The sequence below is a fragment of the Sciurus carolinensis genome, chromosome 2, assembly GCF_902686445.1.
Source record: "Sciurus carolinensis chromosome 2, mSciCar1.2, whole genome shotgun sequence".
Classification (NCBI taxonomy): Eukaryota; Metazoa; Chordata; class Mammalia; order Rodentia; family Sciuridae; genus Sciurus; species Sciurus carolinensis.
Window position 1 is genome coordinate 153,570,042 of NC_062214.1, and position 144,179 is coordinate 153,714,220.

Genomic DNA, 144,179 nt, shown 5'->3' on the forward strand with positions numbered 1-144,179 from the left:
GTCAGGCTTTGAGCATTAATATAGAAGCAGCTACGTAATTCTTCGAAAATAGCTTGCAGAAAATGAGAGGAAAAAGGAATGAAAATCAATAGCCCTTGCCTAGCAAATTGAGTATTTCAGAAAGAAACAGGGGGAGCTCAAAATTCTCTAATTTTTCTTGGCCTGTGAGACGCTAGGTATTCACAGATATGAAAATCCAGGACACTGGAAAAATCACTGCTTTGTATTTAAAAGAAAGGAAACTTAAACAAACAATCAAACAACAACGTAAAACCCATCCCTGGACCCCAACAACCTCAGAAATGTCATTCTTCCCTTTGGTGGGACAATTCCCCATTAATCAATGAGGTCAGCTGATCCTCAGCCACACCTCAGAGTCCACCATTAAACTCAGAGGATTGGGAACTGGTTTTCTTAATTGATACTGGTGTGACTTTCTCTATCATCCTCTCAGAGATTTATCTCTGCTTGTCACTTCTGATGCTGCTCAAGTTGTTGGAGTCTCTGAGCAACCTATTTCTGTCCACATCTCAAATCCTCTGGCCCTCTTAACATTCATCCTGCTTTTCTAGGTTCCGACTCCTCACCAGAAAACCTTTCAATAAAAAATTTTAATGCAAGTTTAATGTCAGCATACAGTGTAATGAGAAAGGTGTTTCCCTTCCCTAAGAACAAATCTAAAACTTCTTACCTTCTCTAATGGAACTCATCTCACTTTAAAATCTGCTGAAGAGGAAGCAACCTTGAAAAAGTTCCCATTAGTTTCTGGGTCCCACATGCACATGGGGTTGGATTGCTTCTCACTGCAGTCTGTGCACATTGTCTGGAGAAGAAGAAACCTTTTCCATCAGTAGCCCAATACCCTCTCTGATGAGATGGAGCGAGGAACTCAGGGCATAACAGACTCTTTTATGGGTAATGTGTTCTCATGTTTATTTCCTCACCCTGTAACACCCCAATCTTGTCAGTAAGGAAAGCAGAGAAATTTAATTCAGATGGGAATCAAACCTATTAATTTGTACAAGATCTGAAGGATATAAACTGCTTTGTAATTCTTTGCCACTCTATAGTCCCTAATGCAGCTACAATTCTTACCTCAGTTCCTGCTGATACAGCCTGGTTTACGGTAATTGACACCCGCCTAGCTTTCTTGTTGATTCCATTGTACCCTAGCTTGCATTTTCTGTTTGCATTTATATTTAAAGGAGGCCAATGTGGACTTGTATACCTCAAGGTTACAGTGAGTCTCCCTTTAGTTTTCCAAGTCCTTAATGCCAGCTTAGACTCTGTTAGGCATTACCCAACTCCACTTTTGTTCAGTATGCTTTGTAACCAAACTAAACAGGGTGCTCTTGAAGACTCCTACTTTCACCTAGCTGAAAGTTTCCCTATTTAAATTTCAATTTTGTCCATCTCTTTCAGAACACCAAAAACAAAAAATCTCCAAAAGACACCCACATCGATCTGGAGGGGAAGCTGGCTGTTGTTGCTAATGGAATTCTAATTCTGCTACCCTTTCAAATGTCTGTCTGCACTCCTCCCAGAAACTATCTCAGAACTCATTTCATGGTCCTAGGAAGCCATGACTCCTTGCTCTTGGCTTTCCTAATTTTGACGAATCTTTACATTTACCTATATTGTTATGAAAGTAGTGGGATTTCTGTAGGTTTTCTAGGACAACATTTTGTGTCTCAGATATGTCTTGTAGCATACTTCTTATGTAAGTTGAACCCAGTGGTAGCAGGCATGTCCCCAGGTAGTAGGGCTTTGCCACCCTAGTGAACAAAGTCAGTAGGTTCACATTGGACCTGCCGGTCACCTCTGTGTCCCTTGGCTCTTTCTGCTCTCTTATAAGTTCCTAAGATGTAGTACCTCTACATGGCAACAGAACACCTCTGAACAGGCTCTATTAACCAATCCTTCCATCATCTTACATCATCGTAACACCTGAACTCTGGCTCCTCTACTACCTTTCCCTGATGATGGGGAATCTCACTTCTCCTCATGCAATTGCTTTGTAGTCAGAGAAATGGTTTTAAACCACAAGAAGAACTCTTTGATACCCCCATTCGACCACCCAGACTTACCTCTATTTTGTGATGGCTCCTGTTGATGAAATTTCCAGAAAAACATAGTCACTGGAGAATTTTCCCACATACAGCACTTGGGACACGCTCTTTGCCCACTGTAGAGTCAGGTCGAGCTGCTGCATGTACAACTCCTAGCAATACTCGCACACTGCAAAGGCAAGTGCCGCCATTTGCACTGACTCCAGATGAGCCTTTGAAGTCTGCCACAGCGTTGTGCACAAACTAGAATTCCCTGAGTCTTGGCTTCTGCCAGTGCTTTATTGCCAAGGGATGAACAATTGCTGCCTTATTATAGGTTGTTCCCTAAAATTGGTATTGTTCATTGTTCATTCTGTACCAAGGAGACTGATACTATGCTCTAGAGAATGATAGAACTGACATGGCTGCTAAATGCACAGCCCCCAAATGAACCCCTCTATCCTTTTACCACCAACTTTATAAACCTCTCTGTTAATGGTTTTGAAGTGGTTTGTCCCTCAGGACTCACGGGTTGGAACCTTGGTTGTTAGTGTGGCAATGCTAAGAGGTGATGGAACCTTTATGAAGTGCAGCCTAGTGGGAGGTGATTAGGTAATTAGGGACATCATTCTTAAAAGAGTTAAGGTAGTTCCTGTGGGACTGGTTAGTTTTTGTGAGAAGGTTGTTATAAAACAGCGAGATTAGCCCCCTCCCCATTCTCTGGCCCCTGTCTCACTGTGTGATCTTTTCTTCTTGCATGCACTCTCACCATGATGCCATCCATTACATGACATAGCCATGGGGTACCTCACCTGCTGGTGCCATGTTCTTGAGTCTCCAGAATAATGAGCTAAATAAACTTTCTTTCTTGATACATTACCTAGTCTCAGGTATTTTGTTACAGGAATGGTAAATGAACTAATCCACTGCCCTTGTCTCTATTGCCACAGCAGTGGTGAATAAATTAATTAAGACTCTCTTTCATTTCATCATTCCTTTATAGACTGGGTCAGACAAAGGAACTCATTTTATAGCAGAAATAAACCATTTGCTTGCAAAAACTTTGAGGGCACTCATTAAAATTTCATACTTTGTGCTAGTCCTGATCGTGAGGGCAAGTTGGACATAAAAATTCAGAGATAGAAAGGACTTTAGGGGAAGAAGCATCAGAGGTACTGGGTTGTTCCCACTGTCCCAGTGAGTGTGAGTTTGTGTGTAGTGCGGGGAGGGCCTCAGAAGTGGAGGTGGCTTGTGCCTGAGCAGGAGGATGGTGCTCTTCACCATAGTCTCTCAGATAAGATGGAAGAATTCTGCAGTTCCCTAAAACATATCTTCAAGCCTTCATCTGGAGATGAGTGGAGACTGACTGGTCCATCTGAACTGTTCACTATTCATCCATTGGCAGAAAAATCCATAACAAATGCTCATGAGATTAGTGTGAAGTCATCAAAGGGATCATGCATTGGCTGCAGCAAAGGTAATTCTAAAGAACAGAGGATAGATGTCAAAGAACACATTCTCAAATATTAAATGATGCTTTATTTTAGATGGTAAAAGGTTATAAAAGCACTTTCTATGTATCGATTAATATTGTGGATTATTAAAGTATTGGTAGTATTAAAAAAGGACTTTAGTCAATTGTCTGTCAAGAAACTGGATCAAAATGGTCAGAAGCATTTCCTCTGGCCTGTATGAGGATCTGGAACACTCCAAAGAGAAGGATGGATTAATCCCTTCTGAAATAGCATTTTGTTGTCCAATGCCTATGGTATCTCTAAACCTGTGTCTTAGGTTGAGTGAAAATTATGGGGACTTAAGTGAAGAAGTTGAGGCTATGATTACTTTATACAGGGACTGACTAGTGTTCTTGGAGCCTAGTTTCAACAGATAAAAAGGTCACAGCCTCTGCCAACTGACAAGACTTGCCATTCCCTTTGACCAGGAGATTGATGTACATTAATTTTTTTTACAAGAAATCACTTACTGTCACCTCCCTGGAAAGGACTTTATGAAGTGCTACTAACCACCCATGCTGCCATCAAAGTAAATGACAAATCCTCATGGATCCACATGAGCCATGCTAAGCCAAACCCAAGACAACTGGAAGACCATTCCTATGAGTGACCTTTGAGTAAGGATTCCTAAGGTCAGTTCCCAGTTCCTGGAAGCAGAAGACAGCTTTCCCCAGGATTATTGACTAAGAAACTTCACTTCCACCTATTTTCTCCCCAATTACATTCCCCTAATCTAAAAACAAACAAACAAAAATATCTTTTCTTTTTAATGAAGACTTCCTTTCTTTGGCTATTATAAAGGTTAACTGGAGATTGCTTGTCTCATTCTATCCTATTTCCCCTTTGATCCTCCTCATTGAGCTTTCTCTCAAACTCTGACTTGCTCTTATTAACCCTCACTGTTTTCTGAACAGGTCAAGCAGAAACTTGACACCCTCTGAACACCAGTTTTCCAAATCCAGGACACATCAATTAATGAATCCAATTGCTAGTTATGGTAACATTTAAATTATGGGACAGAACCTGCATGAATTTTGTTCTTTCCAATGTAAGTACTTGTGGACCAAGTTTGAGAAATAGATGCATGACAAGATATGTCATCCATGACCAAGAAAACAATGTCACTCTGCTCCTTTTGGTGAGTTAATTTGATATGAAAAAACCTTTATGGAAGCTCAAAGACTGGTCTTTGCTCAGTTAAGGGAATTTCCCCCTGTGTATTAAAGCAGGCATGGTGTCGAACCTTTCCTTAGTATATACCATGGCAACATTGCAACCAGGTCTTGTGGTTTGATTCTACAAGTGGCATCACCCATTTCTTCTAAAGGTCACTAGTGGTCCCAGCACTGCCTCTTGTGGTACAAACACATGACAAATCACAGATGGTACAGCAGGCTCACGAGTCACCCCACGTAACCTGGAGTAACCCACCTCCTCCACTCATTAGGCAACCAAAGAAGCTGGGGACTCAGGCAAGCTGCCGGGCGCGTAGTTTGAAAACCCAAGAACCAAAAGGTGGGTAGTGCGTTCGCATCTGGAGCTAAAGGCCTGAGAACCAGAGCACTGAGTGAGGGCAGAAGGCCAGTGTCTCAGCCTGAGCCGCCAGCCAGAGTGAATTCTGCCCTCCTCCGCCTTTGGGCTCCATTCTGGTGCTCAGAGATAGGATGATTCCACTCACATCTTAATAGGGCAAACAGGACTATCCCCCATACTCAGACTGTCAATTCGAATGCGAACCTCTTCCAGAAACCCCTTCGAGGCACACTCAAAAGAAATGTTTAAACAGAAAACAGCCTCCTATGACCCACTCAAGGCGACACATAAAAGTAACTGTCAGAAGTTCTGATGAAACCTTTCTTTGTATCTCTGAAGAGGCAAGATGAAGGTAGGCCTACGGGGTGAGCAAGCAGTTAAGAGAACCATAGTGGATGGATAGAAATTTCCTGAAGATTAAAGTTTAATCCTCAGACCAGAGGGAAACCTGATTACAATACTTGCTTCTGACCCTATCTTACACAAACCCTTTGATTGAATTTGGAGAAACAAAAAAGAGCTTACAAAGAGGATAGCAGCGGAAACCTGAGCTTCTAACTCACTGAATGACAGAATTCCTACTTAAAAGATATTATTCTCTGGATAAAGAAGATATGTACAGTGAAATATTATATATTCAGTGGTTACCAGAGACTAGAAAGGGTGGGAGGAGGGGGACGTGGACGATGGTTGATATGTATGTGGGTGCAGTTGGATAGGAGGAATGCCTTTGAATGTTCTTTAGTACAGTAGGGTAACTATAATTGACAACAATTAATTATAGATCTCAAAGTAGCTTCAGAGAGGACTATATTTTTGAGAGGATGGATTTGCCAATCGTCCTGATCTGATCACTGCACATTGTAGACATATATTAAAATATCAAACTGTATCTCATAAGTATGTGAAATTATTATGTGTCAGTTAAAAAGGAAGATATTATTCTAAAGAAATGAACTTAAAATAACAAAAATGAAAATTTATTTGTAACAGATCTTTGTAATTAATGTTACTCAGCATCCAAACACTTTTTTTATTTTGGGGAAAACAAGATAATGACAGGGAAGTCCTCCACTATGGAGACCAACAGGGCAGGTAGCCCCCGGGAGTGGGGGCAAGAATGGGACCTGTGCACAATCAGATGCTGCCACCTGTGACTTTATACCCAGTGGTTGTGATGACAAGGCCCAGGTCCATCAGGGATGTTTCAGAGTGGCTCTGAAGGGAGGAGTCTGGAAGGCAGAGGAACACGTCCCATGACAGTAGAATACAGACCCAGGGCAGGAGGTGTCCTTTGGTGGTGGTGCCAGGCTTGTGGTGGTGAGTATCCTGCTGGCAGCTGGCACCTCCTGAGCCGCCTGGTACTCTGCTGACAGGTTGTCTGAGTTTTGCCTCCCTTTGGTCCCCTTTGACCCATATCTACCTTTCTTTGATTGTAGGAGCCATTAGTAGATTCTATTTCTGCTTAAGTTGATTGCAGTTTTGATTTCTATTATTTAAATTAAGAACTTTTGCAAGTACAACACATTTCTGGGTTCAGGATCCAGAACCTACAGAGTCTGAATGGAATAATTCCTGGACTTTAACCAGATAGGCAGCACTTTCTTTTTGGGGGCCCTTATTCACCAAGCGCAGGTATCTTCTTCCCCAAGTGTTCATAAAATAGCCTTTTGCATCAGAGGAGAAATACAAGCTCTAAATGTACTGAAACACTCCAAAGGCATACTGTTGCATACTATCAAAATCTTATCTACACTCACATTTTAGTTTGAGCTTAAGACAGTTAAAAGTGAATTGCTTTGCCTTCTGGTTTTTAATGTGTTCAAACAGGTAATAAGACCAAACCCGGGTTTTTCCTTGCAATTTCATAAAAGGTTCAAGGTACTTCTATCCCAGAGTATTTCTGAGGATGATGTGTGATTACTTTGAATTAACTGTTTCAAGTAAGAAATAGTAAACTTACCTTATACGTGCATATATTATTTGCACATTTCTTCCACCTTCTATGTGGCATTTAAGAAATGAAATAATTGAGGCTATTTTGATGTGTGAGAAAATCAAAATCTCTGAAGGTAATTAAACTCTTTTGCTGCAACTCCCAGTGTCCACTAGCATCAAGAATTGAGAGGATCTGTGAGGAAATGGAGGCCTCTGTACCTTTAACTCTTTAGCAGAGCACAAAGGACCAAGGCATCTCCCTGGGAAATCCAATCTGGGGATTCAGTACTGGAAGGATTTAGAGTCCAACAAGAGCTTCATTCAGGCTAATGAGGGTTGGTACAAGTAACACTGACGTGAGGATCTTTCTGACTACTAAGCATGCATATTAACCAGCTTTAACTTTTGTTCCTTGTTTTTGCAGAAATAGCAAGTGATCTGGGTCAAGCCATTCTCCCTTCTCCTTGTGACACATATTTCTGTAGTCTTATTGAGGGTAGAAGAGCAATCTGTACCAATAGACCAGGCTGTGGGTTCCGAATGTGGGGGTTGGGAGGCAAGAGGGGAGGGGGGCAGGCTTGGTGAATTGAGTTTCTCCAGCATCAAGAACAGTTGCAAGCACAAAGTAAATAACTGTTGGATTGAACTGAACCAAAAGAATGAACTAACTGACCCATAATATCACAACTACATACAAAAAGGGAACATGTGCTAAACAAATCAATAGATAAAACAGATTTTGGGGGCAGAAGAGAAGTCGAGAATGTATTTTTCCTTGATCTTCATATTATCGTTTGAATCATTATATAATTTGTTAAGAATTCAGGGAATAGAAGGCTAGTTTAAAGAAGCCAATAAAAGGACATTTAAAAAAAAAAAAAGAAAAAAACCAACTCTTCCTATCAGACTATGTTTGTTGCTTAGGAAAAATGAATTTTCAACAATTCCCAAATCAAAGAACACAATATAAGTAAATCTGTCATTGTGATTGTAAAGAAAGAGGTAAGAATTTTATTTAATTTCTTCTCACTTAAGTTTAATTTTCTTTCTTTTAAAAATTCTTCATATGGGGGAAAATAGAAAGAGCATATTAAATTTTTATTTACTTAAACAGTTTCCAAATGCTTCATTAGGCACACACTGGTATTTTTGCATGTAATACAGAAAAAAGAAGGAATGTAGATAATTTTTTTATAAATGTTTTTTGTTTTTAATATTTTTTTAGTTGTCAATGGACCCTTATTTTGTTTTTATTTATTTATGTGTGGTACTGAGAACCGAACCCAGGGCCTCACACATTCTGGGCAAGTGCTCTACCACTAGCCACAACCTTAGCCAGATAATTCTTTTGAACATAAAATAATTGAAATTTTCTTATTAAAATTAGAAAATTAGAAGAATTTTGTATTAAAAAATTAGAGAACATCCTGGGGGTACAATTCAGTGGCAGAGTGTGAGGACCTGGATTTGATTTATTTGCTAAAGCAAACAAACAAATTAAAAAAAAAACCCAGAAAAATAGTACTGATAATAAATAAACCCCACAAATTGATAGTTAACATTTTAAAAAACATTTTGTTTTTGGTTGTGCTGGGGATCAAACCCAGGGCCTTGAGATTTCTAGGCAACTTTGCTGTTGCTGAGCTTATACTCCCAGCCCCTACATAACTTTTTTGAGGGAGAAAACAAACATTCTAAAAATTGGGGATGGAAATGGATTAATAACCACAGGCATAAGGAAATTAAAAGATTTCTAAAAACTCTTTTTTATTAGCTTTATGCAAAAAGCCCCTTTAAAATGCATAAATAGATAATTTTCTAGTAAGTATTATCAATACTGTCCTCAGAAGAGACAAAACATAGTCATTATTGTGAGAGAAACATAGAAGGTTACCAATCTTCCCACCAAAAAAACCAAACAAATAATGCCCTGATCACAGATGACTTTTCTAGAAAATTCTCCACACATTTAGATAATAGATGAAACAAAATGTTTTAGAATATGCCTAAAAGAAAAAAGACCCCCAGACGCTCATTGAAACCAGCCTATACCTGACACCAAAACTTAATAAGGTAAATATCTAGGGGAGGAAAAAAATGTTTTACTTTATCCTTTAAGGTTTCATAGTTGAGTTAAACTGAATAGATAGATACACTGTGAGTTAAACTATAAATAGATTAATAAGAGAAAAGGCATACACATTATTGTGTTAATAGTTTTATGTTTATGGGGGCTTCACAGAAAAGAGGTGAAAACCCAAAGAAGCAGTTAGACCCAGGAGCTTATATACCATCTTAACAAAGGGTGATACATTGTGATGTGACTGGACAAAGTTAAGGGAGGTTTGTCTACTACAGGTGTTACATGGTGGGAAATTGACTAGGAGATACATGGGGGAACTAAATGGAAGAAAATGTTTATTTAGTAAGGTCTCTTTTATGCAGATTCATTCCAGGCTGACTTTCCTCCTCTGGTGTTAAGAGTTGCTCTCTTCTTTTTGGTACAGGAGAGAAGCATACCTTTACTTGGGAAATTTATGTCACCTCTGCAAAGAAAATGGATGCCCTGCAAAAGTGATCATTGATTATTCAATAAAAAAATGGTTGGAGAGTTAACTGAGTGGCCATCTTATAAAAGGAGGTTGGGTCGCCTTCCTTCACTCTGTGTACCAAGACAAATTTGAGATAGGTCAATAAATTTAAATGTAAATGATCTAATTTAAAAAGTACTAGACAAAAAACAGTGAAATTTTTAGAAGCAATTACATAAGAAGAAATCTTTCTTTGGAAAAAGATTTTTGGAAGCTCTTTGGAGGAAATAAGTATTTAAAAAAAAAAATCTCCAGAGCTGGGTATTATGGCGCTTACCTGTAATCCCAGTGGCTTGGGAGGCTAAGGCAGGAGGATTACAAGTTTGAGGCCAGCCAGCAACTTAGTGAGATTCTGTCTCAAAATAAAAAATAAAAAGGACTGGGGATGTAGCTACAAAAACCAAAAACATCTCCAGATTAATTAAGAAATCTTAAGAAACCTGATTTACTGACCCAGATTTGAAGACTGGGTTAGCTTAACCCTCTGGAGGTTTACCTTTAGAAGGAGTAGATAATTCTAAATACTCCCCCTTAAGGCTGTTAAACAGTGCGCCTGCTTAATGCTGTTGGTAGACAAGGGTACTTGTCTCTTTCACAATCTCATGGTGTAGTTCTTGAGTGCAGGGAGGTATAACCCTGATATCACTTAAATTACTGTCTCCTTTGAAATTCAAAGGAAATTAACTTAAGCTCTTGTGTCTCTAGGGAAACATGGGTGATTTATGCATTTTGAGATTTTGAAGAGTTTCATTATTTGGGTTTTCACATAATCATGTGTAACATGGTGATTGTTCCAAATCGGTATATGCAGAACTGCCTTAATTTTTTTTTATTCTGCACTTTTTATCTGCACATTATTCCACTAAGAAAGGAACCACAATTTATTTAATCCAAATCAACAGACATTTACATTGTTTTTAATCTTTTGCTGTTACCAACAATTTTGCAATAAAAATAGGCAGGTCATTTTACCTGGGGTAAGACTATTTGAGGATAAATTTATAGAAGCAGAACTGGTTAAAGGGTATGGGCATTTTCAATTTTGGTAGATATTGCCAAATTACTTTCCAAAGAGGTTCTACCTATTTGTGTTTCCACTAGCAAACGTTTGGGAATGACTCTTTCCTCATATCTTCAACTGAGCATGTTATTAAATTTTTTGAACTTTATTGATCTTAAAGGAGAAAGTGGAATCTAATTTACTTTGTAAAATTTTCTGATTTGACATGTCATATTTATCATATCCTAAAATTTCTATGTATTCGATATATTTCTGGGCTTCCTAGTCTATTCCATTGTTCTCTCATCTCTTCATATTATTACTATAGTGTTTTGATCACAGTAGCATTATACTCTTAGTCTATAGTGGGGCTGATCATCCTCGTTACTTTTTTCTCCTTAGACCATTACTCACTTGCTGAAACTTATCATTGAAGGTTTACCATTCCTTGTCCACATCTTTAAAAAAAATTTTTTTTTTTTTTAGTTGTTGATGGACATTACACATGCCTTACACATGCCAGGCAAGCACTCAACCCCTGAGCCACAACCCCAGCCCTTGTCCATATCTTTTGAGTCATGTTTTCCTTGTGCTTGACAATAATGATATTTTGTATAAAATGTTATCTTAATTCTTCATAGCAACTTTGGGAACTAAGCAGGGCAGATATGAGCTAGGGATTAGCTCAAGACTAAATATGCTACAAAGTCCAATTAGGAAAGTTTTAGGCCTACTATTTAGCAATATCTTGACAGCAGATTTTATGCAAATCAAGAAGAAATTTTTTTCTACCAAGAGTTAAGTTTTCCTACTGAAACAAGCTAGCAATATTGAAGCCCACTTCTGCGGTGTATTTCTTGTGTGACGATCTGTGGCCAAGCACTATGGAATGCATCCCAGTCATGGAGTAACAATCCCAAAAGAATTTTGCAATCAGAATTGGCTTGAATGTTACACAAGGACACCCAGGATCTTGGCCCATTTCCCAGATTTTCTCTTTTTTGGTTTTGTGGCAAGTTTAGTCATGCCTGGGATTTTGCTGAATATGGCACTTGGATCAGTGGCTTCCTGAATGTGACATTGGGATCAATGGTCTTGGTCTCCTCGGAGTTTTGATTTTGGACTATATTCTTTAGACACATGGAAGCTGTAAGTAAGTTTTCTACTGAACTGGTGTCAGAAAGTCTTGGCACAAGTGTGCAAACAGGAAGATAAGTATGTGAATTGATTATGGAAGGCAAAGATCTTAAGATAATGTTCTCCTGTGAGATGATGTTTGCTGCATACCTGGGCACGCTGGAGTTCCAGCCAGAGGATCTTCAAATCTTTAAATAAACATCTAATGGACTGAAGAGCTATCTTTAATGCCCAAACTTGATGTTATAGTTTTGATCTTGAATGTCCCTCCAAAAGCTCATATGTTAGGAAATGCAGGAATGTTCAGAGGTGAAATGGATTCTAAGAGCTGTAACCTGATCAGTAGATTAATTCATTCACTGGGTTAATGATTTTGAGTGGATTACTGGGTGGTAATTCTAGGCAGTTAGGGCATGGCTGGAGGAAGTAAGTCATTGGGGATGTGCTCTTGGGCATTGTGTTAGTCCCTGACTTCTTGCTCTCTTTCTTTCTCTCTGCTTCATGAATTTAGCAGCTTTCCTCTGCCATGCCCTTCCACCATCATGTTCTGCCTCACTTCAGACCCAGAGAAATGGAATTAGCTGACCATGGACTGAGACCTCTGATACCATAAACCAAAATAAACTTTTCTAAGTTGTTCTCATCAGGTATTTTGGTCTCAGTGACAAAGAGTTGACTAATACATTAAAAAAACTGGGCATCTAATATCATCGCTTAGTATAGACAACATGAGGGAGTTGAGAAGGAGCCTTCATTAGTTCCTGAATTATTCAGGACACAAATATGTGTGGGCATATATCTGAGTGATTTTTTTTTCAAAATTACAACTGCAAAGCAAATACTGTATTCATCATTCTTTTTTAGTCAACACTTTTCTCCTCAGTGCCAAGTGCAATTAAGAGTTGACTTAAACCATTCTTAAAAATGCAGCAGTCTCATATGCATACCTAGGTAACATCTGAGTTTTCTGCCACCACAAAAATTAGAACATTCCTTAGCTTGTTCTTCTGCAACAAAAGATTCCTATGTCCTAAACTTGAATGTTATGCAAGAATCTGAACAGTGTATAGTTTAATGAATGCTTAGCCTGTTTAGTGACAACCAGAAAGTAGGACAAAGGCTAAAAGCAAAAACTTGGGCCAAGTTCTAAGCAATGAAGAAATTGAAGGCATGTGGGTGATGAAATATTTAATTATCGAGGCAGAGAGTGGGTTTTAAAACCTGGCTAGGAAAAGGCTAAAGATGGGCTATGAACGAGATAGTTGTTCAATTTGGTGAACTCCCTGGTCTGTCGAGCATTAAGTGTGTTGCTGAAGTTATGAGATTGGACCTTCCTGAGCAAAGAATAGCAAGACTGGGATGGAGTTTGTATATTACTTACCTTTTATTTGACTATGATAGTAACACCTCAGCCATAAAAATTAACAATCGGTACATGAGAAATTCATGACTGGTCAGGCAAAACAGGCAGCAAAAGGAAACTGTTAAAATAAATTAGGCCTATGGCATATAAAGGTAGGAGGCATTTTTAAATGTAGGAGAATAAGACAAATTTAATGATTCTCTTTTCATTAATAAAATTGGTCTCAACCAAGTTATATGAAGAATACTTTTTATAAACATGACTCGGGTGCTTCTGAGTCTTGAAATTTGCCTTCAATATAACTGAATGTTGTGGTTATGTCTCTGCAAACCCCAGATAAATGGAAATCAGAATCTGACGAGCCACATAGAGAAATGTAAAACATGATTTAAAATATCAGAAATTCAATTCCTTTGGATGACAATTTTTAATCTAATATTTATTCTTAGAGACCTCTACACATCTGAGAAATTGAGTGCCTTCATGTTGTATATACACATATATACACAGGTAACATTACTACTAATTTAGTATAATGTTATAGATGATTATATATAAAACATGATTTTAGAGAATTGTCTGAAGGATTTCAGGGTATAAATCTTCATGCTGTTAGAAATGGGTTGCAATATGGTTAAGACAATTATAATAGAGAATATGTTGTGGCACCTTAAACTAAGGGAGTGTGGATTGATCCTTCCTAGGAACGCTTTACTCCAGGGAAGAATATTTAGCTGTTGTATGTACTGGAAAGATCACAGATATACTCACTGGGTCACTCACCTGTCAAGACAGCAGCCATCTGCTTAAAGGCCTGGAGGAGGCAAAGCAGGGTGTGATCCCCTTGGTGTCTTCTTCCATGAGAGATGTGTTTATTTCTATCCCATTTACAAGTACTTTTATCAGCAGTCAAGCCCAGAAGCAGGGAAGAGGCTAGAATTTGGACCTAATTATAATTCTCAGGCTCTTATGTGCTTTATTGCGGAGTCTAGTTTCAGGTACCCATCTAGAAGACCGCACACATTAATATACCTCAGCTCCACCACCATCTCATGGCTGTGTGACTGTCGTCTGGTTACCTGACTTGTCTGTGCCTTGGTGAACGGTATTAAACAACAGTATAATAACAGTCCTTACCTTGGGGGCGAGTATTGAGAACAGTAAATGAGAGAGGAGGATATCTACAGTACCTAGAACAATGGTAGGTAGATAGCAAACTATTGTTCAATGCCCCCAGTGATGTTAATAAAAGTTGCACAACTGAGGATTTAATAAATTTGGCAAGCTAGTAAGAAACAGGTGGTGGCAGGAAATCTCTACAACCACAGGTTTAGTTGGGAAAAATGTCTAGGCTTTGATGTATCAGAAGAGAATTCTCCAATTTGGAGTTATTATGAGGAGCCAGAATCAGCCCCCAAGCAAGTTGCCCCAGTTGTTCTTATTGCCTAAGTAACCCTCCACCAGCACCACCAGTGAGTCCAGTTTCTCTCCCAGACTGCTCTTTCCCTGTGTGTGCTGTGTCCTTTCCTCTCAAAAATTACCTTCAGTGCAACCTGTGGTCAGTTGGCTATCAGAGGCAAAGGTTTTGTGTGAGGAGTGACCTTGGGACACGTTTACACATAGGTAGAAAATGAAGATGCTTAGCCTCCCCAATAGCTGCATTCCCAAAGAACTATTTATTTTAAACTTGAAATACATTCCCTTTTTTATAAGTAAAACCTAACAAGATGTTATAGTGTCCCTCACCAAAGCAAACTGACCACCATATCCCTTGGCCCCCATATATCTTTTTCTCTGTTTCAGTTGCAGAGTAGGTGAATCGTTAAGTTTAGTGCCTAGTATAGAAGAAAACAGTCTGCAGCTGAAGGTATCAAGGAAGCAGTGACAATATGCCTACTCAAATGCAGATGCAGTGATTACTGACTTCAAAATAAGTGGAAGTTCAATAAATGGAAAACAACACATTCTGGGGTACCTGCTTAGGGGACAGCACAGGGCAAGGAAGGAAATCTTGGTCTCTGTGGGAAATTACCACTGTGTTTCTATGGGGCAGTTTTGGGGAGTGGTTGTAATTAAACCTTGTTAGGCTCTTTAGTTTTGGCACAGTCTAATACAATCATTTTTTTAAATTAGAACACTCCAGTTCTATTTTCAAGTTTATCTAGACATATATTTCCCACTCTTCTGTTCTATCCCAACAGTTAACAAATTTTGCTTTCCTTGGTTGTAGAAAAAGCAAAATCACTTTTGTTTGAGCCTCTTGGTTCCAGGTAGTATTTACCTTTTCTCAAGGTCTCTCCCAATTCAGCAATTTCCATGAATTTTTCTTAATTTTCCTATTAGAATGTAAGCTCTGTGAAGGCAGGATTTTTGTATTTTTTAATTCATGGTCACTTCTGGTACTTAAAGCCTGTACACGGTACCAGTTTAGGTCTTAGTCAACAAATTCAAACACCTATGATACACTGTGGAGGGTTCAGTGGTGACTAAGATATGCTCCTCATTCCTAAAGATCTTCCATGAACAAGTGAGAAAGAGACATAATCAACCCGGGCACACAAGCAGTAATTAATTTCAACCAGAGGATGGATAGGTGGCTTCAGTAGACTTTGTCCTTAAAGATAATTTCCATTAGGGATGTGGTGGTTACTTTTGATGGAATGATTATTAGTTTGAACTCTTCTTGATTCAAGAGAAAGAGCCCCATTCAAAACAGCTTAAGCAAATTAAACACAGCTGGGAATCTGGGGTTGGCATTTTAGTTCAGTTCTCTAGGAACTCTTGGCCTGGTGTGTGCAGGCTTCCTTCTTTTCCATGGTAGATGGACGTGATCTGTGTCATGGGAGTAGTTTGGCCACAGGTGGCTCCATATTCCCATCACACTTTGTGCAACTGGATGGTTTTATCAGTCATATAAACTTTTGGGGCCAGAAAATAAAAACCCATGAAGGTCTCTGCTCTGTTGAGTTATGGTCATGTGCCCATTTCTTGGCTAATCACTATGGCTTACGGGGTGGCAAATAGGGCCTGGCCTGAGTATTGTACTAACTTCCTGGCCACAGGACAGATGGTGCTAATTGAGTGGTTCCTGTTCATAGAGTCCCATAAAGCAGGCAAATTTAACCAGGAGTGAGAAAGCCTTCAGAAGACTTCTGTGGTCCCTACTAGAATCACAGGCAGTAGGCAGCTACTGTAATACTTCATAAGGTGGGGAGGAGAGGACCAAGAGGGGAAAAATGGATGTCAGGCAGACAAAAAAGGTAGTTACTACATTAAATAAAATGTAAGTATGTTGAGGCTAATATATGTAGTTTGTGACAGGAAGAGTTAGTTGAAGACAGGCAGAAGATTAGGCAGGAGAGTGAAGCTGGACTAGGTGGCAGGGAGCCTTGAATGACCAGTGGAGTCATCTGAGGGCTTTGGCTGAACGTTGTGTTAGACTGGAGACCCCATACCTCCTCCTCAGAAACACTGCTTCTGGGCTAACTTTTCTGATTGTCATTGTTGTAAGATTGTCATGACCACACACTGATCTTATCCCCGCATTTTCAAATCTCGATACAGGAGATATTTTGTTCAATAATGGAATTCAGACTCTTAAAACAATATACATGGCATTCTTTTTAGTCACCAACCAAAATGTTGGGTGGGTGGGTGGGAAGGTGAGTGGGAACAGAGTAGTGGCTGGTTCCTGTCTGCACGGGTTTTTGGAGTGCCTGAAAACTTGAGAACTGTGGTTTACTTTTGAACCCTGGACAGAGAAGTTGTGAATGGATTAGACTCTATAAAATCAAAATGTGCCAATATTTTCTTATGTGTGTACTTTTTTTGATGTTGAGGGAAATTTTAATATCTTTCAATCTTCACAAACTTTTTAGTATTAAATGGGCAAATACCAGTTCTAGTTGAGAAAAATCAGAACTAGAAAAGCTAGCATGACACTTTTTTTTCTATCCAAGCTGATCACTACAGAAATAAAACATGAATAATGGATGCTTCAGTAATATTCTAAAGATTAGAGAAAATTAACCTGCCTTGGCTGTTGAAAATGAAAGGTAATTATAATCACAATGACTTGGGAGTCTGAGGCAGGAGGATCACCAAGTTGGAGAACAGCCTCAGCAATTTAGAGACCCTCTCTCTAAATTAAAAAAAAAAAAGCCCCCTGGATTCAATCTCCATTACTGGGAGCAGGGGAGTGGTAGGGATAAAAAAGGAAAAAGGCTACCTTCTAAGCGTTATTACTGCAGTCACTGACAACATTTAGACCTGATGAGTATAAGAGGTCAGAGGAGTTCAAAGAAAGGGAAAACAAGTCTCAGGACAGTAATATTGCTGTTTCTGAGAGATGTATCTATGAGAAAAAAGCAAAAACCTTCCTAGACTTTCTTGGCTCAGTATGGATTTATTATGACAACCTCAGAAACATCAAATTCATAAAGCTCACAGGGAACCAAGTATTTTGAGATCAAGCAAAGAGGGTATGGGTGTGCTTAAGGGAAGGTATGAGGGATGCTCCTTGATATTTCATGTGCTCCAGGAGAGCATTAAAGTATTAGTATTCCCTATCCATAGGTTTTGCATGCATGTATTCAACAACCAAGGATCAAAAACATCAAAACGAAACAAAACAAAAAAACCCACAGTGCATCTGTACTGAACACAAATAGATCGTTTTTGGTTGTTATTCCCTACATAAGAGTGTAACAGCTGTTCACACGGCATTTAAGTTGTATTAATTATTACAAGTAATTTAGAGATGTTTTAAAGTATACAGAATGATGTGCCTAAGTTATATGCAAAATTACACTTTATTTAAGGGGCTATAGCATCTACAGATTTTGACATCTGCATGGGGCCCTGGAAACAATTCCCACAGATACCCAAGGATAATTTTTTTTCCTATCATACTTCAACCAGAAGGACAGATGTAATCTTTGTAAGGAATATTTCCCAAGGTATCCTGAGTACTGTAGGGTGGGGAGGAAGTAAGCTGCACTCTGTTACCTATAAATGAAAAACCATAAGGCAACAGACAATACTAAGCATGCACCCGCCCCTATTCAAACACAAAGGCAGAGGAAGAGTTCATGCTAACAGTCTGCCAAGGACTATTAGTGGGAGACACACACACACACATGGATTAGCAAAAACTCTTCTAGTCTCCAAAAAGTACAGCACCTAAATTTCAAAATTTTCATGAGTTAAACATGTTGTAACAGTTTCATTTTTGGTGGTACCAAGGATTGAACCCAGGGAGGCTGCACCACTAAGTTACATCCCCAACCCCTTTTATTATTATGATTTTTATTCTGAGATAGGGACTCACTAATTGCCAGGCTGGCCTGGAACCTGGAATGCTCCTGCCTCAGCCTCCCAAGTAGCTGGGATTACAGGAGTGTGTCATGGTGCCCAGCTTATGTTGGAAGTTTTAGAAGTGATCTATTTGTCATGATTGATAAAGGGTCAACATGTAAACACAATGGAAAGGAATGAAAGGGATAGAAACATTATTTAACACTGCAACTGTTGACCAAATTTGTGATTGTCATTGAAATGGAAAACTCATAAAATCTTTCCTGGATATTTTCTTATTTTGTCTTGCATCCTCCTTCCCCCCACCCCAGGTTGTTCTGAATGTGAGACATTAAGTTTGTACTCAACTTGCAGGACACTTTCATGAGGGCTTGGGAGGAACAAGGGAGACCAATTGGTGAACTCAAGCCTATAGACATTTTTACTACTAGCTCGTTGCAAGCGAAGCATCAGGTTATGCAAGAGGTATGTGTGTGAGATATGTGGGGACAAAAAATGAAGAGCGGCAGCTTCTGCCCTTTAGGAATTCCTTATTAGGGGAAACAGGCAGTCTGGTATAAAATGCAGCTTGGTAATCAGGCACTAGTCCTGACTGTCATTGGTTGAGCACAAGGTTATGTAGGGTGGGAGTACAGACTCGTAAAAGGCAGGCATGTGAGGCGATGAAACCGTAAAACAAAGGCATTCAATGTAATCAGTGTTTCTCCAAGGATATTCCAAATAAAATACTTTCTGGTTAAATAACTTTGCAATCTCCCAAGCAATGTCAGATAGACCTGTAACACATTTAGTTTAGCAGAGGTTCCCAAAGTCCTGCTCTATAGGAACCTTTAAATTTGGCTTTCCCAGACTTATTTTCTGACACACTATAACATTTGCAGAGCATGCTTTGGAAAATGATCACCTTCACTTTAAGACTCTACACTGGTTGATATTTTAGAGACTCTACCACTTCCCTCTTGTCACTTTGGGCTTGGTCTTTACTCCTTAGGACCTTTACTGATATTTAAATGCTTAAACTAAATTAAATGCTTAAATGTTTCTGTGAAACTAAAACATGTTTGAATTAGACCTTTTAAATCCATAAACTCTGAAATGTTAGGGGTCTCTGAAAATATTCACAAGCATTCACTAAAGATTGATATAGGATGTAGATAACCTAGGTTTCACCATCCCAGTACTAACATTTACAAAATAGGAGAACTTTGAGATGAGATTCACGTTTCAAATCAGCCAGAGTACTGTCAGATTTCTGGCGAGGCACTGAGACTCAGGAAAGACAGAAGAATATGGACAAGATAGAAAACTTCAGAGAAACCACAGAAGGCAACTGTCCAACACTCAGTTTAGAAAAATTCTAGTTTCTTTTTCCAGTATATGATTGCTATATTCTCTTTTTAGCTCCACCTTGACCTTTCCTTAACATCTCCTTTCTTCTTTAGCCTCATTTTCATTAACACTGAAAGATGATTACAAAGCAATTTTAAGGATATAGACTATAGGGCTTTCTCAAGTTTACAAAAGCCTTATTCATTAGTAACTGAGGAGACAGAAATATATACAAGAAATTCAATGACCTGACTCTAGACCTTACAGTAAGATTTCCTGGTTTGGCCTGACTCTACTTTAAGGGGCTCAGGTAGTTAATAAGTGGCCTGGGTTGTGACCCTGCACCTTCTGACTCTTGGGGGATGCAAAACTGCGATATGATGCGTTACATGTCTTACAGGCCAGGATGCTTCAATTCAATGAGGACATGAGACACACACCCACACCCACACCCACACACACACACACAGACACTGATCAGACTTTTTGTGCCTTGAGGCCTTTTGTGTGAGTAAATAAACCAATTGGACAATTTAACAGAAGTAAAACACAAGGTTCCTATAGGCTTGCTTCACATTTAAAGGATTTGTAATTGGAATACCCAATATTGTTTCATGATTATGTTCTAAAGTAGTTAATATTGGATTATAATATAAGCAAAATTACCACTGATGATAGTTATGAACCAGCAAAAGGCTTAGAAAGGTTAATTTTAAAGATAAAATAAAGCAAGATTTATTCCAAAACATTCTCCTTATTCTAATTCCCAACTACTCTTTGGATTAACGCTGAATGATCTGATCAGTACTCAAGAGAATCATAGCATATACGCAAAATAGAGAATAAAATTTTAATAGTATCAAAAACAGAACTTTTTTTGGCCAATTTAGTACTTGCTGGAATAAAGTTGCAAAATGTTACTCAGTAACTGACTTAGCTTCTATATCAAGCCAGAATTACACATACTCCGTATATTATTTGAGTATATACAAGTACATCCCATGATATCATGCAGAGACATAAAAACAAAAGTACTATAAAACTAAAATCACCATTCTCTAATTGAGGAAATAATAAATTAGAAACAAATACCTGCCCAGCAGTCCAGAATATCTATTTTGAAAAGGGAGTTTTGAATGTTGCTCTTTCCCAGAATTCAAGTAAACTACAAGTGATAAAATTTGACTGTTTTCTCAATATGAAGTAAAGGAAGTAGATGTATTCCTTCAGCTATGGAAACTTACTTTTCTTTTCACTGAATTTCAAAGTAAAATGTGTGATGGAATCTTACTCTTTAGGTAAAAAAGGCTCTTCATATTGCAGTGGTTAAGAAGGGAACCCTTAAAGCTCTTGAGCATTTGAGTATCAAACCAACTATAGCAACATATGTCATCCTTTAATGACAGTCATATGACATGGGTTTAATTTTCCTGAGAACTAAATTAGACCTAAAAAATAAACAGGCTATGAAAATGACCTGAGTTCATAGGAATCTCTGAATTCAAATGGGAATCCCTTCAGTTTTGCTAAGATTCCATTAAAAGCCTTTTATAGCAAGGGTTTCCTACTGAGTCATGGACTTAGTCACGGAGCCTTCAGACTTTTTAATATTTAAAAAAAGTGCTTCATGTTGTGCAAATTCAATGTAAGGTCAAAATAGCCAACAGTACTGATGGTGTGGAGTAAAGCCTATGAGAAAGTCAGAGATTCTACTATCCTATAAAGACAGGGGATGGGATGTGAGACTGACCAACTGTCCCTGATTGCTGGGAAGCTAAGAAATTCCTTGCAAGGTAAATGAAGACAGCACCTTGAGTGGAACCTAGTGGAAGCCACTCAGAAGTGAGGGTTGGCTGTGGCAGAGATGGCTACTATCTTTTCTCTTAAGAACTCCTTTGCATGTGAAGATTCAAGAATGAATATGTAGGGTAATATATTGGTTTCATGGCCATTTCTTAAACTTCTGATATTGTTTGCAAACTAACAGGTCACATGTGAATTATTAGCCACTAAACAGCATGTAAAGGAATATGGTCTGCCTTCATCCAAGGTCTGATTTGCTATGTAATCTAATGCAAGACACTTTTAATGTTTTGGTGCCTTGGTGTACTAACATATAACATGAGAATAATGCTCATGTACTTACCTGGTGGAGCAACTATACACCTTGCTGAACGCACATCTCTTAAAGCCCTTTGAGCTCCTCAGATGAAAAGCACTGTGGAAATAATTACAGCTGAGAAAAACCCTTTTAGGGCCTCAGTGTACTGATTTATTATGCCTATGTCTCCCTGTTTTAACACTTTAAAAATAAAATTTGTTAGTGGCCCTCCATTCCTTCATCTGTGTTAACATTTGGCACATAAATGTTTATACCATTTTTTGTTTTCGTATTCCTTATTCCAAAGGTGTTTAATAATTTTCTAATAAAGTTAATGAAATGTACCCAATATGGAGTACTGTGTCAAGTTTAGGAAAATTTAAGCTTTCTCTGAGATACATGTAACATAATAAAAAGTTCATTAAAAAAAAACTGAACTAGTGTTGTATGAAACACAAGTTTTTAATGAAAAAAAAAATACTGAAAGTATGCCACAGTATGTTCATCTGAAGAGTACAAAGATGGAATTCTGAGAAAAAAGGGTCTTAACACTATAGAAACTAAATGTGGTTTTTGAATTAATTCAAAGGAAACATTAAAAAATGTAATGTTTCATACATTGAAATAAAGCAATTAGAGGTAATAAATTATAAATATAGTAGTTCAAATTTTTTTTTAGTTCAAATTCAAATATTGTTTTTTAGCATTAGTTTCTCTTCTTTCAAAGGAATTGTGGAAATTGAATATTTCATAGAAATTTAAAACAATGATATACCATGTTGTAATCTTTACACAGACTACATTGAACCTTGAACATTTTAGATTTATAACATATTTTGGTTAATACATTAGATTCAACCCATTAATATGCTTTTATATTTTGGAGAAATTAGATTGATATTTATAACCTTTACATGCAGTTCACCCAAACCTTCCTCACTTCTAGGTCTTGCTTGATTCTCTCCAGGGAGTTCCATCAGATTCATAATCAAAATGACAGAAACTGTAACTAACTTCTTTAGAACTGAAAATGTGTTTTTCTTCTTCTTTTTTTCTTTTGAAACAAAATAAAGTGCTTTTCAATTTAAATATTTCTTGCCCCAAACAAAACTGGAACATACTTAACCCTGAAATCTTCATATCTTGACAAACATATTTTAACAGAAAAAAAAAATCAGTTTTGGGTCATTAATGTCTTTCAAGAGTTCAGATTGGATCTAAATTGGGTTTTGCATTATTATCGTGCTCATGTTTGTACATGAAAGTTAAAAGAAAGAGGGCAACATCCAAGGATGACCAATAGGCAGTGTGTGATGTGACAGCTGACCAATAGCGGCTCTCCACAAGGCCTTCTCTGAGTTCAAAATCGATCCTGTGATCCAATTCCACTAAAAAAAAAAAAAAAAAAGAAGATAAATGAATAATGATTACAATCAGATAGTTCAATACAGACTGATAATATTGAATAAAAATTTAACCAATGAACATGATTTTCCTAACTGCCTTTTTAAAAAAAGAAGTCTTTCACTCTATTCTTATGGGACAAACACTTGAAAGAGCTTCAGTAGCACTGGATTCTACTTGGTGGGGTCCATTCCTCTGTTTGCTCAAGTCAGTATGGAACAGCAAAGGCTCTCTAGCCAAAAAAATTAACTTGGCCTCATGGCACATTTTTGGAGTAAAAGAAACTGGGCTCAAATCCTGACATTACCATTTAATCTTTGTGCCCAATCTGTGACATGTGAAAAAACTCCCCTTACAGAACTATGGGCCAGGCTTGCATGCATCACGCCCATTGAAGTGTAACAGATCACTCAATGCCTCCTTATATAGGAGGCCTATGTCTTCAAAGATAACCATATTTTCAGTCAAAATGATTCTTTCCCCACCTGACTGAATTCCTTAAAGGCGTTCACCACCCACCCTGCTCTGCATCCAGTTAGCATGGAACAAGCAAGTGCTTATTAAACTGTTAGAACCTCCTAGGTGGCTGTGCAGGATAAGCTGGGAGAATAGTAGTGATTCTTAGGAGAAGGACTTCATTTACAACAGTGCTGTCCTCAAATAATTCAGTAGCTGGGCATGGTGGCAGCTCAGGAGGCTGAGGCAGGAGGACTGTGAGTTCAAAGCCAGTCTCAGCAATGCAAGGCGCTAAGCAACTCAGGGAGATCCTGTCTCTACAAAAAATACAAAATAGGGCTGGGGATGTGGCTTAGTGGTTGAGTGCCCCTGAGTTTAATCCCCGGTACCAAGAAAAAAAAAAAAAAAAAAAAATCAGTGAATTTAATTGTCTTAAAAAAAAGCCACATAAGGTTCTTGCAATACCTGTTAGAGAAAAATCCCCTCAAATAAATCTAGATTCTTAAGAGAAACTCAATGGGCGTATTTAATAAATCCTTACTGAAAGATGACTTTTTGATCTTCAGGAACTCCTTTAAAACTGTATGAGCCATACAGTATTTTGAAGGGTCTGTTTTACAAAACAAAAACATCAAGTCACTACCAACCAGACTGTTTAAAGTTTGCTCTTTTTTCAACATGCCAAAGGCTGTCAAAAGAATTGGTAAAAGTCAAGAAGGCTGGAGAAAAATTAGGTTTTGCTTTATACTAAGGAATTTGGTAGTCACACACAGGAAATTCTATCACTCTAGGAAATAAGTGCTTACTTAATATTTATTTAAATGCATATTTTGTGAGAATATCGTTTGGCCCTTTAAAAAGGCTCCTACATATACTTGTTATTTTACTACTCAATTATGTTTTTCTGGCAAGAAATGTTCATGGATTTATCTGTCCATATTCAGGAAGGGTTTACATTAAGAGGTACAAATACCAATTAGGCTAGAAGATACTTGTAAAATACACTGACATAGGCTTTTTACGAAGTTCTTTTTGATTACAATTTTTTCATTTAATTAAGCTAATTCATTATAAATCAGAAATAGTTGAACTCCATGTGGACCCGTGAGGTGGGAATGTCCTAACCTCCTAACTTTTATATTCTGTGGGCATTTGGATTAGATTGGTAGGCACATTCCAGTATGATAGTCAGAAAAATGAAAAAGGAGAAGGAAACTGGAATTTTCAAGAATAATGAAGGCAAGTCCAGATGATATTGGCTACAAAGAGAAAAAGAGGAGGAAAAACAGAAGAGAAAGGAAACATACGTGTTAAGATTAGTAAGGACCACCAGGTTATGATTTCTAATAATTCATTTTCAAATGCCACTGCTCGTATCTTCCCAGTCCAAAGTCTTTTGTTGAAACTGTTTTAAAGTCAAAGGGAGATTTTCCCTGTTATAATAAGTGTTCTCTGGCTCCTCTGATTTTGTGGTCCTGAAATTTATTCTTAATATGCTTCAACTGTCTTATAACATTGTCTTTCACGGACACTCAACTGTTATAATTTTTTGTTGTTACACTCTGTGCCCTTGTCATTCTTACCACCTATAGGAACTTTGATCAAGTTTGATATTGCTAGACTGGCTCCCCTTCCTTTTCTATTAATCTTTGGGTTGTACTGATTCTAGATCAGTACTGATTCTTTCCCTTAAGAGGTTTACTCCATATAATCTGGCAATAAGCATGGTTATCTATGCTGCTTATGTGGGAAAATGGATGGAACTGGTGGGCCTGTTCCCCATCTTTCTTTTATGTAGATCACGGAATTTTCAAGGGAGTTGAGTTCTACATGGAAGCACCCTCTACATGTGTGACGTGACCTGCTCTTGGCTAAAGCAGGGTTGGATGTACATGGAGTTGCCTTGACATACTTTCTCATTTTTACCACATCAACAGGGGGTGGCACCACACAGGTTGGGAGTTTTCTCTAGTTTCACTAGCTGACTTAAGTCAGAGGGAAAGAAGAAAATAAAATCACTACCTTTTCTTCCTCTCCTTCAAATGCCATCCTAGCATTCCTTGATTTAAGAAAAGGACCAGGTTCCTGAACAGCTGAAGAGACCTACAACTGAGAAACTGCTGTTTTATATAGTCATTAAGTTCTTTGCTTTACTGTTTTACTATTTGGCTCCAGAAAGGCACCATGAAAAATACTTTAAATACCAGCAACAGTTAATCTATGCTTCCAAATAATTGGTGGAAAGTTCACTTGGAAAAGAAAGATGATGTGTTCAGAATTCTTGATCCCAAGTTACTTATTTCTATGTGGCCTCAGAGCAACTAAACATTTCATGTGGTTAAGTGTTTAACATTTAAGGAATATTTATAATTTGTGAATTATTGTTTCTTCCAACCATTCTTTATTTTAAAAGACTAACAAAAATTCTAAAATGAGTTTTATAATCAGTTGTCATCTCTGTCAATTTTTTTTCTCATAATAAATGTTTTCTGGAAGACATTCAAATTCTTAACAGATGACCACAGATAGGCTGTGTGTGGCAAATTTTTGAGTATTAAAAACTCCAAGAAATGGCCAGAGTTGTTGGACTCCACATAATTAAAAAACTTTTCTAATCATATTTAGAACTACTCCCTTCCACTCCTTTTCTCAAGAAAATTAACATATAGTCCCCTATGTCTCCCATGCTTCACGTCTGCCCATGATGTTTCTTTCTCCTGCAATGTCTTTTCATTTCTGCATGTCCATACCACTTCCTTCACAAAGCCTTTTTTAATTTCTCCAGATGAAAGCAGTTTCTCATTCCTCAGAATTGACAAGAGTCCTTTCAGTTATGTATGTTATGTGGCTCATCACATGCTACCACATTATAGATATGCAATTATCTATACCTTTCTACTAGTACCTTCCCTACTAGGACATATGCTCTCTATAAAACATTTAATTTTCATAATAGCATTTAATACTTGTGGGAAGTACAGAAGTCTGTTTCATCTTGGTGTCTTTTCTAGTGACTACTACGGTATCTTGGCTCATGGTAAACATATAATAAAGGTATTACATAAGTGAAAAGGAAAGAGAAAATGGAAGTCATATAGATTTTGCCACCTGAATCTGTTTGATGTAGATATGACTGGTGATCTAACTGCTTGGGCTTCTTGACTATAGGACAAATATGTGAGTGAATTAATTTTCCTTCTTCCAACTGAAAATGCAAAAGGCATAAATAAAATTATTTCTTTATGGCAATGACTGGCTATTTGATCGGCAAGAACAGAGAGATCACCTACATAAGATCATTTCTTGAGGGAAATATTGAGTTTAGTCAATACAAAAAATATTGCGATGGAGCCAAAAAAAACCAAGTTTGTTATACTAAAACTTGTCATTTTTTTGGCAATTGAAAAAAATTCATGAAAATTAGTACACTGTAAAATTAAATGTGGCTAAAGTATCCAAAGAAAAATGTAATTTTAAAAATCAAAGGCAAAATTTAATATTAAAAACAGGAAAGAGAAAGAAGCTATAAAAAAAGAATAAGAAGTCAGTCAAAAAATAATTTTAAACTGTTAAGATTAGTGCTTGGTATGAGACATATGATGAAAATTAAAAAGAGCCTGAAAATATCTCTTGCCTCCAATAATACAATTTAAAAAAGTGAACCTACTTCTGTGAAGTACATTAAATATTTGTGTTGAAATTAGATATCAACTATGGCATATTGCAACCCTAAGTGTTAATGTCACTGAATCCTGAAATAACTAGGAATGATTAAATTCTTTGTTATGAATCCTTTTATATCTAAGTATATTACATGAAAAGAACAGTGAACCTTTTTGAAGATGCTAAGACAATAAAGAAAAGCCAGGTGTGGTGGCACATGCCTGTAATCCCAGCTACTCAGGAAGCTAGGGCAGGGAGATTACAAATTCAAGGTCAGTCTGGGCTACTTAGCAAAACCCTGTCTCAAAAACAAAATTAAAAAGGTCTGAGTATTTAGCTCAGTGGTAAAGTGCATGTCTAGCATGCCTGAAGCCCTGGGTTAAATCTCCAGCATCATGGAAAATAGTAGAAAGAAACTGACCTATCTCCCCAAAAGTTTCCTTCTCTATAGGACAAGTAACAAGAATATTATATACTTTAGCACATTAAGCAGCTAATCAATACTTAGGTTTCAGGAAGGTTAGAAAATATGGGAGGAAAATACATATAAAATAGTCTGTAATGGGAACACTGAAGTTGATCTCAGATGATTTGACCCAATTTTTCGATTAACAGAAGATTAGGTAGATCATTTTCATAGTGTTTTGAGTGCTATTCCTGTCATATACCATACCGAGGGTATTATCTTTATTCTGCATTACATTTTCCGGAAAAAGAAGTTGTGGGAGATAAAAGAACGATTCTTGAAGTCTGAAATCTGTGAAAAAAAAACACAAGATGCTGTAAAGATGTGGCTAATGGCCTTCAATGTTGCAGTGGTCAAAGGTTAGAACAATACTTCCAAATAAGCTAACTATATAGTATACAAAAGGAAGTACACCCCTTGGTTTTTGTAAAGAGCTCTTTCATGGAAAATGTAAGTATAATTAACTTTGAAACATAATTTTATACTCTATTGTCACTCAGACAGTCCCCAAATTTACAACTAATTTAGGCTCTAACCCAGAGCAATGCTAAAAGAAACAGATCTTTTCCTTTCATAATATTTTACAAACAGAGGGGCACAAGAAATGAAATCATAAAACTTTTGCAAAGAAGCCTAGACTTTTCAAAAGAAATGAAGAATAGATATATAACAGATACATAAGATGCTTCAACTTGATGAAACACTGCTTCAACTGACCACACTACTCTTTCAAAGAGAGAAGCCCTGTTTAACCACAAATTTGAAGTCTGTATCCTTCTTATCCTAAAGTGAGAGAGAGAGAGAAGCTTCAGAAGAAAGGTTATCCAGAAGAAATGATGCAATCAATGTGAGGAGGAGAAGGAAAGGAAGGAAGCCAGGCACCTAATCACAGTCACCAAATTCCAGAAAGATGATTAAGGAAAAAATATTTTATGATTTGCAAAATAAAGCCAAGACAGTGATCATGACATAAGAAATTTGTCTAAGTCAGGATTACATAGAAGGGTATATTATTGAAGCAAGTCAAAGAATTAGGTCTATCCTGGGGACTTGACTTATAAGGCAGAGTCCTATTGTAGTAGTAGTTGTCCAATTTTAATAGTGACATCTATTTCTAGAGATGAATATATGTAATTAAGACTCATGATTAGCTGAGTTGAGACAACAGAAGACAAGAAATCTACCATTAGGACAAGCAAAGTATTTACATGCAAGAATGACAGAATATGTGTTAAGCCAAGCATCTCTAAGGAATGTCCTAGAAGAGCAGGAAGTTTCTCTATTATCATCTTAAATTAATATGTTAAATAGTGACAAAAAAATCCCAAACAAATAAAAAGCCCTGAGAAACAACAACAAACTAAAGAAGTTTCTTCCCTTGGATCCTATAGATTCTACACGTTTTTAGGGATTCAACTCCTAGTGTGCTTCTTTTGCTCCCTCGTTCACCCTGCTAATTAGCTTCACTGTTATATATTAACAACATTACAAAGAACTGTGACTTAATTGCTATGTCACAAAAATTTTGAAATTTTCTTTAGAAGTTAGAGTGATTTTTTTGATACCAGTATGTCATAATACAATTTTGTTTTCACAATCACATTTTTGATATTAAGTAAAAATGACAACTTAAATCAGCAATAGTATAGGAACTCTTAAAAGAAAACTAAACTATGAATTATACACAAATATTGAAGTTCAAAAAGAATTTTCTAGATAGTATTCAAAAGACTTGTAATCATAATATTTTCAGTTCTTAATAAGAACAGGTTAAAAAAATGCTGTTTGCCCAGTTAGAAATGTCCAAACCTATTGACAAATCACTCTGGAGTGGGACTGACTGTAGGAAATATCCACCCTCTTGGACAGTTACACTTGAACTTACTTCCTTTTAAAGTAAGTTTTATAGATGGCAAAGGATGCTGGTAATTTTAAAAATTACAGCAGCATATACAGAAAGAGCACAATGCTACAAGTAACTGAAATATGTTTAAAATTTTTTAGAGAAAGCAAATTTTTCCTCTTTCTATAGTCTTAGAAAGGTTTCAGACCACACACATACACACACACATTTTTTCAGCATCTACATTTCCTCTTATACATCCAAGGAAAAAAAGGCCTTAACTTACTAGTTTTATTTTACTGAACACTTAAAAATAATGTTCAAGGTCAGACTTTGGATATAAGTATATATTAAGTACATTAGTGTGCCACAGCTATTCAAGTTTTTAAACTTTGTAAGTCCACTGGAAAAAATTAAAGTTCCATTCTAATGCTAAGCCCAACTGGGTTAGGACTGGAAGCCATACAGTGAATCTTATGAAATTTCTAAGCTTTGAAGTAGGCTAGATGAGGGGAGTGTGGGATCAGCAGCAGGATGGCCCCAGCAGAGCAGTTTTTAAAAGTTTCAAGACCAGATACAGCATAGATTTGAAGCACTCACATGAATTTTTAATACTGAGAAGACCATATTTATAAAAATAAACTTTATAAAAATCAGGGGGTACTTACCCCAAAGGGATTTGTTTATACTTAATATTTTAGACCCCTGTGCCACAAAGGCCTTGATTATTAATGATCAAACTATCAATTCATCAATGCAGAAACTGAAACTGCATTTACAGGGAAAGTATCCTTAAAAATATAAGTAGAAGGAAAGTACTTTTTTCCTTAAAAGTTAATGTATGCTTTAGATATGAGATTTGACTGCTAGTGCCAATATCTTAAAATGTCCTGCTCTTCTCAAATTTTAAAAAGACAACAAGGGAAGAATTGTATGAACTAACATGCAGAATCAAGAAAGCCAGAACTGCTATGTGGAAGGGTCTGTGTTGCCACGGTGGTAGTAGAAGGAGAGGCAACTGGTTTCTTCTCATCTTCCATTGAGTCTTTTGATGTCTCAGATGGCTGTGATGCAGATGAACGTCCAAATCTTGAGAACAGCATTCCACCAAGCCCCTTTCCAATGCTAGCAGCCCCTGCATTTTACAAAACAGGATATTCATTCTGTTGAAGCACACCACACACTAAGCACCACCCATAATTGCAGCCAACTGGCAGGGGGACCAAGTCCTAGTCATGCTTTTCCAGGGTGGAGACATAAGAAAATTATAATTTATACTGTATGTTTCTAAATACAAGTGGTGTTAAAAAGAAGGAGAGTTGTATAAACTCTATGAGTCCCGATTATAGGGATATAAACAAAGGAATAAAGATGTTAATTAAAGCGATCATTGTTATTGAAATATTTGGCAAAATTAAAAACTTTAATAAGAGAACCATGTCACTGACATGGGTATAAATTTACTATTGATGGATCTATTTAGTACTGAAGTTAGGCGGGTATATTATAAAAATCCATTAATAAACCATCTGACTATGACCAAGTGAAATATCATATGAACCTAACAGACAAAGCCCATTTCTAGTGCCATCTTGTGGCATTTTGTATTAAGGCAACTTGTAACTAAAAACAATGAACAAATTCAAGTGGCACAGAATTAAGTGATATGAACACTACACTAGTAGCTAGTACTGGAAATTGTTCAAAGAGAAATTAAATAACCTTGCTGCCCCCGGGAAGCACAGTCTGAGAGACACAGAACAGATCAGAGAATTAGGCTCTTATAACACAAGTGTGCTCTCATTTCATAGATGAGGAAGTAGAACATTAAAAACTATAGAATTTGCTTAACATCTCCCAGTAGATGGTATGGTCCAGATTAAAATGAGGAACTCGATTCTCAGAACTGTGCTTTTCTGGTTCATTCATCTGTCTCACATAAAACTTCAGGATCTGATCTAATCAGAGGACTTTAGAATTTCTGGTCCTCAACTAGGCAGTTAGAGGGTAGTTAATTCTAGGAGATTAACCATTGAAAGTTTTATAATACACCAAGTATTTCCAAGTTCCCCAAAGTTAATATCTATACAAAAGTGCTTATATTCATGAATAAAAAGTACTTAAAAGAGAAATTACCTAATATGCTTGCTTTGCCTATATTAGTTATAGATTCTCCGTAGTGTCGGCGGGATAAGACTGGTGAGGTCACAGGGCTTGGTATGGTTGAAATGCCTTCATTCTCTGAAATTGAGGTAGGTTCTTTTGCTGGGTTGAGAAAACTTGGCTTCATATGCTCATAAGGTAGAGGATTTGAAGTATTGTACCAGTGGATCTGGACAGGTGAAATGTTGCTGTAGTGTTTCAATATTAATGGTTCTAATCTATAAGCCTTGATTTAAAAAAAATTCAAAAGAAACACAACATTAATGCACAATGCTTTAATATTAGGAAAATGTATATTCTTTTTAAAAAAATATTTTTAGTTGTAGTTGGATACAATACCTTTATTTTTATGTGTTGTTGAGGATTGAACCCAATGTGTCATGGGTGCAAGGTAAGCGCTTTACCACTGAGCTACAACCCCAGCCCCTCTTATACTATTTTACACTAAGCAGACCTTAGAGAGGGAATTTAAAAAGCAGGTATTTCAAACATGTATTTTTATTTGTTCACTGTTAATAATATGTGGCTGGGCTATTATTATGCACCCTTAATGATTAGATGATGAAAAAAATCAGTCTAGGATAATAGTGTTCATTAATTTATTTTTTAGAGATGTAGATTAATTTTATTATGTTCTGATATCATCTAAAAATTAGATTTATGTCAGTCTCATAAAGTGAAGTAAATGTAACTTGGAACACAGCAAATAAGGTCAGTTTTCTATATTTTAGAATCTCTTATTAAACTTGATTTTCAAATAGATTAATATAGTAACAGCATAAATTAGATGCCAGCAAAAGACTATTTGCCCAATGTAAAGTTGGGATGATGTAGCAGGTGTATGTAGTATCAGAATCCTCCAAGTTTACATTCTGGCCTCTGTCACTTATTAACTGATATTTATTAGGCCACAAGGTCTCATAGCCTTAGTTTCCTGATGTAGAAAGGACCACATTTCTTTCCTTTACAGGGATGTGAGGAAGAACAGATAATGCTTTGTAAAAATTGCCAAAGACAGTTCTGACAACAATGAAAAGAAGTTAACATATTAATATAAAAAAGATCACTGGGCTGGGGATATAGCTCAGTGGCAGAACATGTGCTTATTACCATGTAGAAGGCCCTGGCACTAGTACCAAACAAACAAAATCCCCACATTTAAGATGTATGAAGAAGAGGGCTCAGAGTTCAGTTATGAACTCAAGTTCACTTTACGTTATAAGAAAACGGTAAGATGAATGTATAGTAAAGAAATGCGTATTGTCTAGCTGGGTATTTTCACACATTTTTTACTGAATCCTAACAACCCTGTAAGGTAAAATATTATTAACTGCATCATATACATAACATACAATCTCAAAAATGACTTAGCTAAGAGTGTGTAGTCTGTATTTGAGTCTAACATAATTAGAGACTTCCAGTTGTAATTTTAGTTGAAGTTTATTTCTTTTTTTTTTTTTTTTGGGTGCTGGGGATCGAACCCAGGGCCTTGTGCTTACAAGGTAAGCACTCTACCGTCTGAGCTATCTCCCCAGCCCCGAAGTTTATTTCTTAAATATGGCAATTTTGAGTCCTTCACATATGGGAGATTTTCTAATATTTAAGTATTAGTCAATATTATATTATTTTGTACTAGGCTAAGGATTCTTTGAAAGACTTCACAGAATTACAACAAAAGCTACTTTTTAGAGTATATAAATATTTGAACATTATTATTATATATAATAATATTTGAACATTATTATTAAGGGGATCTATAAAACATTTTAGTATTGGAGCATGAATTAGAGAAAAAGGTATTTAAAGCAGGATTTTTAAGATTTACGGTGCCTAGGTTATTGATGACACAATGTGGTTAAGGCTTGAAAGTCCAGTAGACCCTTGTCTCTTGTATTAATTGTCCAGGGGCAATAGTATTTCCTTATATTATAAATACAACATCAATAGATGATTTCTAAGGTATTTTATTTCATGAACTCAAAGAACATTTGTGAACCAAGACACACATGTTTGAAGAATATAAACTTTTGCAAGTAAATCAGATAAATAAACTCTTTTTGTAAATCAGTGATACCTGGGCAAGGTTTCCCATTGATTTTGTTTAAGGAATAATCTACTATTGAGAGGAAAAAAAATGTATGTTACAACTCACCACTGGATCTGTAGGATGGAAAATATTTAGTAATCGGTTACAAATCTCTCTAGGTAAAATATGGTCTTGACTTCCAGTGTTTCCTGGGCGGATGCCACGCAATGCTAAAAAAACTGCTAGTGGGGATCCCATACAGAAGAAATTCTCAACCTAAAATGAAAAAGGTATCCTAAATTTTAAAAAATGATTATTTTCCAACAGAATTTGGATATAACATGTTAAATTGTAAAATATACAAATAATAAAATTATCTCTAAGTATATTCGTTTTTAAAAAGTTTTGTTCAAATGGCATCTGCATTATTTGTTAATTATATGCCAACCATTTGTCATTTTAAAACAATTTGTTTCCAGGAGGAATTTCATTATTTTTAAATCTTACAAAAGTTGAAGGATGAGAAGAAAACTAAGGAGAAAGAAGAGCATTTCATTCACTGTGTGTTTCTATATGCTCATCAAAGATTTGCTCAGTTACTACTTTGTATGAATATGCTAGGTGTTGTGAATGGATCACAACCAATAAGGACTGATAAGAGCTTCTTCTGAGTTTACAATCCTATGCAGAATAAAATAAGGGCCTAATGGGGAAAGACTGCCATGGAAGAATGGAGAAAGGAATAATTAATTCCAACTCTGAAGGCTTTAAGGGAGAGGCTGTATTTGCAGTAGACAGTAAAAGATGAAAAGGATTTCTACAGATGGATGTTGGGACACTGGAGTTGAAAAGAATGACAGAGTAGACTGATGGACCCACATGAATTAAAGCAGAAAAGGAAAGTCCCTGGCTTATTTTTGAGACTAGAAATAGATATGACTGAAAAATTGGGTATGGGACAAAGGCAGGTCAGGATAAATCCTCAGATCACTGTTTGATTAAGGAAGTCAATCTTAATTTTACAGGTAGTTAAGGAAGTTAAACCTGGTGGTAGTGTATGGATGAATTAAAAACTGAAAGATTATTGACTTTGAGAAAAGTTAGAAATATAGTGAAAAAGTTGAGGTAAGAGATTATCTTAAATTGGGCAGGACAAGCTGTTCCATTCATAAATGAAAATATGAGAGGACAGAGTGAGATCAACATGACTGAATGGAGATGGGGATGAGGAATGGGTGATAGACAAGTCACAAGATTTGAGACTTGCTGATTGGGAGGACAATGATTCCATTAATTGTAATAGTAATCTCTAGGTAAATCTCATTCCTGTTCACAGTAAGTTTGAGGTATCTGTAACATATAATATATAGTTAAAATTTTAGGGCAAGAGATATAGAAACAGATGTGCTGTTATCTGAATCTATGTATCACCATCACAGAAGTGGCATGTAAAACCAAAAACACAGTAAGCTTGCCTAGAAAGTACAAAGAATAAGAGGAGGGTTACACGCAGAATGTATTTCTACATTTAATTGGCAAGTGGAAAGGAAGCTACAAAAGGGAGAAGGAAAAAAGTAAGACGCCAGATAAAGTGGGATCAAGGAAGCCAAGGGAATGAAGGTTTCAAGGAAACCTGGGTGGCCAACAGTGCTGAATTATATACAGAAGGTAACATCTTTCCTGCCTAAATTCACTCAAACTCTCAAACATCCGATCTTGATGAGTGAGATTCCAAATTCATCCTTTCTTCTCACTCCCAACATCCCATAAGTTACTCTAACAGATTCTAACTCTGACATTTCACCTCATCGCCTGTCACCTGAATTATACCGTGACAGTGTCCCTGCTTCTAATTTTGTACACCTTTTATTCTTCTCAACAGACTCTGGAATGATTTTTCTCTCCCCACAATCAAAAAATTTACATGAACATACACAATTTTTAAAGGATGATTTCAACCTGTTTGAAGGCTGATAAAAATTAACTTGTGAAGATAAAGATTAAAAATAAAAGACAAAGCATTTTATTTTATTTTGTGATGCCAGGGATTGAACCCAGGGCCTCACACATGCTAAGCAAGTGCTCTACCCAGTCCAAAGGAAAAGCATTTTAAATAATAGAGTCAAAGGATAATACTAAGTTTTGAAAGGAATAAGGTAATTTCTTCTAAAAATTGAGAAAATGATACTAAAGAGAGAGAGAGGAGAAAGTTATGTAAATTCTTTCTCCTTGATGCATATAAGCAATTACGCATGCACGCACATACACTCTACCTAGCAAAATGCTTTACACATTCGTCAGGCCCTTCATTTATGTGTGCTAAACTGTTAGACCTACAGAATAAACAACTTTTCTTTGATAATGATGAGATTGTGGTTTGAAAAACAAAGGGGTTATTCTCTCAGAAAAGGGTAATAACTGCTTTAGTGATTTTTGTAGCCATCAAAAAATTTTAAGAGTAAAAAAGAGCTTTATCCATTTGGTTTAGCCCCTCTGTTCAGAGATGAACAAAAAGATAAATTCAGAAATGCTAAATGATTTGGCTAATATTATATAACTAGTTAGGAGACCACCCAATGACCAGAACAAAATTTTCATTCTCCACACTGATGCTTGTTAATATTATTCCTTTTAAGTTCAAAGGTCAAATGTGATGGAACTAATACCAGTATTCTGAAAGTAAACCCAAATCCTGGCTATAGGGATGAACACTTCTGCTCCCTCAATTGGCAAATGTCAATTGCCAGTTTGTTAGATATTTATTTCTAAATTCAATTTCTGTATTTGTTCTCTAATTAAATAACAACTAAAAACCCATATTAGGCTATATATGACTAAGTGTCACAAAGCTATTCAATTATAGTACATATATTCTAGTAATGTGGTACTGAATTTGAGATCCTTACACACTTAATGGATCATACCCAACTAGTAAACACCCAGAACATAAAATAGAAGAGTGTACTTTTTCTACCAGATCAATTCTATACATTTAGCATTAATTATATAATGAAATGATAAAGATGAAACTCGAATTCTAGGTACAGATAATTCCAAAGATATGCTCTTTAAATGTATGTTACAAGTTTACCATATGATTTTTTAATGTATAAGTTAAAAGAAAAACTTTGTAAATCATAGTCAATAAAAAATTCCATTTAAGAAAGTTTCTTGCATCACTCCACATGTTAACCTGTATGTTAAATTCTCGTGATATGAGAAAGAAGAGGTAATAGTGTACACTAGACAAGAACATATATTCAAAAAGGAAGCAAGTATTAGGAAACAGGCATCCTCCACTTACTACTGCAAACAATTGTTTGTTATTTAGTTAGAGTGTGTCCTTTCCAACAGACCTGTCAAAGTCAACATCTCTCTGTCACTTTATGTTTTCTTGAACCACAGCTTCAAATAGATCATTCTGATGTTCAAAAACTCTGAAATGCTTCCTACTGCCCATCTCAGACAGAAGTTCCTTATTTCTAACTATTCCTGATTTCTCACAGTCCCCTTGCTAAGTCCTGAGAATTTCAGCCAAACCAACCCTATGAATTTCTGTCTTGGGCTCTTGTCATATACTCTTCATTGACTGAAATTCCAGCTTTCCATTCCTGGAATCATTGCGATATACTTCCACTTATTTTTTCTTACCACTGACCACTAGTTGATCATTAAGATTTGTTAATTCTAAATAGTGAATATTTATATTTCCCAGATCTTTACTTTTTTACCCTGCTATTCTAGATAATCTGGCATTCCTTGAGGTATTATCAAGTTACATCCTTCCATACCTTTGTTTATACTGTTCCATTTATGCAAAATAGCATTTCTCATTTTTTTCACTTGGCCAAATCTAATCTACTCAGAGATTAAATACAAATATCATTCCTTTGTGATATGAGAAAGAGGTAATGTAATATACTAGACATGTACACTAGTACATGGCAATATTAAAACCTCCCTCTCCTGTTTTCATATCATCTTGTGTACTGCTGATGGCAATATTAAAACCTCCCTCTCCTGTGTACATATCATCTTGTGTACTGCTAATAATTCTGTGCTATGTGTATATATCCTGAGGGCTGAAAAACCATCTTGTCCATTCTTTTCTTTGTAGAACCTATAAACTGACAAGCATCCATCTCAGAGAAATGTGTTCAATAACATTCATAATTAAACTTTCATTTGCATCATAAAGTCATATTTAAATGTTTAAAGAACACCAAGACAATGAAGAACTGATCACTTTTTCCTTACCTTAAATTTTAAGGCAGGTGTTTGTGTTATGGATGATGCCTTCAATTCATGCAGTCGTTCTTCTATTTCCCTCAGCCTAGGAAGTGGTATGAAATTATGTACACAAACACACTCATAATGTTTCATTAAGAGTTAGCATCACATTAGACACTTATTAGTTTATAAAGTGATGACATTTTATCAATCCTGTATAATAATTCCTATTGACAGCATTTGATCAATGCAACTGCTATACTATACCATATCCACAAAAATTAATAAAAACAATGAGTTGAAATACTTCTCACGTGCTGGGGTTGTGGCTCAGTGATAGAGCGCTTGCTAGCACATGTGAGGCACTGGGTTCAATCCTGAGCACATTAAAAAAATAAAGTTTTTTGAAAAACCCCACTTCTCATGATACCTGCTATTAGTAACACCTCCCCCTGCCCCCCATCATACTGGGGATTGAATCCAGGGCCTGTTAGGCAAATAAATACTCTATCACTGAGCTACATACCCAATCCATCTTTATTTACTTATTTTTGTAGTAAAAATGCTTTCTAGTAAAATACCAGGCATATATAAGCACACATATACGTTTAAAAAATTAAGCCAAATGGTTAATACTCCCTTGTCCATTATCTTTTCTATTTTAAAATGTTCTTATTTAAATGAATCTTAAGAGTTCTTTTCATTTCATTGCTTCCTGTCCTACTTCAATTTTTATAACATCATATGACAAATCACATAAACATTTAACCCTTCTCTGTTGATGAATATTTGGGTTATTTCATCTTTTTCTCATTGCACTTTCTCTACTTACTTACATTTAAGAAACAATGGAACCAAGCCCTCTCCCGCCAAAAACAAAACAAAAAAACTATAGTTAATTTTTTAAGCCTGGTTTTCAAAAACTTTAATTGAATTTATACATCTAAAATGCTGCTGTGAGGGCTGGGGTATAGGTCAGTGGTAGAGCACTTGTCTAGCATGTGTGAGGTCCTGGGTTTGATTTCCCAATATTGAAAAGGAAAAAAAAAAAAAAGAAAAGCTGCTCTGAGACTTGCCAGACATGATATTTTCTTTCAAAACTATCAGATACTATAATATTTATGTGTCCATCCTATGGTACTTAATAAGATCCTAAAGGAAATCCTTAGATAAATTCCCTGAGACTAAAAAATAAAAAAGCTTTCTGAATAAAAATTATAGTCAATTAACTCAGTTGTCTTCATATATTATCAAAATGATTTTTCACTGTTTTATCAGAATCTAGCAGATGAATGTAAGTCATCAAGAGAATAAAGAAGATGGGCATTAACTAAAGATGAAGACAGGAATGCAGCAAAGAAGTAAGAGGTATCAAAGATAGTATCAGGAAGGCCACGAATGATTAATCATAAAATCTGTTTATACTTATATAACATATACAATTATGTTTATATATAACATATATAAAAACATACTTTCCAAGAAAAAATGTTTTAAAATTGTTTCCAGAACAGTAAGAATAAAGGTAAAGATCTACCTCTAAAGAACAGTAAAATTACAATGCTTACAAACTGGCAAAGATCTTTAATAAGGGTTCTATGCACTGACTCAGGTTGGGGTCAGTTTCAGATTTCACTCCTAGTAACTTGTGAGTAAACAGAAGGAAAATCAGGATTCCAGAACTATTTGATGCTATAGGAAAATGTATATAATTAGCATGAAAATTAAGTCTCTAGCTTGATTAGGGATATTACTAGTAATCTTTGTATCCTAAACAATGTATAGTTTCTTTGTCATGGAAATTATGAAGTTTTCTTCTAGGAGGTCTAGTAATTCCATACAGACATTTTAAAATTCTTTCAATAGACGAGGCTATTTTACCGTCGTTTTGTTATATAGAGTTCATCAAGAAGATGTCTTTCTTCATAGCTCATCCACCGTTCATCAGGCAATTCTTCCTTCTGTAGCAACTGTTCATAGAGTCGAACTGGATTCCAGCCAGTCATTATGTCATAAGTGATTACACATCCCAAGGAATGGGACACTATTGAGACTTTACCCCCTTTTTCTTCAAAGTCTGGATTCCGAGAACAGAAAAGGGAATATAATCGATTCAGCTCTTGCTGAAGGCCTTTAACTAGCTGTTTGAAATAAGAAAATATATTAGAGTCATCACTGAGTATTATAAACTTTACTTCTAAGTTCAAATGTATGAAGAGAGAAATGCAAACGATACTGACCTAATATATTTAGGTTATTAGAATTAACTCAGTTGATTACCAACCTTGCAGGAAGAATATATAATATTACAGTCCAAATCATCACTATAGAATATGCAGATATTACCCACAAAGATCCATTAAGTCATCCTTAAATCAACTATACGAGGCAACAGTTCCACAGATTAAACAGTTCCATGAAGATTCTAGTAAGATCTCCAAAGGCTCCTGGAAACTTCTTCTACATTGCAACTTACCTATATGAAATTTCAAATTTTTGTGCCTTGTGGTTTTTAGTCATAGTAAATTTTAGAAAATGAATATCTGAGTTCATAAGTGGTAAACTAACATACTTGATATTACAAAATCTCTATTATGTTGATGACATATAAATGAATAAAAAATTGATTTCTGTGGCTGAAAAGCAGGGCTTTTTTAAATTTAGAGGTTTGTAAGTAGAAAGCATCTTTGCAAATTTTCATTGTAAAACTTCTTTATGTGAAATTAAACATTAACAAGTATTACTGAAATAGTCCATAAAATTTTGAATAAGATTTTTTTGTAACTCAACCTATACTGGGCCCTGACTTGAGTTTTAAGGCAGGTTTCTCCTTTTCCTATCATGACTTACTTCTATTTGATTATACTCTGCTTGATGTTCAATTTCTCATGGCAGTACTTCTTAGTATGTCAATTGCTAGTCTGATACAAAGATTAGTTATTTGCTGCTTCTACTCTCAATCTTATTATGTCTCAAGAGACAAATATCCTTCATCAAATTTTATTGATCATTCTTCACCTGCTGATATACTGTAATAATTTGAGCATTTTATGATATGGCAGGGGTAACAGTGACAGGAATGAAGGCATGATATACTCTGTTGACATCTCAGAACTCTATAACATAATAGTGACATCTAGTTAAAACTACTGAAACCACATATCATGTCTGCTGAAACATATCCAGTCAATGAAGAAAGAGAAGGATAAAAGGAGTTGATAGTATGTGGAAGGATTATAAGCTGCCTTTCTTCTAAAGAGGAATGCACTACGTTTTACTCTAATTAGACATTTAAATTTTTTTTTCTGAGGAAAACTAATTCCATGATTTAGTGCAACGGTTTGCCACTTTTCAACATGCATCAGAATCACCTAGAGGGCTTGGTCAACATGAATTGCTAGGCTCCACCCAAGAATTCCCAATTCAGAAGTTCTGAGATGGGTCTGGGAATCTGCATTTTTAACAGTTCCCACATGATGCTGATGCTGCTAGCATGGGGATGACACTTCAGGAACTACTTAGTGGCAAATCACATAAAGACTTTCAAAGACTTAGGCTGTACATGAGTCTCTGGTTAATGTAGTTTCAGGGGTATGCAGTGTGATATGAAACCACATGGCTCTGTTTGAAGATAGCTATCACATAAATGCTTTGGATTTGGCTTTTATAAGAATATCAACAATCCTTAAAATTTTGTAATTTCCTGATTTACAATCTATATGATGGAGGTACAGAAAGACCTAATGCTTAGATAAAATAAATTCCTTTAGAAGTAACAATAGTTTATTTTTTTGGTGATGCTGGGATTGAACCAAGTCTTGTATATAAGCTAGGCATATGCTCTACCACTAAACTACATCTCCTGCCCCATAGTTTTTGCTTTTTTCCCCTTCACTACTGAAGACTGAACCCAGTAGTGGGTTTTTCTTATTGTTATAATTGTACATATTGATGGGATTTGTTGTTACATATCTGTACATGCATATGATATAACAATGTAATTTGATATCACTCCCCAGCACTCCCCCTTCTCTCCCCACTTTCACCCCTTGGTCCCTTTCCTCTGTTGATCTCCCTTTGATTTTCATGAGTCCACCTCTACCTTTGTGGAAATGTATATTTTTAATAATTAACTCGAGTATATTGCCTAACATGAACTTCATATGTTAAATGAATTTTAATCTTCTTTAAAAAAATAACAATTTCTGCCCACTTCTTCCTACACACCTCTTTTGTCCTTCACAATGCCTTAAGCAGTGCTTCCCCAAACTCCCTGATGGCATCTCCTGGGCAACTGTTAAATGCAAATCCACAGGTCCGTCTCAGACCCACTGAATCAGAATCTCCAGGGGAGGGATCTAGAAAACTTTTCATTTCCTTTTCGTAAATTTTTATTTAAAAATAATTTCAAATGCATAAAATGTCATGAAATAAAAAAATAGCACAAACATCACACATATATGCTTTATCTAGATTCACCTGTTGGTAGCACTATATTCTAATTGCTTTATCATTTGTGTCTCTGCTTCCATAACACACATGAATACATTTTCCAACATTTCTGGGAAACATTTGAGGATATACTGCATAGTGTCAAGGTCTTTTACCTGTAAACACTTCATTTTATATTTCCTAAAACTAGAAATAATCATAGTAAAGTTATCAATTTTATAGCTTTTACTTTGATGCAATGTTTTATTTAGTTTACCATTCACATTCCAGTCCTGTCAGTCCTTTATTGCAGTTTCCCCCATCCATTACAGCATACAGCCTAGGATGGGATACAGTATTTAGCTACCTTTAGCTTACTTTAATCTGGAATATTTTCTATACCCATTCTTTATCTTTTATGACACTGATATTTTTAAAGAACACAGTCCCATTCCTACATTTTTTGTTAGAATGTCCTCATTTAGTGTCCCTGATGTTTCCTCATAATTAGAACGCTGCATAAGTAACACTAGGTCCTCCTCTGAGTATAGCATCAGGAGGTACATAATGTCCATCTGTCCCTCAGGAATGCTAAGTCTAAGTGTTGCCTGAATTCTCCCATGTATAATTACCTTTTCTACTTTTTAAACTAATGAGCAGCTTTGTACAGATAATGCAAAAATCCTGCTCTTCATCAAATATTGTGGCTAATTTAGTATACACTGAAGATTTGTGCCTAATCATCTTTTGTTGGATCCTACCATGATGGTTGCAAATGATTTTCAATTCCAGCATCCCTCCAGTCAGCCTCTAGCACTCTATTGTAAGCAAAGAACTTTCCTTCTTCCAATTTATCTATTCATAATCAATTTTGAGGTAGGATTTTCAAGTGAATTATAATCCCTTATTATATTATTCTTATTATAATTCCTTAAAAATGTACTAACAATTCCTTACAATAAAAACTAATAACTACTTAACATTTGGTGCTCAAATTGTTCCAGATTTGACCAGTAGGAACTGCTTCTTGGGCTCTGGTGTCCTTGAGACCTGCCCCATCATTCTTTTGAATATTTCCCTACCTTCTGTCATAACAAGTTGTCCTAATCCCAGAATTGGCCACTTTGACAAGGGACAGTTTTTCTCAGAGGCAAAGGTAGAGGTGCTGGGTTTGCTTGCTGTGACCAGGGTGTCACTGCATTTTGGTCATTTCAGTGGACCAAATAGGAAATGCATGAAAGTAAACACATTCACCTACAAATGTACATAACACCTATGTGCACAAATTTTAGAAATCCCGAGTTGAGACTGATACCTTCAATTCTAGTCTCCACCATAAGAACCAAGTGATCATTCTAATCTGGGATGTTCAGAAAACACTACCAAAGACTGCTGATTTCATCCTGAACGATAACTATCTTTGAAGATATAAGAACAGAATAGAAAGTGACCAATTTCTCAACTATCGTTAGCCAATGACCAGAGCTCTGAACCACACATTTTTTTTTTTTTTTTTTTGGTATTCTTCTTATTATTAATGCCAACTTTTTAATACCCTTAATATTACTGTTTGGGAACCTGCCTCAAGCACATTTTTTAAAAAAAATACCTTTATTTTATTTATTTTTATGTGGTGCTGAGGTTAGAACCCAGGGCCTCACATGTGCTAGGCAAGCATTCTACCACTGAGCCACACTCCTAGCCCCTCAGCATGTTTTAACCTTGAACATATGCTCTTAGGGATACTACTAATCATTTGTGTGTGTGTGTGTGTGTGTGTGTGTGTGTGTGTGTGTGTGTGTAGGTTGTAGCAGCAGTATTTTCTCATTTTCTTTGTCTTCCTCCTCAATGGTTTCATTTGCAATATTATAGCTCAATTTCCTAACCTTTAGCATGTATCTAACAATACCTACTGTACACTAAAAGAGACTATGAACATGTAAGTTACGAGTATTCTATTCCATGAAATATGCCTTCCTTGTTGGTTAGAATTAGGTTCAGATAGTAGTTCTCCGTGTAGGTTCTTTCACCTTCTGGTAAATGATATGTCAGCATGTAAGTAAAGAATACGCTGAAGTCATTGCTGGCTTCTAACTGGTGTCTAGGAAGCTAACATTTTCTTTATTTCCAACCTAGATTAGTTTTGTAAACTGTGTTTCTCACTACTGCCAATCAGATCAATGCAGACCTTGCCCAATACTGGTATAGGAGAGGAATGGAGAAAAATTAAAGAGATGGCAGCCAGGACAGGAGATTGTTTCTGTGGTAACTAATCAACTAAACAAACATTTCTCCATATATGTAAAGGATATGCAGGATGATATTCAAAGACACTGAATGAACAATGACAACAAAAAAATGTACTGGTTTTAAGCAGCACAAAACAGCTCTATTGAAAAGCTTCATTCGTTCCATAGAACACCTAAAATCTATATGTCCAAGTAACACTGCCAATTTTAGAAGGAATAAAGTCAATAGTTTATTTACAATTAAGTTTCTTACTAAATATGTTGTGAGTTGTTAGTAATTTATTGTCACCATGAATATAGTACTTCAAATTAATCCATAGCCTAATATGTAAACACTGAAAGGGACAGTCTTCATTCCTACTAGAAGGATGGGGACAACTCACACACATCAACAATGAAAAGCTTTGTAGGATTTTACTTAGAACAATCTAAACTCCAGTATATTCCACTTGAAATAGGCAAAATAATTTTCTGATATTTTGGATAAGTAATACTTAAATTTTGTTAAAATAATACCATTGAGTTCTTACACTATAAAATTGACTAAAACTAAAGAAAAGGTGCCTATCTCTGAAAGGTAACTTGCAGAAGCTTTGATTGACTGCAACTGCAAGCACTTAAACATTTTCTTCTAGCTCTAAGTCCTATCACAGTTACTGGGGTAAAATTTTGATGTCACTGAAACAACTGTGCCCCAAATTTTAACTGGAACTTTAAGTTCTACCTATTTACATTCAAACAACTTCTTAACTTTACAACACTTCCACCTTGTCTTGCAGAGTTACCACCTGAACTGCAAGTTCTTCATCCTCTAAATTCTCCTTTCCCTATGGACCAGCCCAAACTCTTTTAATTGCTCTCTTCCTCCTCTCAATTCCAAAGCTCTTAGGTATTTCCAACTCTTACCCTCAGCCTATGTATAGAATGGTCTCTTCACCTTTTTGCCTAATCTGAAAATGGGTGCAGTTTTTTCTCTCTGAGGAACTTACTCTTCGCTGGTTATCTTCTTAACTCTCATTTCTCTTCCTGTGTTCTTCATCTGCCTGCATATTAACTGATGCTCCTCAGATATCCAATTGGGACCCTTTTCTCTTCCTATCACTCTCCAGACATTCTTGTTTCATGACCATCACATTTTTTAGAAACGTAAACATGAATGCTTCTGAAACTATTGTGTAGCCTCGTTTGTCTAAATCTGTACTATACAATTCCAGAAGGAAATTTTACCTAAACATACCTAAAATTTAGCAAGCATAGTTCATATTTTCCTTATGTTCTACCCTTCTTACCCACAAAAGTATCTGGTTTCTCCTCCTCTACTGCTGGTTAATATCAGAACCATCTACCAGCTACCTAGGCTAGAAATCACAAGTCATTTTTGCCTTTTCCAAACTTGTCATCACTCATAACAAAGCATTCTAAAGTCCTTTTAGTTATCTCTCATAACTATATTTTGAACCCATCCCTTCCCTTTATTCCTTTACACTATTTGGGCTTAGACCATTATTATTTCTTGCTTGCATTTATGAACATAGAAATGGGGTGTGGAATAGAACCATTTTTCCTCTCCCACCTTTGAGAAAATTAAAAATGGAAGGGACAAGACACAAACAATACTATCTGTTACTACCTTTGCCAACTTCAAGTCACTTTATTAGTCTAGAAAAACAAAAGTGTGCTCAAATGTGCTTAGAAAATATTTGGCAAATTAAATGTATAAGTTAATGTAATGCATATAAAAAATAAACTTACTAGTTTTGAAAAGTTTTACATGTTTATTATAAAGATAGCTATAGGTTACTAACAAAAAGTATGATCTTTGTATGTTCTTGAAAACATATACATTAAACCCTACTGCCAGGTTCCACTCCACTTCAAATTGTCTGAAGTTAGGAATATTTTTAGATTAAAAACTAAATAAAAGATACTTCACAGAGATACTTTGATACTTATCAAAGTACAGGTGTCTGTAGAAGGTAGTACATCTACTTCATCACCGGAGGATTTTGCTCAGGACTCAGAAACTAAAATGATTTTGTATTATTATAGTACCTATAATAATTGTTAATTACTGTTGTGTGCCATATTAATGTAAGCATTATCTCGATTAATGTGCACAAGAGCCCTATGAAGTAATTATTGCTAGAATACCCATTTTGTAGATGGAGAGGTCATCCAAAAATTAAGTGTTACAGGTGGCCTGGAATCAAACAGTGTGTCTCTATGGCCCATATACAATTTGCAGAATTCTTATGGCATTGTTTTTAGAAAGAAACTGGGGCCATATTTGATTAAGGAGAATTTATGAAAATACATATTTATCTTAATTATAACAATAAGCCTAAAATATTTTTCAGGGGGTAAAACAGAAGAATTTCAAAAATTTCCCTGACTTATTTTCTTCAGGTACATTTCAGGAATGTGTGCTCATGTACTGTAACACACTGTTTTAAATCTCCTTGGCAACAATAGGTGTTGGCGAGGATGTGGGGAGAAAGGTACACTCTTACATTGCTGGTGGGGCTGCAAATTAGTGCAGCCACTCTGGAAAGCAGTGTGGAGACTCCTTAGAAAACTTGGAATGGAACCACCATTTGACCCAGCTATCCCACTCCTTGGCCTATACCCAAAGGACTTAAAATCAGCATATTACAGAGATACAGCCACATCAATGTTCATAGCTGCTCAGTTCACAATAGCCAGATTGTGGAACCAACCTAGATGTCCTTCAATTGATGAATGGATAAAGAAAATGTGGTATATATATACAATGGAATATTACTCCACCGCGAAGAATGATAAAATTATTGCATTTGCAGGCAAATGGATGAAACTGGAGAATATCATGCTAAGTGAGATAAGCCAATCTCAAAAAAACCAATGGATGAATGATATCGCTAATAAGTGGATGATGACACAAAATGGGGGGTGGGAGGGGTTAGTGTTAGGGTTAGAGTTAGGGTTAGGGAGGGGGGCAAGAATGGAGGAAGGAAGGACTGTATAGAGGGAAAAGAGGGGTGGGAGGGGTGGGGGGGAAGGGGAAAAAATAACAGAATGAATCAAACAACATTACCCTATGTAAATTTATGATTACACAAATGGTATGCCTTTACGCCATGTACAAACAGAGAAACAACATGTATCCCATTTGTTTACAATAAAAAAAAAAAAAAAATCTAAAAAAAAAAAAAAAAAATCTTCTTGGGGGAAGGTTCTCCTATCCTTGTACCCTATCTTATACATAATACTTTCTCAATAAACAAATTTTCAATAAATGTGTAGATCATTTCCTTAGCTCAAAATTCCTTCTAGCAGCTGATTAGCATGTATATCATCAAATCTTACCTGAGATTCCTTGATAAAGGAATTTAGCCAAAGCAACTGATTTTACTTCCAAGCACCTACAATGACATTCCCTGTCCCTCTAATGAGGGCTAACAGTTCAAAGTGTCCCAATGTTAGCCAGTTTTTTGGTACAGAGTAGATACTCACTAAACATGTGTTGATTAAGTTAAAGGCCCAGAAAAGTCAAGACAACCAGGGAATAGACAGCAGACTGGCCGTATGGAGAACAAGGAAGAGAGGAATGGTGGACAGCACGTGTTATGGAGCTCCATCACCTGGTTCAAACCCTGGCTCTGCCATTTCCTAGGTGAGACACTTTGGGCAAGCCCTTTAACCTCTCCTTGCATCAGCTGCTTTACCTTTCAATTGAGGATACTAATCCCACCTACTTCACAGGGTTTTTATGAGATAAGTTAATACATACTAGGCAATTAACAAGGACTAGTTATTCTTATGGAACAGAATTCCTTCTCTAATAAAGTGACAAGGCACATTTGGTAGAGATTCTCTCACCCTAATGAATAAACCTTCACCTTCTACCTGCTTCAGGGTTATCTGGATGATGCATCAGCAACACTACCATTTGAGAGCTATATGATCCATTAGAGAAGCAGGGCAATGAAAGTCAGAGGGAAATCTGTACGTACCTAAAACTTTTGTGAAGACATAGCCATAATTAATGAGATTTGCAAAAACTGATATTTTTCAAGTAACTATTTTCTAAACAATCTTCTACCCATGGGACTATCCATTTTTGAAAGAGTCACAATGTCTACAAAGTCTAGTTTGAAGATTATCAAATTCACTATTAAATAGAGGCTATTTATAGATTAATGGATTCCTGCAATTTCTCATTAGCTTTTTTTAAAAAAGACTATAAAATGTTAAAATTTAGGTCATTTATGTGCATCACTTTGACACATACCCCAAAGCAATAAGATAATGATACTTACTTCATCTCTATAAAGTGGGCTAGTGTAATACATTATGTCCATTGCACTGCTGTTCAGCATATCCCTTAAACCCCGTACTTTGTCAGGAGTAATGGAATCAACAGTGTCTAAAAAAACAAACGAGAACAAAATTAAACTTGAGGTCTTTCGTTTGGTGAAAAACTGCAAAAAATGGTGCATTTTCTGAAGTTAACATCTAAAATATTCAAGACTGGCTTTGATTCTAATAGACTTTCCCTTCTTGCCAAACTCTAAAAAAAAAAACAAAACAACAACAACAACAAAAACAAACCCAAACAGTAAAAAACAAAAGGGAACATGAAAATAAAAGGAACATTAAAGGATGAAGACCACTATCAAAACTTCTTTGCTCTATGTGTTCTTTGCCTGGAACTGTCCATGTGGGATGCTTGGTGCCACTAATAACAACAAATTAAAAAAAGGAGTTTCCCTATGCTTTACAGTTATCTATCTTTAGTATGGGCAAGAATTATCAAATGACAGATATTTATAACGTGAAATAAATGAGCAATCAATTCTTCAGTAGACAAAATAAAGTCGATATAGTTTACTGTGCTGAAAAAAAGTTACCTAATAAAATTATGCAGAAAACTTCAGATTTCTTGTAAAAACATGACAAAAGCCTATCTGTAGATGAATATTATTACCTGAAAGCACAAGGTGGGCAGAAGAAGGCTTATGATTTTAGTAACTCCAATTTCATTTATCTTCCAGTTTTTCACTGCACTGACTTAGTATTTTATTTTTATTTATTCCCCACTTTAATACAACATAATAAGGAATGGAAGGTAATAACAGGCAGAGACTAGAAATCTTTTCAAAGATGTATATAGATGTGTATAGGTCATACCACATATTTATAGATGATGCTTATTTTGAAATTGCATAAGTGAAAGGTATGACCACTTTGCTGATATGAAAAGAGTTTAAATGTCATTTACTACATTTTCAGTAAAGTTTTATTGTGAAATTCACATACATACACAAAAGAAGTATTTAATATATATGGGCAATTGTAAGGTCAATTTATAAAAAGGAAACATAATCCTACCACCTTGCTCAGAACATTGCCATTGGATTGGGTGTGTACCTTGGTGGTAGAGTATATGCTTAGTATGTGCAGGGCCCTGGGTTCCATTTCCAACACCTCCACTACCAACAAAAAGAATATTGCCATTGTCTAAAGCCCACAATATATGCCTAAGTGATCAGACATCTCTCTTTACCTAAATGTCACTACCAATAAGAAGTTTGTATTAATTGTGCTTTTCCTTCTTTATAGATTCACTACATGTTCAATAATAATAACTGCAGTCAATGACTTCTATAGCATCTACTATGTGCCAGAGCCTAAATATTTTATTCCATTTTGCCTGATTCTGAACACTGTATAAATTGTCCATGGTTTGCTTCCCTCCCCATCATGTTTGAGATTCATCCATGTATACATCTGGAATCTAAAATAGGGATTACATTTTTATCTTTTTCCCACCAACACACTTACAGAACTTACTTTTCACCAACGAGCTGTAATGCCAGCTCTGAAATACATAAGGCTTCCACATTTGGCACAGGTCTGTTGAGAAAGTCTCTACTCTGGGGTCTATTTGCCTTTCCTGTACCAACACTAAACTACTTTAATTACAAAAATTTATTAGATAGCCAGATCATGATTCCCCTTTCACTCTCTTGTTCTATGATCTTTTTCATCCTTTGTTCTTCTATAATATTTTTAAAAATTATCAAGTATCATGAAAAACTCTTATGGAAAATTTAACTAGAATTGCATGGAATCTATACATCAATTTGGAAGAATCAATACCTGTAGAAGAGTGAATCATCCAACCTAATCTATGTTTATATTTAAGTCAAATTTAATATTTTTAATAGTTTATTTTTTAATATAAATACACATCTTTTGTTATTCCTGAGACCTTGTATTTTTGTTATTTCTGTTTCTTTCTGACATACAGAAGTGAAAGTACTTTTATATGGATCTTCTATTTTACAACCTTGATAAACTTATTAATCCTAAAAATATTTCTATATTCTTTTATATGTCTGAATAGACAAACATATCAACTATAAATCAGATCAGATGTTTTTGATTCCTTATCACTATTATTTTTTCTTAAACTACTACAATACTAAGACTTCAAGCAGAATGTTGCTAAGTATGGACATCTTTAGCATAGTCTTTATTTAAAGGAAAACTTTTTAGCCTTTTACTACTCTTAAGTACACTTACGTTTACTGGAGCATGTTCTTATTATCATTTAAAAACTTACACAGAGTAAAACTGAGTTCTAATGCGTTAAGTTTTATATAACTGCTACCTTGATCAGGATGCAGCACTGTTCTGTCTCCTTAAAAAGCTTCCACACACTCCCCTCTGAATTGAAACCCTCCCCGTTCCTTAAGCCCTGGCAACACTGACTTGGGTTCCTATAGTTCTGCCTTTCTGAAAGCACCAAGTATATACTCTGTTATGATCAGCTTCTTTCACTCCCAATAGTGCCTTCAAAACTCCCATAGGAGAGTTAAACCTAACAAATGACAAACGGGTTTCAGTAAATATTAACTCATCCTCATTGTCTACATTCCTGAAGAGCCTAAGAAATTTATCTGGGGAATGAGAAAAGTTGAAGGACACTGTTTTTATTTTATAGAACTTTTATGTATGAACTATCATTGCTGGGAGTTCTTTTTTGGTCACTAGAATTTGCTTATTTTTAAAAACTCCTTACAACTTTTGATTACATTTTGGCTTGATAAGCTACAACTGACATTCCCGACTATGAGACAGCATCACAGACCTGGAAGAATCCTTGAAAATCATTGAGGAGGCAGTTTAGTATGATGATAAACATGATAAAATGGATTTTAGAAAACACAGATTTTAGAAAATTTTTGTTCCTTCCATGTGTTACCCCCTACCCCCAACCCACAGAAGACACACATGTAAAAAGTGCTATCTGTGAAATCTATGTGATGGTCCAAATGACCATCAATACAATTATTAAAAAAAAAATGGATTTTATTTTCTTAAATAATCTAGAACAAAGAGTGAGTATAAGCCAAGAAAACTAAATTGAGGTATTTTGTTCCCAATAAGCAAAAACTGTTTCTAAAGTTTTCTACATTTACTTGGTTAAGTATACCACTGGCTAAAAATCTTTCAATTTTGAAACAAAATATACCTCCATCAAGAGTAAGTTTTGACCGCCACTCAACAGGCAGAAATTCAACATGAGTTGCATGGTTGGAAAAATGCCTTTCTTCTATTTTTCTTGCAGCCTCTCTCATCCTAAAAATAAAATAAAAGCAAAACAAAACTTTGAGAGTAACTTCACATATGTATTTATATGACATAAAACATCCTTAATCATAACACTTCCATTTCCTTATAGGTTTGTTGAATTATATTTCAACCATTGCTATTCTAAGCAAATGTGCAGCACTAGGATTCCTTTAGTTATCTACCTAAATTTTCCATAAATGATTTCAAATGTTCCAAGTTTTTACATTCTACTCTATGAATTTTTAGTAGACAGAATAGTATGATTATCCCTGAGCCATCACCCAGCTCCAATATTAGCAAGTCATGACCTATCTTATTTCATTTATTCAACTCACTTTCCCTATAATATAGATTTAAATTTTATTTTAAAAATTAAGATCAATGAATTTATTTTTTTCCTTTTAGTGTCAGTTATATGAATTTTAGTATATGCATAGGTTTGTGGTTAACAACATACAATCAAGGAACTGAACAGTTCATTCCAAATCTCCCTCTTGCTATCCCTTTAACAATCCCTTTCCCCCATATTTTATTTATTTAATTTTTGGGCAGTATTGAGGATGAACTCAGAAGCCCTCTATCACTGAGGTACAGACCCAGTCCCTTTTTAAAATTTTGAAACAGGGTCTTGTTAAGTTGCTGAGGCTGGGCTCAAACTTGTGATTCTCCTGCCTCAGCCTCCCTAGTTGCTAGAATTACAGAAGTGTGCCACTGTGCCTGGCTTCTTCCCCCATATTTTAAAGAAAATTCCAGATACTACATAATTTTATCTGTAAATAATATGTGTTTCTAAAATATAATCTATGTGCTGGTACCTGGGAAACCAGATAATTTCCAGAATTGAGGTACAGTTCATCTAAAAAAGCAGGATAGATGTTTAACTCTTCCATTTTACTAATAGTTCTCAAAACAATGAGTTGTTAGGTTTTATACATTTTGATGCTATATTATCTGGTTCCTAATCACTTCCTTAAGGCCCTACGAAACATCATAACTGGATTAAGTTTCTACCCTATTAACACCTGAAAATGGGGACTAAATGTCAACATATGAAGTTTCAAGGGTCACTCAAATGATATCGAGACCATATCACATTCCATTACTAATTCATACATTTAAATGTGGGGTGTTTTATCCATTATAGCTATTTTCCTTACTGATGTTTGAATTGTTTCCCATTCCGGGTCTGAGTTTTGCTTTTGGTTCTTTGACGCAGCCTCAGTAGTTCTTTAAATAATGCAGTAGCTTTCACTATATTCACAGAGGTGTGCAACTGTCACCACTCTAATTTCAACGTATTTTTATCACTTCAAAAAGAAACACCATACTCTTTAAGCAGCTACTTCCCCATTCTTCTTCCCCCTAGCCTCTGTCAACTATTAAACTACATTTTGATTCAGTGGATATGTCTATTATGGATATTTCATGTATAAATGGAATCATACAGTATGATGCCTCTTGTGTTTGGTGTCTTATTTAATGTTTTCAAGGCTCATCCACTCTGTACCATGAATTAGTACTTCATTGTTTTTTATTGTCAAATAATATTTCAATATACCCTTTTTATCTATTCATTGGTTGATGGGCATTGCTTCCATTTTTTTTTTTTTTTTTTTTTTTTGGTTATTAGGAATAATGTTACTATGAACATTCTCTGAGAAGTTTTTGTATGGCCATGTTTTTAATTCTACTTAGGAGGGGTACTGTCAGTCCATACACTATCATTTACCTTTTGAGGAACTGCTCATCTGTTTTCCAAAGCAGCTGTACTACTTTAGAACCCCAACAGCAATATGTGACATTCTAACTTTTCCACATCCATGCTAACACTTGTTATTTTTCATTTTTATAAGAAAGATCACAGAGGGGGCATCTGCAACTGTGAATCAAATCTCCCTGATACTAATGATGCTGAACATCTTTTTCATGTACTTTTTGAGCATTTGTATGTTCTATTTGGACAAAAAGTCTACTCAAATCCTACCACTGAAAAAAACCTGAAGTTCTTTTCTTTATGGTTCCCTTGTAAGATACCACACCCTTGACTGTGGTTTACAAATATTTTCTCCCATCCTGAGGGTTGTCTTCATTTTCTTTATGGGGTCCCTTTCTGCAGTAAGTTACAGAATCAGAAGTCAGAGTTCTCCACCTTTGTTCTTTTTCAAGATACTTTTGGTTATTCTGGGTCCTGCACCTTTACATATAAATCAGCCTGTCAATTTTTACTAAAAGACAGGTAGGATTTTAATAGGGAATGCATTATGTGTAGGTCGATTTGAAAAGTATCACCATCTTAACATTGTTTTCTAATCCACAAACATGGATGTCCTATTTATTTAGGTTTAGAATTATATTCTTTCAATGGTGTACTGTGGTTTTCAGCACCCAAATTTTATGCTTCTGTTGTTAAATTTATTCTTAATCTTTTTGATACTAGAAATTCCTTGTGTTTCCAGTTTTACAAGTATTTGTTTTTATTACAAAAGGTTTTTAGATTTTTGATGTGCTTTCTCCCCTTTATTCTATTAATTAATGCATCATTTCTAGGAAGGCAAATTTGGGGACATGGCCACAATACATCCATCTTTCTCTTCTACTCTCTGTCCCCTCTTTTCTTGTTATCTTCTTTCATCTTTCCTTCTCTAAAAGTCACCCCAGTTAGCCTTAAATTTCTGGGATAAAGCTGTATCGAGCTATCTAACTCTTCTTTTTAATTCTGGACTCAGTTTGCTGGTATTTTGTTGAGGATTTCTGTTTTATACTCATAACAAATACTGGTTTCTTTTTCCTTGTAGTGCTTTTGATATCAGAGTAATACTGGCCTCAGAGGATGAGTTAAAATTTTCCTACTCCTCTATATTTTCGAGCATTTGTGAAGAATTGGTGCTGATTCTTTTTTTAATGTTTGGTAGATTCACCGGTGAAGCCCTCTATTCTGGGCTTTGTGGTTTGTTTTAGTGCAAACTTCACTGATTACTTCAAATGGTTTAATTTTTATAGGTCTATTCAGATAGACTATTTTTTGGTAGTTTTTGTAATTTATAGGAATTTTGTCTATTTAGGTTACCTAGTTTACTAGCATAGAATTGTGCATAATGTTGCCTTATAATGCTTTCTACTTCTATAAGGTTGGTAGTTGATAGTAATGTCCCCACTTTTATTCTTGATTTTAATAATTTGAGTCTTACTATAGCTAAGACTATAACCAAAATTGTGGTGTTGTAATGCCATTCATAAAAATCATGATTTCAGTCTTATTATAAGCTTATTTAACTTTGATGTTCTCTCAGCCAGGCAATCAATGTTTAGTTGATACTTTGAAAAGGGAAGAGATTAATAGCACATGAGAATTACTGTTCAATTACAGATAATTAAATAGTTCTGAAAAAAGTCTTCATAATTCCACTCAATTAGAAAAAAATCAATTGATAAACTTGTTTTAAGAAGACAGGTGTTATACAGAGGAAAAGAGGGAAACAGAAAATCATGAACAGTAACCTCTAAAGTACACATTTTAAAACAAAAGTCAACTCTGGAAAGAAAAAACTAGGAAAACTACCCCATTCACAGTAGCTTCGGAAAAAATAAAATACTTGGGAATCAATCTCACAAAAGAGGTGAAAGACCTCTACAATGAGAACTACAGAACACTAAAGAAAGAAATTAAAGAACACCTTAGAAGATGGAAAGATCTCCCATGTTCTTGGATAGGAAGAATTAATATTGTCAAAATGGCCATACTACCAAAAGTGCTATACAGATTCAATGCAATTCCAATTAAAATCCCAATGACGTACCTTACAGAAATAGAGCAAGCCATCATGAAATTCATCTGGAAGAATAAGAAACCCAGAATAGCTAAAGCAATCCTTCACAGGAAAAATGAAGCTGGGGGTATCGCAATACCAGAACTTCAACTCTACTACAAAGCAATAGTAACAAAAACGGCATGGTATTGGTACCAAAATAGACAGGTAGATCAAGGGTACAGAATAGAGGACATGGATACAAACCCAAATAAATACAATTTTCTCATACTAGACAAAGGTGCCAAAAATATGCAATGGAGAAAAGATAGCCTCTTCAACAAATGGTGCTGGTAAAATTGGAAATCCATATGCAACAGAATGAAACTAAACCCCTATCTCTCACCATGCACGAAACTAAACTCAAAATGGATTAAGGACCTCGGAATCAGACCAGAGACCTTGCATCTTATAGAAGAAAAAGTAGGTCCAGATCTTCAACATGTTGGCTTAGGACCAGACTAACTCAACAGGACTCCCATAGCACAAGAAATAAAAGCAAGAATCAATAACTGGGATAGATTCAAACTAAAAAGCTTTCTCTCAGCAAAGGAAACTATCAGCAATGCAAAGAAAGAGCCTACAGAGTGGGAGAAAATCTTTGCCAATCATACTTCAGATAAAGCACTAATCTCCAGAATCTATAAAGAACTCAAAAAACTCAACACCAAGAATACAAATAACCCGATCGACAAATGGGTTAAGGAAATGAATAGATACTTCACAGAAGATCATCTACAAGCAATCAACGAACATATGGAAAAATATTCAACATCTCTAGTAATAAGAGAAATGCAAATCAAAACCACCCTAAGATTCCATCTCACCCCAATTAGAATGGCGAGTATCAAGAATACAAGCAACAACAGGTGTTGGCGAGGATGTGCGGAGAAAGGTACACTCATACATTGCTCGTGGGGCTGCAAATTAGTGCAGCCACTCTGGAAAGCAGTGTGGAGACTCCTTAGAAAACTTGGAATGGAACCACCATTTGACCCAGCTATCCCACTCCTTGGCCTATACCCAAAGGACTTAAAATCAGCATATTACAGAGATACAGCCACATCAATGTTCATAGTTGCTCAATTCACAATAGCCAGATTGTGGAACCAACCTAGATGCCCTTCAATTGATGAATGGATAAAGAAAATGTGGTATATATATACAATGGAATATTACTCCACCACGAAGAATGATAAAATTATGGCATTTGCAGGCAAATGGATGAAACTGGAGAATATCATGCTAAGTGAGATAAGCCAATCTCAAAAAACCAAAGGAAGAATGATCTTGCTGGTAAGTGGATGATGACACATAATGGGGGGTGGGAGGGGTCAGTGTTAGGGTTAGAGTTAGGGTTAGGGAGGGGGGCAAGAATGGAGGAAGGAAGGACTGTATAGAGGGAAAAGAGGGGTGTGGGAGGGGTGGGGGGAAGGGAAAAAATAACAGAATGAATCAAACATTACCCTATGTAAATTTATGATTACACAAATGGTATGCCTTTACTCCATGTACAAACAGAGAAACATGTATCCCATTTGTTTACAATTAAAAAAAAAAAAAAAAGTCAAGGTCCAAAGTGTATAGTATGCCACTTTTCATGTGAAAACAAAACAAAACAAAACAAACAAAAAACCAAAAATCAAAAAACAAAAAATCCACCAATTTGTATATGCCTGAAGAAAATCTGGAAGAATACAAAAGGAGACACAAGGACAAAGGATAATGAGGGAAGATGGGGACAGGTATCAGAATAAGCCCTTTCACACTATATGTTTTTATCCTAAGATTTATGAACCATGCAAATTTCCTGTTTTATTTTTTCAAAAAAAGTTTCATTGATGTTCTTATCTATCACTGTTTCTTCTCCCATTTTAACAGTATTTATGAGCTTATGCTTTTTATTTTTAAAATTCCTTTGTTTTCATTTTTAGTGAGGTTCCATGGAGGAATAAGATAAGTTTATGTGTTCAACCAACCATGTTAACTGAAAAAAATCTTTGTATTCTTTTAGGAAGTTAGGTATGTAACTTAATGAAGATTCCCCTTGTAATAAAATTCCATAAAAACAAATCCAAATTATTCAAAACAAATTCATCCCTTTTAGTAAACCAATTCTGGTATTTCCAGAAGTTGTCTATAAACTTTCTTCTCAACCTATGTAAATAATAAAAATTTTCTGCAACAAAAATAATTAAAAGTAGCTTGAATTCATAAGTAAGTTTACTAAAATAAGGTGACAGAGAAAAACCTGTATTTCTAAGTCTCTAAGACATAATTTCTAGAGATTCTTAGAGAACAAAAGGTTATCAATGGAGTATAGGATGGTAAAACCTTAGTCTACCTTGGTTGTTAACTGTAGCCTTACTCAACAAATCACAAGTACAGATAAGCTTCGGAATAGCCCTGATAAAGATGAAACAGAAAGTGGGAAAGGGTAAGAAATCCCCTGGGCTTTCTCGTCAATTATTAAGCAAGCTTTATTTTTGTGTGAATATTTTACACCAATTACCAAGTTCTGTGTAGAATTTTTCATCAAATTAACCTGTCTACAAAGGAATGATATAACCCTCCTTGAAGTGGGCACATGAGTTTTTATTGGATCCATTCATCCTACTTCAATAATATTTCTTGATTTTTATCTGTGGCTCTATATCTCTCTATGGTTATGACAGAAGTAGTCAACTTACACCTGATTCTAGGGTGAGACTATGACAAATTTGGCCAGACTCTGCATACATGTGGCCACATGTATGAATTCAGGTTCTTGGATGCAATATCACCAGTCACCAACATGTACAGACTAGCTGGGACTTCTGGAAAGAAAGACTTACCCTTTCTTTTTGAATTTGAATAGAAGATACCTACACACCACATCTGAATGATATATCGAAGAGGAGCTCCAAAATGAAGGAGGATAGGGTTGATGGAATACTGATGACTTATTTGGCAGTAGCACTCCTAGTCTCCTCAGCATAATGAATTACTAAATCCTCTTTTTGGCTTAAGCCTTTTTGTGTTAAATTTTCCTTCACTTGTATCCAAAGAAGTAACTTTCTTATTTATCAATTATTCCAGAGAGAGTATGTCAGTATACTTAGTTCTCAGGAGCTGAGATAATCGAGTAAAATCTGGACACAGCATATAATTATCATGGGAAATAGCGTATAATTCATCAGAAACTATAACTAGGATCAGACTGAAGAGTCCTATTATAAAAGCTAGAGAAATCAAAAAGAATCAGGGTAGCTTAGCAGAATCTAACAACAAAAAACTTTTTTCTCTGGTACTCGGGATTGACCCGAGGGCCTTGTATATGCCTAGCAACCACTCTACCACTGAGCCACTCCACCTACCCTTTTTAATTTTTTAAATTTTAAGACGGGATCTTGCTAAGTTATGTAAGATGAACTCGAACTTGTGATCTTTATGCCTCACTTACCAAGTAGTTGGGATTATAGGGCTGTGCCACTATACCTGGCACAAAATTTTCTTTAAAAGTTGTATTAGGGGCTGGGGATATAGCTCAGTTGGTAGAGTGCTTGCCTCGCAAGCACAAGGCCCTGGGTTCAATCCCCAGCAACGCAAAAACAAAAAACAAAAAACAAAAACAAAAAAGTTGTATTATACTTTTACTTTAATCTTATCAGCTGGCTTTAAGATGTTATAATAAAAAGTGGAATGAAACTCAACATTGTATTATTATAACAATATGCTGAGGGCATACTTTCTAGCATCACACATTACTTGCTATAAGGACTCAAACAATTACTTGAAGCCTCAGAATCAGATAAACTGTGTTTCTCAATATAACTGATTTATTCTCATATCATAAATCTGCACCTTATCAGATTTTTCATAAGTGGCTATCAAAGAAAGGGCTCAGGGTCAAATTTATGGTGGAACTTCTAACCCTAATATTCCCTTTTAACACAGTACTTAAAATCTTTTGAACACAAAAATCTTCACATACATACCTCAATAACTGATTCAGCTTTATGCTCAAATCTCTATAAATCAATTAATGAGATAAAAAATGTTCTGCCTGGTGTGTTGGTAAAGTAGCCACTATTTTCTGTATACAATTTAAAGTTCAGTTTTCTCTGGCAGCAATTAGTTGGACAGGTTAAGTTGCTAACTGGCAATTTAAACAATGCTGAGTCCTTTCAGATTTGTACAACTTTGAAGTATTCCAAGTTTCTGAAGTTCAGAGAGTAAGATACAAACTTAACACTAGGTTGCTCTCTTGTTTTTAACCTGTAAACTAACTTAGGCTGAAAAGGCTTTCTGATCCCTCTTCTTCTGCATATAGTAGGGGAAAGAATAAAACATCATCATCTTTATCTAGATAAACCACTCTCAAAATTTGATCCAGAAACTTGACCAATGTTAGAATAGCTGGCATTGGAGAAACATGCAGAACAAGTGAACTCTGTTAATAGCTCTCACACCCTAGACAAAAGTATGCATTCTGGAGAAGTTGTAGAACATATTCATCAAAGAACTCACATGGCTGTATTTTTGATAATTCTTCCTTGGTCCATTTTCTGCCCAATGCCATGCACAACAAACACAATGTGGGTAGTCTGTGATGGTTTGTCCTCTAATGTGGCTTCTTCTACATAACCTCTATGAAGTCTGGTCCCACTACTTGATGCTGCAGAAAAATTACGATTCTTAGTTTACCTTTTTTTTTTTTTTTTTTTTTTTTTTTTTTTGAGAGAGAGCATTTTTACAGTGTTTAAAGAAGTAGTAATAACAATATAAAGAAAAAAATTTACTGGGTATACAGAGGAGGATACAGCATTTTTAAGATGATATATTGGGGGCTGAGGTTGTGGCTCAGTGGTAGAGTGCTTGTCTAGCACATGTGAGGCAGTGTGTTCGAACCTCAACACCAAATAAAAAATAAAGTTGTTATATCCGTCTACAGTTACAAATTTTTTTAAAAAAGATGGTATCTTGGTTGGCTGATATATAGTAAACTAGACATGAGGCCAAAGCCAGAAACTATTAGGAAAAGAAAAGCAAGAACAAAATGAATACATAAAAATTAAAAACTTCTTTACTAAAAAAATCCAGTAATAGAAGGGTAAATGGCAAACTGGGAAAATATAGGCAAAACATGACACACGGTAAGTTAACTCCCTGCATATTAAAAGGACAGTCTGCTAATCAAAATGTAAAAGGACATCATTCGCAAAGTAAAATGGTAAGGTAATTCTCTAAATAAATATGACTAATAAGCATATGAAAAGATATTTTAGCACATTTTAAAGAAATTTAATTTAAAAGGGTATAGTAAAATTTTATCAGACTTCAAAATTATTTTTAAAATTCATTTTTTGATAGTACTCTCATCTCTTCCCCAGGTACCAATGTTTTCCTTTTAGTAAAAGGTCTTTCAAGAGCTGTCTTTCTCACTGCCTTCATTTCCTTACCTTCCACTTTAGAAGGTGGTCATTCTGGTTTCTACCCTGTCAAGTCATCAGTGACCCCCACTGTCACTAAATACAACGGAAAAATTTCAGTCTTCACTTCCCTTGACACTATATTTCAATTGCCATGTTTTATTTTCATTGCCCCAGGTTTGACTGTTTTTGTGCATTCAGAAGTATAAAATTCATTGATTAATCTTGTCAGATAAATCTAAAAATATGATTATTCACGATGAATGCACGTCAATTCAATCACCTTAAAGTTTCACCTAACATGAAATTTAAAACCTACTAAAACACTAAAAATACAATTTGAATTGTCTTCTTTGGATATAAGGGGGGAAAAACACCCCAATTCCCCCAAATTTGACAAAGCATAGTAATATTTAACAATTACCTTTAGAAAATCCCAGCTTTTGGGTGACTGTTCTTGCAATTTTAGATGTGGTTGCATCACTATAAAGATACACTTCATCCATACTATGCCAGTCCACGTGGTTTCGACTCAATTTGAAACTATAAATAGCTGTTGCAGAAAGGGAAATTAACTTGAGGGTCTGAAGAAAAACTTCATTTACATGAAAAATTATAATGCTACCATGATTTTAGCCTCTAATATGTACTTAAATAGCTGTTTTGATTATTAAAGAACTGAGCTCCCAGGTGATATGACTCTTAGGTCTAAGGGATATATATACCTATTTTAAAGTCTTCAATAACACTGATATTGAAATGTTAAGTTTCAATTCTGCTGATTTTACTAAAAGTATCAAAAAAGATCTGTAAAAGTGTCAGTAGAAGACAGAACAAGATATTGGGAATATGAGGTACTTTTGGAATGGATATGAAAGCCAATTATCACTGGATATTGCTCATCACAGCAGAAACTCAAAGTTGAAAGATGTTTAGTGAAAAAAAAATTTAAAAAATGTTTTTCAATTGATGTTCATCATTATGGTTATCACATTTCTATAAAAGGGTTATGCCTGGTGAAAATTAGTTCTTAAAGGAAAGAAATCCAAACCTCTATACATCAGGATTTATAAACTCTGTGACCGGCAGGGAATGTGTCGTGATAACTTTTGTATCCCTAGCACCAAATACAGTGTCCTAACATAGTGCCTAGAAACTGTTATGAATTCAGTAATATTTGTGGAAGTAATGAATTTGTTATGCTACAAATAGGGTTGTAGATCAGTGGTAGAGTGCTTGTTGAACATGTGTAAGGCACTGGGTTCAATCCTCAGCACCACATAAAAATAAAGAAAATAAAGGTATTGTGTCCATCTACAACTAAAATATATGTATTTTAAAAAATTAATGAAAAAAATCAACTAATATTTTACTTACCTGCCAGTACATATTACTGACACTAAGTCAAGATCAAGGTTCAATTAGCCCAATAAATATTAATATCCTCAGTTCCAAAGAAAATTTACAAGGTCAGCTTTTTAAGTAATAGAACACCTCATAAATTAAAAAATTTGTGCAAGGGTTTAATAATTGTAAACCACATTTTTGATAAAAGTAGTTCTTAGCAACATGTTTAAAATATTGAATCTACAAGATTGAGATAGAGAACAGTGTTATGTCAGCAAAATTGTTCCTTTTAAAAAGCAGCTACACATTATACTAAAATAAAACATCTTAATACTGCTGCACATCTCATTACTAGACCATAGTTTACAAACATTTATACACATGTATAATAAAGTAACACTAAGCAAAATAGAGTAATGCACATATTTAAAAAAAAAAAACTAATAATTTCCATACTTTAAACACAACTGAATGCTATAAAGCTGGGAATACAACTACACAGAGAAATAAAACTACAATTACTGTACCTTGGGAACGCTTTCTTTTAAGACCTGCCGCATCTGTACTCTCCTTATATCCTCTCCATTTGAACAGAGAAGGGAGGGAGAAGGGAGGGAGGTGGTGGACAACTAAGAAAGCAAAAACACTGAGCTTCAAAGTAAATTTAAATGAGGTTTGTCCTTTGGCCTTTTTGATCTAGTATTAACTTTAAAAAAGAGTTGTATTTGACAAACATTATTCTAAATGTTTTATTTATATACTTTCTAGTTAAAATTCAGTAAAGCAAAGCATTAGTTTAATGTTTATCAAATATATGCTCTACTTTTACTGAAAGAAACAAAGGTAAATGATATCTAAATTTATCAGTTACAATTATGTGATTATCATTTAATGTCTTTGCATAAATAGAATAAAAAATAGAACATGGCATGTTGAATGTTGATGAAATTTATAAACTCTATCTTTATACTAAGGTTATTTACTCTCACCAAATTTGTGACTCTGAAACAGTCAATAGCTGATATACAAATCAAGAATTCAGTGAATAACATTTTACCTCTAACACAGCTTGTCTAAGAAGACAGCAAAATATACATTTCATTTGATGCTTTCTATCACTGAAGTGCAGTGGCCCGAGGTCCCCCTAAGAAACAAATTTCTTTTCACAACTCTTCTTAAGATCTTAAAAGACTTTTAAAACTGAATATTTTAAACAGAAAATCAAATCAGAAACTTTTAAAACTATCCCTTTTGGAAATATCATTAGTAAAAATGTATGCTGTGACATCTTGAAAGCATATAACAGAAAACATAGAGGAAAGCCAGGCACAGACTTAATATTTGGTAAATCAGTAGATAACCTTAAAGTCAACATGTTCCCTGTCAAACTTTGTTAGCTGTATATTCATAGATTTATGTTTTAAGTATGCAATTATTAAAAAGTCTGTTTGGAATTAATTTTACAAATCAGTTATTTGAGATTCAGTTCAATAAATAGAATATTTTTAATTTAGTTAAAATTTATGTTCTAATACATTTCATTTTCATCCTCACTCCCTTTTTATATTAATTTGACATTCAAAGGTTAAATACTGCTCAAATAAGAAATTCTTATTGTGCAATTTAGAAATATAACAAATCTGTTGTATATACAGATGTATTATGCAAAGATTTGTGCAATGAAGGTATCCGGGAAATGTTTATGAGGCATTAATCACTATAACTATATACTTAATAACTATGCCTCTATTATATGGCTGAAAGCACTATAGACTAGGACTAAAAGCTGGGTTGCTATGTCAGGATTATAAAAAGATTTCAATGTTACAGAGGTAGAATATGACAACTGAAGCAATTTTCATCCCTGAAATGTTTCTTCTTTCATGTGACTCTGGTCAGTTATTCAGGAGTAGATGTACCACTTAGTCCAGGAAACAGTTTTAAATTAGGAAATGCTGCTAACACACTAAAGTGGATCAAACTGACATAAACTCAAGAACTCATTATACAAAGAAACAAAAACTAGATTTTATAAATCTAGTAGTAAAACTAACATGAACCAAATACCATATTTATTAAGAGAATAAAGGTTTTCCTCTCTAAAATAGTATGACTTAAAAGAAAAATACGCCAACATATAGAAAGAGAAAAGTTTTTCACCCTCAAAACAGAAAAACATTGAAAAAATTTTCATGAATTAAATAGACATGGTTTACCTTCTCAAATTTGTTTTCACTTGAACATCATTTGTTATATTTGTCACACATTTTGTAGCACAGAGTTTAATTTTTTTCAACCCAAAGCACAGAATTACAGGTACTATCCTAAGTACAGTAGAAGAAAAAATGGTTTCACTATCAATCCAAACAGGGATAGAAAGTACTAATTAACTTGTCTTTCATTTAAAAAATGAAGTTTTAGGGTTGGGGATGTGGCTCAGTGGTAGAGCGCTTTCCCAGAATGTGTGAGGCCCTGGGTGTAACCCCTAGCAGTGAAATAAATAAATAGATAAATAAATAAATAAATAAACAAATAAATGTTTTAGTTAGTAATTCTTATGTAGTATTAGCAAACATGCAGGAAATAAAAATACAAGTGAAAATGTTAATTTATTAAATGGTAATATTTAATAAATATGGTCTTTCATATATAAGACTGTAGCCTTATACGACAATGAAAAAGATTTAAAATACTAGTGACATTTACAATAAATTTCCTTACTAAATCACCTCTTAAAGAAATTTTCTTCATCATATAATTCTGAAATCAGTAAGAATATCCAAAGTGGGTTGGCTGATGACATATTAATCCCTTCAACAGAAAAAATGAAGAACTAAAAGTGGGCAACCTGGAAAACTACAACCCCTAGAAGGCAGCCTGAGCATCTCAAACCTGCTAATGATAGTGAGAAAACTCCTGGCAATCTTTCTTGGACCTCAGAAAAATTAAGTTAGATAAATTTATAAAAATTAAATAATAACTAAATGCTAGATGATAGAAATCTGTCACCAAAGAAAGAAAAGGAAAGCTGGTTAGAAGGTTACTACATTCCTCCATTTTTTAAACTGGCTCCTGAAATGCTATTTTCACACTATGGGATATCCTTATTCAGCAAGTGATGGGAACACACACTTTCCCCTCCAAAATGCTAAATGCTGTAACCTCACAGAGCTGCCAGCATAGCACTTCAAATTAGCTGGAACTGTAAAAACCCCACCTTTTACTTTAAATTTATCTGTGACTTTACTGTACTCTTCACAGACAACATCTAGCCAGGTGTTGCAATCTTATCAAATCTGTCAACCTCTGCCTTTTAACTGGAGTATTAGCTCACTTACATTTATTGTAGTTATTGATGTGGGTGAATTTAGGTCAACTTTTTTTTTTCCCTTGTCTCACCTATTTTTTGTTTCTCTATTCCTTTTTTCCTCGTTTATTTTGGCCTAGCTGAAGATTTTTAGTATTTTGTTTTAATTCCTCTACTGGCCTTTAAAAAATTCATTTTGGAAAAATTTTGGACTTAACAGAAAGTAGCAAAAATAGTACAGGGAGTTACCATATTTTCTTTACGCAGTTTCCCCTTATGTTAGCATCTTGTATGACTACAGTATATTTATCAAAACTAAGAAATTAACTGCCATAATACTATCAACTAATATATAGTCTTCATTCAGATTTCTCTATTCTACCAATACCTTTTTCAGTTCTAGGACCCAATCCAGGAAACCGTATTGCATTTTGTTGTCATGTCTCCTTAGTCTCCTCCTACCTGTAACAAATTTCTCAATCTTTCCTTATCTTTTATTACCTTGACAGTTTTGAAGAATACTGTTCTTTATTTTCTGAAACGGTCTTCAATCTGAGTTTGTTGATGTTTTCTCACTATTGAACTGTGGTTACACATTTTTTGAACAGAGTGGTGTGCAACACTAACTGTGTAGTTCAACTTATTTTTTACTTTTACTAATTATTGCATGTGCTTGGATAAATTGTAAATGAGTAAAGAAGTAATCTAGCACTAGTTTAAAGTATTTATCAAATTTCTTATTTGAAGGACTAATCTGATTTCTATACTTCATCTCAAGTGCAACTATGAACTTTCATTTGTTAGGCTGATAGATGTTTCCTAGGCTATGGGGTGGAGTAAAGAAAATCAATTTTCATTTTAGTTTTCAGGGGAAATCAAGTTTACTTTTCTTTATTTTACTTTGGGTAGTAGGGATTGAACCAGGGGAACTTTACCACTAGGCTACAGCCCCAGTCCTTTTTTTTTAAATTTTGAGATAAGGTCTCTCTAAGTTGCTATGGTTCCAATTAGGTTGTGCTGAAGCTGGTCTCAAACTTGTGATCCTCCTGCTTCAACCTCCTGAGGTTATAGGTATAACCATTGTGCATGGCTGAGAACTAAGTTTAGATTTAAGTATTTAAAATCACAAAAACGGATTAATGTTTTGTAGGTTATTTTTATTTGGATGCTAGAAAGCGTTATACCAAACTTTCATCAATCTCTTTAATTCCATGTTCATTTTGAGACTAGTAGGAATATTAATAAGGAGAAAAATATTCAACACATCTAGTTCACTTGTGGCAACAGCTATCCCAACCAGATAAGGCCAGGAAAAAGGAAGTTATTATTATTATTTTTTACTATCTGAAGGCAAGAATTCTGTTTTAGTTTCTTTGAAATATCCTAGAGCACTTAGTAAGAGTCCTTGAATATAGTATTATTAAATGTTTTCATTTATTAAATGGTATTTTCCAGAGCGCCTTAAATAACTCCACTGCACTGTAATCATTACTTCTCATTATTCCAAATCTCTTTTCAGAATGTTTAATATTCATTGTCTACTGTGTCATCTTGTACTTACTCTTTTGTAACTATCCTTACATGTTGGCATTCTCTTCTCTAAAAGGCTGAAAAGTATTTGAGTATAGAAACCTTGTCTATTTCTTTCCAAAGGTGTCCAGCACAATACTATTGACATAAGGAAACATTCAAAAACTCCTGACAACATGAAGAGTCAAGGCTGTACTGACTATACACAAGAAAATTGGGAAGTTTATTTCCTCTAATGGCTAATGAAATTTCAAAAGCTTAGAGGTAAGAGCAAAATAATGAAAAGATTATATTTTTTATTTTTGTATACAGGATTAAAGTTTGAGGTATCTTCCCAGTGATGGTAACTTTCTGGATGGTTAATGTTCTTTCCTTATGACCAGCTATAATTTTCAAATGTACTACAAAATTTCCCATAATCTTTGAAGTCAAATGCCACATCTTAATATATATAAATGTATGTTTAATATAATATTGAATAACAAAATGATGGAAATTATGATAGTAGTATAATTATTCTGAATTGAATTTGTAATCTATAATAAAGCATGCTGAATCTTTACCTATGAGTCATGGCGTGTTTAAAAAAATTTGTTTTCTTCTAATGAACCTCAAAGAATCATTATTTTTGACAGATTGCAATGCAAAAATGCTTTATCAGTTTAACCATATTGTTTATTACTAATTAGAATTTTACTACTCAATGTATATCCTTAAAGAGAACAAAAAATATTACTATAATATCCTACATTGATACATTAGAACATACTCAAAGACATACTAAAAAATCTATTTACACAAATAAATCATGTTCTCCTACAGACATTTAAATCTGGGCACTTTTGAGGAAAACTGAAGAATCCTGCTACATTTAACATCTAGGCAGGGAAAAGTAAACGGATATATGAAAGTTTAACTAGAATTGTAAATAAGATTCCAAATAAGTGAACCAGGATGTAGAGATGAAACAGAGCTGATGATTAACCTCCCCAGATTGTAACAGCAAATGGAAAAAAAAAAATGTTTTGAACACAGTATGAGAAAGGAGATTTTACAGACTCATCCTTTTCTGCCTCCAAGCTCTCAGACTTGTTTAATGCTCTAAGAGTAAGGAATTTGGGTGTCTAAACAGGGTTTGTTAAGGTGAATTGACATTTTATAGGTAGAAGACTTATGGAGACATAGGGGAAAAATTTTCTAAAAACTCAGAATTCTCCAAAGGTAATGAAATTATTTTATGATTAAATGGTCCTTCATTCAGATACTATGGAGTAGATTTGAGATTTTTCTGGTAGTAGTGATAAGAGGTTACAAAATATTCCAGTCACTAACATAAAACCAGAGATACATAAAACTTATTTGTGTAAATATTTTTCTTGGAGCAAGAGTAAGATATTATTTCTACAGCAATCTGTAGGAATGCAGCTATGGTTCTTATACTGAACTGCATTGTACATATTGATATATAAAACCATCACCTTGAATTTTTCAGATAAATAAGGTCATTTGATTCTACAGACAAGAAAATAAGAAAATGAATTTCAAATTCCTAGAATATATCTGCACATAACATACAACTATTATATAAATTCTATAGATTTAACTGTCAATTTATTCAGAAGTCACAACTTCTCTCAGTTATACAGACTTTTAACCAAGTAGATACAAAAGATTTTAATTTGATATAAGCTAAACCATATAATTTACATGCTCATGGCCAAAGTGTGTTCAGAGAAAGATAAAAGAATAAAGAGAAGAAAAGAGGAAAAAGAGTTTACTAGTGATAAAAAAAAATTCTCAGCCAACAGAAAGCTTATTGTTTTGCCACTGGTTGTCATAAGAACAATTATTTCCAACCATGTACTTTGTTTTTTCAAGCTGTACTCTGTGAATTCCCTGATCAATATTAAATTTTCCTGCATAAAATGTTTTTTGAGTAGAAGGAAAAAAACCTCTCACTTTGATTTTTTTCCCTCAATTCACAAGGTTCAGTAGGGCTTGCCAAGAAAACTCCAAATAAATAAAGGCAAGCAAGGATGAAGAAATGCTTTAAGGTAAAAAATTTAGAGATATTTATACATTCTAATCTACCTGTACATTTGTACTCACCAGAATAGTTGATCCCACTGCCTGCAGTAAATGGAATAATAGAAGTATTTTTAACTTTACCATACATTCGAAGTTTACTCAAGATTCAGACACACAACGAAAACACAGCAATTTCTGCTACTATATTTTTAACTACTGCAAACATATCCAAATAAAAATAAGGAAAAATAAAGGGCAGACTATTTCAAATTAGCAATTGGTATGTTATTCATTGGAGAGATAGGTAAGAGATACACAAAGGTAGTTACAGGTTTTTAACTTTAAAAAAGAAGCAACATTAACAAAACTGCCTTTTTGATAAAATAAGGGATTTTTCTGCTAAAAAACTGCCAGAAAAGACTAATTTAGGGAGTACAATACACATATACATTTGTAATAAATGGTGTTAGTATCATGCAGTGAAACATACATATTTAGTAAAATAAATATTGAGACAGCTCAGAAATTTGTAGCAGTTTTTCATTTTAGAATAGTTATCAAACATTTTTAAGGCTGGGGATTGTAGCTCAGTGGTACAGTGCTTGCCTACTATGCTGAGGCCCTAGGTTTGATCCCCAGAACCACAAAAAACAAACACATGAACAAAATTTTATAAATTCTAATCCTTCTGAATTACTACTACCAAATTTATGAACTACTCTAAACCTTATCAATAATTTCCTCAGTTTACAGAATGAATTAAATGTATTAACTGGTCTTACCATCTTTTCCATCTAAGGATTTTGATACTTCAAGATCAAAATTTTCCTGCATCTGCTGACCCCTAAAACATCTGAGATGTTCTTGCTCAATTAAATTACTTTCTTCTTCTTCTAGAGGCTGCCAAGTACCATCAATAAACCACTGTCCACGCATTACTGGTATTTTATCAGCCTCTGAAAAGAAAAAAATCACAAAATTATACAATGTAGAATTCAACCTCTTAAAACAAGACACAATAATTACAATCTTACATATTGCTGCTACTGTCACAAAAATAGGTTTTCACGACCCAGTAAAATCATTTGAAGTTTTAAAATCCAGATTTCAAGCCAGGGCATATCAGCATAAGTTATACTTCAATATTACTCATAAAAATTACTTCAGCAGTAAAAAGATAAGCAACTATTTATATAATTGAGGACCTTTGTAACTATAATTATGAGGCTAAGGGATTAAGAAGTTTCATGCAAGGCTTTACTGACAGTACCAAAGACTTAGAAAATATTGAGATTAAAATCCCAGAACTAATGTTTAGAAATATTGTGTTTGGCAATAGTGTGATATACATTTTAGGGATCCCCTGAAGGTTATAGCATACAGAGATAAATGAAATTCTTAATTTTAATAGATTCCTCATCTATTTTAGAAAAAAACATTAAGAACAATTTTCTTGAATAACTTTTCTCCAATTAAACAGTGTTTCCAAAAACCTGGACTTTCATTTATTTAAAATAAACTATCACTGTCACTATCACTATCTTGAATCCTTAAAGTTTTTAAAAATAAAGCAAAAATAAACCAGAATAAAAATAACAAAACTCTAAGAGTAAAAAGAAAAATGAAAAGAACTGTGTAGGGAGCTGGTGATTTAACCATATAAAGAGAAATCATTTCAACTGGATTTAAAATTACATTTAAATTTGTACATATATATTAGGAAATATCCTAAGTACATATAGAACATCTAATATTAGCTTAAGCTCTCTGCACTAGACACACTTTTAATAATAAAATCAGTACTGCTAATTTTAAAACATAGGTTAAGGTATTGATCTGTTAAAATCATTAGGAAACTAGAATTTTAGCACAAGAGTGATACAAATATAAAAATCAAAGAAAATCTTATAATCACAAATCTCAATTATAAATATCAGCATGAAGGATGCATTTAAAAAATGATGGTTAAGCTAGAAGAGGTCTACAAATAAGATTGAGTATGCATAAATGAGCACCCCTAATATAAAGATATCTAAATATTTCTCACAGAGAATCCAAGTCTCCTTAATAAAATGGCTAATTCCAGGAAATGAACAGGAAATGAACAAGGTGATTTGAAACATCTTGTCCTACTAGACTTGAACTATGATGTTAAAAATTTCTTACTAGGTTTTTTTTTTTTTTTTTTTTTTTGTGGTGCTGGGGATTGAACCCAGGGCCTTGTGCATGCAAGGCAGGCACTCTACCAACTGAGTTATATCCCCAGCCTCTTCCTAGGTTCTTCTGTTGCTTCTTGCATTCTCCAATATTCTGCTATAGTAATTCTGCTATGTGGTGGTGTTTGTTGATATTTAGTGCATACACTAAAAAATATCGTAACTTCATTGTGGATTTTGACTTTTAACCTTGAGTATACTCTGTCATGTTTTATGGTTCTTTAAAAACCTAGATTCTACTTTGTCTATCAAGATTACAACCTCTCATTTCTTATTTCCATTTGCCTGTGATACTGTTGCACATCTATCTATCTCTCTCTCTCTCTCTTTTTTGTGGTACTGGGAATTGAACCCAGGGGTACTCTATCAGTGAACTATACCCTCAGTTCTTTTTTATTTTGAGACAGAGTCTCACTAAGTTGCTGAGTCGAGTCTTCGAACTAGGGATCCTCCTGCCTCACTCTCCTGAGTCACTGGGATTACAGGTGTGCATTGCCATGCTCGGCTACATCTCTTTAAATCTTTTTAAATCACATTTTTAGACATGTCTTTTGTTTATAATGTCTAATTGGGTGTTGCTTTATGAACTCATTTGAAAATCTTCTTTTGACTAAACCCATTGATGTTTATTGATATGACTATTATATTTGAACTCAACTTTTCTTCTTTCATAATTGCCAGATTATTCATACTCCTTTTTTCTCTACATGGTATTTTTGTGGTTTTGTGCTTTCTTTTGGTCTTATAAAGATTTGCATTTTTGTTCTAGTGTTTACCTTTGTGTGTGTTAAATTACTTAACCTTTTATATGATCTGTCCACTTAAATTATATACTATGATTCCTACTTACTCTATATAAAATAGAGAATTATATTATTCTATTTTATTTTTCCCTTTTCAGAACATATAACAATTACACTCATGTCCTCACCACTGTTTCAGTCTTGGATTTATATTGAAATATATTAAATTTTTACCAAGTAGCCCCTAAACTCTTACATGTTCAAACTGTATTTGATAGTTGAAGGACAGTTTGAGTTGTAAAAAATGCTCTTCTACTATAGCATTCTTCTGAATATTGTTCTTAAGGACTCTGGTTTTTTTATTCCTTTATTAGCCTAACTTTCCTTTATTAGCAGTGTGATTTTATTTTCTCCTTGCATTATGATTTAATTAGTTCTACTGACTTTTAGTCTTCAGGGACTAATTAAATTATAATCCAAGGAAATTATTAAGTATTTGGGTCTTTCTTTTGCCTGTACCTGTAGTTCAACTACTTTCTCTTTGAATTTTTTTTTTTTTTAACTTCTACATCTCATTTCATTCTCTTAGCTGTTTTCCTTCCTTTCATCAATAGTCCCAATTAGATTTTTACTGGAATTTATTCTCCCCTGGATATCTTGTTATTAATGTATTCTTCATTTGTAAAGTGGCTTTACTTTTGGGGTGAGGGGCTGTGTGCTGGGGATTGAAGCCAGGGCCTTGGACCTGACCTGCTAGGTAAGCGCTCTAGCACTCAGCTACAACCCCACACTGTTTTGCCTTTTTCTTCAATTTCTTTTGAATTTAATCAATCATGTCACATTTTTTTTTCTCTTAGATTTTCAATTTTGCTTCTAAGTGGTGTTTTGTTTCGAGTTCGCCCATAAGTTAGCCTGAGAAATATTTTATTAGGTTGAAACATTGACATATAATGTTTTGTGTGTGCTTTTCTGGGGAAGAATTTCTACTAGCTGAAACATTTTCATTCACATTTTTCTGTATTTCTCTTAAAGCAGCTTAGTATAGCATTTAATTCATTCCGATTCTTGGGCATTTTGTGGACAGAGTTCTCCATTTAAGAATCTTCACTTCTGCACATTGGAAAGGGGCTCCTTTAACAGATGATGTCATGGTGGAGTTGAGGAATGGACTGCTGGGCCTGTTTCTCTTTCGTTTCCTTATGTCCTTCTTTCCACTTACTACCATGCCACCAAGGGGCACCAGGCTTTTCTCTATTCTCCTCTTCCAGGAGCACTACTTCTCAGCTCGTGCTATTTCTGGTCCCTCTCACTTCCCTTTCCTCACACCTTCCCTCTAGCTAATTATAGGGTTTGTATTTTAGCAGTTAATGTTGGTATTCTCTCTCTGTGGTTTATGTTCACCTATCTCTCCTCTCCTCTTCATTGCCTCTTAGGTCTCTCCTTGCCTACTGTCCACACTCACAGGCTTGTAGCAGCAAAAGAAACTATTGTTAATTTGACATTTGTTTACATAAAGGTAATTAGAAATTACTGGTATCTATATCACAGTAATGTTGAAGGTAGGAGAGAGGGGTGTGTGTGTGTGGGTGTGTGTGTGTGTGTGGTCCTTTTTGGTCTTATGGTTCTTTTAAGGGCAGTGGAGAGATTTATATTTGGATAACTGCTTGCATTATCTTTCAGACCAAGAAGGTCATCTTATATCTTAATAATAATCTTAAATTATAGTTATTATTTCCCCAGTTTTACAAATGAATAAGCTGAGTCTTAGTGAAACTAAATCACTTGTCCAAAGGCACAGAGCTGGTAATGTAAGAATCAAGATTATCAAGATTCCAGCCTAACCTTGACTCCTAACTTTATTAAAGTTATTTCTACACTATGTAACTTTTCAAACAGAAAAGCATCTTTTGAGCTTTCTCCTAGGAAATACAGTTTCTTTAGTTGTACTGAACCACAAATAAGCATGGAACACATTAGCTTCCTAGAAAAGACAAAACAGAACACAAATCTGTTCCTCCACTTGTATTCCCTATTTTAGTGAAGGGCACGCTGACTACATTAAGGTGGTCAATCAAGGCAGAAAACTTAAAGTCATCCTTAAATGCCTTTTACAACTAAACTGGATACTAAGCTCTGTTTACTGTATCTCCCAAATCACTCTCAAATTTATCCCTTACTCATTAGGCCACAGTCTAATCCAAGTTTACACTCCCACTTTCTACTTGTTTAATTTCAGAAGAAATTTTGTCATGTGTATGTCTTGAATTTCTGAATTAAATCACTTATAAAGGACGATGATTCCTTCTGTGAATAACAAGCCCTAGGACCTATCACATAGTCCTGGACTTTAGACAGCTCTGCTGCACGTCTTTTATGTGGAGAGAACTGTACCCATTTGTGTTTAAGGCACTATTATTTTGGCCTTTTTATTATGTTTCACAGAACCTACTGCTAACTGATATACATTGCATATATATAGTTTTTAAATTCAACGTCACTTTGTAGTTATAGATTAGCAAGACCTGCACATATCTGCTAATCAATGGACCATGTAGAAAGGGACCAGAGAACAATTTTGAATAGGATTAACAGATACAACAAATATATTTGAACTAGCTAACCAATTTTTTTTTTTTTTTTTAGTTTATAACAATACTCACTGAAAGTCAATTTAAACTTGATGTGAAGACTAGCATTTACAAAAAGCAATTATCAGGAAAAAAACTAAATCATTATTGTAATTCTAACTGGTGAAACATGATTAAGCAAAGGTCTTTATAATAATAAATAATAATAATAAAAAATAATAATAAAAAAAGAACGAGTTGTTCTTTACTGGAAAATAATTCCAAGGTCCATTTTACACCATGAACATTTCATTTATGCAAATGCTTGAGTGGATTTCTTGGGCATGGGTGGGGAAAAGTTTGCAATAAAGATAAAGGTATAAAAAGGTTACATTCATACCAGGATTCAGCAGGAACAAATGTAAGATTTCTAAAGTTCTGTTTTTGAGAAATATTTATATCTACATTATTCTTTGTAATGTATGATAAAAATAGAAAGGAAGACGTAAGGGCCTTTTCCCTTGAGCTTATCCATGCCCCTGAAGCTTTTCCCATTTAGGATTCAAGGCATGGCTAAAATTCACCTCTGCAGAAACTTACAAGAGAAATCTGACCACATTTGATTTAAGGAGGAAGGAAGTCACAGAACAGAGAAAAACAGGAATGGTGAAGCACTGGTATTCAAGTGAAGAAGAAATCAACCAAGGATTAGATGTAAGACAGGAGAATGGAGACATGGAAGACAAGAAGGGTAGAAAAGAAAAGTAGAAAAAGAAGGAAAATACTGTTATTCATTTTTAAGATTTGTTGTAAACTTACTATCTGGGAACTGTGAATATGCTTCTTACAGAATTAATGCTATAAAAGGTGGTTCAGATTCCCACTCAGGGAATGGCTTAAGAAGGCCTCTCACAGAGAGGCCTTCTTAAGCCATTATATATTTCATGTATTAAAATGCACTATTGCTACCAAGCCATCCTTCACAATGTGTTCTTAAAGAAAAATGAATTCTACATTATAATTTAGGTCTTCGGGTATATATTCCCCCTCTAGGACAGAAACTATATCCCATCAAATTTTGTTTGTTAACAGTAGCTAGGATTGGGTAGGTAATGGTGCTAATGACTTCCTTGGTACTATCGTAGAGGCACTGGGTTCTAAAAGGAAGCTGGTAACCTTGGGACCTGTGTAATGTAGACTATGACTTTCCTACGTAGGTCATGCAAAAGTTGTTAAGCATTAGTAAAATCAGAGTAGGTAACTTGGTATTTTGGTAACTATCTTTAAACCTGGTTACAAAAACAAGTACATTAGACTTGTCAAACTAATTAATATGTAACATACACTGAGTTGGAGACTATCATGCTAAGTGAAATGAGCCCCAAAAACCAAAGGCTGAATGTTTTGTCTGTTATGTGTATGCTCATTCACAATAAGAGGTGGGGGCTAGGGAAAAATATAAGTACTTTGGGTTAGGCAGAGGGGAGTGAAGGGAGGGGAGGGGGTATGGGGGTAGGAAGGACAGTAGAATGAACTGAACATTACTATCCTATGTGCATATATGATTACATAACCAGTGTAATTCTACAACATGTACAACCAGAATAATGAGAAGTCATATTCCATTTATGTATGATGTGTCAAAATGCATTCTACTGTCATGTATAACTAATTAGAACAAATAAAAAAATATAAAAATCCCTTTTTATAGAATTACAAAATTTCAGTTATTCAACTGCAATTTCTTTGCTTGATACCCCCAATAAAATTAGTGTCATACATTTCCAAACACATCTGATATGCCCAAATTGAGTCAGGAAGATCTATAAAACATAAACAGACCAATATGAAGTAACAAAACTGAAACAGCAATTAAAAATCTTCCAAAAAAGAAAAGTCCAGGACCTGATGGATTCTCAACTGAGTTCTACTAGACCTTTACAGAAGAACTAACACCAGACATTCTTAAATTAGTCCACAAAATTAAAAGGGAACACTCCCAAATACTTTTTATGAAGCCAGTATAACCCTGATACCAAAACCAGACAAAGACACAAGGAAAGAAAACTATAGATCAATAGCCCTAATGAACATAGAAGCCAAAATCCTTAATAAAATATTAGCAAACCACATTCAAAAAACACATCAAAAAGATAATACACCATGATCAAGTGGGTTTCATTCCAGGGATGCAAGGTTGGTTCAACATATGCAAAGTAATAAATGTAATTCATCAATGTAATTTATCACCTAAGAGAATTAAGAATAAAAATCACATGGTCATCCCAACAGATGTAAAAAAGGCCTTTGATAAAATCAAACACCCACTCATGTTCAAAATTCTGCAGAAGCTAGACTTGGAAGGTACTTACCTCCATGTCATAAAGACCATTTATGACAAATCCAAAGCTGATAACATACTAAATGGAGAAAAACTAAAAGTATTTCCTCCAAATTCAGGAATAAGACAAGGCTGTCCACTCTCATTACACTCCTCAAAACATCAGTCAGAGTGATTAGACAAGAAAAGGAAATCAAAGAGATTCAAATAGGAAAAGTTAGACTATCTGTTTGCCAATGATATGATCCTATATCTAGAAGACTCAAAAAAACTCCACCAGAAGACTTTCAGAGCTTATAAATGAATTTAGCAAAGTAGCAGGATACAAGATCAACACCCCAACATCAACTGTTTTCCTATACTTCAACAGATATAGCTGAGGAAAGAAAAATCGGGAAAACCATTCCATTTCACAATAATCTCAAAAAAAAAAATTAAATACTTGGGAATTACTCTAACCAAAGAGGTAAAAGAGCTTTATGACGAAAATTACAGAACACTGAAGATAAACTGAAAACCTTAGAAGATGCAAAGATATGCCATGTTCTTGAACAGGCAAAATTAATAGTCAAAATGGCCATACTAACAAGAGCAATAAACAGATTCGATGAAATTCCCATCAAAATACCAATGACATTCTTCACAGAATTAGGAAAAACAATTCTTAAATTCTTTTGGAAGACTAAAAGACCCAGAATAGCCAAAACAATACTAAGGGGGCGGGGGAAAGGCAAAGCAAAGCAGGAGGCATCACAATACCTGATTTGAAATTATACTAGAGAGTTGTAGTAACAAAAACAGCATGGTATTGGCATCAAAATAGATAAGACCACCAAAGGAATAGAACACAGGATACAGAGACAAATCCATGTACCTACAGTCATCTGATATTTGACAAAGGTGCCAAAAATATATTCTGGAAAAGAGACAGCTTTTTTTAAACAAATGGTGCTGGGAAACTGAATAGCTATGTGTAGAAAAATGAAATTAGACCCCCTATCATTCACCCTGCACAAAACTCAAATCAAAATAGAGCAAAGACTTAGAAATTATAGACTATATACTTTACAACTGCTAAAAGAAACATAGGGTCAACACTCCATCATATATATGCTGGCACCAGCTTCCTTAATAAGACCCCCCGAAGTGTAAGAAATAAAACCAAGAATCAATAAGTGGGATGCCATCTAACTAAAATGCTGCTATGCAACAAAGGAAACAAGAGCTTGATTAGCAAGTCTACAGAAAGGGAGAAAATCTTGGCCAGTTACCCCTCTGATAAAGGAATAATATACAGAATATATAAAGAACTAAAAAAACTTAACCCCTCCCCCCAAAAAACTCAAAACCTACAAATAAGCCAATCAATAAATGGGCAAAAGAATGAAACAAACTTCTCAGAAGATGAAACACAAATGGTCAAAAACTAGATGGAAAAATGTTCAACATCTCTAGCAATCAGGCAAATGCAAATCAAAACTACACTAAGATTTCATCTCACTCCAATCAGAATGGCAATGATCAAGAATACAAATAACAACAAATGCTGGTGAGGTTGTGGTGAAAAAGGTACATTTGGGTACATTGTTGGTGGGACTGCAGACTAGTACAACCACTCTGGAAAGCAGTATGTAGTAGATTCCTCAAAAAACTAGGGATGGATCCACCATATGACCCAGCTATCTCACTCCTTGCTAGTTTCAAATTGGCATACTGTATTGATACAGCCACCTCAATGTTTAGAGCAGCACAATTCACAATAGCTAAATTATGGAATCAACCCAGATGTCCATCAACAGATGAAGAGATTAAGAAATGATATCACACACACACACACACACACACACACACACACACACATATATAATGGAGTTCAACTCAGTCACAAAAAAGAACAAAATTATGGCATTTGTCAGTAAATGGATGGAAATGGAGACTATCATGCTAAATGTAAATTAGCCAAACTCAGAAACTCAGAAGTCAAATGCTTTCTCTCATATGTGGAAGTTAGAGTAAAATAAAAAAGGGGGAGGGAAGGATAAGATAACATAGTGATCCAATCGAATACGAATTAATAGAGGAGCAAAAGGAAGTCTAGTAGAATAGAGGAAGGAGAATGGGAGAGGTGAGGGAGGACGGGAAAGAAAAGGGAGGGAAAAGAGGGGACTGTGTACTGAAATTGATTTCCATGCCTGTATCAGTTTGTCCGGATGAATGCAACGACTATGTATAACTATAAAGCTCTAATAATTTAAAAAAATTAATGTCATACAATATACTTTGGTTATTGAAATGTAATATTCTGAATAATTAAGATATCATCAAAACTAACTAACCCAGAAAGTATGGAAAACTCTGTAAAATACTTAACATTTCCCTTAGTAAACTGAATATTCTAAATGGATTTGTACATTTTCTAGCGAACACCTTTATTATGAATAGGAGCCTTGTGGAAGCTATGGATACTGCAGCAGGAGCACAGAGTTAACAGCTTTTGACCACAGAAGATACATCAAACACTGTCTAAGTTGCCACTGTCAACTTTCTTTACTGGTATTCTGTATCACTCTCAGATGAGTTAGCAAGTAATTCAGGTTAGTTTAACTTGAATGGAGTTTTGTAATATTAATTACTATATCAAAGTCTTTCAAGCAGTTCTTTTCTCAAGTGATTTTCTTACCAAAAATAAAATCATATTCTTTTTGCATACTCTCAATGTTCATGCTACCCAACATATTTCTCTATTATTCTACATTACTAATATAATTTACCAATCTGTTCACCAAAACATCTAATCCTACTTGCATTAATACATGGAATAATCATTATAGCATCTACCATTTATACGTATGCAAATTGTTGAGCCTACAATTTTTTTGCTATCACAATCATGGCAGACCTTCTTCACACCTATCACTAAGCCCTACTTGACTTTTGTTTTGGATACCAGGGATTGAATTCAGGGACAGTTGACCACTGAGCTACATCCCCAGTCCTATTTTGTATTTTATTTAGAGACAGGGTCTCACTGAGCTGCTTAATGCCTTGCTTTTGCTGAGGCTGGTTCTGATCTCTTGATCTTCCTGCCTCAGGCTTCCAAGTTGCTGGGATTATAGGCGTGTACTACTGCAGGCGGCCCTGCTTGACTTTCAGCAGAATTGTTTGCATGTTATTCATAGTACTGAAAATACTAGAGTGTTTTGAATATGAAGAAGACGAACTAAAGTCACTAGATGAAAGAAGCATATATAAATTTAAACATGATTATAAAAAATGAACAAAATGCCTATTAGTCATTCTGTTTTCTTTAAAAAGAAAACAACCTTCTATAAATAAAACAAAAATATAAGCAACTTGATTTTAAAATATGGGCAAAGGATATTATTTCTGTTACCAAGCCATAGCCTCTCAGCTCCAAATCCACCCTACCTTGCATGCTCTAAGGCAAAGATGAACTCTTAATTTTTCCCTTGTCATCTGGTCCAATGCTGGGCTTAGCCAGTAGGTGACACTGGAAGGATGCTGAAAGAGGAAGGATGTCTCCTCTTGGTTGCAGTGTGTTCACCTTGTTGGATGCTTTCAGGATGCACATTTCAATTTTCAGCACTGCTCTGGTGCTGAGACGTGGCACCTTCTCACGTGCAGTTTCTCCTGACACCATAATTCCCCAGTGAGTTTTGTAGTGAAATATCACCTGCTTGCTAGGCACCTTCCCCTTACAATGGCCCTTCTGGCACACCCTTAGGCAGTCTGCTATGATTTCCAAGGCAAGATGACTTCTTGTGAAGGCCTCCTCTAGCACTAACAGCAGATTTCCAGCAATATCAGTGGGACAGCCCTCCAGTAACCACTAATACTCTAACTAGTAAGAATCTTAAGTGGAAAAGGAATGCTTCCTTGAGCTCTCTCAGTCTCAGGGGTGGTGGCTGCTACCTGTATCTGCTATTTCCATATTCTTTATACAGGTTTTTTTTGCCCCATTACTTTATTCCTCTGTTAAAATCTTTATTTTACACTTCCTCTGTTAGAAATGGATAAGTATTTTCTGACTCCTTATTGGACTTCAATTGATGCAACAAGATAATTAATAAACCTATAATATAAAATATGCTCAGACTCACTGGTAAGAGAGAAATGGAATTTGAAACACTTCCTTTCTTCAGTACGTAATCTAGATAAATTCTAGCATAGGTGCACAAGAAGAGATATAAGAATGTTTACTACGACAATGTTTATAATAGCAAAAAATTCCAAACAAGTAAAATGTGCAAAAAGGAAAATAAAACTGATATATTTATGCAATGGAAGAGTACTAGGCATAATAAAAACAAGTATCTGGAGTTAGATGTGTCAGCATGGATAAATCTCAAAAACTTATCTCAGAACCAAAAACCAAGTTACAGAAGGATACCAGCAGTATGGCACTGTATATATAAAGTTAAAACAAGCAAAAAGTGCCAGTGGGAATAGTAGTAAGGGTGGTAGTTACATCTGTATTAAAGAATAGGAAATGGGAAGGTTCACAGAGGAGATTTTGATTATATCTGTAAATTTTAATATTTAAGACAGTTGAAGGATTACTGATTATTGGTTATGTTGTTCTTTTCATATGTTTGAAATCTATCTTAATAAAATAAGTAATTAAAATAATAAACTGATAGTACTTAGGTGACTAAGATAAAAATATATTAAGTAGAGAATTAATAATTATTTAATTGGTAAATGAAATGAAAGGAAGTAAATTAGGAACTAAATATCAAAATATTACCTTACATTGAAATACCTGAATACTTACTTGCTCAGGCAAAAATAACCAAATAGTTACTATCCTAACCATTATTTAGCTTGGCTACAATATAATAACTATAAAGTTGAGTTAGAGTTAGCAATTATATAAAATTCTATTTTACGAAATAAATACTTCTTAAAATATACCTTGGGTCATATCTAAAAGTAACAATCACACTAAGAATACTAAGGCATGTCTAGGTTAAAGACAATATTTCCACTGACCAACTTCAAACATATTTCACAGAGGTAAGAAATTCTGAACAATAAAATTAAACCTCAAACACTTAGTCTTTTAAGAAATACAGCTGGGGTTGTAGCTCAGGGGTAGAGCACTTGCCTAGCATGTGTGAGGCACTGGGTTCAATTCTCAGCACCACATACAAATAAATAAAATAAAGGCCCGTCGACACTTAAAAAAATAAATATATCAAAAAAATTAAAAAAGGAAATATAGCTATAAGGGTTTTTAAACCTACATGCATTTTCTTCAATAGTGTAACTGTAAAATTAATTGGTTTACTATGTATGTAACAGTTTGCTAGGGCTGTCATAACAAAATGCTACTGACTAGGGGTGGTTTACACAAAAGAAATTAATTTTCTCATAATTGGCGTCTAGAAGTTCAAGATCAAGGTGTTGTAGGTTTAATTTCTCATGAGACCTCTCTCCTAATAGATGGTCACCATCTCCCTGTATCCTCTCATGGTTTTTCCTTTGGGTATCCAAATTTCCTCCCCTTACCAGCATATCAGTCCAGACTGCATTAGGGTAGATCAGGATCCATCCTAACAGCCTCATTTTAACCTCATCACCTTTTTATAGTCCTATCTCACAGGATAAAATTCCAGTCCCTATCTATCTAGTTTCCTTCTTCTATCCTTTTCTATCTTACTCCTAATGCACTTCCAAACAGAACCTCTGAACGCACTTGCCTCTTTCAGGACTTCATGCTTTTACACCTACCATTCCCTCAGTCTTATGTAACGCCCTTCTTTACGACTCATGTCAAGCATAATTTTCTCTTAAGAGCTTTTCATTTGAGGTAGAGGTGATCACTTCCACCCTTCTTTTTTAACCTAGTACATACCAGATGAATATCTGTTGAATTAAGATTTTTTAAAAATGTATTGAAACAAAATAATGCTAGAAAAGTATATTAGACAGATGGCAAATGACAGAATGTCAAAATGATTACTCTACTGGAGGATTAACTATAAATGAAAAAAATCACCTCAAAAATTAAGCTTGAAACTGAGTAGAAATCAAAAGAAAAACCAAAACAATTTTTAAGAAAGAGGAACAAGAGGAAAAGAGAAAAGAAAGATTTGTATAGTCAAATTCAGAATGCTAATGAGTAAAGCACAGATGCAAAGCTTAAACATATGCAAAAATCAGAAGAAAACATAAGACATTCCTAAAATAATAAATTTGAAGAATATATTTAGAAAACCATCAAATATGTGGAATAACTGGTAATAAAGTAGGACAATACTTATATAGGTTACAAAATAATTGGGATGTTAGGAACTGCTGGCAACCTAGCCTTCATATCTGCTCTGATGGTGTAAATTGTGAGGTCATAGACATTACAAAGCAGGAAGAGAACTAGTTAAGGACAGAAGCCTCTGCTATAATTCCAGCTCCATCTCTTTTAACTTCTCTGAGCCTCAGTGTTATCATGTGTAACATGAAGCTATTGTCTCACAGAGGGGCAACAATGGGTTTAATAAAATAATGTGAAAGTACTGGGTAAACTCTAAAATCTCATATCATATTATGGCATTACTCTGAATATGGAGTATGTTTTAAAGTTTCTAAAACCACATGCAGCAGTTAAACATGGCTATACCAAGAATAGCCTTCTGGTCTGGTGTGGTGGTCCACAACTATAATCCTGGCTACTCAGGAGGCTGAGGCAGAAAGATTCCAAGTTTGAGGCCAACCTCTGCGATTGAGGGAGACCCTATCTCAAAATAAAAAGCAAAGGGCTGGGGATGTACTTCAGTGGTAGAATGCTTCTGGGTTCAATCACTTGTACCAAAGTGGGTAGTGGGGAACGACTAGTCATTTGGAAGCCTTAGCCACTTGGTTTAACCAAACCCCATTTTTCCTACCATCTCTTTCAAAATTCCCAAATGAAAACCTCATGCTAGGACAAATGAAGAAGCAGGCCCCGAGAACCAAGAATCCTATATATGATAAGACTTGAAGAGGAGACTCTATGGACACATTGTGATGGCCAAGTGATCCAGTGCTGATTTACTTCCTGATGGTATTAGTAAAACGCAGGTCCTCTGATGTGAAAACAGATCTGTAAGAGTCTGTTTTTACATTGAGTTATAAGAAACAAAGACTGAAAAAGAAGCTGTCTTAGTCCACTCAGGCTGCTACAACAAAATACCATAAACTGGGTGGCTTCTAAACAACAGAAATTTATGTTTTTCAGCAGTTCTGGAGAGTGGGAGGTCTAAGGTCTAGGAACTGACAGATTCAGTGTTTGGTGAGGACCTGCTTTATGACTCAAAGACAGCATCTTCTTGCTGTGTCCTCAGATGGCAGAAGGGGCAAACAAGCTCCCTCAGGCTTCCTGGTAACAGCACTGATTCCTTTCAGAAGGATGCTGACCTCACAACATAATCACGTCCCAAAGCCCTCTCCCCACCCAGTAACATCATCTTGAAGGTTAGCACTTCAACACAAGAACTTTTGGGAAGTTACACTCAGTCCATTTTAGGAACATATGAAGTTAAATATGTAACAATTGGTTCTATTAGGCCACAGGTAAAAAAGAGCCATTAGCAAACAGTTTCATATAAAATTCTAACAATTATTTCTACACTGTAGTACATAAAAACAGTTACACAAGACATTTCAATTGTACTCTGGCAATTAGCCACTTATGTATATCAGCTCACTAAAGATGTTACTGTTCTCCATTCCAACATTCCTGGGCAGGAAGGCATGTAGTATATAAGAGTACTGCATTGTGCCTAATAGAGAAGTAAAAAGACAAATATGGAGAGTAAATGAACTTGCCAAATTGGAAGGACACGTTTCTGAACGTTAAGTAACACGTTCTGGATTTACTATCCCACCTCAAGCAATTAGAAAAAACAAAATATATGAAACGACGATTTTCAGATATTGTACAACTGGCAGATTGGACAGTGATCACTAAGAGGATTCCCATCGCTGTCTATGCTTAGTGCTGGAGAGGATTTCCAGATTATGGTGCAGAGGTAACCCAATGAAACCCAGCAATCTTGTTGAGTTGTAAAATGACTCAAAGTTGAGGAAGGAAAAAATGGTCAGAATTTATGAGGCAAAATTTTAGAAATTAGAGGGGCATATAATGCTGGAGATCTCAAGAAGAGTCTCCTTCAAAGTCTTTGGCTAAGTACCATTCATACACACACAGGAGAAAAATTCCTGAAGCCATGGGGGAAAAAAAGCACTAGAAAAGGTATAGGAAGGACATTTCCAGGGCCCATATAGGGCTAGAAATAGTTTATGTTCCAATTAGTTAGAATACAAAGAACTAATCCACAAGGAATTTACGAATGTCCTCTGAAAAGTTCTGCTGTAGTGGGGATATATCACTCCCATATCAAAAGTTGCTCTGACCTACCAAAGGTTAAAAGAAAGTCTTGAAAAGATCAAACTAATGCAAAGTCACTTAATTAATCAAAGCTCGACAATACTAAATGATTCCTACGAAATCCAAAGAATACCTGAACTATTCAAACTACAAAATTCAGCCAATATCCATAGAGAAGTCAACAGAAACACACTGAGATGGTAAAATTAGCAGAAAAATATGTTAAAACAACCATTACACTATCTAGAGTTAAGAAAAAAAAATCCAAAAAACAAACAAAAAAACCCCATGAAAAAAACAAAGACCCAAACTGAACTTCTAGAGATGGAAAATACAATATAAAAATGAAAAAGCAATGACATCAACAGTATATGAGACATTGCAGAAAGTCAGCAAAATTCTTTAAGCTCATAATATAGCAACAGGACATATTCATTCAACAACACATAACAGAAACATAATAATAGAAACACATAACACATAATAGAAACTATCTAAAATGAAACACACACAGAAGAAAGGAAAAATCACAGTGTTTTAGTCAACTTTCTTCGATAGTGTGACTAAAGGACCCAACCAGAACTACTGCAAAGGAGGAAAAGTTTATTTGAGGGCTCATGGATTCAGAGGGCTTAGTCCATAGAAAGTTGGCTCCATTCCTGAAGGCTGGAGGTGAGGCAGGACATCATGGAGGAAAAGTGTGGAGAGGGAAGCAGCTTGATCATGGTGATCAAGCAGTAGAGAGACAGAGTCCCCTCGCTGATCCAAATAGATGCCCAAAGTCACACCCCAATTCCCACCTCCTCCAGTCACACCCTACCACTTCACTTAGTTAATCCTTATGAGGGGATTAAATTATGGATTTAAAACCCAATCATTTCTTCTCTGAACCTTCTTGCACTGTCTGTCTCACATGTGAGGGATATTCTCACGCCAAACGATAACACACAGAGTGCCAACATTTTACAAATCTGAAGAAAACTACAAATCCCAAGTTCCTAGAATCTCAACAAATACTACCCAGATGAAACATGAAGAAAACCTCACTAAGACACATTATAATAAAACTGCTAGAAGTCTTTAATAAATGGAGGAGAACCCGGGAATAAGAATGCTGACACCCCAAAGAACAAAGATAAAAATAACAGCAAACTTCTCATCAGAAACCATACAAATTAAAAAAAAAGAAACTATACAAATGAAAGGCAATGGAGCGACATATTTAAAGTTCTAAAGGAAACAAAAAAAATGTCAGCCTAGGATTATAAAACCCTGCACAAATACCTTTCAAAAGTGATGCAAAAATCGCTCATAAAAAGTTCTTAAAAATTGGCAGCTGAGCTGGGCATGGTGGCACATCCCACTCCCAGCTTCTCACAAGGCTAAGGCAGGAAGACGGCAAGTTTCAGGCCAGCCTAGAACACTTAGCAAGACCATCCCAACTGAGTCTTAATAGTAATCATAATTATCTTGATAATACTTGTGGAGAAGGAGTAATGCCCATCAGCAAAGGAGAAACTAGGCCACAGAGAGACTAACTTGTTCAAAGTCATAGAACTACAGTAAATCAAAGATTCAAACTAAAGCAATTTGACAACAAAGATCTGTTTGCTGAACACACACTGCTTTTATTGCCAAGGCTGGGGAAGGGATAGCTACCTCAAATCCCCGGACTAATTAATGGTAGATTCGAGATTATTTCAAATCACATCTTATACTAGTAGCCAGAGCCTAGCTGCTGTCCCTGTCATTCTCCATTCAGTGGCAGGTCAGTTAGGAGAAATCATCGAAGCCTGCTGAGGTCTCCTGCACTGTGAGGGATTGTTGTGGGCCATTTTCCCCTTGCCAGCATGGCAGAAAGCCAAGAACACTACTGGCTCTGCCTCAGCTGAAAACTGAGCAGTCTTTTAGAAAACTGTAAAGTTCTCAATTGTATCAAAAATCCTGGTAGGTGGTAGAGATGATCTACATGAGCTTGGGGGGTGAAGTCAGTTTCTCCCATATTTGGTGACAGGATACATACTAAAATGGGGAAAAAAAAAGTAGATGCTCAAGAATTTAGAATGTTTTAACAGGAAAGAATCCCTCTTTCCCACAGGCAGTAGATTCACAAGAGAATGACAGGTAAATTTCTCTGAGAGCCAAGTCAGTCAGACTGAAGTTAGCACAGTTCTTTCTGGGGCCTGAGAGACCAGGCAAAAATCACAGCTTCTCACAGGGACATATGACAGTTACAGGGGGCTCCAGGGCTCTGCCTATTTGAGAGGTGATTACCAGGATAGCAGGTCCAGAAGATGCAATGTCAAGAAAGAGACTGCAAATGAAAACAAGAGAGTCAAGTGTGTCACGTAGGGTATAAATCTAGAGTCACAGAAAAAGCAGGAAAATGGAGAAACAGTAATAGCTAACAGTTATATAGAACTTAAAATATATTCATCATGGTATATTTCAAGTTCTTTAGATGTTTTAACTCATTTACTAAATAATTTTAAGAGGTAGATCCTATTATCTGCATTTTACAGAAGAAGAAACTAAGGCACAGAGAATTTAAGTTGTCTGAGGTCAAACAGTATATGGTAGAGCTGGGACCTGGGCCCAAATGGTCTGGCTCCCATGGCCCTTTTACACATTCTTAACTACTACTCAACGCTGCTTCTTCTAGAAAAGCTGGTTATAACTGAATGGAGGCATCAGAGAGGAAACCTGATGAGCTGTGGTAGGGTGAAAGGTAATTTAAAAACAAATGTAAACAGGTCCACTCTTTTGGTGTGGCCTACCACATTCTTTGGTGGGTTGTAGATCTTTCCTTAAAAGACAGACATGCCAGGAAATCAGAATTCCAAGTCAATCCTGCATTCAGAACTGGGGTACTCGCTATAAAGTAGAATTATACCCTCCCCACCAAAGAAAATATAATAATGTAGTTTACACAAAACAAAACAGGTTAAATGTAAACAGCTTAAAGAATAAACTGCAACTATATCTAAAAAGATCCTCTAAAATATAAGGTCCCAATTTTTTCTAGTGAAAGACTAAGAGTAGGAAATGGGTAACTTATACTTAATTTAACATAAGTGTATCAGTGGTTGGCTGTACAATGAGAATGTTGAGCAAAGGCAAGCATTTGGTCATAGACCTACAGACATGTACCCTTGCCTCAGTTAATGCTATCCATACAGTAAAGGTTCATTCTAGCACTGGACAGTCATACTGGAAGAGCAGGTACGACAGACAGTGCTTGACAACTACCCTGGTGTTGTTCTTAGTTTGAGTGGTGCTCAACAATCTCTCTGGTTTACTTTGAAGGATACTCTCTGATGATTGTCTTTGATTTGAAGCAAAGACTGTTTTCTAAATCATAAACTTGTAGGAAGGTGAAAACACATGCAAGTCTAGGAGGGTGAATCAGGGATACCCTGGGCCTAACTAGAAGTAAATTCTATAGAATGAGAAAAAGGGTTCAGGCAATAAAATTTGAACCAAAAGTTAACAGTTTTTATTAAGTAGTAAAATATGAGTGAGACTGCATTTAACTATGACTACACTAAGGTTCAGAAATAATTCCAATTCTGTTCCCTGTGCATCATATGAAGTTGCTGAGCAGCACGTTCACAGCATGTAGGTTAGAAATCTTAGGTTTTAGTATAGTTCATCTACTTCTTTGTCCCATTATCATGTGTCTCAAGGACTATTTTCCATCAGTGTTCAGAATAATGATACACTGAGAAGCAGCTAAAGAGAGAATTAGTAAGAGATTTGTAATCAAAATAGTTAAAATTATATTCTAGCACATAAAATCTTAACTTACAACTATTTGGAAACGCATCCACTATTCAGATGGAACTTACATTTCTCAAGATTTCCAACTATCTGAGGTATTGGGATACAGAAGAATCAACAACAATGTAATTTCCATTTACAGGGGCTCGTCCTGACAGTCAATCAACAGAGCTTATTTGAATGTACAAGAACAATGATTATAAAGATTATCTAGAGACAACTTAATATAATAAAACAGGATAAACATTAATAAACATAATTTATCCTTACTGGCAATCTGGTAAAACTGTAAAGCAATATTAAAATAGAATTACTTCTATATGATCATATCAGTTTTTCTATGTCTACAGCTTCTCTGGCACAGGCAATTCTTATTTTTTTAAAAAATATTTTTAGTTGTAAGTGGACATAATTCCTTTATTTATTTATTTATTTTATTTATATGTGGTGCCGAGGATTGAACCCAGTGCCTCACATATGCTAGGCAAATGCTCTACCACTGAGCTAAAACCCCAGTCTCAATTCTGACTTTTTAATCTTAAATTTCACTTGTTCCCTAAATCAGGGGTATCATCAAAAGTATCTGTCGTAAGATTCTCACCCCACTAATCAGTCATTTGTGATTCAACATTTTCTTGTGGGCCAATTTTCCTTTACAGATGCAGAATCAAAAGAGTAGAACGGTAAAATATGTTCTATTTTAATTGAGCTTTTGGTAATGTACCATGGCAAAAAAGACAGGGTTCTTTGCATCTATACCTTTTATCAATGTTGTCAGATGATATGATAACATGTACAGTTTAAATTCCATCCTACTCATGAAATGATAAAAGTCTTAAATTAGATTCCCCAATTATCAGGGATTCTATATACCTCCCAATCTCTTCAGCCAATAATCTTCATCTTAGGTATCCTGTGAATACATTTCCCAATTCTCTTTCCCCTCCCTGTCTTCCCACTCTTCTCCCCTTGCTGTCCCATCACTCTCAAAAGATTCCTTGATCAGCACACCCAGCTTTTTCTTGTTCTCTACAAAAAAGGATCAGCTGTAGGGTTCCAGACATCAATGATCTCAACATAACACAAACCACAGGAACTGATGAGAAAAGATCCAAGAAATTAAATTTGGAAGAGGAAAGAGTACAAGTCTCTTTTATAACAAAATAGTACAGGAGGAAAGAAGAGGTTGACAGAGGAAAGAAAATCATACTAATTACTCTAAATATTTATAAAAGCATTTGTATTACATTATTACACTCAAGCCATAAATAAGGCACATCAATAAGTGATATTAGATCATTTTTTAAACTAATGGCACACTGCAAAAAGAAACCTTGAATGCATTGGTCAGGTAGAGCTAAGTCCTCCATCTTGATTACTAGCCATTTACATTCCTGTGCTACTGCAGTAGGCCACTGAAATTCACCCTCTACAGCAGACTTGATCTGAGGTGGGATGGGTTCTCAGAAGCTTCTGCCAGGGTTCTGTAAACTTGAACAGTCAGAGTTCCAGTGCAGTCCAGGCTGATTTCGAGTATGGATTAGAAGGGAGTTGAGACAGTTAAAAAAAGAGTAGGAGAAAGTCTCCAACACTTTTTTCAAAATCGGGCATATTAATGTCTGGTCTCTACTTCTTACAGTTCTGCTTTATCGGAGGCAGAAACTTATCAAGAGTGCTTTCTACCCACTTGGACTCCATTATTTTCCCACGATGCTCTGTGCCACTAAAGAATTCTTATTCACTCTTGAATGAATTAATAGCTGGTGACATCTATGCCAAGTTAATAAACCTCATATATTTTGGGGAAAAGCTCTACTTTTTCTATCTCATTTTGTGGGAAATATAATTTTCTCTTCAATTCAATATATCATAAAGACAACTGCTTAATTTCTAAAGTATCTGAAACTGAAAATGGCTTAAAATTACAACAAGGCAAGTAGACCTTATATAAATAAGTACACCAGAAAGTGTACAGAGAAACCTGTGATTTATAGTTGGCTGCTTCTGGAAACTACACAATCATATACAATTTGGATCAATTAAGTAATTTTATTAATTTGATCATTGAATGGGAATTACATACTCTCTAGCAGTATATGCTGCATACATCAATGCCATCAGAATTGCTATAAGACTCTTCTAAGTTTGTGAAATATATCTATGTTGTTCCATATGTCTTCAGTTATTACTAAATGCTTTGGTCACTTTCTTGACAATATCCTTTATATTCTTTCACCTCTGATGAGGTGTAGGCCAATAAGAACAAACTGAGCACTCAACTAGTTAACTAAGGTGCATAGTTGTTGAGATCCACATAGATATAGTTAACACTATACTAGGGGCCAATTACTGTTTTAAGAATGTTGTATACACTAATTCTCAAAACAAGCCTATGAAGTGAATATAAGCATTTTAGGAAGAACACTGGAAACAGGCAACTTCACTTTGCTATTACTCAGCAATGATCAGTTTTTATCTAAAATGCCCACAAGCAGCCAGAAGAAAATCTAAACATGATAAAACAAAATTAAGTTTCCTATAACTGAATTTTTAATACATAATATTGACTTCCTATCTATAGAAGACAAATTCCATTCCCCTTCTGATTTGTGTGTGCCCAAGTACTTCAAATTTTATTTGCAAGTAAAGTTCAAAAAGAAGAGTAAATTCATTCCTTTCTTTTAGACTAAGTTAACTTGTTCACCTTGACATCCAGAGGTAGTGGGATAAATTAAGACACAAAATCTAAGTGGCCAATGGACTCCTACCAGCATCTGAGCAGGAACTTCTAGGATTCTATGCAGGAACTTAGCCTTTTTTTAACCTTCCATTGTCACTATTCAGAAAATTTCCCAAAAAGGCTAAAATGAAAAACTGAAATGGAGTAAAGGTCAAAAGCTTCAAGTATCCTAAGAGTTCCTCCTCCATTTGAGGAAATGATGAAGAGACCACAATGGGACTGAATCCAAGGTGTCACAACTAATATAATACAGACACTTATAAGAATCAATTAGGACAAAGTTAGTGGATTTTGTGAGAAATTTTGTGAGAAATAGGAGACCAAAAAATACTATAATATTTTCACTTAGCTTGTATGACCTTGAACACCCACGGGGTTGAATCTTGTAGAGAGCTATTGAGAAAATACAAACATGGAGACAAAGTAGGTGTTGCTCTTATGATAATTAACAAGAAAGTAATTTATAAGCTAAAATCAGCCTAATAGCTATCTGCTTTAGGAAAGAAGATGGGAGAAGCCTCAGTTCACCTCACCTTCAGGTTAACTTTTGTAGGCCCTCACCATTTCTTAATGAATTTATGACACTAGCATTCTAAAAATAATTATGTTCCCACTCTACAATCCAACTATTGCATAGGACTTATCACACCTAAGTAACAGAGAACCTTCAACTGTTTGGATCTCTGTGACTCACAGAATAAAGTCCAAACTCCTTCTTAGCACTGCACATTTAGCCTGTGCAGTGTTCTCCCATCTGTGCTTCACAATCTCCATTCCGTCCCAGGACAAACACCAGTCCTCAAATGTTTCCACCTCAGGGGTGATGAAATCGCAAATCCATCCTGTGTGTCTTGGTCCCTGCAGGTGCAGCCCTCATTTCCACAAAATGCCATGCAGTTTCATTCCTTTATGTCCTTGCATATGCTACTCTATCTAGATGAAATGCTTTTCCCTGGGTCACTCTGCTTCCTCTACCTGATTAAATTCATCCTTTAGCACTTAACAATTGAAACCTACATCCTTTGGGAAGTTTTTCTGACACCCTCATTCTTGGATGGGTCAGAAGCTTTTTGGATACCTCACTGTATTCTCCACTGAATTAATGAACTGCTTTATCACTTTCTAGTTGAGTGACCTTGGGCAAATCCATTAATTTTACACAGTCCATTTCTTCATATGCTTAAAGTTAGCACTGATTTGCCAACACAGTGAAAGAATAAATATCAAAAATCACTTTGTAAACTGAAGCACCAAACTAGCATTACAAATCTTACCAGTAACCAAAAGAACATACAGTATTCTAGGTGAACACAGAATGAAAAACTGAAATGGAGTAAAGGTCAAAAGCGTATCCTAAGAGTTTAATCTAAGCTAAGATTCATTTCTCAGTTTCTAGTCCCCACTCCAAGGATGACCTGCATTTTTCTTCTACTGTCTGGCTCCATTAAGTCTTTGTGTTCCATCTTCAGGAATAAAACAAAATCAAAAAAACAAAACAATACAAAAACCTACAATGATGTTTAGGTCACTTAAAGACACACAAAGTGGGAAGCCCCTGAAAGGTAAGAAGTTTTCTTTCTCTTACTTTTCCTAATACCTTCACAGGAGTACTGTATTAGCACATACAATTGTTCGGTAAATATGAAAGAATTGCATGAATGAATACAAGAATACCTCATGCTTAGTGGGCTTCTAATCAAAAGGGTGATGTAACAGATTTCCCAAGGATCTGACCTTAAAAACATGGTAACAAATGCCTTTAGTGTCATCTTCTAATGCAGTAAGAAATTTCCTATTATGCTAGTTTTATTTGGTGATTTGGCACAGGTTGTAATTGCTGTCTTAGTAACTTTTGCTTAAGAAATGAATGTTTTAACATTATCAGAATCACTGGTTGTAATCTAATAACTAGTTATTGAATACCTACTGTACTAGGCCTAAAGATAAAGGTGACAGACCCTGTCCATAAGCCATTAAACATACTGAAAGGACACTAAGCCATCAATACACATAATTAATACAAAGTAGAATGTTATAAGATGTACAGAGAACCTAAAGGTAGTGACAATTAATGAAAAACACTTCATTAGGGCATTGGACCCATAAAATTAATATTATATATTACAATTTACTGATTGCCAGAAGCTTCTGTTACTACTGAATATCTACTATACCTTGTATATATAACATTTGCTGCATGCAGTGGTAGATATTTCTGATCGCCTTCTTCCTAATGTAATTATAAGCCTAGTTGCGCTGTTGTCTAAGAAATATTGTTTATACTCATATAACACATATGTTCTGAGCACTGTTCCAAGTCCTTTAGGTATATTTTCTCGTTTACAATATCCCCACTTTACAGATGAGAAAACCGAGGCATAGGACTTGTAATTTTTCAAGGCTGAGTGGCAAAAATCAAAATATGTAAATGAGAACCTAGAAGAAAAGAAAAAAAGTATTCCAGAGATTGCGAGGGCCTATTGTCAGAACTGTTTACCGCAGTGCTTTCCACCTCTCTTGAACGCACCCAGTGGGAACAACATATATCACCTTTCCTTTCCCGCCAGGGATTAATTTTTTCCCCCGCTGTGTCCATAACTGAACTGTTGATTCTCATACAGATCCTCTCAAACCTTCCCACCGCAGAGGATATACTGCTATTTAAATCCTAGGTGATTCGGGGTAAACAAGACCGAATCAGATGCCCAGGTGGGCAAAGCTCTGGTAGGATCACGAAATGAAAACGTTTCGGATTGGGGACCGGTTCCTGGATTACCTCCAGGGAATGGCAGCAGCACTCGGCTCACCCAGGACACGCTACCTCCGGTGGAATCCTCTCCTCCTGACCCTAAACAGCTTGGGCTTTGTCATCAGCTCCTTTACTTGCCGGCTCTCCCAGAGCAATCTCCATCCTAACCGGACCAAACGTCAGGCCTCCCGCGCCTCCCAAATAACCTGCTCCTGTGCTTGTCGGGCCCTGCAGGGCAGCTCGTTCCGCCCCAACCTTGGCCTGCTACTTACGATTCCAGTACACTGGGTAGCACTCTCCTTGGGTCACATCCACCTCGTAGAGGCCGCCACGCACGCAAACCGGCTCGATGTTCACCAGCTCCTCCATCTGGGGTTCATGCCCCGCCGCGCGCGAGCAGAAGCCGCAGGCGCGGTCCTCGTCGTCTTCCTCTCCGGAGCTGGAGGCCCGGCCCAGCGGGGAAGCCGGGCCACACACATGGTGGTTATCCCGGCCCTCGGCCTGGGGCCGGGCGCTCGTGGCTTGCAGCAGGGTCCGGAAGGCAAGCTCGATGCGGAGAGAGTCGTAGCCGATGAAGGGCTTCCAAGTCTTCTTGTCTTCCTTGTAGAACCAGCGAACCTCCTCCGGGCCCAGCTCCGTCACCACCTCGTAGCGGTGCCGGGCTGCAGGGCCTCCGGGCCGGATTCGTTTCCTCTCCCCAGCACCCCCTCCCGCCGCCCCACTGCCCCCCGAGTTCGTCGCGACCAGCGGCGCCTGCTGCGGCGGATGCAGCGACGCGGCGCTGCCGCCGCCGCCGCTCTCGCCCTCGCTGTAGTAGCGCAGCGAGGACCCAGACTCGGCGGAGCTGAAATCATAGTTCTCGTCACTGAGGCAGGACTCCAGCGCCAGGTGGTTGAGGTCCTCGGCGTCCGGCGCCAAGTGCAGCCCGGGCTCCCCGCGCAGCAGGGTTAGGGGCACGCTGCCATCGCCCGGGTCCCCGCCCGGCAGGTGCTCGAAGCAGCAGACGCTGCCGCCGAACGCCGGCCCCGCATCGGAGCCCAGCTCCCAGGTTTCGCTGCCCCGGCCGTTATGCTCAGTGCTCCGCGGGGACCCGCGGCCCGGGTAATTCATGGTGTGGAGACGCTGCCGGCTGCCCGGCTGTGAGCCGAGCCGTGGCCCCCGGCGCTTCCGCCACACATTCAACGCCGCCGGCCTCTCCACCCGGAGTTTTTAATCTTTCAAATCCAGAACAGTGCTGCGGCGGCGGCGGCTCCGCCCCCTTGAGGCCAGCGGCCGCCGCGGCAGCACTCGGTGGCCCGCCCCATTGTGACGCCACCAGACGTGGGCGGTGCTCGTCCCAGCCCCGCCCCGCCTCTGCGCACCGCCCCGGAAGCCGGGTCTCGAGAGCCCTGCTCCTGGCTGTCCGTTCAGGTCACCCACTAACCTTGGGCTTTATCAGCTGCCTGTCCCGGTATCAACAGCCTTGCTACACAGCTGCTTCGGCCCCGCCTTTAAGGTTCCCACCCAGCTGTGGTGAGCCTTTCCCCAACTCATCCTTACAATTTGGGTCATGAACCCCGAGGCTTCAACTGTGCTTCCAGATGGCCCCCGGAAGTTGCATGCTCCCTTGCATGACTTTAGACCCACCTGCAACCTCACCTGAACCTTCTTGGTCACTTGGTGTATTTCCAAAATTGTCACCACTCCCACTCAGAAACTGGAGTCAGCCTCCCTTCATATGCCACATATTATTGCTTACCTTTCAATACTTAAGATTTCCTGTTTTCTCAACCACATTGTAAGGCCTATGATGGGAATCAAGTCTGTACGTCTCAGCCTTTCCCACATATGGTTGCATAGTGTTTATTGATAATGATAGCAAGTCCATCCAGGTGTGGTAGAAAGATTATTCAATTGAAAGTGAGAAAAGAGGTTTTAGACAGCTTTGCTAACTAATTCCAGGCAAATCTTGATCCTTTTGGTTTTCTTATCTGTAAAATTAAGAGGACTGAACCAGGTAAACTCTGAAAATTCCTTTTAGTGAGGACCTTTAAAGATTACTTCCAGTTTTTTGTGTATTTCTGATTTTGTAACTCATTTTCTGGCATTAGTTTGAGCACCAAGTCTCCCTTATGTAGTTCTTTTATATTTAAATTTTTATTTTATTTTATAAATCCATCACCTTGTGTTGTGAATCCAGAGAAAAACAACCTCCAACCTCAGTGTTCTCAATTCAAGAATAGAAATCCTCACTGTTTCCTTTGCAATGGAATCAGGTTGGTAGGGCAGTTTTTCTTGCTTATGGGATCTAATTTATCAGAGATTATTTCAAGTCATTATTTAAATCAGGACCATCTCCAGTGTGTACAATGCTTTTATAGCAATTTGAAAAAAGGCATTGCTTCCCAAGAGCAGATACGGAGTGATGTGATTCATGGCATGGCAAGTGGAGTGTGGGCTGGATTTTCTGTCTCACTTTATGCTTTTAGCTGGTTAATGTTGTGCAGTGAACAACCTGACCTACAGACAGCCCTAATTCAAAGCATCCAAGATCAGAACATTTTTCCATTCATAATGCTTTCTGAGTACTTGTATCTCAATTTCTCCTCTAATGGTTTTGTTGACAATATGCAGAATGTGAACTTGGATATGCCCCTGGATTTATTTACTGTACAAGAAAGTACTAATTCTACAGTTTTGATAGCCACCTATGTGCCAGGTAATTCTGTACTAGTTACTGATACAAAAGAGAATGAGAGAGAATTAGGTTTTTTTCTTCAAGAACCTCTAGCCTACTTGGATGTACAGATAAGTAAACAGATAAATTATAGTACAGTGCAAAAAATAGCACAAAAATAAGATACCAAAGCATTTAAAAAATCTCTTATTTCTTTATGTTTCTTGATAGAATATAGCCTAACTGTATACTTATCTGGTCAGATTATTTTAGTCACATTTTAATTCTTAAGGATGATGCTGTTCCCATTAGTGAATATTATCATCTGTAAAAAAGAAATAAATACTCATTGCCTCATATTGAATGAAAATTTCTGTTGTTTAAGTATTGTGCTTTTTGATTGAGACGATTATCCTCCTGTGTTCCACTGGGTAAAGTCACACTCTTTTTAGGAAGAATGATCTTTCTTGAAGATGTTGATTCTTAACCTAATCCAGGTGGCAGGAGAAGGGCATCCTCAACTCTCTCTTGATCTTGCTATCGAGGTCTAGAATTTGTTGTGGGAGTTGAGCTTATTTCTTCCCCTTGGAAGTGAGTTAGGAGGAGGACAGCTTGTAGTGGGTCCCAGGCCAACAGTGAGCAAAAGATATTTGAAAGTATAGTATCTAATTTTGAGTGTGTGTGTTTATTTCTTTTTTTAAATTTCCTAGCCATATCAAGAAAAAGATCATTAAACTGCTCTTCATGACTTTTCTGCTTCAGAAAGTCATTTTATCTGAGACTTCCTGCTACTTTCACTTTCTAGAACTCCTTTTTTAGGTTATATAATCTTGACAAGAGGAAAAAGTAATTGGGACCTTCATTCTCCACCTGCTAAAACAGGCTTCAAGTGGCTTCTCACAAACTCCACATCATTAATGCAATAATCAATGGACACAGCACTACCTGAACTTACTTAATGTGAAGCATTCTATTCTATTTTAATTACCCAAGACAAAGCCTCCTTTGCACAAGGAAAATATGTGTTGATTCAGACTTCTGACATTCATGGGCTTTGCTGCTGTTAGAACCAGCAGTATAGAACCAAGTGTGAGGGAGTTCCTGGTGTGGAAAGGAAAAAAGAGGTAAAGCCAGTTGGTGTGTACTAGGAAAGACAAATAACTCATCTGCATGTCCTACCATCCTCTCTTCCCCATTAGGCATCTGGCAGGGGCTACTGGAAACAATGGGCATCTTACCTTCCCACCTGTCAAAAGTTACATGGTTCAGTTTCTTGACATGCCTTTTATTATCCCTTAAAGCTTGTTCCTGTTGTTCATTTTAATCTGTTTTCACCTGTATTACAATATTGGGGACAGCCTTATGCCATGGAATTTATTCCGAGTCAGTGCCCCACACTTACACTGGAAATGGCTTCATCCGAAGTGTACAATGGAATACATTCATTTAGAATGCAGAAAGAGGGAAGACATAAAACCAAACTGCTCACCTGCTGTATTTCCTGTTTGATAAGCCATCCACTACATTTTAAATTGTACTTTCTTTTGTTTAGGATTAGTATCTATCCCATTTTTTAAAATGAGAGTGTTTTTGGTGTATTGACTAAAGGGAATAACATTCTTGGCTGAAAACAGGTGTTATGTTAGCTTCCTATAACTGTGAAAAAATACCTGAGATAGATCAACATTATTTTTCTCTGTACTAGAGATTGAACACAGGGGCCTGTAACACTGAGCTACATCCCCAGTCCATTTTTATTTTGTCATTTTGATACAGTTGCTCAGGCTGTCCTCAAACTTAACCATCTTCCTGTGTCAGCTTCCTGAGTAGTAGGGGTTACAGACTTGTACCACTGTACCTGACTTTAAACTTAAGATTTAATGTTGATGCATTTTTAATTATTTTATGCAAAGAAAAGAAGCCTAACAAGGTAGGAAATAGTGCACATATAGAATCTTGCATCTTTTCTGAATCGTGATCCGATACTGGGAGTTCTTTAAACCCCCCCAAAATAACAAAATAACAAAATAACTTTGGTGGCTACCAAAGTTCAGCACTCTACTAGGCTCTACAGTGAAGCATTCACCATGTAGCAGTATCTTTAAATAACACTACAACAGCAACTCTTTCATTCTTACGAGGAACACAACTGAAAGGCTGGTATAGCTGCATCACCACCACAGAGATCATTTCCTAAAGACAGATCAATAGAGGAAACCAAATTACAATCCAAAGGGAGATGGTGAGCAGAAGGAACACAGAAATACATAATGAATAAAGCCATTCAACCTTCCATTTTTTCATTCAACAGATATTTGTCTAGTGCTCTTGTAAAGATGTTGTTGTTTTATTTTAAACTGAAATCACACTTAAAATTTAGAATAACCAAGTGCATTTACCTAAAGATTTATGAAAGGCCTATCCACAAAATTGTACTTGCCAATACCCCATAAAAATGGTTTGTATTCCTCCTTCCCATAGAGGTCGATGGTGTTGAAAGTATATATTCAAATGAAAGAAAATGCAAATCAATACAATATTGATGCACATTCCATGGAGGCAACATAAAATCCTCATCAGCTTTTTTTTTAATATCAGAAAGAGATTGGCTATTTATATTCCTGCCCTTTCTGTATAGAAAAGAAAGTTAAGCCAAAGCCATAGGATGCTATTAGATACATAGTAGATGTATTTGATGACTTCTGTTTTCTAGGATTTTCTTGCTACCTCACCCCAGATGTGAAAGCACATATTTTTTCACAAAGTATAAAGTATATAATTCATATGAACCTTCAATAAAAGTAATGGATAGCCATAATATTGTGCTGAGATTTATAAGTAGCATCTTGAATACGTTTGTTTTATTCAGATTTTCACATAACAAATTAGGAAAAGAGGAGCTATGTTCCAATAGGGATTTCTACTAGCACAAATCTGAGTAATTTGCTGAGTTTTTATAATGGCAGAATTGACTTACTGGCTTTACTTCTACTGCTTAATAAAATGTTTATTCTTATGTCAGCATTTCAGATTTAAGGTTTCAGCTTGAACAAAAATATTCTGAACTCGTAATCCTGCAAACTCTTCCATGGTTCTCCTATTAGGTTTTTGAACCATACTAAATAACCATTAGGATACAAACATTAACAAAATTTTAAGGGGATGGTAGGAATGCAAAGTTCTTCAGAAATCTTATCTTGAAGATTAAGCAACCTATATTTTAAATATAAAAAATGACTAATGATGACCCTGCATTTGGAATTAATTCTTTCTTCACTTAAGTTTAGAACTGCAGAGTCAAACTAATTCTTTTTCATCAGTGAGAGCTTATAGTGTTTCAATTGATTATTAATATTAATTTTCTTCTTAAGTTAGAAATTATAAACTTTGATCACTCATGTTTCCATTTAGGTGCCTTTGTCTATTTTCTGTTGCTATAACAGAATACCTAAGGCTGAGTAATTTGTAAAGAAAAGAGGTTTACTTTGGTTCAAGTTCTGTAAGTGGGCAAGAACATGGTGCCAACATCTCCTTGGCTTAGGATGAAGTCCTCATGCTATGCAGTATCTTGGTGTTGCCTCATATCCTGGTGGAGAAATGCAATGGGGAAGCAAGTGCTTTCAGAAGGACTATGTGCTCAGGAGAGACCTATGGGAAGGAAAGCACCAGGTTCATTTTATAATACTCTTCTCTGAGGATCACTAACCCACCTGGTGGTAACTACATTAATTGCTTTATGAGGATAGAGCCTCCTTAACTTAATTACCTTTTTTTTTTTTTTTTTTTTGGTACTAGGGATTGAACTCAGGGGCACTGGACCATTGAGTCACATCCCCAGCCCTATTTTGTATTTTATTTAGAGACAGGGTCTCACTGAGTTGCTTAGCACCTTGCTTTTGCTGAGGCTGGCTTTGAACTCGAGGTCCTCCTGCCTCAGCCTCCCAAGCTGCTGGGATTACAGGCATGCGCCACCAAGCCCAACACTTAATTACCTTTTGAAGGTCCCAACACCTTTCAACACCTTCACACTGACAAATTAAACTTCAACCTGAGTTTTAGTGAGGACAAACAATATTCAAACCATAGCCTAGGTTAGAAATTATAAACCACAATTGCTCTTGGGATAATTTTAAGAAAGATACAGAGGAACAAGTTTTCCAGAGGTGCTGTAAAAAAAAAAAAATCCATAAACTGGATTAAAACAACATGGATTTCTTTCTCATAGTTCTGGAGGCTGGAAGTCTAAAATCAATGTTTCAGCAGTGTTGGTTCCTCCTAGAGCCTCTGAGGGAGAAACTGTTCCATCCCTCTCACCTGTCTTCTGGTGGATGCCAACCACTGCAGGTGCTCCTTGCATTTCTTGGCTTATAGATGGTTTGTTCCAATCTCTGCCTCTGAAGCCACATTGCCTTCTTTCCCATGTCACTGAGTCCCTTTTCTTTTTATGAGGACAGCACTCATTGGATTTATGACCCATGCTATCATGGTATCACTTCATCCGAAGTAATTACATCTGCAAAGACTCTTATTTCCAAATACGGTAACATTTTGAGGGTCCAGGTACACAAGAATCTGGCGGGGAGGACACTGTTCGACCAATTACAAACAGTGAGTATGAATATGGAAGCCCTAATATTTAAACTACATTGTAGAACAGTTGCTAAAGTTTTACTTGGGGAACTTTTGTATATCTAAATGAAAATGGTAACTATAACAATCATACATACAGATGCAGGAGTTCAACATTCTGAATACAGAAAAGGGAATGGTATGAAGGAGATTTTTTAATTAGTCTACTATAATAAAGGCTATGATTCACTGCAAAACAAAAATAGTATCTGAGAGGATAGTTCAGGAAATAGCACCTTTTGACTCATTCAATCCTTTCCATTATTTATCTGTCCATCCAATTATCTATCTGTCCTCTCACTTTTTGGATAGGATTTAAGGTGATTTCTAAAAATATATTCAAAACAACAAATTGAACAAAATTGAAGAAGGAAATTTCTAAAATGGAGGTTAGAAACATAAGAATTCAGGGAATGAGACAAATTGGGTAAAGGCCTATATATTTGCAAATGGAGATGGGCCACAATTTGACTCTGGGTTTTCTAGTAGTTATATGATTAGTAGTCTCAATAAGATGGAATAATTGGTTATTGATATTTGTTCTTTATATTTAAAGAAGGAAATAAAGTATTATTTGACAAAGGGAATTACTGATTTTCACTTGAATTGTAGTTGATAAATACATTATTGTAATATTTGATTATGGACATTCTTATTGGTAATTTCTCAGTTAAGTCACAGATTTTTCTACAGACTACATGGTGGGGAATGGAGAGACACTATCTTTTCTAAAGCCTTACTGACATAGATATAAGTACAGGACAACATCATCCTTCTCTGCTTTGATAAAACTATACAAAACTCCCACAAAACTAAACAAGAACAAAATACCAGCCTGTAGTAGGAAATACCTTGACATAAGGATGAAAATAGCAAAATACTTAAATAACCTCTTGCATTTCTATGATTATGCAAAGAACATTTTGAAAGATTGTCTTAACCCAGAAATCTCCAAGACATCTTAAATGAAAGCTGCAAGTTGCAGAATACTAGCTCTGGTTTATTTTCATTTTTACATTAAAAACATGAACAAGACAAGTGCAGAGATGCACGTCTGTAATCTCAGTTACTCAGGAGTCTGAGTTAGGAGGATTGCAAATTTGAGACAACTTAGTGAGACTGTATCTCAAAATTAATAGAAGAAAAAAGTGATGGGCATGTAGCTCAGTGGTAGAGTGCTTGCCTCATATGCATGGGGCCTGGGGTTTAATCTTCAAAACTGCCAAAAATGAAAAACACAGTAAAATTCCACAAACCCACACTATATTTATGCATATATGTACACACATACATAAACATATTTATGTTTATCTACATATATGTAAAGCATTGGTAAAACTCTGAAAGATAAGCTCTAAACAACCCACATACTTAATCTGGATGGTGGAGAGGAAATAAAGGTAGATGTTAGGTTCTGTATTATTTGAACTTTGTACAATAAGCATACATTTGTACTTGTAAAATTTTAAAAATTAGCTTTTAAAATAAGTAAAACAAAATGGAAAATATTATTTACTACTAATTATGCCTATTTGCTTTAGAGGTTTCTCTTCTTCAAGTATTCTCCTACATGACAATGTCAATTAGGCTAAGTAGCATTTTGGAACAAAAGCACTATCTACAAGTGTCCCAGAAGTCACAGATAGATTGTAGAAAGGGCTAGGTTCCATTCTTGGTTCTGACAAATAGTCCCTATGTGAGTTTGAGCTTTGGATTCCTCATCAGGCATATGAGAATAACAATACAAGGGGCTTTCAAGATGACAGACTAGAGGGTGACTGCATTCCATGATGCTCCAGGACTCAGGATTCAATAAGAGGAGGTATTGAGAGACTCAGGACCAACTCAGAGCCGCCCCGTGAGTCCCCCCTGCTGGGCGGGGCTCCCTGGCCAGGGCGGTAGTCTCAGAATGCAGGGAACTTCATGGAGAAGAGTTGCCCAGCGTGACTCCCCTATGGCTCGGTGAATTGGGACAGCCGGGAACATCGGAGAGGAGGGCTGCCCAGCAAGAGACCTCCCTGCAGAATGAGGCTCCCTGGCCCAGGCAGTAGTTCCAGACTGCAGGGAACTTCTCAGAGGAGAGCTGTCCAGGGAGACTTTCCCACCGACAGGGAATATACCCCACCTGAAGGCCACCACCCCTAGAGGGGCAGCTTCCTTGTGGAGCACTGCATGATCAAGTTCCTCCAAAACTTCAGGCTACTGAAGGCTAGGAAGTGAGTTATTGGAAATCTATAGGGACACTATAAGTCAATAGGGGAAATCTGCAATATCTCAGAGTTTCACTACTAGAGAGGAAGATACCTGAGCAATAGGAGAAAACAAGGGAAGAAAATGTCCCAAACAAACCTATATGCTACATCAATAAAATCCAATGATGGCATGGCAGAAAAAATGTCAGAAAGGGAGTTCAGAATGTACATAATTAAAATGATCAGAGAAGCAAATGATGAGATGAAAGAGCAAATGCAGGCTTTGAATGATCACCAATCAACAATTAAAAGAGCAAATGTGGGAAACAAAAGAGCATTTAAAATAAAGAGTTAGAGATACTGAAAAAACACCAAACAGAAATCCTTGCAATGAAGGAAATAATAAAGCAAATTAAAAACTCCATAGAAAGCATAACCAATAGGATAGAACACCTGGAAGACAGAACCTCAGACATTGAAGAAAAAAATATTTGATCTTGAAAATAAAGTTGACCAAACAGAGAAGATGGTAAGAAAACATGAATAGAATCTACAAGAATTATGGGATATCATGAAAAGGCCAAATTTAAGAATTATTGGGATTGAGGAAGGCACAGAAAAATAAACCAAAGGAATGAACAATCTATTCAATAAAATAATATCAGAAAACTTCCCAAATCTGAAGAATGAAATGGAAAACCAAGTACAAGAGGCTTATAGGACTCCAAATATACAAAATTACAACAGACCCACACCAAGGCACATTATAATGAAAATACCTAACATACAAAATAAAGACAGAATTTTAAAGGCTGCAAGAGAAAAAAATCAAATTACATTCAGGGGAAAACCAATATGGATATCAGTAGATTTTTCAGCCCAGATCCTAAAAGCTAGAAGGACCTGGAACAACATTTTTCAAGCTCTGAAAAAAAAAGGATGCCAACCAAGAATCTTATACCCAGCAAAACTTACCTTCAGATTTGATGACAAAATAAAATCCTTCCATGATAAACAAAAGCTAAAAGAATTTACAAAAAGAAAGCCAGCACTACAGAACACTCTCAGTAAAATATTCCATGAGGAAGAGATAAAAAACAATGATGTAAATCAGCAAAGGGAGTAACTACCCTAAAGGAATTGCCAAATAAAGGAGAAACCAAGTCATGTTAAAAAAAAAAAAAGAGTCAAATGACCGGGAATACAACTCATATCTCATACTAACCCTGAATCAAAAGACATAGATTGGCAGATTGAATTAAAAGGAAAGATCCAACAATATACTGCCTGCAAGAGACTCACCTCATAGAAAGAGATATCCACAGACTAAAGATGAAAGAATGGGAAAAACATACCATGCACATGGACTCAGCAAAAAAGCAGGGGTTTCTATCCTCATATCAGGTAATGTGGACTTCAAACCAGAATTAGTCAGAAGGGATAAAGAAGGACATTTTGTACTGCTTAAGGGAAGCATAAATCAGCAGGACAAAACAATCATAAATATCTATGCTCTAAACATTGGCTCATCCATGTACATCAAACAACTCCTTCTCAATTCCAGGAACCAAATTGACCACAACACAATAATACTAGGTGATTTTAACACACCTCTCTCACGATTGGACAGATCTTCCAAACAAAAATTGAACAAAGAAACCATAGATCTCAGAAACACAATCAATAATTTAGACTTAATGGACATATGTAGAATATACCATCCAACAAAGAGTCAATACACTTTCTTCTCAGCAGCACAGGGATCCTTCTCTAAAATAGACCATATACTATGCCACAAAACTAATGTTAGCAAATACAAGAAGATAGAGACACTACCTTGTATTCTATCAGATCATAATGGATTGAAGTTAGAAATAAATGAAAGAGTAAAAAACAGAAACTAGTCCAACACCTGGAGATTAAATAATACACTACTGAAGATGAATGGATAACAGAAGACATCAGGGGGGAAATAAAAATATTCTTACAGGTAAACAAGAACAAAGATACATTGTATCAAAATCTGTGGAACACCATAAAAGCAGTACTTAGAGGAAAATTTATATCATGGAGTACATTCAATAAAAGAAGAAAGTAATCAACAAATAAACGACCTAACACTACAGCTCAAAGCCCTAGAAAAAGAACATATCAACGCCAAAAGTAGTAGAAGACAGGAAATAGTTAAAATCAGAGCTGAAATCAATGAAATTGAAACAAAAGAAACAATCAAAAAAATTGACAAAAAAAAGTTGGTTCTTTGAAAAAATAAAAATTGATAAACCCTTAGCCACACTAACGAAGAGAAGGGGAAAACTCAAATTACTAAAATTCGGAATGAACAAGGAAATATCATGACAGACACGACTGAAATACAAAACATAATTAGAAACTATTTTGAAAATATATACTCCAACAAAATAGAAAATCTCAAAGACATCAACAGGTTTCTAGAGACATATGATTTATCCAAACTGAATCAGGAGGACATACACAATTTTAATAGAACAATTTCAAATAATGAAATAGAAGAAATCATCAAAAGCCTACCAACAAGGAAAAGTCCAGGACCAGATGGATTCTCAGCCGAGTTCTACAAAACCTTTAAAGAAGAGCTCATTCCAATACTCCTCAAAGTATTTCATGATAGAAGAGGAGGGAACCCTTCCAAACTCATTCTATGAAACCAACATCAACCTGATACCTAAACAAGGCAGAGACACACTGAGGAAGAAAATTTCAGACCAATATCCTTAATGAATATTGACGCAAAAATTCTCAACAAAATTTTAGCAAATCACATACTAAAATATATTTAAAAGATAGTGCACCATGATAATGTGGGTTTTACCCCAGGGATGCAAGGTTGGTTCAACATCTGGAAATCAATAAATATAATTCACCATATCAACAGACTTAAAGTCAAGAAGACATCAGGGGGGAAATTAAAAAATAATCACATGATTATTTTGATAGATGCAGAAAAAGTGATAAAATGTAGCACACCTTCATGCTCAAAACACTAGAAAAATAGGAATAGTGGGAACATTCCTTAACATTGTAAAGGTTATCTATGCTAAGCCCATGGCCAATCTCATTCTAAATGGTGAAAACCTGAAAGCATTCCCCCTAAAAACTGGACCAAGGCAGGGATGCCCTCTTTCATCACTTCTATTCAACATTGTCCTTGAAACTCTAGCCAGAGCAATTAGACAGACCAAAGAAATTAAAGGGATATGAATAGGAAAAGAAAAACTCAAACTATCCCTATTTGCTGATGACATGATTATATATTTAGAGGAACTGGGAAATGCCACCAGAGAACTTTAAGAACTCATAAGTGAATTTAGTAAAGTAGCAGGATATAAGATCAATGCTCCTAAATCTAATGCATTTTTATACATAAGTGATGAATCCTTAGAAAGAGAAGTCAGGAAAACTACCCAATTCACAATAGCCTCGAAAAAAAAAAAAATACTTGGGAATCAATCTCACAAAAGAGGTGAAAGACCTCTACAATGAGAACTACAGAACACTAAAGAAAGAAATTAAAGAAAACCTTAGAAGATGAAAAGATCTCCCATGTTCTTGGATAGGCAGAATTAATATTGTCAAAATGGCCATACTACCAAAAGTGCTATACAGAGTCAATGTAATTCCAATTAAAATCCTGATGACGTACCTCACACAGAAATAGAGCAAGCAATCATTAAATTCATCTGGAAGAATAAGAGACCCAGAATAGCTAAAGCAATACTTAGCAGGAAGAGTGAAGCAGGGATATCACAATACCAGATCTTCAACTCTACTACAAAGCAATAGTAACAAAAACGGCATGGTATTGGTATGAAAATAGACAGGTAGATCAATGGTACAGAATAGAGGACACGGACACAAACCCAAATAAATACAATTTTCTCATACTAGACAAAGGTGCCAAAAACATGCAATGGAGAAAAAATAGTCTGTTCAAAAAATGGTGCTGGGAACACTGGAAATCCATATGCAACAGAATGAAACTAAACCCCTATCTCTCACCCTGCACAAAACTCAACTCAAAATGGATCAAGGACCTCGGAGTCAGAGACCCTGCAGATTATAGAAGAAAAAGTAGGTCCAAATCTTCACCTTGTTGGCTTAGGATCAGACTTCCTTAACAGGACTCCCATAGCACAAGAAATAAAAGCAAGAATCAATAACTGGGATAGATTCAAACTAAAAAGCTTTCTCTCTGCAAAGGAAACTATCACTAATGTGAAGAGAGAGCCTATAGAGTGGGAGAAAATCTTTGCCACTCATACTTCAGATAGAACACTAATCTCCAGAATCAGTAAAGAACTCAAAAAACTCTACACCAAGAATACAAATAACCCAGTCAACAAATGGGCTAAGGAAATGAATAGACACTTCACAGAAGATCTACAAGCAATCAACAGATATATGAAAAAATTGGCAATTACCAAGAATACAAGCAACACCAATAGGTGTTGGCAAGGATGTGGGCAAAAAGGTATACTCATATATTGCTGGTGGGGCTGCAAATTAGTGCAGTCACTCTGGAAAGTAGTGTGGCGATTCCTTAGAAAACTTGGAATGGAACCACCATTCAACCCAGCTATCCCACTTCTCAGCCTACACCCAAAGGACTTAAAATCAGCATACTACAGAAATACAGCCACATCACTGTTCATAGCTACTCAATTCACAATAGCCAGATTGTGGAACCATCCTAGATGCCCTTCAATTGACAAATGGATAAAGAAACTGTGGTGTATATATATATATATATATATATATATATATATATATATACACACACACACACAAGGGAATATTACTCAGCCATAAAGAATGATAAAATTATGGCATTTGCAGGCAAATGGATGAAATTGGAGAATATCATGCTAAGTGAGATAAGCCAATCTCAAAAAACCAAAGGACGAATGATCTCACTGATAAGTGGATGATGATACATAATGGGGGGTGGGATGGAGGTAAAATTGGAGGAAGCAGGGACTTTTTAGAGGGAAAAGAGGAGTGGGAGGGATGGGGTGAAGGAAAAATAACAGAATGAATCAAACACCACTACTCTATGTAAATGTATGATTATATAAATAATATGCCTCTACTTCATGTACAACAAGAGAAACAAGTTGTACCCCATTTGTTTACAATAAAAAATTAAAAAAAGAGAGAGAATAAGAATACAACAACACTTGCCTTACTTTGTTGTGGTGAAGTTTGACACAAATGAGATAGTATATGTGAAAGCTCTTGTGATACCTCCTATGATTGTCACCTGCCACAGCTGGCAAAAACACATAATGCAACTGAAGACTTTTTTACATATAAAAATTATTTTGTTTTTGCCTTTGGTTTCCTTAGATCTGTAAGTCTTACAAAGTAGAACCCAAGATATTTAGCATCTAAATTATTTATTTGCATTTCTCTCTAGCCCTGGGATTCCTTAATTACTTAACTATGTTCTTAGAACTCTTGGTCAGTCCACACAGAAGCCAGAAAAAGAAACTCAAGGTCTCAGTGCTAGAAGGTGCCTGCAGTTACCCATATCCTCTTCTCTGGAGCTGTTCACAAACATGTGTTGACTTCCTCCATCTGAATGTAACTTCTTGGAGAGATCATAGGCCTGAATTCTAGGTCACATGTCATCCTTGTGGCAACTCTGAACTCTCCCTTACTTAATACTGCTGACCTTCTTATACCAGTGGCACCATCTGTGGGGTTTTCAGAATTAAAATTTATCACACTCTTTAATATGCTTTGAAATACTCTTTTGAAGAGTTCAGGGATAAGATTCTTTGGTACCTATAAATATCCAATTTCTTTCAAAAACCTATGAAAACTATGAAGACTCCATTAGAGTTACATGAATTTTAAGCTAAGTGAAACTTTCTGGGAGTTTTCGGAATTGATGACTTAATAGTCTAAGTCAGAGGTGAAAGCATGGAATTCATTGTTATAATTCTTAAGGAGGAAAAAGACACAAATAGAATTTTATTCTCAGTGGCATCTTTGACCTACTATAAATAATGGTTAGGCAATATTTTCCTATTTGTAAGATAAGGAACAATCGAAATGACTCCTAAGAGTTCTGAGTTATTAGGGGCAACTAACAAAAGATCAACTCCAGCAAACAAATACATATCAAATGCCCACTATGTATGAATTATTAGGCACAATGATAACCTGACCCTTACAGAACTTGTAGTCTCATAGGAACGGTGGACAATTAAATATGCAGTTGTTGTGTGTGAAAGGAGCCACAGAAGAGGCCTTGCAGGGAACTATTACAGCATTTAGAGAAATGCCCAAACCTTCTATGGAGGGCAAGCAGGGAAACATTTACTCACAGAAATCTTCCCAGAAAAAGAGATACCTAAGCTAGGACCTGAAAGATGGACAGAAGGTAAGTGAAAAGCAAGTCAGGGTGGGGTGCAGATGAATATTCCAGGCAGAAAATATATAAATAAGACTCGGGTCCATCAAAGGCACCTTAGGCACGAAGGAGTTTCTGACACTCAGAAGGAAAAGGATAGGTCTTTTCCACTAACACAACAATCTTGATCTGATTGGCAAAGGCATAGAGTCTAGACTTGTAAGACCAGTCAATGTCAATGTATACTATCGAGTCAGCTCTCTTAATGCTCTGCAGAAGTGAATCAACCAAGCATTGATAGATAATATTCAGGAAAAATTGTTCTGTATCAAACATGTAAAAACATTTTTTCTTGTCATCACTTTCTAAACAATACAGTACAACAACTACTGACATCATATTTACATCGTATTAAGTATTATAAATAATCTAGAGAGATTTAAAGTATACTGATGGACGCGTATGTATGTTGTATGCAAATACAATAATCTCTCGGTTTTTATGGGGGATTAGTTGTAGGATCCCCCACTCCCTTGGATACCAAAATCCTAAAATGCTCAAGACCCTTATATAAAATGGCATAGCATTTGTATATGAACTACCTGTATCTTCCTGTGTAGTTTAAATTATCTCTAGATTACTTATAATACCTAATATAATGTAAATTATATGAAAATAGTTGTTATACTGTATTGTTTAGGAAATAATGACAAGAAGAAACAAAGACTGTTCAGTACAGTCACAATTTAATTTTCCCAAATATTTGGATCCAATGTTGACTGAAGTTATGGATATGGAGGGCCAACTACACTGTGCCATTTTATACAAAGTACTTGCCCACAGATTTTGGTACCCTTGAGAGGTTCTGGAACAAATCCCCTGTGGATCCTGAGGGACAACTGTACTTGGAACTGGAACTGTGTGTAGTTTCCTATGAAGTAGAAAATAAGAATAAAGGGTGAGAGTGAGAGTTTCTCAAAAGATTCTAGACATGAATTGTAAGGAGGACAAACTTTGCCCCTAAAAATAAAATCTGCATAAGTTAATATAATCAACAAACTGAAAATTTTGTTATAAACATGACTGACAAGATTATGAGCTTTAATAAATAGTTACTATACATAGATGGAAAGAGTAATAAGCTTCCATCAGAAAACTGAATAGAAATTATGAATGAAATGGCAAAAGAGAAAAGGAAAACTTGAGAAATTGATCAAATAGGATAAAATGTCCTAGCACATTAGCAAAAAAAAAAAAAAAAAAAAAGGTAAAATAAATCCAGTAATTGAATATCATATTGTACCACGTAAAATTTGTACCCATTCACAGAGGACCCCCAAATGCCAGGCCCAGGAGACTAGAATTTATTCTGTTTATAATGTAAAGACATTGAAAGATACTTTAGCAGGACAGTTATAGCTCAGCCATTGCATCTTCTTTTTTTTTTTTTTAAAGGAAGGTTAATTAGTGGGGTGTAGGATAAATTAAAGAAGATGAGATTGCTAATATAATTGTAAAGGTGAGGGGGCATTTCCAGAAATGGTTCATGTGGGCATGTCATTCTAGCTCTGGAAAGGACTGACTTATTCACTGATTTCTTCCTTCAGTCATATCGTCACTCACTGGACCTTGAGGCCTGATAAGGGATGTTAATGTACTGTGATACTCTCTATAAAATGATATCACACAAGAGTAGTCAATAGCTCATTTTCAAATTGAAGTGTCTTTTTAAAGACAGTCTTTCCACAATTATTAAAAGACATCAGCATTAAGAATTAGGGAATTTCTCTTTTCAAAAAGTGTCCCCCTACCACTCCTTTTCCCTCATTTCCTGTGGAACATAAGGAAGGAACAATTTTTTTCAACCTCCTTAAAAATGACTATCCCATCCATTTTTAGTGGTGCTTCTGTTTCATTGTAGCCCACCAAAATAAGGCTTTCTTAAGTTTGACTTAACCCCAAGTTTGGCAAAGAATTTTTCTAATACGTAATCTTAAAAACATTGCAAGCTTCTTAGAAGATACCTTTCCCTAAGTGAACATAAATGTTGCTTCCTTCTTTCAAAGAAAAAACTGAATAACAATTCTGTTTAACTGGCAGTAACACAGAAAAATTCCATTTTTCATGCCCAGATTTCTTTTGTTTACTTTCTATGTTTAACCCTGATCCCCAGAGCTCACTAAGGACATGCTGATGCAATGATGGTTTGTCCTTTCCCCAACTAAAGCTTGCTGTCATCCAGACCACCAGCTCTAGTCAAGTGACAGATTAAGAAAGATAAAGAAATTACTAATGAGTAGCTTTCAAGTTATTAATATTTTAAATGATTACTTAATTAAAATAGTTAATTGTTAATTAAAAATTTTAAACATTTTTAAATGCTATTTCACAAAAGTATTTTTCAGAACCCTTACAGACAAAACTCCAGCTGTGGGAAACAGAATATTTGGGTTGTAGTAATTTCTCACTGGAGAAAGGTACTTTAGTTTTTGCTGATCCCTGCTACATTAGCAACATTTTTATAGACATGGGAAGAAAAATGTTGGTATTTGTCTTAGCTTTGTGTTGCTGTGAACAAAATACCTGACAAGAGCTAATCAGAGGAGGAAAAATTATTTTGGGCTCACAGTTTCAGAGGGTCAGTCCATGATCTGCTGGCTCCATTGCTCCTGGTCCAAAGGGAGATAGCACATGGTGACAGAAGGGTGGGGTTGAGGAGAGTTGTTCAACTCATGGCAGCCAGGAGGGAGAAAGGGTATGCCCCCAGTGACCAACTTCTGCCATCTGTCTGCAGTTATCACCCAGTAATCTATTTAAATTATTAATCCATCAAGTGGATTAATCCACTAATGAGGTTATAGCCTTTATGATTTAATCATTGCCTAAAATGCCCATCTATAAACCTTGCTGTATTGTGGACCATGCTTTCAAAACATGAGCCTTTTGGAGGACATTAAAGATCCAAATCATAATAGTACGCTTCATAGCATCAGAGAAAGCCTGCGTGTTTCAAGATGCATAGCTAATAGCTGCACATTGGAATGAAAGAGAGGAATAAGTATGGGACAGGAAATTAGGAAACCTAGTTTCTAGACTGAGCTTGGCCACTAACTAGACATGTGATCTCTAGCAACTCTTTCGCCCTCACTGGGCCTGTCTTTTCTAGTCTGTTATCTGAGGAAATTGAGCTAAGGTTATTTCTAACTGTGACCTTTTATGATTGTTTTTTCTGCCCCCAAGTTTGGCATCCATGACTACATAAACTTTTTTGCCCTAATGACAAATGGGGGAATCTGCATGGCACTCTTAGCCCCAACCAAGATGTAGATTATTGAACTTTGATATGTTATGTTAATCCAGAGGAAACTAAGGCTATTGAAATAGTCCGTGGGGGTAGGAGGAATTCTGAGAAGTGGGGAGAGAGTGACCATGGCGTAGAGACTGTTTAATGATTTTTTTGTATTAAATATCTTGCTCATATTTCTCTCTTTTTTCACTATGGTCTTATTTTTGTGTTTTATATTATTCAATATTTCTCTTTCAACCCCAAGCCCTTCTTTTCTTTGCAGTATTCAGGCTTCAGTGTTCGTACAAAGGAATTTTCAGAATTTGGGGTCTGAAAGAAATGTATTGTAACTCTTGCAAACTGAACTACAACCCCAGCCAATTTGCATACACTGGGCAAAGCCTCTGCAGCAGGAGGTGGGTGGTACTGCTCCAGCAGGAATTCCTGGTGGTGGGGTCCCAGGAATAGGATCCTTACACATGCCACCCAAGAACAAGCTCTGTGTGACTCACATGACATGAGGCAGAGGCTCCCAATTTACTTCTATGTACACCTTGTGCCCTTTTTATTTCTAAAACATGTTTTTCTATTTAGTCACATAGTAATTTCTGTTAACCTATGTAGTAGGTACACATGTCAGGCTACATATTCAATTATGTGATAAAGGTACCCTCTTTTTTCTCTTCTCTTCCACATGGATGAAAATAAATCTCTGGGTTTGAGTTGTGGGTGCTCCCTTGTGCCAGAGGGTGGGGGACAGTCAGAGTTGGGAGCATCTGTTGTACCTTGTCGTCATTTCTGCTTCCTGGGACATCTGGCAAGATGGTTAGCATTCCTGGTGGTTACAGACCACTGTTGCATCTTCTTCGTCCCAACTCAAGGCCTCTTTGGGCCTGCTAGACCTCTCTCAGTCATATTTGGAGCATTGTTTGGGTGTCACAGTGGCATATAGAAAATTCTGTGAGGTGGTCTCAGGCCCTCTGAGCAAGGGACCCACTGCACAGCTATTGAACTTTCCAACACCTAGCTGAATGAGGAGAACCGAAAGACCTGACCTAGCAGGCTGTCCAGGCTCTACCCTGAAGACAGTGCCTAGAGAAGATCCTGGATACCAGGGTTCAGGGAAGGGCCCAGTGGTGCTGAGAACTTCTGGCTGAGTGGACTGCAGGGAGGGAAGGATGGATGGGAGGAAGGAGAGAAACTCTAGATTAATATCTCAAAATATTATCCCACCACACCAGAATTGATGATTCAATAATTAGTCTCTGATTTGGGACTTAAGTCAACAATAATTTTCCAGGGCTGGAGATGTAGCTCAGAGGTAGAGCACTTAAGTAGCATGTGTGAGATCCTATATTCAATTCCCAGTACCGCAAAGAAATAATAGACTGGTACACTGTTGTGGCTTTTTTCATTTTAAAGATGTAGCTATGACAGGACATTGTTTTCACAAGTCCAATGCTGTCCACACTAACAGCAAAATTGGGAAGTGGTGGTGCTGCATACTGTTTCTCTCCCTGGCCCTTTTCTTCTCTCTTTTATTGCTTCCTATTCCTAAGGTGCATCGGTTATCTTGGTCTCCTCTGCCCCAAGGGAAAAAATTAAGATAAATCCAATCACACTAAAAAGTCCTTATCTTATAGGAATATTTAAATTTTAAAAGGAGACAGTATGGCTGAGCATGGTGGTGCACACCTATAATCCCAGCAACTTGGGAGGCTGATGCAGGAGGAGAGCAGGTTTGAGGCCAGCCTCTCAGTAACTTGTCTCTAAATAAAAATTTAAAAAAAGGTCTGGGGCTGTGGCTTGGTTGTAAAATGCTTCTGGGTTCAATCTCCATTCCCCAAAACAAAACAAAACAAAACAAAACAACAAGAGGACAGTATGGATAAGTCAACAGTTAACAGAAAGGAATGCATCACCACAGATGGAATTTAAGATCATTTCAGGGCAAAGGAAAAGGAACCTGCACCCACTTTTTAAATGAAATGCCGGGACAAATCAGTGAAAGGAGGAACAGTTCAGAGAAGGAAGTGGGGAGAACTGAGGACCTAGCAGACTGCCCAGGCTCTAGGGCAGAAATGAGAGGGTGGGATGTGAGAGGGTGTTTACAAGGCCTTTAGGCACTGAATGGTAGAGCAGCCATCAGAAGGAGCCACTGACCGGGCTGGCACACTGGGCCTTTGACCTGGCAGAGAAACAAGTTCAAAACAGGGAATGGGAAGGGACATGTACTTCATGTGTGCTTGCTGTGTGCAATGGGCTTAACGACACCGAGCCAGAATTGTTGGAGGTTCGTGGAGACAAGAGGAAGGAAGTGGTTTCTTTAGTATTTTTAAAAGAATCCCTTCCATGCTTGTGTGCTGTTTCTTAATTTTGAAATATGATCAGAAATTATTTTCAAGGGCAGCTATTTAGTATATTCCTTATATGTTGAGTAAAGGAGATCTTTAAAAATAATGCCTTTCAGATGTCACTTCTGATCACCTGTATTCTCAGTGCAAAAGTTGCAAATAGTCTTACCTCTAAGATCTTCTAACATAGTTGGGTCTCTCTCTCTCTCTCTCTCTCTCTCTCTCTCTCTCTCTCTCCCTCTTTTTGGCACCAGGGATCGAACCCATGGGCACTAACTACTGAGTTATATCTCTAGCCCTTTAAAAAATATTTTATTTAGAGACGGGGTCTCGCTAAGTTGTTGAGGTTGGCTTTGAACTCACAATCCTCCTGCCTAAGCATCCCACTGCTGGGATTATTAGGCATGGGCCACCATGCCTGGCTAGTTGGGTTCTTTCATTTCACTTTTGCTTAGCAAAGTGGACCAGGCCCAGTGCACAGGAATTACTTGGAATATTCTCATGCTTTCAGTGTCCTGCCTGACCTGAGCACAACCGGGTCGATGTCTCCTTAGTGGACTTATCAGGTCTTATGACATTCATATGGGATTATTAGCTCTTGGACTTGGGCACCATTCTCCTTCGTTCCTAATTGTGAGCCTTCTTTCTTTGCCAGATATTGGATGTGTGTACCAAACATTAGGATTCCTCTTGGTATGTTATTGCTCAGGCATAAGGACTTGGATTTGACAGTCAGGAGTGAGACTAGAACTCAGACAAAGGCATTAAAGCTATGCTCTAATTTGTCTTCAATCACTGCAAAGATACCATATTTTGGATACCAACTATAATCAACAAAAACTTCTTTTAGGGGGGGGGTCTTGGGGATTGAACTCAGGGGCATGTGACCACTGAGTCATATCCCCAGTCCTATCTTGTTTTTTATTTAGAGACAGGGTCTCACTGAGTTGCTTAGTGCCTCGCCATTGCTGAGACTAACTTTGAACTCAAGATCCTCCTGTCTCACCCTCCCGAGCCACTGGGATTATAGGCATGAGCCATAGTGCCCAGCAAAAGAACTTCTTTTTAACAAGTTTGTTTGTAATCCTACCATCACTGGGGGCCAGCTAATTGAAATACAATAACTAACATATTTCTATGCCTCTAATTTTCTTGGTGGCAAACCAGCAGAACACATCTTCAGGATCAGATACTTAAGCATTATAAGGCAAAGGAATTACAGGCTGATGGTTAACAAACTTACTTGAGAGACCTTTCTGAGGTGAAGGGAGGGTTAAGATGAGCAAACTTAAGACCGTGGGGAAATAGATGCCTTGGAACAAATGCACACACTATGCCTAACTTTGGGTTTTAGAAAAATGACCGGAACAAACAAGCCAGTCACTTAAGAATCTCTGATGGGTTGGTCCCTTCGGAGTACAAATGGGACACTTAGGGAAAAAACTTAATGGAAAGATAGCTTCACAAGCACAGCCCAGTCTTCCAGATGGCAGTCTTACCTTGTCTACAGTAAGCGGGAGATGGGCACAGTGGCCAAAGCCTGGGCTTCAGTGCCAGACAGGCCTGAGTTGGGGTCCTGCCCTCTGTACTTACTAGCTGTGTGCTCTTGTACACATGACCAAATCTGTCTCGGTTTTGGTTTTCTTCAACCTTATCTTAGAGGTTATTGTAATGATTAAAGACAGTGTATACACATCTCCTAGTCAATGAATGATTGTTTTATTTCAGGGAACAAAGGTCAAATTCTAGTGACTCTCTAGTGACCTTCACAATTGGCAGGCTTGTTATCTGGTTATGATAATATACATGTACTCCTAGATTTGGAAGCACAGCTCAGGGTGGTTTAGAATTGTTGACATGGTCCACGAGGACTGATTCCAAGACTTCCCTAGGTTTTGCCAAGTAGTGATAAATGCCGATGGAAACTGTCACCTGTCACATTCCCAGCAGCCAGGCATCTCCCTAATCTCTCTGTTCCTTTCTAAGCAGGGCTGTCATGGAAGGCAGATCAAAAGTCAGACAAGTCTGCAGCGTTGTCATCAGTCCTTTGCCCATTCAAAGAAGCCTGATGCTCAGAGCTGGCTAGGAGAAATGGGCTAGAGGATCTCAGATGATTTAATAGTGAAAGCGTCCTCCATGTATTAGCTTGAAGAGAAGGGTTATTCGTTCATATTGTAACATGTTACCACGAAAGTGTGGTCATGGCCAGAATTAATCAGAGTTTTAATCTGCGATGCGGTCGTGTAAGTGAGAAGGGGATCCTGGGAAGATGCTCTGAACTTTTCAAGTTCATCTCAACAGAATTTGTAGAACTTTCGGGTGTTATTGCTGACATGAATTCTCACTTCCTGAATACATAGGTTCTTATTTCCTTATTTAATCTCCAAGTTATTTCAAAAGATGAGTTTGCATCCTGTTAGTAACTATCAGAGTGACAGCAATTTCATAAAGTCTGATTGGAACTAGGAATGAGGTTCAATTTCATTCAGTATCTTCCATCGTCTTTTAGTCAGTTGTGTGTGAGTTTTTGTTCGTTCAGTGCTTCAACTGCAAGTGAAGTTAAGGAGAATGTTAGAATGTCATCTAGATATTAGCATCATGAAGTATTTTTGTCATAAATTCACCACTACTTGATACCAAGTCTAGGAAAATAAGCAGTGTAATTGCCTATGAGCAAAGATTATTTAACCTATGGACAATTTCACAGGCTTCCAGAACCTTGGAGGATCCTTAATAGAACCTTACTTAGATATTTATCTGTAGTAAAAGCAAATTACATAAAGGGGCAGGAGAATTCATAACTAAAAAGTTATTGGTTGACACCTATCTCCTCACCTTTAATGTCTTCAAAAAAATGAAAGATAGATGGAACTATATTTCCATTGTTTTAGATACTTGCTTTTCAGGAATAAGTTAATTTTGAAAACAAAACTTGAGACTAACATAAGGTTGCCGACTTTTAATTTTGTCAAGTAAAGAAATTTTAAAATAGATTTATAATAAACCATTGGTATTATTTCATGAAGAAAGATATTTGAATTCCAAAATAAGAGGGTTGGTGTAGTTCCAGAACAAAGAATGGTCTTCAAATTGAATAGTAGTGACTAATCTTTAAGTTATTTGAATGTACTATATTACTCACACAACCTTGTGAGATGGATACTGTTATTCCCAGTTGTCAGTTGAGGACATCAAGGTACGATGAAGTAATGTGTTCAAAGAGACAACAACAAAAAATAAGAGTGTGAATTCATTTCACCAAAGCCCATGGTTTCAAAAACTATGTGATAAACCTTAATAATGCTTTATAATACATTTAATTTCACTAAGAATATGGTTACTGTCTTAGTCTATTTGGGCTGCTAAAACAAACTATCATAGACTGGGTGGCTTATAAACAACATAAACTTATTTCTCACTAGTCTGGAAGCTTGGAAGTCCAAGATCAAAATGGTGGCAGATTCAGGGTCCAGAGAGGCCCATTTCCTGGCACATAGACATCTGTCTTATTGTCGTGTCCTCACCCGGTAGAAAGGGTGAGAGGTTGCTCAGGCCTCTTTTATAGGACACTAATTTCATTCATGGGGGATTACATCCCCAAAGTCCCACCTTCTAATTACATCTCCAAGGTCTTACCTCCTAATACTGTAACCTCAGGTATTAGGATTTCAACATATGAAGGGACACAAACGTTCAAACCATAGCAGTTGTATAACTTATTTTTCTCATTTTGACATCAACAATTGAAGAACTAGTCACAGTCCCACACCAGTCTGAAAATCAGGGTCTTTCCCAAAAGAAGTAAGAGGTAGGCATGGAAGGCATGGAGCTCAATTTCAAGAGGTGTCTCGAATGTAGACTATTTATTTATTTATTTATTTTAGTTGTAGATGGACACAATGCCTTTATTTGATTTATTTATTTTTATGTGGTGCTGAGGATCAAACCCAGTTCCTCACACATACTAGTCAAGCACTCTACCATGGAGCTACAACACCAGGCCAAATGTAGATTCTTAATGTTATCTTCACACATTGTTATGCCTCTAGACACTGAGAGACACCATCAGGTTTAGAAGACAAAAGAATTCACCAATCTTCGCTTCATGCACACCATTGCCAGAGAGACAATCCATAGCGCAATATGAATTGAATTTTTTTTTTTTTTTGGTACCAAGGATTGAACTCAGGAGCACTCAAACACTGAGCCACATCCCCAGCCCTATTTTATCTCTTATTTAGAGATAAGGTGTCACTAACTCGAGATCCTCCTGTCTCAACCTCTTGAGCCGCTGGGATTATGGTGTGTGCCACTGCGCCCAGCTTGATTTTTTTTTTTTTAAGTAAAACTTTAAGTTATCTTGTGGAAAACACCATTCTGCTGGCATTGACACTCCATTATGAGGGAAAGAGTACTCATTGCCTGCTGCACACATGTCCATGGAGGGTGGATGATCCACCCGCTTCCTTAGAAGGGAAAGGCAGGTCAGGACTCCTTTCAGCTCCTGCTCCTCACTCCTCCCTCTTCCAGGGAGAAGGGATAGCTGTGCTGATGACTGAGTGACTTGGCTCAGTGCCTCTTTCAGAGCCAGTCTGCCCCCAGGATGCCTGCATCCTCTGCTCTTCTGAGTTACCAAGCAACTCAGCATGCAAGGAGAGGCAAATTCAATTGGAGAGGGACACTCATAAGCCCCTAGCTTCATATCTAAATCTATGTTATCCAAACAGTTTTAAATGTTATAAAGTTTTCATTTTGGTATTTAACTTTAGTTCCTAAACTCTAAAACTATGTGGTATCATATAATTGTGAGTGTGGAAGGGACCTTAAGAGGTCATCTGGAACTCATTAAGCTAACGGCCTCTCTCTTTTTGTGGGGGGTAGATTACTAGGAATTGATCTCAGGGGCACTTGACCACTGAACCACATCCCCAACCCTATTCTTTGTATTTTATTTAGAGACAGGGTCTCACTGAGTTGCTTAGTACCTCGCTTTTGCTGAGGCTGCCTTTGAACTCGCGATCCTCCTGCCTCAGTCTCCTGAGCCACTGGGATTACAGGCATGTGACGCAGTGCCCGGCAAGAATCACTCTTAACATTTTTCTTAGCACTTAATTTGGGCCACAAGCCTTCTGCATGAATGAGCTCATCTAATCGTTATAGAGATCCTATGATATCACCATTTTACTAATTAGCAACTTGAAACTTGAAGAGGTTAAATAATATGACCAAAGTTACAGAATGATTCAGTAGCAGAGTCCCATTGAGGAATGACTAGGACAGATCCTATCCCATTCCTGTATGGAGAAGACAGTCATTAAACCATGAACCAAATAAACCATTGATGATAGCTATGATGAGTGCTATGACAAGTGCTAAGAGAACACACAATCTCTTGTCTGAGGGGTCAAGGAAAACATTCCATGACGAAGTGATATTCAACTGGGGACACATTCCACATTCTATAGAAGTTGCAAGCAAGGCAAAGGGATGGGTGGGCTCAGAGTAAGGATGAAGAGTGGGCAGTATTCCAAGAAGAGGGACACAGCAGCTGGGAGGATTGGAAGTAGAGGGCCCTGGCAGTCCATAGAATTAAAAGAAGGCCAGCAGGCTGGCTGCAAAGAGGGTGAGGGAGGAAGTAACACCAGATGAGGTTGGACAGCCAGGTTAGGGTCATGAGACAGGCTTTGCAGGTCATGCTAAGAATCTCTGACCTCATCTTAGGAACATTGCAATACCATCGAAATGTTTAATAAAAGGAGCAGCCATGGTGCTAATCTCTCTCTGTACCCCCTTTATTTTTCGAGCTTTGCTTTCTGATTACATTAGAGAGGAAATTTTCTTTTCTTTTCTTTTTTTATTATTGTAAACAAATGGGATACATGTTGTTTCTCTGTTTGTACATGAAATAAAGGCATACCATTTGTGTAATCATAAATTTACATAGGGTAATGTTGTTTGATTCATTCTGTTATTATTTCCCTTCCCCCCACCCCTCCCACCCCTCTTTTCCCTCTATACAGTCCTTCCTTCCTCCATTCTTACCACCCTCCTTATCCCTAATTCTAAACCTATCCCTAACCCTAACGCTAACCCCTCCCACCCCCCATTATATGTCCTCATCCTGCTTATCAGCGAGATCATTTGTCCTTTCGTTTTTTGAGATTGGCTTATCTCACTTAGCATGATATTCTCCAATTTCATCCATTTGCCTGCAAATGCCATAATTTTATCATTCTTCATGGTGGAGTAATATTCCATTGTATATATATGCCACAATTTCTTTATCCATTCATCAACTGAAGGGCATCTAGGTGGGTTCCACAATCTGGCTATGGTGAATTGAGCAGCAATGAACATTGATGTGGCTGTATCTCTGTAGTATGTTGATTTTAAGACCTTTGGGTATAGGCCAAGGAGTGGGATACCTGGGTCGAATGGTGGTTCCATTCCAAGCTTTCTGAGGAATCTCCATACTGCTTTCCAGAGTGGCTGCATTAATTTGCAACCCCATCAGCAATGTATGAGTGTACCTTTTCCCCACATCCTTGCCAACACCTATTGTTGCTTGTGTTATAATCGCCATTCAAATTGGGGTGAGATGGAATCTTAGGGTAGTTTTGATTTGCATTTCTTTTATTACTAGAGATGTTGAACATTTTTTCATGTATCTGTTGATTGCTTGTTTATCTTCTGTGAAGTGTCTGTTCATTTCCTTAGCCCATTTGTTGATTGGATTATTTGTATTCTTCGTGTAGAGTTTTTTGAGTTCTTTATAGATTCTGGAAATTAGCGCTCTATCTGAGGTATGAGTGGCAAAGATATTCTCCCACTCTGTAGGCTCTCTCTTCACATTAGCGATAGTTTCCTTTACTGCGAGAAAGCTTTTTAGTTTGAATCTATCCCAGTTGTTGATTCTTGCTTTTATTTCTTGTGCTATGGGAGTCCTATTAAGGAAGTCTGATCCTAAGCCAACAAGTTGAAGATTTGGACCTACTTTTTTCTTCTATAATCTGCAGGGTGTCTGGTCTGATTCCGAGGTCCTTGATCCATTTTGAGTTGAGTTTTGTGTAGGATGAGAGATAGGGGTTTAATTTCATTCTGTTGCATATGGTTTTCCAGTTTTCCCAGCACCATTTGTTGAAGAGGCTATCTCTTCTCCATTGCATATTTTTGGCCCCTTTGTCTAGTATGAGAAAATTGTATTTATTTGGGTTTGTGTCCATGTCCTCTATTCTGTACCATTGATCTACCTGTCTATTTTGGTACCAATAACCATGCCATGTTTGTTACTATTGCTTTGTAATAGAGTTGAAGATCTGGTATTGCGATAACCCCTGCTTCGCTCTTTCTACTGAGGATTGCTTTAGCTATTCTGGGTTTCTTATTCTTCCAGATGAATTTCATAATTGCTTGCTCTATTTCTGTAAGGTACATCATTGGGATTTTAATTGGAATTGCATTGAATCTGTATAGCACTTTAGGTAGTATGGCCATTTTGACAATATTAATTCTGCCTATCCAAGAACATGGGAGATCTTTCCATCTTCTAAGGTTTTCTTGAATTTCTTTCTTTAGTGTTCTGTAGTTCTCATTGTAGAGGTCTTTCACCTCTTTTGTGAGATTGATTCCCAAGTATTTTATTTTTTTCAATGCTATTGTGAATGGGGTAGTTTTCCTAATTTCTCTTCTGAAGATTCATCACTTAAGTATAAAAATGCATTAGACTTAGGAGCATTGATATTGTAACCTGCTACTTTACTGAATTCACTTATGAGTTCTAAAAGTTTTCTGGTGAAATTTCCGGGTTCCTCTAAATATATAATCATGTCATCAGCAAATAGGGTTAGTTTGAGTTCTTCTTTTCCTATTCGTATCCCTTTAATTTCTTTGGTCTGTCTAATTGCTCTGGCTAGAGCTTCAAGGACAATGTTGAACAGAAGTGGTGAAAGAGGGCATCCCTGCCTTGTTCCAGTTTTTAGGGGGAATGCTTTCAGGTTTTCACATTTAGAATGATATTGGCCATGGGCTTAGTGTAGATGGCCTTTACAATGTTAAGGAATGTTCCCACTACCCCAATTTTTTCTAGTGTTTTGAGCATGAAGGGATGCTGTATTTTATTGAATGCTTTTTCTGCATCTATTGAAATAATCATGTGATTCTCAACTTTAAGTCTGTTGATATGGTGAATGACATTTATTGATTTCCGGATGTTGAACCAACCTTGCATCCCTGGGATAAAACCCACTTGATCGTGGTGCACTATCTTTTTAATATATTTTTGTATGCGATTTGCTAAAATTTTGTTAAGAATTTTTGCGTCAATATTCATTAAGGATATTGGTCTGAAATTTTCTTTCCTTGATGTGTCTCTGTCTGGTTTAGGTATCAGGGCGATATTGGCTTCATAGAATGAGTTTGGGAGGGTTCCCTCCTCTTCTATTTCATGGAATACTTTGAGGAGTATTGGAATGAGCTCTTCTTTAAAGGTTTTGTAGAACTTGGCTGAGAACCCATCTGGTCCCGGACTTTTCTTTGTTGGTAGGCTTTTGATGACCTCTTCTATTTCATTGCTTGAAATTGATTTATTTAAGTTGTGTATGTCCTCCTCATTCAGTTTAGGTAATTCATAAGTCTCTAGAAACCTGTTGATGTCTTCGAGGTTTTCTGTTTTGTTGGAGTATAGATTTTCAAAATAGCTTCTAATTATGTTTTGTATTTCAGTTGTGTCTGTTGTGATATTTCCTTGTTCATTCAGAATTTTAGTAATTTGAGTTTTCTCCCTCTTTCTCTTTGTTAGTGTGGCTAAGAGTTTATCAATTTTGTTTATTTTTTCAAAGAACCAACTATTTATTTTGTTAATTTTTCCAATTGTTTCTTTTGTTTCAATTTCGTTGATTTCGGCTCTGATTTTAACTATTTCCTGTCTTCTACTACTTTTGCTGTTGGTCTGCTCTTCTTTTTCTAGGGCTTTGAGCTGTAGTGTTAAGTCGTTTACTTGTTGATTTCTACTTCTTTTGTTGAATGCGCCCCATGAAATAAATCTTCCTCTAAGTACTGCTTTCATAGTGTCCCAGAGATTTTGATATGATGTGTCTTTGTTCTCGTTTACTTCTAAGAAATTTTTATTTCCCTCCTGATGTCTTCTGTTATCCATTCATCATATAATAGTGTATTATTTAATCTCCAGGTCTTGGAGAAGTTTCTGTTTTTTATTCTGTTATTTATTTCTAATTTCAATCCATTATGATCTGATAGAGTACAAGGTAGTATCTCTCTATGTTCTTGTATTTGCTAACATTAGCTTTGTGGCATAAAATATGGTCTATCTTAGAGAAGGATTCATGTGCTGCTGAGAAGAAAGTGTATTCGTTCTTTGTTGGATGGTATATGTATATGTATATGTCGGTATATGTCGGTTAAGTCTAAATTGTGGATTGTGTTATTGAGATCTATGGTTTCTTTATTCAATTTTTGTTTGGAAGATCTATCCAGTGGTGAGAGAGGTGTGTTAAAATCGCCTAGTATTATTGTGTTGTGGTCTATTTGATTTCTGGAATTGAGAAGAATTTGTTTGACGTACATGGATGAGCCAATGTTCGGGGCATAGATATTTACGATTGTTATGTCTTGCTGATTTGTGCTTCTCTTAAGCAGTATGTAATGTCCTTCTTTATCCCTTCTGACTAGTTTTGGCTTAAAGTCCACATTATCTGAAATGAGGATGGATACTCCGGCTTTTTTGCTGTGTCCGTATGCGTGGTATGTTTTTCCCCATCCTTTCTCCTTTAGTCTATGGGTATCTCTTTCTATGAGATGAGTCTCTTGCAGGCAGCATATTGTTGGATTTTTCTTTTTAATCCAATCTACCAGTCTATGTCTTTTGGTTGATGAGTTCAGGCCATAACATTCAGGGATATTATTATGATATGATTTGTATTCCCAGTCATTTGACTCATTTTTGTTTTTTGACATGATTTGACTTCTCCTTTATTTGCCTATTCCTTTAGACTAGTTCCTCCCATTGCTGATTTGCATCGTTGTTTTTCATCTCTTCCTCATGGAATATTTTGCTGAGAATGTTCTGTAATGCTGGCTTTCTTTTTGTAAATTCCTTTAGCTTTTGTTTATCATGGAAGGATCTTATTTCGTCGTCAAATCTGAAAGTAAGTTTTGCTGGGTATAAGATTCTTGGTTGGCATCCGTTTTCTTTCAGGACTTGGTAAATGTTGTTCCAGGCTCTTCTAGCTTTTAGGGTCTGGATTGAAAAATCTGCTGATATTCTTATTGGTTTCCCCCTGAATGTAATTTGATTCTTTTCTCTCGTGAACTTTAAAATTCTGTCTTTATTTTGTATGTTAGGTATTTTCATTATAATGTGCCTTGGTGTGGGTCTGTTGTAATTTTGTATATTTGGAGTCCTATAAGCCTTTTGTACTTGGTTTTCCATTTCATTCTTCAGATTTGGGAAATTTTCTGATATTATTTCATTTAATAGATTGTTCATTCCTTTGGTTTGTTTCTCTAAGCCTTCCTCAATCCCAATAATTCTTAAATTTGGCCTTTTCATGATATCCCATAATTCTTGTAGATTCTGTTCATGATTTCTTACCATCTTCTCTGTTTGTTCAACTTTTTTTTCAAGATTAAATATTTTGTCTTCAATGTTTGAGGTTCTGTCTTCCAGGTGTTCTATCCTATTGGTTAGGCTTTCTATGGAGTTTTTAACTTGGTTTATTGTTTCCTTCATTTCAAGGATTTCTGTTTGTTTTTTTTTTCAGTATCTCTAACTCTTTATTGAAATGATCTCTTGCTTCCCGTATTTGCTCTTTTAACCGTTGATTGGTGCGATCATTCAATGCCTGCATTTCCTCTTTCATCTTCTCGTTTGCTTCCCTGATTGTTTTAATTATGTTCATTCTGAACTCCCTTTCTGACATTTCTGCTGTGCTGTCATTGGGTTTTATTGATGTAGTATCTAGGTTTGTTTGGGACATTTTCTTCCCTTGTTTTCTCATATTGGTCAAATGTCAGTGGGACTCTGAGATATTGCAGATTTCCTCTATTGGCTTATAGTGTTCCTGTAGATTTCCAGTGTATCACCTCCCAGCCTTCAGTAGCCTGAAGTCTTGGAGGAACTTGATAATGCAGTGCTTCCAAAGAAAGCTGCCCCAAGCCTGCTACTGGTTCTAGGCTCTGTGCAGAAAGGCTCTCACTGGGGGGCCTGCTCCGAGAAACTGGCCGTGTGGGAGGAGCCCACCGCCGGAGTGTGCAGGGCTACCTGGGGAAGACTCTATCTGCCCTGTCCTGCTCTGAGAAGCCGCCCCTATCTGTGCCTGCCGCCCAGGCTGAGCTTCACCCGGTGGGGGAGACTCACCCCGTGGCTCTATTTTAGTTTGAGTCTCTCAATGCCTCTCCTTCTTGAATCCTGGGTTCTGGAGCGACTGGAGATGCAGTCACTCTCTAGTCCGCCGTCTTGGATCACCCCATGGAAACAGCCTGCGGTTGGAGGGGGCAGGGCCGCCTGGAGAAGTCTCTGGCTGCCCTGCCCTGATCCCAGAGGCTGCCTGCGGGTCGGAGCTCTCCATTGGCTCAGGGACTTGTGGCTGGCTCTGTGTAGAAAGGCTCTCACTGGGTGGTCTGCTCCGAGAAGCTAGCCTTGAAAGGCACCTCCTGCCAGAGGGGGCCGGGCTGCTTGGGGAAGTCCCTGGCTGCCCTGTCCTGGTCCCTGAAGCTGCTTGCGGGCCAGAGCTCGCCGCACTGGTTCCCGGACTTGGAGCTGGTTCTGTGCAGAAAGGTTCTCACTGGGGGGCCTGCTCCGAGAAGCTGGAGAAGCTGGCCATGTGGGAGGAGCCCACCGCCGGAGTGTGCAGGGCTGCCTGGGGAAGACTCTAGCTACCTTGCCCTACTCTGATAAGCCAGCTTTATCTGGGCCTGCCGCCCAGGCTGAGCTTCACCCGGTGGGGGAGACTCACCCATGGTTCTATTTTAGTCCGAGTCTCTCAATGCCCCCCCTTCTTGAATTCTGGGTTCTGGAGTGACTGGAGATACAGTCACCCTCTAGTCCGCCATCTTGGATTGCCCCTGTAATCAGAAATTTTCTATTAATTTGCTAATCCCTGTTTAGCACCCTATGACTTTTTATGAGCCACTAAATCTCTCTTTTATCTATGCACAGTGTATGTAAATAATATCTAATAGTTCCCAGCCTAGGCTGTACCTTAGAATCATCTGAAAAAATTTTAAACACTCTAATGCAAGACCACAATAAAGGCCAATTAAATCAGAATCTCTGGGCAAAGGAGTCCAGCAGTCATAGTTTTTAGACACATTGGCTTCTGTAATTCAGTTTTACTTGAACATCCATTGAACCCACTGATATTAAATCTAGGCCCTGTGCTGGATACCGCACCCACAAAGATAAGTGTGAACAGCTGTTAGTAGCTATTAACTATTCAGAAGTTGTAACCGTTACAGTTGCTACAAATGGCAAGCCAGACTGAGGCAACCCAGGAATCAGCAGGCAGTGACGAGCACCCTTGAAGTCAAAATCAATGAAAATAATAAACTATATGACTGCACATCTAGAGTAACTGACCTGGGCTCTTCATGGCATCACTCCTGGGAAGGAAATTCCAGAAATCAGAAACCTCAAGACAAGAAAGGTAGCTCATGCTTCTGATACCATGTGTGAGGATTCAGAACAGTTGAGGCAGCCTGCTGCTTTCTTGCCTTTGAGAGTTAACCAGAGGAAGGAGGCACACATCCATCTATTTGGACATTTATTGAGCATGTATTCTGTACCAGGCAGTGTGCTAGGTTTGGGGGCTATAAAGATTATCCACATTTCTTAGACTTAAGATGCTCATAGAAGACAAGGAATCAAATCTTCTTTTTAATTTATTGAATTAAAATGAAAATGCCTATTTAGTATTTCAAGAGGTTGATCTGGGGCTGGGACTGTTGCCCAGTGGTAGAGTTCTTGCCTAGCATGCGTGAGGCCCTGGATTCAGTTACAGCATGGGGGTTGGGGAAGCTGATCTGTGGATAAAAATATAGAAATAGCCAAATCTTTTGGAGGAGAAAAAATCCATGATGGGTCAAGGGGAAATTCTATACTTCAGAACCTGAAACCTTATGTCTTCAAGATATATGTTAGGGTATTGATTGTGAAACGTATTTTCAGAGAAGGGCTATAATTTTTTTAAATTTGTTTTGTGTATCTTCTAGCATTAGATCAGGCACCAAAAAGCATTCAACAGACACTATTGATTATGATTAAATGGTTACCCAAGGTAGAAAGAATCTCTTTTTCCTAAACGAAGATTAAAATAAATAAATATATAAATAAATAAATATTCCGGTATGAAAAAGACCAAGTGTTGAAGGCTGGGAAGTTCTACAAGATTTAAAAGGTTGTAGAATTGAATCTTATTTTTGAAGTTCTAGAGATAGCCTAAGTTTGTGATGGTCTCTAGATCTTAAATTCAGAGATTTCAACCAGAATATGAGAAGAAAAGCATTCTTGTCTAATGAATACCCAAATTTTCATTTCTATATAAATACTTTTCTTACTTGACTCATCTTTAAGATACAATGAGAATTAAAGATGTATTTCATGGCTTAGAGAAGTATAGGTGAGAGGGAGAGAAGATAAATCAGAAGACCATTCAGTATGATATAGAGAAGCTTTTAGAAATGTAACTGCCAGGCCTCTGATGGGTACTCTGGAGTAGAGGAACTGTCATGGGAGTCTGGGTGTGAATGCATTTAACAAACTCTACTGGTAAGTCTGAAGCTAAAAGAGTTCAGAACTAATCATCAATTCTGTATTAGCCCATTTTGCATTCAGATAATGAAACACCTGAGGCTAGGTAACTACATAAAGAAAAGAGGATTATTTAACTTGCAGATCGTTCTGAAGTTTCCAGGGCCTGCCTCTGGTGATGGACTGCTTGCTGGAAGAATTTTGAGGTGGCACAAGACATCACATGCCAAGAGACAGGAAGTCTGGATGTGTCTTTCTGGTCTTTCTCTCTCTTCTTATAAAGCCACCAGGGGGTCTCTACCCTGATGACCTTATCTAATCCTAATCACTTATCAGTGTTTACCTTTAAACAGTATAGTTGGATTAAGTTTCCACCCTGTTAACTTCAAAATGGGGATTAAATTTCAACACCCCTTAGAAGACACATTAAAACCACATCTAATCCAAAGAAAAGTCCATTCACTCAATTCAGTAGAAGAACTAAGACCCAAAGATTTGAAGTGAGCTATTCAAAGTCTTATAGCTAGCTCAAAACAAAACTTATTATTGTGCTTTCTATTACGCCCCATAGATTTTCATGTTTCTGCCAAAGTCATCATAGCCTTGATTCCATTAACTTAGCTTTTGCTTTATAAATAATTAAGACATGTTTTTGTCTTTGATGTTGGATAGGAGGGAAGCTTAGCTCAGAATGGACAAGTATGCCTAATCACCAGTAGCAGTTAGGAGGTATGATCATAAATACCTTAAACAATCATTTAAATAAAAGACAGTTCATTGTGTGGTCTCCCAGGATTTGGAATTAAAAGGAAACTGTTGTTTATTTAAGTAACAACTGTATTCATCATAATAGAGTCTTTTTTGCTCTATTCTGACTTTTAAATAAAATTGAAAACCATAACATTATGTATTGAGACAACATTTGAATTTTTCTTTGTAAATAAAATAGTAAAGAATAGGTATTTTCCCCCATTTTTTTGCTAAAAACATTAGATACTTTTCTGTCCATCTCAATTTTAAGTATGACAAAAAGCCTGTGTCTAACTGAACTAAATACATATGAAATAGAAAGTTGTGCCACACCTTGAATTCCACACACCTTCTCACTCCATTCATTCATTCTTACTGATTTGAAATACTTAGGAGATCAGTATACACAGCACCATTTATTCTAATTCTAAATGTGAATGAAGGGCCCAGTGAAACTACAAATATATTTGTCATAACAGCTCTGATTTATAAGGTTAATAATCCATGTTTTTGTTTCCATTTGTTATTTGTGGTGCTGGGGATGGAACCAGGGCCTCACATGTGTTAGGTGATGCTGCACACCTGAGCTACACCCCTAACCCTGATAACCTGTTTTCATGCTCTTTTCTGCTCTAAAATTGCAATTATACAGGTAGCTTGGCCCCTAGGCAAGCTGCAAAGGGCATTGTGGGTTGAGGTGTGTGTGTGTGAGAGAAAGAGAGCTAGACAGATAGAGAGAGAGAGAGAGAGAGAGAGAGAGAGAGAGAGAGAAAGAGAGAGTTTAGAAGGAAGTTCCATTAAACTACTGTGAGTATATGAGTATCCAGTTATTCTTCTTTCAGTTTTCATTTATGTCAGTAGCCCCTTACTTTTTTTTTCCTACAAAGCTCTCTCTCTCTTTATTTCCTAGAGAAGACAAGGTTATACCACTGAGGTTAGATTAATCATTCATAGTACAGTGAAAAATATCAAGTACCAAGTAACAAAGGGCCAAATTTCCAGAAGCTTAAAAACTTCAAGGGCAAAAATAATCCATACCATAAAGCCCTCAGTGATTTCTCCCTGAATTATGACCCCTTCAGAACTTCGCTCATGTTCTTGCAATGTCGCATGCCCTCTTCCGCTTGGAACCCTTAATTCCACTGTGTCGTGTAATGCATCACAGCCAGTGCATGGCCTCGTTGTGGTTCCTTGTGTGCAGTAGCACTCATAAAGGAGTGTCAGAAGAGCACACTCTAAGATTAACTTGGGGGTGACACTATTGATCAAGGATGTGTCATAAAAGATTGATGTAAGGCTGGAACACAGGAGTTGCCCTAAAGTGCCCTTCTCACTTTACATAGCAATCAGATGATTCGAGAGGGAACACATTCTTTTCAGTTGGTATGTCATTTCATGAAACTTTGAAAAGAGATACACCTAATGACTTAGAAAGCTCTTAAGAGAACCTTTCTAGGAAAGTTCAAATTAGGAAAGGCAAGGACCACCATGAAACATCTGTGGAGGTTCTCTCCATCAGCAATCTTGGATACAACCATGTTCTAATTGGACAACCTCTCAGGAATAATTAAATCTGACTGCCAAGTATCAACTGTTCAAGATTTCCTATCTCCATAATTCTCTAAGTTTCCAACTCCACAACTAACAGTTCATGTCCCATGGAAACTAATTAGAAATGCAAAACTTCTGACCCTATCCTCGGACCTACTGAACCAGGAATTCTAATGGAGCCTTAGCACCCTGATTTAACAAGCCCTTCATGTTACTCTGTCTCAGGCTGGTGAGAACCTAGCTCCGTCCTAACCCACCTGCCCTGCTATGTACTGATGGCTCAAATCACCTGGAAATGTGCCCTTGGACCTTAGGCTCTTGGACAGTGGAGAGTGGGGGAGATGATGAAGCTTACTTTCTCTTTTGTGCTATTAAGATAAATACCCCAAGGTGTCATCACTAAACATCTTAATTATCAACTTCTATTTGTCAATTCAGTTGAGCTGGAACAGTGCTTAATTGGATACAAATAACTTGATCTGGAATTCTGAGTTGATATTTATCTTCCGGGATGGCCACAAAGAAGGAGTTTAGTAGGATAATAGCATATAAGTGATTTTTTAAGATGTATATGTAATTAACACATGAGGAAATATCAGTTTTAAGAGACCTTAGGGGGAGTTTCAAAATGGTGGACTAGGGGGCGGCTGCATTTCACGTTGCTCCAGGACGCAGGATTCAAAAGAGGAGATAGTGAGAGACTTGGCACCAACTCAAAGCTGCTGGGTGAGTCTCTCCTGTTGGGGAGGCGTCCCGGATGGGGCGGTAGCCCCGGAAGCAGGGAATTTGTGAAGTGGAGTTGCTCGGCGAGACGCCCCTCCCCCCACAGGAGCGGTAAACACGGACAACTGGGATCATCGTAGAGGAGGCGGCTCAGCACAGCGCTTGGACTCGAAGCAACCACTGGGGCTCCGGGCAGCTGCCTGGGGAGGAGCTGCGTGGTGAGCTGTTTGGACCCAGAACGACCGCTTCTGATCACCGGGGGCTGCCTGGAGGAAGAGGAGAAGTGCGGTGGGTCGCTTGGTCTAGGAGTGACTGCATCAGAGCCACAGGCGGTTGCCAGAGGAGGAGGCGAGTGGTGAGTTGATTGCACTCAAAGCGACCGCTCCTGAACACCGGTGGCCTGCCTGGAGGAGGAGTGTGGTGGGTCACTTGGTCTCGGAGCCACCGCCCCTGAACACCTGGGGGGCTACCCCAAGGAGGAGGAGGAGGAACAGGGCGGGTCACTTGGGCTTGGAGTGACTGCCTAGGGCTACGGGAGGTTGGCGGGAGGAGGAGACGCGAAGTGAGTTGCTTGGACTCCTAGTGACTGTGTCGGAAACCGGGCTGCTGTCTGGTGGAGGAGGTGTGTGGCGGGTCTCTGGGTCTCGGAGCTATTGTACGGGGCTCCAGGTGGCGGCTCAGAGGAGGGGCCGCATAGCCAGGCGATTAGGTACAGAGTAGGGTCCCAGGAGCTAGGTGGCTTCTTGCTGGAAGAGCCACACAGAGACACGCCTAGGGGCGGAGCGAAGTTTCCAGGACTGCGGGCAGAATATCTGGGAGAGGCAGCCTAAGGAGACTCGCCTGCAGAGGGTGAGGCTCCCAGGCCCAGGAGGTAGGTCCTGGCCCTTGCGAACGTTGCAGAGGAAGACAGCCCAGCCCAGGCAGTAGTTGTAGATTGAGGGGAACCTCTAGGAGGGGAACTGACCAGCGAGACGTCCCCACCGGGTGAGTCTTCCCGGCCGGGGGAGGTTTTCCCACAGGGACGGTAAAACCAGAGACACAGGCACAAACAGGACTTGCCTCAGCCCGCAGCCTAGTTCCCCGTTGGATGACCATTGGTCAACAAGTGGAGACACCTCTGACCACTATCAGGGAATATACGCCACCTGAGGGTCACCACCCTAGAGAGGCAGCTTCTTCGTGGAGCGCCGCATTATCAACTTCCTCCAAGACTTCAGGCTACTGAAGGATAAGAGGGGATATACTAGCAATCTTCAGGGACATTATAAGTCGATAGAGGAAATCTGCAATATCTTAAGGACCCACTGATTCCTGAACAATATGAGAAAACAAGGGAAGAAAATGCCCCAAACAAATCTAGATGTTACATCAATAAAATCCAACGACAGCATGGCAGAAGAAATGACAGAAAGGGAGTTCAGAATGTACATAATTAAAATGATTAGGGAAGCAAACGATGAGATGAAAGAGCAAATGCAGGCATTGAATGATGAGATGAAAGAGCAAATGCAGGCATTGAATGATGAGATGAAAGAGCAAATGCAGGCATTGAATGATTGCACCAATCGACAGTTAACAGAGCAAATTCAGGAAGCAAAAGATCATTTCAATAAAGAGTTAGAGATATTGAAAAAAAAACCAAACAGAAATCCTTGAAATGAAGGAAACAATAAACCAAATTAAAAACTCCATAGAAAGCATAACCAATAGGATAGAACACCTGGAAGACAGAACTTCAGATATTGAAGACAAAATATTTAACCTCGAAAACAAAGTTGAACAAACAGAGAAGATGGTAAGAAATCATGAACAGAATCTGCAAGAACTATGGGATATCATGAAAAGGCCAAATTTGAGAATTATTGGGATTGAGGAAGGCTTAGAGAAACAAACCAAAGGAATGAAAAATCTATTCAATGAAATAATATCAGAAAATTTCCCAAATCTGAAGAATGAAATGGAAAATCAAGTTCAAGAGGCTTATAGGACTCCAAATACACAAAATTACAACAGACCCACACCAAGGCACATTGTTATGAAAATACCTAACATACAAAATAAAGACAGAATTTTGAAGGCTGTGAGAGAAAAGAACCAAATTACATTCAGGGGGAAACCAATACGATATCAGCAGATTTTTCAATCCAGACCCTAAAAGCTAGAAGGGCCTGGAACAACAATTTCCAAGCTCTGAAAGAAAATGGATGCCAACCAAGAATCTTATACCTGGCAAAGCTTACCTTCAAATTTGATGATGAAATAAAATATTTCCATGATAAACAAAAGCTAAAAGAATTTACAAAAAGAAAGCCAGCATTACAGAACATTCTCAGCAAAATATTCCATGAGGAAGAGATAAAAAACAAAGAAGCAAATCAGCAAAGGGAGGAATTATCCTAAAGGAACTGTCAAATAAAGGAGGAACCAAGTTGTGTCAAAAAATAAATAAATAAATAAAATTTTAAAAATGAACCAAATGACTGGGAATACAAATCATATCTCAATAATAACCCTGAATGTTAATGGCCTGAATTCATCAATCAAAAGACATAGACTGGCAGAGTGGATTAAAAAGAAAGATCCAACAATATGTTGCCTGCAAGAGACTCACCTCATAGAAAGAGATACCCATAGACTAAAGGTGAAAGGATGGGGAAAAACATACCATGCACATGGACTCAGCAAAAAAGCTGGAGTATCCATCCTCATTTCAGATAAAGTGGACTTCAAGCCAATGTTAGTCAGAAGGGATAAAGAAGGACATTTCATACTGCTTAAGGGAAGCATAAATCAGCAAGATATAACAATCATAAACCTCTATGCCCCAAACAGTGGCTCATTCATGTATGTTAAACAAATCCTTCTCAATTTTAGAAACCAAATAGACCATAACACAATAATACTAGGTGATTTTAACACGCCTCTCTCACCACTGGACAGATCTTCCAAACAAAAATTGAGCAAAGAAACCATAGATCTCAATAACACAATCAATAATTTAGACTTAACAGACATTTATAGAATATACCATCCAAACAAGAGCGAATACACTTTCTTCTCAGCAGCACATGGATCCTTCTCTAAAATATACCATATATTATGCGACAAAGCTAATGTCAGCAAATACAAGAAGATAGAGACACTACCTTGTATTCTATCAGATCATAATGGATTGAAGTAGGAAATAAATGAAAGAGTAAAAAACAGAAACTACTCCAACACCTGGAGATTAAACAATATGCTATTATATGATGAATGGATAACAAAAGATATTAGGAAGGAAATTAAAAAATTCTTAGAGGTAAACGAGAACAAAGAAACATCATATCAAAATCTCTGGGACACTATGAAAGCAGTACTTAGAGGAAGATTTATTTCATGGAGCGCACTTAATAAAAGAAGTAAAACTCAAAAAATAAACAACCTGACACTACAGCTCAAAGCCCTAGAAAAAGAAGAACAGACCAACACCAAAAGTAGTAGAAGACAGGAAATAGTCAAACTCAGAACTGAAATCAACGAAATTGAAACAAAAGAAACAATACAAAAAATTGACAAAATAAATAGTTGGTTCTTCGAAAAAATAAACAAAATTGATAAACCTTTAGCCACACTAACAAAGAGAAGACGAGAGAAAACCCAAATCACTAAAATTCGGAATGAACAAGGAATTATCACAACAGACACGACTGAAATACAAAACATAATTAGAAGCTATTTTGAAAATCTATACTCCAACAAAATAGAAAATTTCGAAGACATCAACAGGTTTCTAGAGACATATGAATTGCCTAAACTGAACGAGGAGGACATATACAATTTAAATAGACCAATTTCAAGTAATGAAATAGAAGAAGTCATCAAAAGCCTACCAACAAAGAAAAGTCCAGGACCAGATGGGTTCTCAGCCGAGTTCTACAAAACTTTTAAAGAAGAGCTCATTCCAATACTTCTCAAAGTATTCCATAAAATAGAAGAGGAGGGAACTCTCCCAAACTCATTCTATGAAGCCAATATTACCCTGATACCTAAACCAGACAGAGACACATTGAGGAAAGAAAATTTCAGACCAATATCCTTAATGAACATCGACGCAAAAATTCTCAACAAAATTTTAGCAAATCGCATACAAAAACATATTAAAAAGATAGTGCACCATGATCAAGTGGGTTTCATCCCAGGGATGCAAGGTTGGTTCAACATCAGGAAATCAAGAAATGTAATTCACCATATCAATAGACTTAAAGTCAAGAATCACATGATTATTTCGATAGATGCAGAAAAAGCATTTGATAAAATACAGCACCCCTTCATGCTCAAAACACTAGAAAAAATAGGGATAGTGGGAACATTCCTTAACATTGTAAAGGCCATCTACGCTAAGCCCATGGCTAATATTATTCTAAATGGTGAAAACCTGAAAGCATTCCCTCTAAAAACTGGAACAAGGCAGGGATGTCCTCTTTCATCACTTCTATTCAATATCGTCCTTGAAACTCTAGCCAGAGCAATTAGACAGACCAAAGAAATTAAAGGGATACTAATAGGAAAAGAAGAACTCAAACTATCCCTATTTGCTGATGATATGATTGTATACTTAGAGGAACCAGGAAATTCCACCAGAAAACTTTTAGATCTCATAAGTGAATTCAGTAAAGTAGCAGGTTACAATATCAATGCACATAAATCTAAGGCATTTCTATACATAAGCGATGAATCTTCAGAAAGAGAAATTAGGAAAACTACCCCATTCACAATAGCATTGAAAAAAATAAAATACTTGGGAATCAATCTCACAAAAGAGGTGAAAGACCTCTATAATGAGAACTACAGAACACTAAAGAAAGAAAGAAAACCTTAGAAGATGGAAAGATCTCCCATGTTCTTGGATAGGCAGAATTAATATTGTCAAAATGGTCATACTACCAAAAGTGCTATACAGATTCAATGCAATCCCAATTAAAATCCCAATGATGTACCTTACAGAAATAGAGCAAGAAATTATGAAATTCATCTGGAAGAATAAAAAACCCAGAATAACTAAAGCAATCCTTGGCAGAAAGAGTGAAGCAGGGGGTATCGCAATACCAGATCTTCAACTCTACTACAAAGCAATAGTAACAAAAACGGCATGGTATTGGTACCAAAATAGAAAGGTGGATCAATGGTACAGAATAGAGGACATGGACACAAACCCAAATAAATACAATTTTCTCATACTAGACAAAGGGGCCAAAAATATGTAATGGAGAAAAGATAGCCTCTTCAACAAATGGTGCTGGGAGAATTGGAAATCCATATGCAACAGAATGAAACTAAACCCCTATCTCTCACCATGCACGAAAGTAAACTCAAAATGGATTAAGGACCTCGGAATCAGACCAGAGACCTTGCATCTTATAGAAGAAAAAGTAGGTCCAGAGCTCCAACATGTCGGCTTAGGACCAGACTTCCTCAACAGGACTCCCATAGCACAAGAAATAAAAGCAAGAATTAATAACTGGAATAGATTCAAACTAAAAAGCTTTCTCTCAGCAAAGGAAACTATCAGCAATGCGAAGAAAGAGCCTACAGAGTGGGAGAAAATCTTTGCCAATCATACTTCAGATAGAGCACTAATCTCCAGAATCTATAAAGAACTCAAAAAACTCTACACCAAGAATGCAAGTAATCCAATCGACAAATGGGCTAAGGAAATGAATAGACACTTCACAGAAGAAGATCTCTAAGCAATTAACAAACATATGGAAAAATGTTCAACATCTCTAGTAATAAGAGAAATGCAAATCAAAACCACCCTAAGATTCCATCTCACCCCAATTAGAATGGCGATTATCAAGAATACAAGCAACAACAGGTGTTGGCGAGGATGTGGGGAGAAAGGTACACTCATACATTGCTGGTGGGGCTGCAAATTAGTGCAGCTACTCTGGAAAGCAGTATGGAGACCCCTTTGAAAACTTGGAATAGAACCACCATTTGACCCAGCTATCCCACTCCTTGGCCTATACCCAAAGGATTTAAAATCAGCATATTACAGAGATACAGCCACATCAATGTTCATAGCTGCTCAGTTCACAATAGCCAGATTGTGGAACCAACCTAGATGCCCTTCAATTGATGAATGGATAAAGAAACTGTGGTATATATATAGAATGGAATATTACTCTGCCATAAAGAATGATAAAATTATGGCATTTGCAGGCAAGTGGATGAAACTGGAGAATATCATGCTAAGTGAAATAAGCCAATCTCAAAAAACCAAAGGAAGAATGATATCGCTAATAAGTGGATGAGAACACATAATGGGTGGTGGGAAGAGTTAATGTTAGGATTAGAGTTAGGTTTAGGGAGGGGGGGCAAGAATGGAGGAAGGAAGGACTGTATAGAGGGAAAAGAGAGGTGGGAGCGGTGGGGGGAAGGGAAAAAAATAACAGAATGAATCGAACAACATTACCCTATGTAAATTTATGATTACACAAATGGTATGCCTTTACACCATGTACAAATAGAGAAACAACATGTATCCCATTTGTGTACAATAATAAAAAAATAAAAAATAAAAATAAAAAAAAAAGAGGCCTTAGGACCTCTGATGATTTTTCTACTCTTTATTGTAGAGCTCTCACAGTCAGGTAGTGATATAATCAGGGCCACAAACCACATTGTTACCATTTGAGAAGGGGTGCTTGTTCTAGGGATTCTAAAACTGCCTACAGGGCCAGGGATGCCTTCTACCACTCAGTAATTACATTTCAACATTTTCCTCACATGAAACTGATGGGAAGTCTAAATTTTGGGTAGATCAAAAACCAAGATGATATCTTGTCCTCAGGAATTGAGTCTGATGGTCTATAGATATCTTTAAAAATTTTTTTTTTTAATTTGTTCTAATTAGTTGTACATGACAGTAGAATGTATACATGCATTTTTATAAATCATACATAAATGGAGTGTAATTTCTAATTTTTCTGATTGTACCTGTTGTAGAATCACATCTGTCATGCAGTCACATATGTACATGAGGTAATAATGTCTGTTTACTCTACTATTGTTCCTCCCCCTCCCTTCACTCTCCTTTACCTAAAGTAACTCTATTCTTCCCTCGTGACCCACTAGAGAATTGTGAATTAGCATCCGCATATCAGAGAAAACATTCAGCTTTTGGTTTTTTGCGTTTGGCTTATTTCATTTAGCTAGATATTCTCCAACTCCATCCATTTACCAGCAAATGCCATAACTTCATTCTTCTTTAGGGCTGAGTAATATTCCATGGTGTATATATACCACAATTTCTTTATGCATTCATCTGTTGAAGGACATCTAGGTTGTTCCAGACTTCTTAATAGAAGACTCATCTTGGGTCTAGAGGTATGGAATTGGCCATATATGGACTGAAATTTCTGAAATTGGGAGCCTCAAATGAACTTTTTATCCTCTAAGTTGTTCTTGTTAGGTATTTTGGTCATAGTGAGAAAAAAAAAAAAAACTGACACACTATGCAAGTGTCAATTGAAAACCTGATTATTCTCATCCATTGTTTGTCAGAAGTTCCCAGGAAAGTATCTAAAATTCTATTGCATTAATTTGAATTATTTTGGTTGCAAGAAACAGAAACCTATTACACTTAGTTTAAGCAAAAAAGAAGGCATTGATTATTATGGGATCAAAGAAAGGAATGGATAAGCAGGCCTCGCCCAGGTAGGGAACTGGTGTGAAAGACTGAAGGAGTCAGAAGTTCTTTCTGGGTCTCTTCTTGGTTGGTTTCGCTGTACTAGCTAACCTCTTTCTTCTTTCAGGAATAGAATGGTATTTTTCTACTTCATACACTACATAGGGATAAAAAAAAGTCATAGACAGCCATGGGTTTTATAGGACGACTATAGAAATGTCCACTGAAACACTCAATAGTCTTTTTTTTAAAATATTGATTTTAGTTGTAGATGGACACAATACCTTTATTTTATTTATTTTTATGTGGTGTTGAGGATTGAACCCAGTGCCTCACATGTACTGAGTGCTCTCCCACTGAGTCACAACCCAGCCCTTCAACAGTATTTTTTTTTTAGTTAAAAAATAACAGCTTTATAGAGATGGAATTCATTAATTCACATACCATAAGCTTTACTTCCAAAGGGTAAACATCAGTTGTTGTTGTTTTCTTTTTTTGGGGGAGGGGGTACTGGAGATTGAATTCATGGGCACTCAACTACTTAGCCACATCCCCAGTCCTATTTTGTATTTTATTTAGAGACAGGGTCTCACTGAGTTGCTTAACTGGTGTTGCTGAGACTGGTTTTGAACTCTTGATCCTTCTGCCTCAGCCTCCTGAGCTGCTGGGAATACAGGCATTTGCCACCGTGCCCAGCAACGTCAGTTGTTTTTAGTCGAATTGATCATCATTATTCATGAATTCTCTATTGGTGATTTCACTTAGTTGGTAAAACTTATTTGTAACCCCCAAATCAATATGCACAGCACTTTCTTTGTCATTCACCAACACTTGCAAAGTAGCAAAGCATCTATGCCAATAAACAGCCATGTTCTCAGCTGAGGTCGAACAAAATGATGCTCGGCCTTCTCATTTTAACTCTCTTGTAGCCAAGTGTCCTTTTGATTATCTATTTAACAGTGTCACATTTTTTCATATTGTTGGGCATTTTATTGATCATTTCACTATTTGAATGTTCCCTAAGTGTAGTGCTGAAGTGCCAGCTGGTGTTCCCAAGTGCCAAAAGTCTGTGATAAGCCTTACACATAAAATGCACGTGTTAGATAAGTTTCATTCAGGCGTGTGTTATTGAGATCTTTGCTGTGAGTTTGTTATTAATGAATCAACAATATGGTACATCCAGAAACAGGAAGAGGAAAATTGCCAATTTGTTAATCAGGTTGCCCTGGAAAGTGCTAAGGGAACATCTATAATGTGTTAAGAAGCTATGGAAAAGATAGAAGAGCTCCAGATGTGCAAGGCGTGGCCAGTTGTGTTTCTAACTCTCCTGTTTTGCCTCCTTGGCGGGTGCAGGAGGCGGAAGCAGTGCTGGAGCATTCCCCCTTCCTGTCCTCTGAGACTTCCCCAGCCCTCTGTCACTGCACTCTCTCCAGCAAGACTGTCCCTGCCTGGATGTGGCTTGTGGACAGCAGAAGATTCATTCTCAGCAAAACAAACAAACAAAAACGAAACAACAACAGAAAACTGAAAAAAAGAAGAAACAAGGATATGACCAAAAAGGCGGCTACGGAAGCTGCCTTCGTATATACCCGCACTATCTGTGGGACACAACTGCCAGACCCTAAGATCTTCAAGACCTTCAAGTAGCAAGCATCTTTGAGAGCAAGCATCCTAAGACTCCACTTCCTGCAGAATTGGCCGTTCTGGCATGAAGTTATTTATAGGTGAATTTATGATCCCTTTGACTATTCTGTCTCAGACCTTAGGTAACAAACCTGTAACTGATTTTCTAACAAACTGTTGTTCAGCAAAAATAAATGGGGTTACAGAAACACTCATTTTTATGCTGTTCCCTTTTTGGCTTCCTGCAAAGACAATTCTTTGTAAATGCATGGTTGACTCTGATTTGGAAATCTGAAAATCAGTCCATCCTTGTTATAAAATTTCTTTTTAAAATTTTATGTATAGTGATGATCATATTGTATAGAATAGCTCATTTAACAAAGTACTTTGTTTTTAAACATCATAGGAAAAAACAAAGAAAAAGATAAAAGGGGAGCTAAATTTCTGAATTCATGAAATGAAAACCAATTCAAAAAAGTGTAGTGGGCACCATTGTCATGAATCTGAAAGCCAGAAAAGTTTATGGTTCTATTACCCAGGGTCAGGAAAATATTAACCTTTTCTTGGATAGCATTTTGGTACTAAAAACCTGCATATAATTAAATATGAGAAGTATATATTAGGGAACTGGGGATGTAGATATGTGTTAGAGTGCTAGTCTAGCATGCATGCAACCCTGGGTAAAAAAAAAAAATCACACACACACACACACACACACATATTAAATAAAGTGTCTTTAAAGAGAAACACAAAAAACAGGGTTTTGTATTGATTGGTTAATAAAAATGTGACCAGAAGCTTTTGGTAATGTAATGCTATATTTCCCTTAGGAGTAATGATTTAGTATCCACTAATTCAATATTTGTGGCAACCTTATATATCATAACTATCACAGATAACAAGCATCAACTGTATATTCATGAAATTATACCTCAATTGCCACAAAGCCCAGAACATCTTTATCATCCCCCAAAGAAACTGTAGCCTTTAGTAGTCACCTCCCACTTCCTTCCTACACCAGCTCCTTGCAACTACTTATTTATGTTCTGTCTCTACGGATTTACCTGTTCTGGACATTTCGTATAAACAGAATCATACAATATGACCTGTTGTATTTTTGTTCTTCTACTTTGCATGTTTTCAAGTTTCACCTATGTGGTACTCTCTGTAGTTCCCACTCTATCCACGGTTTCACCTTCTGTGGTT

At 36.7% G+C, this 144,179-nt stretch overlaps 1 protein-coding gene across 7 annotated transcripts; it reads right to left on the reverse strand.

Moving 5' to 3' along the window:
• Positions 1-20,605: 20,605 nt before the first annotated feature.
• Positions 20,606-96,618, reverse strand: Ddhd1 (DDHD domain containing 1). Of its 7 annotated transcripts, XM_047539457.1 has the most exons (15): positions 95,648-96,618; positions 70,633-70,806; positions 69,932-69,952; positions 63,513-63,614; positions 62,063-62,191; positions 60,737-60,884; positions 52,321-52,427; positions 49,100-49,206; positions 40,003-40,262; positions 38,149-38,224; positions 34,018-34,167; positions 31,839-32,091; positions 30,646-30,837; positions 28,067-28,150; positions 20,606-23,258 (listed from the first exon to the last, which is right to left on the reverse strand). In XM_047539457.1, exons 1-15 carry the CDS (start codon positions 96,483-96,485, stop codon positions 23,077-23,079), a joined length of 2,823 nt encoding a protein of 940 aa, XP_047395413.1. In that variant the 5' UTR covers positions 96,486-96,618; the 3' UTR covers positions 20,606-23,076. The 7 variants fall into 7 exon arrangements, with proteins under 7 accessions (XP_047395413.1, XP_047395414.1, XP_047395416.1 ...); XM_047539458.1 differs by lacking the exon at positions 69,932-69,952; XM_047539460.1 differs by lacking the exon at positions 63,513-63,614.
• Between the last annotated feature and the right edge of the window lie 47,561 nt (positions 96,619-144,179).

Bases quoted from the DNA above. Each gene is read 5' to 3' on its own strand.
- Ddhd1 (XM_047539457.1), bottom strand. From the start codon at position 96,485: ATGAATTACCCGGGCCGCGGGTCCCCGCGGAGCACTGAGCATAACGGC. The intron at 63,615-69,931 runs GTGAGTACAAAT...TTGCTTTCTTAG, and splicing joins CAGTGGGATCAACTATTCTG to TTGTCCACCACCTCCCTCCC. The intron at 40,263-49,099 runs GTAAGTATCATT...TATTTCAAACAG, and splicing joins GCCCACTTTATAGAGATGAA to CTAGTTAAAGGCCTTCAGCA.